We start from the raw sequence: 126,733 nt of genomic DNA, 5'->3' as shown, positions 1-126,733 counted from the left end.
CTTTGAAATATGGGAGTTTGTTAAAATGATAAATCATTAAATAACACTAACTTTATTTCACATACACACACATAGACACACCCACACAGAGAGACACTTTGACACAGACACACACACACAGAGACAGACATACATAGGTAGACCGCAGGTTTTACATGTATTTTCTGAATTGTGATAAGTGCTGCTGTGTTTATCTTTGAAAAATCGGAGCTTGTTAAAATGATAAATCATTGAATAACATTATAACTTTATTTCCCCTTTTTAATAAATACTTTTGTAATTAAAGTATCTGTAGTCTGTGATTATTTGTGCATAAGTGTGTGATTGCAGCTGGATTATGATTGCCTGTGCTCGAACTTAGAAGCCTTCACTGTTTATTAAGTAATCGTTAATATTAAAATATTGACATTATTAATTTGACATTTATCATTATGAGACTGATAATTATAGCTTGACATCGTTGGTCCCTGGAAACCAGGGTGGTGCCCCCCCTTTCTCAATTATTAATATAGATAGTATTATTCTTAAATTGATAATTTTATTGTTTTTGACTAATTATTTTCATTATTCTTGGTTGATAACCTTATCATTGTTAATTGATAGCTTGTACTTTCTAATTGATAATTCCTATTTTCTCATTAGTGGTTTTATTGTTATTTGATTACTGATCATCTTCAATTAATAATTTAATTATTTTTGATAGATAATTTTTATTATTTTAATAATCATATTTCATGATTATTAATAATTAGCCAACGTCAAGTCTACTCCTATTGCACAACACTGCGTTGTGGTTGTGGTTTTGTTGTGTGACTGTGTTTGAGCTGCGTGTCTAGATAAGCTCAACTTTTCTAACACCAGCCTATAAACTTGCATCATAACAAACACTCAACAATTTGTGAGTGTTTGGCAACAAATTTGGCAACATTTACTTATGCAACATTAATAAAAAACAATGTGAAAGAAAAACATTTATTATGAATATAATAAGGCAGGGGTCTTCAACGTTTTTCAAGCCAAGGACCCCCAAACAGGTGGAGAGATGGAGCAGGGACCCCCTACTATATATATTGTATAAAATTGTGTTTTATATTAAACTGGGCCTAGGGCCATGTATAAACATAACTACCCTGATATTGTGCATTCAATGCTAAGCTATTCAAATATTACACGGGTTCATATATTCATGTTTTTAATTTAAACATGTGCAAGGTACAGGGTGGCCATGCCACTGCCATTTATAAACATACAGTGGGTACGGAAAGTATTCAGACCCCTTTAAATTTTTCACTCTGTTTCATTGCAGCCATTTGCTAAAATCAAAAAAGTTCATTTTATTTCTCATCAATCTTGACAGAAAAAAACAGAAATGTAGAAATTTTTGCAAATATAACATTACTATTATTATTATTATTATATATACTGTTGCTGCCATTATTACTATATACTGCTATTATATTGGTATAATTACTATCATATATAAATATATATTATCTTATATTATATATTATATACTATATATACTGTACTATTTTTAAATACTGTCTAACAATAACATTACCATCATATCATCAGTACTATTACCATCATCTTGCCACTGCACCTTATCTACCTATTAATCTTGTGTTTCTGTTTTTATTCTTTCTACCTCAATATTTTTTATTGTATTCTATTGTATTGTATTTTATTGTATTCAAGTATACCGGCTGCTATGACGACTTAATTTCCCTTCGGGGATGAATAAAGTACTCTATCTATCTATCTAAATTTATTAAAAAAGAAAAACTGAAATATCACATGGTCATAAGTATTCAGACCCTTTGCTCAGTATTGAGTAGAAGCCTTTTGAGCTAGTACAGCCATGAGTCTTCTTGGGAATGATGTAACAAGTTTTTCACACCTGGATTTGGGGATCCTCTGCCAGTCTTCCTTGCAGATCCTCTCCAGTTCCGTCAGGTTGGATGGTGAACGTTGGTGGACAGACATTTTCAGGTCTCTCCAGAGATGCTCAATTGGGTTTAGGTCAGGGCTCTGGCTGGGCCAGTCAAGAATGGTCACAGAGTTGTTCCGAAGCCACTCCTTTGTTTATTTTAGCTGTCTGCTTAGGGTCATTGCCTTGTTGGAAGGTGAACCGTCGGCCCAGTCTGAGGTCCAGAGCACTCTGGAAGAGGTTTTCTTCCAGGATATCTCTGTAATTGGCCGCATTCATCTTTCCTTCAATTGCAACCAGTCGTCCTGTCCCTGCAGCTGAAAAACATCCCAGCATGATGCTGCCACCACCATGTTTCACTGTTGGGATTGTATTGGGCTGTTGATACAGTTTACAGTTGCTGTAAACACATATTTTGTTCTTCCTTCCTCCTCCTCTTGTCTTCTATCCTTGTTTTTTCAAAAACAATATCCATTTTCCGTTTCTTCTTCCATCTCATATCAAATATTTGAGATACAATTTCCCATCTCCAGTTAATAAACGTCATTATTTGCTTTCTTCCATTCGTTCTGCTGTATTAAGAAACCTCAGAGGAAAGGGTCACTTTCCTAAATATACTGAACAGATACTTTTCATTTTGTTGAGAGAGGCTGCGACATTATACAGAGAAATAATTACTGCAAAGAGGTTTGCACTGAAAAACAACTTCTATTAAGTTATTAATTCCAGTTTTGCTGCAAAAACAGGAGATTAATACATGAGTGTGGTTGATTGTTCTCATCCAGGTTTCATTGGAAATATTACGAAAAAGTAATGTATGCACGTTTGTATTAAACTTAATCGTGAGTCAGGTCACTGTTGACTGTTACACCCAAACATAAACATGTGACAAATACATATTGATGTTTCAAGTAATAATTTCAGTCCTTCAGATCATTAACCAGGGGTTTGCAACCTGTACTATCAAAAGAGCCTTTTCCCCTCTACCCCCAAATCAAATTGTCTGGACCCACAAAACATATTTGAAAACACAGCTTATAACGTTTATATATAGTTCTACTATATATATTATAACTCTAGTTTAGAAAATTATAGAACGACAACAAAGAAAACTGTTGATATTTCATTGCTATTTTTAACTGTTACAACAAAGGATAAAAAACAAACTCCTATGAAGAGGAAGAACAAAATACACTGGCAATGTGAAGGCCCACGTTGAAATGAATGAAACACAGAACTATTCAGGCGTATTTGAGTCCTCCCCATATTTGTGGGAAATGTATAAAATAAGGAGTAGTCCACTTTGAAATTAATAAAACGATACATCTACAGCCTTAACGTAACTGAAGCTCAATTCAAACCAACTGCAGCTTTTGTTCTGATCTCTTAGCAGCTGAGACCAGAGAGACTTGGTGTTTTCACTGTTTCCACTGATAAGAAGCAGCCGATCAGTACTGATCTCATTGTGTGTGTCTCTCTGAGGGAGGGGGCGGGCGGAGGCGGGGCCTGTTTGTGTGTGCGCTGTCTAGGAGGACACACACACACACACACACACACACACACACACACACACACACCCACACACACGCACACCCGCTCCTGGTATTTCCTGCTGGCCTGATATTCTGATAAGATCAACGTGACTCTCACTCACGTTCACGTTCATCATCTCAAAACTGATTCGTTAAGTTCACCGTTTGCGCAAATTTCACAACAGTGCAGGGAACTGCAGTAAAGGGAGCCGTCATCTGGGAAGCCAGCCGCCCCTCGTTTTTTGCGCGTCTACTTGTGGCTTTACGGTAAAACAGCATAGTTGGTTGAAACGGCCAAAAATTACGAAAAACACAACTTTATTTTATTGGAATTATATTATATTAATATTATTATATTATTATATTAATAATATAACCATATTTGGAAGCTGATTAAAAATATTCCTTAAGAGGTTATAAGTGACTTCTAGTGGATTCCTTTTCATGGTGCCTCTGACTATGTTGAGAAAAAGTTTCGTGTATTTTTACTGCAGAATAACTGGGAAAATTAACGAGCAAATCTGTGAAAGTGGCCCAATGCATTCCTAATGTAACCATATTTGGAAGCTGATTAAAAATATTCCTTGAGAGGTTTTAAGTTACTTCGCTGATGAGCCGCACACAGCTCCAGAGCCGCAGGGTGCCGACCCCTGACCTAGACATAAAAGTCCATGTGCATGCTCAATATGTTTTTCCAAAAGATGGTTTCAATTTTTTTACAAAATGTATGTTCAAGTGTTTTTCTGCAAAAGAGAAGGAAGTGGAGACGCGTCATCCATTTTTATACTCAGTCACTGCGATTCACTCATTAGCCAACTGTATTTTCACTGTGTAGATTAAGGAGGATATCAGTGATATATCAGTGCATCAAAACTGCAGAGATGATCAAAATGTATGTGTACGCATTACAAGATACACACACTGTGTGTTCACTCTACACAAAAATAAATGTTTACTATCGTAGTGCAGTTAATTTAAAGTTTAGACCAAGTAATTCATGATAACATAATAATTTGCTCTGGTTTTGGTCTAAAATATATAAAAGCTATAAAATGATATATACAACTGAATACTTCACAAATAATACAAAAACTCTATAAATTCATACACACACAAACTGAATCATTTTTTTAATCTTCTTTATTGAGTACTGCAAGCATTTGTATAATTTGATAAATTGCCAATATTAAAGTCTACAGTCTGTTAACTAACTGGTTTCTCTTCTTCTAATGTTCAAAGTGCACAAAAGCGATGGAAACGGTGAGATAAGCCTTTTTTTTGCAAGAATGGTTAAAATCTTTACTTTTTCATCACAGATATGCCCATGGTGCACAAAACCATTGATTTCAAGGGGAGAAAGAGCTAGATAAGAGCGCCCTCTATTGGAAGCTTGAGGTAGGATCATACCCGTGAATGACCGGGCATCAGTTAATGAGAGATGCAGATCTACTGGTGTTTCTTGTCAGGATACAGATCCACAGCTAACAATAGAGATAAAGTGCAGAGAAAGAAGGAGAAAAGAAAAACATGACCTTGAGAATGTGACAGTACAAAGTCAGTGTGAGTATTTGCGGACGAAACAAGCTGCTGCCGCTCCGTGATGAGTGTGTCGTGTGTGGGAGTGGATCCTGTGTTTGATTAAATGCAGAAGTATTCGACTGACATCGGTCGCTGGGCAGGTTATAGTGATCGTTGTTATAAGGCGATCTGGCGAAACACTCGGCGGCCTTCCTGTCACACTCGCAGATGAACTGCTCACATTCGCCGTTGTCTATCTCTGAGGAGGAGAAAGCGCACAAGGTGGTTAGGAGGTTATTTCTTCTTCTTTAATAACCTCAAACTCTTGTCGTCTCGGTTCACTCACCGTCACAGGTGACCGTCTTGCTTGCTTCGTCACAGCTCCAGGTGTACCACTCGATGTAAGGGCTGTCGAAGATCGACAAGCATTTGTCGTGCTGCTGAGCATCACCATAACAGTTGTCGTGCACTTCGCAGCACCTGCAGGTTTGACAACACAAGTTCTCAGACAGGGAGAAAAGGCATTTGTATGTCATGATAGCACTGAGCTGAGCGAGTGAATGAATCGCAACCTGTCCAGCTCGTCCACAGGCGTGCCAGAGCCGCCCTTTCCACAGTAGCAGCCGTAGTCAGCGTAGTCCCTAATCGGCGAACTGTCGGGCATCGTGCAAAGGATCATTTGCTGGAACTGGGGGATCGCCCTGCCACGGCGAGACAGGGCTGAAGTACAACAAGGTGGAAGGATGAGAATTCTGGTTATACAGGCCTAGAAGGAGCATCAACCACCGCACATGCAGATGAATCACAAATACTTTGAAGATGGGGGGTGAAGCTTTCTGTGAAGTTGTACTCACCCACAGAGAGGCCGGCGGCCAAGAGAAACAGAGTTCGGAGGGCGTTCATCCTGCGAGTCGAGACCTTCTGACACAGCTCAGGTCCTCCTACAAAGTCAGTGTGAGTATTTCAATGAGCGGACGAAACAAGCTGCTGCCGCTCCTGAGAGCTCAGTGATGAGTGGATCCTGTGTTCGATTAACTGCAGAGGTCTTCTACTGACATTGGTGTCCGGGCAGGTTATAGTGATCGTTGTTAAGTCGATTTGGCGAAACACTCGGCGGCCTTCCTGTCACACTCGCAGATAAACATCTCACCTGCGTTGTTGTCCTCTGACGTGGAGAAAGTGCAGAAGGTGGTTATGAGGTTATTTCTTCTTCTTTAATGACCTCACGCTCTTGTCCTCTTTGTGCACTCACTGCCACAGGTGATCATCTTGCTCGCTTCGTCACAGTTATAGGAGTATAACTTGAAAGGTCTGTGGAAGATGGTGCGGCATGGGTGGTGCTCCAGGGCGTCATCGTAACACTTGTCGTGCACGTGGCAGCACCTATAGGTTTGACAACACAAGTATTCAGGCAGGGCGAAAAGGTGTGTTTATGTCACGGTAGAGAGAAAGAGAATGAAGCAAGACCTGTCCAGCTCGCCCACAGGCGTGCCAGAGTCGTCCCTAATCGGCCAGCTGCCGGGCATTGTGCACTGCATCATTTGCTGAGAATGGTAGAGTGACTTGCCGTTGATAGACAGGGCTGGAGCACAACAAGCTGGAAGGATGAAAAATCTGTTTATACAGGACTAGAAGGAGCATCAACCGCCGCTCATGCAGATGAATCACCAATACTGTATTTATCTACAAGTGAGATGGGGGGTGAAGCTTTCTGTGAAGTTGTACTCACCCACAGAGAGGCCGGCGGCCAAGAGAAACAGAGTTCGGAGGGCATTCATCCTGCGAGTCAAGACCTTCAGACACAGTTCAGGTCCTCCTTCAAACTCAATGTGAGTATTTCAATGAGCTGACGAAACAAGCTGCTGCCGCTCCTGAGAGCCGAGTGATGGGTGTGTCGTGTGTTGGAGTGGATCCTGTGTTCGATTAACTGCAGAAGTCTTCTACTGACATTGGTCGCTGGACAGGTGATCGTTGTTATAAGTCGATCTGGCGAAACACTCGGCAGCCTTCCTGTCGCACTCGCAGATAAACATCTCACGTGCGTTGTTGTCCTCTGACGTGGAGAATGTGCAGAAGGTGGTTAGGAGGTTATTTCTTCTTCTTTAATGACCTCACGCTCTTGACCTCTTGGTGCACTCACTGCCACAGGTGACCGTCTTGCTGGCTTCATCACAGTTATAGGAGTATAACTTGAAAGGGCTGTGGAAGATGGTGCGGCATGGGTGGTGCTCCAGGGCGTCATCGTAACAGTTGTCGTGCACATGGCAAAAAGGTGTGTTTATGTCACGGTAGAGAGAAAGAGAATGAAGCACGACCTGTCCAGCTCGTCCACAGGCGTGCCAGAGTCGTCCCTAATCGGCCAGCTGCCGGGCATTGTGCACAGAATCATTTGTTGAGAATGGTAGAGTGACTTGCCGTTGATAGACAGGGCTGGAGCACAACAAGCTGGAACGATGAAAGATCTGTTTATACAGGACTAGAAGGAGAATCAACCGACCACACATGCAGATGAATCCCAAATACTGTATTGATCCACAAGGGAGATGGGGGGTGAAGCTTTCTGTGAAGTTGTACTCACCCACAGAGAGGCCGGCGGCCAAGAGAAACAGACATCGGACGGCGTTCATTTCTGGAGTCAAGACCTTCAGACACAGCTCCAGCTCAAAGTTCAGGCCCTCCTCATATATATCCTGGGGGAGCCCACCCTGTCATCAATTTATATGACATACATAATTTGTTTTTTTGATATACTGAGGAGATACTTTTAATTTTGTTGAGAGAGGCTGCGACATTTTACAGAGAAATAATAACTGCAAAGAGGTTTGCACTGACTTCGATGGTTCTGGAGAGGAGTCGAGCTTTTCGTCTGAATCGTGACAAACACACTCACACATGCACAGATATAATTTCTGGCCGCGCTGTAAATTATTTAACTGCGCTGCGAGGAGCGGGAAGTGTTCTGTGAGGTCAGACCGCACGAAAGCAATGCAGGGGAGATGCATCATGGGACATGAAGTGGTTTCTTTTGCTATCTGTTCATTAAATGTTCCAGGAAATGGAGAAGTTCATTAAGTACATAAGCAGTAATTAAAGAAACCGATCATTGTGAATAAACAGACTTTAGGAAATAAAGAAACAGCAGCTAAATGGCTGACAGATTCAAATATATATGTATAACTTTCCAGTGTTGAGCTGCCACCATGTTCCATGTCATAAATGTCTGTGACGTGTGATCCCTGCTCCACATTCGGACGACCCCCTCCTACAGGAGCCTCCTCTTGAATATCGAGGCCCGAACCTTTGCAGGTTCAACGTGCACCTGAAAGACAAACACTCGTTTGACCCACTTCAATATCTTGTCAATAAAACTCTGTCCCAGTTAGAGGCTACGTGATTTATTTTTTTATTTAAAAACACGAGTCCAGGGAACTTTTGCCCGTTGGCCCCAGAGCAGCGAGCCAGACACAACAAAGCACCACGTTGCATGAAGGTTGTGTTTACAGAGAGAACACTGACAAAATTATCTGCTGGGTCGAGTGTGTTGATTTTTGTTTATGTTGTGAAAATGTGGCTCGCTCACTGCCAATTTGGCTGCTTAATGCGTGTATGTGTGTTTGTGTTTGTGTGTGTGTGTGTTTGATGTGTGAGAGGAGAGAAAGAGAGGGAGGCAGAGACTGATGGAGCAAACTGCTGCACACATAATGCACACTGATCTGGAGGAGCTTCCCAAACGAGGTCAGCTCATTAAATATTTACAACAATCACAGGTATTTCTGTCCCTCGCAAGGAATCTGACAAACAGCAAGATTCAACGTGTGCAGGTTTAAATAAAGTCAAACAAGTCAAACCAACAGGTTAATTTCTTTACTTTTTATATGTTCCTCCATTTTCTTGCTTCCTGTGATTGATTCCCACTTTTTATAATATGTTGCATCTTCTTTTTTGATCACAATTAAAATATGTATTTGTTCTCTAGTTGATATTTTTATGAACATTATAGTAATGTATGTATTATTCTTCCGATAAATTGTCGTGCCGTAAGTGTGACAGTGAACCTGATCAGGATACATACACTGTGTGAACATGCTACACAAAAATAAATGTTTACTATCATAGCGCAGTTATTTCAAAGTTTAGACCAAGGTAATCATTATAACATAATAATTTGCTCTGGTTTTGGTCTCAACTACGTCGTCTTGGTCCAAACTAGTGTTGTGCAATAGGAGTAGACTTGACGTTGGCTAATTATTAATAATCATGATTATTAAAATAATAAAAATTATTTATTAAAAATAATAAAAAATGATAAGGCTATCACTTAAGAATAGTAAAATAATCAATTAGAAATTATACGGTTATCCATTAAGAATAGTTAAATAATTAATGAAAACAATAAAATTATCAATTAAGAATGATACAATCTGTAAATATTACTTATCGTAGCGGGGCACCACCCTGGTTACAGGGACCAACGAATCAAGATATAAATATCAGTCTCATATGATAAATGTTAAATTAATAATCTTAATAGTTAATATTAATGATTATTTAATAAACAATGAAGGGTTTTCAGTTCGAGCACAGGCTATCGTAATCCAGCTGTATTCACACACATATGCACAAATAATCACAGACTACAGATACTTTAATTACAAAAGCATTTATTAAAGAAAGGGGAAATATAGTTAATGTTATTCAATGATTCATCATTTTAACAAACTCCAATATTTCAAAGATAACAACAGCAGCAGCACTTATCACAATTCAGAAAATACATGTAAAACCTGCGGTCTACCTATGTATGTCTGTCTGTGTGTGTGTGTGTGTCAATGTGTCTCTCTGTGTGTGTGTGTGTGTGTGTGTGTGTGTGAGTGTGAGAGAGAGCGAGAGAGAAGAGGGGGAATGGCACATCCAAGATGGCGGCCGATTATGATTCGTGGAATCAAGAGCCGAAAACTCTCAAAATGGTGGTTTGACTACAAACAAGATGGCGGAGCCGCTTTGGAAGTTAGAGCCAGAATGGGAGGAGAGAGAGAGAGAAGGCGTGGCAATAATAGACTCTCAAAATTGTGGTTTAACTTGCGTTATCCAAAATGGAGTCTATGTTAATGACCATGTGGCCGGAGCTCACAATGGCGGTCGCCACATGAATTACACAAAGGAAATTTCAGACAAAGAGAATTCTTGATCTCTGCTTGGCTTTGGGCCGAATGGCTTCAAGATGTGTTATACCTCTCTAAGTATAGATTTAGCTATGTGACATGAACTGTATGACTACAGATCGGAACGTGTGTAGGTCGGTTTAGGAGAGAGAGGAAGAGAGAGAACATGCAAGAAGATAACAAAGAAGCTCTTAAAACACGCCGGAGATAAGTTAACAGTGATTAAACCACTCAGCCCCCAAGCGGACGTTGTGGGCTGATGTTCTGATCGGTGAAATCACTGCAGACTTACCCGGACGTAAACCACGCGGCCGGAGGCTTTTCTTGCGTCTCTATTCACTGGAACACACCGAACCGAAAATGAACCGGAAGTAGCCGGATCGTCGTGGCTAAACAATAGACTCAGCGGCCTCACACAAAACGAATACACTCAAATATTAAACAATACGCTACGTATCTGCCCAGACAACATAAGTCTCTTACTGTACAACCCTCGCGGTGTGCCTGCGCCTTGGCGCAAATGTGTCGGGGGCCAGTGAAATCACGTGGTCACTCGAGCGGAGCTCCGGGGCTCGGCCGCTGGACCGGAAAAGGAAGCGGATTCCTTGTGCTCCTTGACGGAATGAAACTTCGTCTTTCTTCTGCGGAGATCGTGCTGCTTTACAGGATCGGAGTGGATTTGCTCATACTCCTCCACGGGATGAACGTCGCGCTTCTGCAGGGAACGGCTGTGTCGAATCCGTAGATCATTCAAAAATAGTTATAAAAGTCCGTGTGTTTCACTCGTCCCACAAGTGAATTTCCTGTTTCGATCTTTCAAGTTAAAACAGCAAAAAGTCCTATCAAAATAAAACTTTGACTGAGGTAAAAGAAGAAATTAAATGGAATCAAATAAAATGAGTTAGACAAACGTCTAATCGCCCCCAATAGCAGCTGGAAAATCTGGCAAGCCCGGGGGTCTGGTTCAAAAGTCTTTAAGCAGGGAAATGGCAGCGATTTCTGTGAGTTCAGCGGTTTTGTTCTACCTGAGAGGTCCAGCCTCTTCAGGAAGTGGTAATGGGCTTCAGTTGGCTCTCAGCCAATGAGAATGTCAGGGTTCCGACCTTAGTGGGCGGGGATTCGACCTCAGTGGGCGTTTCAGGGTTACAGTTGGGGTTCTCTTGAAGGACACCCGAGATGCTCCCCTGCTGGGCGAGGCACCACGTTGTCTGAGGAATGTGTGGATGCAAAGCAGAAACCGGTAGAACTGGTTTCAGCTTGTCTTGTAGGCCTCAAGTTTTATGAGCCATTGTGTGGAGTTCAGATCTCAGGACCTCACCCCCCAACACTAGCAATGTGCTCGTTCACTTGACTGAAATGGCAACGGACCACAACACTGCAACTATATTAAGATGACATCATCAACCAAGGTAAAAAATAATATATACAACTGAATACTTCACAAATAATACAAAAACTCTAGAAATTCATACACAAACACAAACTGAATCATTTTTTTAATCTTCTTTATTGAGTACTGCAAGCATTTGTATAATTTGATAAATTGCCAATATTAAAGTCTACAGTCTGTAAACTACTTTCTGCAAGCAAGGGAAGAAAGAGCTAGATGAGAGCGCCCTCTATTGGAAACTTGAGTTAGGATCATACAGGTGAATAACCGTGCATCAGTTAATGAGAGATGCAGATCTACTGGTGTTTCTTGTCAGGATACAGATCCACAGCTAACAATAGAGACGCAGCACAGAGAAAGAAGGAGAAAAGAAAACCATGACCTTGAGAATGTGACAGTACGAAGTCAGTGTGAGTATTTCAATGAGCGGACGAAACAAGCTGCTGCCGCTCCTGAGAGCTCAGTGATGGGTGTGTCGTGTGTGGGAGTGGATCCAGCGTTCGATTAACTGCAGAAGTCTTCTACTGACATTGGTCGCTGGGCAGGTGCTTGTACTCGTCGTTATAAGGCGATTTGGCAAAACACTCGGCAGCCTTCGTGTCACACTCACAGATGAACATCTCACATTCGCTGTTGTTCTCTGAGGAGGAGAAAGTGCACAAGGTGGTTAGGAGGTGATTTCTTCTTATATAACCTCACGCTCTTGTCGTCTCGGTGCACTCACTGCCACAGTTGATCATCTTGCTTTGTTTGGCACAGTCATGGGAGTAAGACTTGGTGTAAGGATTGTGGAAGATGGACCAGCATGCGTCGAGCTGCATGGCGTCACCATAACACTTGTCGTGCACTTGGCAGCACCTGCAGGTTTGACAACACAAGTGTTCAGACAGGGAGAAAAGGCGTTTGTATGTCATGGTAGAGAGAGAGTGAATAAATCACAACCTGTCCAGCTCGTCCACAGGCGTGCCAGAGCCGCCATGTCCACAGTAGCAGCCGTAGTCAGCGTAGTCCCAAATTGGCGAGCTGTCTGGCATCAAGCACAGGATCTGATTCCTGAACCCGAAGAGCGACCTTGGCTTATAATACACCATTGAAGCACAACAAACTGGAAGGATGAGATATCTAGTTATACAGGACTAGAAGGAGCATCAACCGCCGCACATGCAAATGAATCAGAAGTTCTTTACTTATCCACAAGGGAGATGGGGGGGTGAAGCTTTCTGTGAAGTTGTGCTCACCCACAGAGAGGCCGGCGGCCAAGAGAAACAGAGTTCGGAGGGCGTTCATCCTGCGAGTCGAGACCTTCAGACACGGCTCCAGCTCACAGTTCAGGTCCTCCTACAAAGTCAGAGTGAGTATTTCAATGAGCGTACGAAACAAGCTGCTGCCGCTCCTGAGAGCTCAGTGATGGGTGTGTCGTGTGTGGGAGTGGATCCTGCGTTCGATTAACTGCAGAAGTCTTCTACTGACATCGGTCACTGGGCAGGTTATAGTGATCGTTGTTATAAGGCGATCTGGCGAAACACTCGGCGGCCGTCCTGTCACACTCGCAGATAAACATCCCACATGCGTTGTTGTCCTCTGACGAAGAGAAAGTGCAGAAGGTGGTTAGGAGGTTATTTCTTCTTCTTTAATAACCTCACGCTCTTGTCGTCTCGGTGCACTCACCGTCACAGGTGACCGTCTTGCTCGCTTCGTCACAGTTATAAGAGTATAACTTCAAAGGGCTGTGGAAGATGGTGCGGCATGGGTGGTGCTCCAGGGCGTCACCGTAACAGTTGTCGTGCACTTGGCAGCACCTGTAGGTTTGACAACACAAGTATTCAGGCAATGCGAAAAGGTGTGTTTATGTCACGGTAGAGAGAAAGAGAATGAAGCAAGACCTGTCCAGCTCGTCCACAGGCGTGCCAGAGTTTTCCTAATCAGCCAGGCACTGTGCACAGCATCATTTGCTGAGAATGGTAGAGTGACCTGCCTTTGATAGACAGGGCTGGAGCACAACAAGCTGGAAGGATGAGAAATCTGTTTATACAGGACTAGAAGAAGCATCAACCGCAGCACATGCAGATGAATCACAAATACTGTATTTATCCACAATTGAGATTAGGGGCTGAAGCTTTCTGTGAATTTGTTACCCTACAGAGAGGCCGGCGGCCAAGAGAAACAGAGTTCGGAGGGCGTTCATCCTGTGAGTCAAGACCTTCAGACACAGCTCCAGCTCAAAGTTCAGGTCCTCTTTATATATACCCTCGGGGAGCACACCCTGTCACCTGTTTATACAACATAGGGTCGCACCCCTCACAGTGAACAGGATCTGAGATACAAACACAAACCAAAATTCTAGAGAAAAACTCCTATGTACTGAACTTTTCTGTGAGGTCATAGTTCAGCAGTTCAGGGACCACACAGTGGTGTTAACTGGGTGAGAGAGAGGATTCACACTGTGGAACTTTCTACTCTTCATTTGTAAAAGTGTGATTTCTTACAGTGACCATTGTATTGTGATGTATTATAACTAGGGCTGGGCAACGATTAAAAGTTTTAATCGCGATTTATCGCATGATTTCCCTGATTAATCACGATTAATCGCATTTGTATACACAAAATCCAATAATGAATTAAAAAGTAGTGTATGGCGCAATTTTATTTTCAATGTTCTGCCATATGAACGAAAGTGCCATAACATTTGTTGTGCAAACACTTTTAACATCAGCATTTAATACAGTAGCAGTTAAATAAAATATTCAGTGTAAATCTCAACTTAACAATGTTATCAAAGCAAATACTAAATTAAAGCTCAATGCCACTGCCAGGGCATTAATGTTATCCTCTTCGTTATGAAAAATGTATACTCCTCCCTGCGTCTAACGTAGTCTGCCGAAGTCTCGCTCCACTCGCTGTTTCGTTGAGTGATTTGCTGATATCAACTGTGTGCTTTGCATTCAGGTGATATTTTAGACTGGAAGTACTCCGGTGATAAGAAAATTCACCTTGGCAGTGGCTACAAATAACTTTGGTTCTGTCGACTCCGCCGTCTGGAAGGACTTTAAAATGAAAATGGCCATGTAAAAGCTCCGTAGCCTTATCAATGGTTGTTTATCCGCCAATTATTTTCTTTTTTCCGGTTCCGCAGCAGTCAGCAACAGACTTTCACAAAATAAAAGCCTGACTTTCACAATAAAACAATAAATAATCAAACCTGAGTTAATGCGAGATAAAATAATTAGTTGAGTTAAATAAGTGATGAGTTAACTCGTAATTAACTAGTTAACTTGCCCAGCCCTAATTATAACTAAAGAAAAGGAGACATTTCAAAATCAAATTATATTTATCATAAAATATAGTGGGTTTCTAAATCTTAAAGACATATTTTGTTCTTCCTTCCTCCTCCACTGGTCTTCCTTCCTTATTTTTTCAAAAACAATATCCATTTCCCGTTTCCTCTTCCATCTCATATCAAATATTTGAGTTACAATTTCCCATCTCCAGTTAATAAACGTCATTATTTGCTTTCTTCCATTCGTTCTGGTGTATTAAGAAACCTCAGATAAAGGGATAACTTTTCTTAATATACTGAACAGATACTTTTCATTTTGTTGAGAGAGGGTGCGACGTTATACAGAGAAATAATTGAAAAAAAACGTCTATTAAGTTATCGAGGTGGTGTCCTGTAAATGGTGTGGGCTTTGTAGATAATTGGCAAACTTTTTGGATTAAACCTGGTCTTGTTAGGAGAGACGGCGTTCATCCCACTTGGGATGGAGCAGCTCTCTTATCTAGGAATATTACCCAGTCTATTACATGACAACCCAGAGTTGGGACCAGGAAGCAGAGCTGCAGTGCTAAACACTTCTCTGCGCTCCCTCTGGATCAGTCACCCAACCGCATAGAGACTGTCTCTGTCTACCGTCCGATTCAATTATTTAAATTAAACAATAACAGAGAACTCACAATAATCTTATACAAATGAACACAACCTCTGGAACAACACAGGAAACTAAGACTTTCAAATGTGGTCTTTTAAACCTAAGATCACTGTCCTCAAAGGCTATTTTAGTTAATGAACTAGTCTCAGACTACAATATAGATTTATTGTCCCTTACTGAGACGTGGCTGCATCCTGATGAATATGTCAGTTTAAATGAATCTACTCCCCCCAGTCATATAAATTCACACGTTCCCAGGGAACTCGGGCGAGGAGGTGGAGTTGCTGCTATTTTTAACTCCAGTCTATCAATTAATCCTAAACCTAAACTCAGCTACAACTCATTTGAATGTCTTGTTCTTAATCTTCCACGTCAATCCAGGAAACACCAACAGCCAATCATATTTGCTGTAGTTTATCGTGCTCCTGGGGCTTATACTGAATTTCTAACAGAATTCCCTGAGTTTTTATCAAACCTAGTCCTAAAGACCGATAAAATTATTATTGTTGGTGACTTTAATATTCATGTTGACAATAATAAAGATGGCCTGAGCGTAGCATTTATTTCAATACTGGACTCAATTGGTTTTAGTCAGTGTGTACATCAACCTACTCATTGTTGTAACCACACACTTGACCTTGTATTATCATACGGTGTCAAAATTGAACATTTAACAGTACTTCCGTGCAATCCAGTACTATCAGACCATAATTTAATAACCTTCGATTTTTCATTATCTGAATATATGCCCCTAATAAAAAACTAATTTTCTAGATGTCTACCTGATAGTGCTATAGCTAAATTCAAGGAAATAATTCCGATTACATCTGCAGACTCGTTACGATTAACATTAGACTCAATAGCGCCTCTAAAAAAGAAATGTGTAAAACATAGTCAATTAGCTCCGTGGTATGATTCCAAGACACATGAGTTGAAACAAATATCAAGAAAATTAGAAAGGAAGTGGCGCTCCAGCAACAGTGTTGAAAATCTCCTAGACTGGAAGAGTAGTGTTAAAGAATATAAAAAGGCTCTCCACAAAGCAAGAGCTGCCTATTATTCAAAACTAATAGAAGAGAATAAAATCAACCCAAGGTTTCTCTTCAGCACTGTAGCCAGGCTGACAGAGAGTCACACCTCCACCGAACCCAGTATTCCTCGATCCCTAAATAGCAATATCTTTATGACCTTTTTTAATGATAAAATTCTAACTATTAGAAATAAAATCAACCATCTCCTGCCCTCAATTGGCACTAATACCCTCCCGACAACAGAGATCTCAGAAACGGCTGAGAATCCTTTCCATTACTTAGACAGCTTCTCTCTGATCACCCGTGATCAGTTTACCAAAATAATCTCAGGTTCTAAACCAACAACCTGTATCTTTGATCCGATTCCAATTAAATTACTTAAAGAAATTCTGCCCCTAATAGATAGTTTGTTACTTAACACAATCAATCTGTCATTATCATCAGGTTATGTACCACAGTCTTTTAAAATAGCTGTAATCAAACCCTACTCAAAAAACCCAATCCAATCCAATCTCCCCTTCCTCTCTGAAATCTTAGAAAAAGTTGTAGCCAATCAGCTGTGTGAGTTTCTCCAGGAAAATAATATATATGAAGACTTTCAGTCTGGGTTTAGAACCAATCACAGCACAGAGACAGCCCTGGCAAAAGTCACTAATGACCTTCTAATAGCTTCAGATCAGGGACTTGTGTCTGTCCTTGTTCTGTTAGATCTCAGTGCAGCATTCGACACAATTGACCATCAAATTTTATTACAAAGACTAAAACAGTTAATTAACATTAAAGGAACGGCCCTAAACTGGTTTAAATCATATTTTTCTGATCGCTCCCAATTCGTACAAATGAATGATGAGTCATCTGTGCGCACCAAAGTTAACCATGGTGTTCCACAGGGGTCTGTGCTCGGCCCAATTTTATTCTCATTATATATGCTTCCACTAGGAAACATTATCAGGACACACTCGGTAAATGTTCACTGTTATGCGGATGACACCCAGTTATATTTGTCAATAAAACCTGATCAAAGTAATCAATTAACTAAACTTCGAGCATGTCTCAAGGACATAAAAACCTGGATGACCCACAATTTTCTCTTATTAAACTAAGATAAAACTGAGGTTATAATACTCGGCCCTAAACACCTTAGAGAAACATTATCTAATGATATAGCTGCGCTAGATGACATTGCCCTTGCTTCCAATGAAACAGTCAGGAACATGGGAGTGATCTTCGACCCTGATTTGTCCTTTAATAGTCACTTAAAACAAATTTCTAGGACCGCGTTTTTCCACTTGCGTAATATCTCAAAAATCAGACATGTCCTTTCGCAAAAAGATGCAGAAAAACTAGTCCACGCCTTTGTTACATCGAGACTGGACTACTGTAATTCACTATTATCAGGCTCCAGCAGTAAGTCGTTAAAGACTCAGACTGCAGCTGGTCCAAAATGCCGCAGCACGTGTCCTGACAAGAACTAAGAAAAGAGAGCACATTTCTCCAGTATTAGCATCGCTACACTGGCTTCCTGTTAAATCAAGACTAGAATTTAAAATTCTCCTCCTCACCTTCAAGGCCCTTAATGATATGGCACCTTTTTACCTTAAAGAGATCTTAATACCATATCAACCTACTAGAGCACTCCGATCCCAGAACTCAGGTTTACTTGTCGTCCCTAAAGTCTCTAAAAGTAGAGTAGGAGCCAGAGCTTTTAGCCATCAAGCCCCACTGCTGTGGAATAATCTCTCACTTTCAGTTAGGGAAGCAGACACGCTCTGTTCGTTTAAAAGTAGACTCAAAACCTTCCTTTTTGATAAAGCTTATAGTTAGAGCTAATTAGTGGAATTTATGACACAAGACACACGGAGCTTCTCTTTCCTGCCCCTCCTGCTTCTCCTTCCTTTTCTCCATCCCTAACACATCAAGGTAATTCTTATCTCATCAGTACATGTTACTAACTTGACCCCTTTCCCGGGGTTTCTGTGCCTTAGCGCCCGCGGATGCAGGGCCACAGCTGTGGCCGCACCATGGTGTTGTGCAATAGGAGTAGACTTGACGTTGGCTAATTATTAATAATCATGAAATATGATTATTAAAATAATAAAAATTATCTATCAAAAATATTTTTTCTATTAATTGAAGATGATCAGTAATCAAATAACAATAAAACCACTAATGAGAAAATAGGAATTATCAATTAGAAAGTACAAGCTATCAATTAACAATGATAAGGTTATCAACCAAGAATAATGAAAATAATTAGTCAAAAACAATAAAATTATCAATTTAAGAATAATACTATCTATATTAATAATTGAGAAAGGGGGGCACCACCCTGGTTTCCAGGGACCAACATATCAAGCTATAATTATCAGTCTCATAATGATAAATGTCAAATTAATAATGTCAATATTTTAATATTAACGATTACTTAATAAACAGTGAAGGCTTCTAAGTTCGAGCACAGGCAATCATAATCCAGCTGTATTCACACACTTATGCACAAATAATCACAGACTACAGAAACTTTAATTACAAAGGTATTTATTAAAAAGGGGAAATAAAGTTATAATGTTATTCAATGATTCATCATTTTAACAAGCTCCGATATTTCAAAGATAAACACAGCAGCAGCACTTATCACAATTCAGAAAATACATGTAAAACCTGCGGTCTACCTATGTATGTCTGTCTCTGTGTGTGTGTGTCTGTGTCAAAGTGTCTCTCTGTGTATGTGTGTCTATGTGTGTGTATGTGAAATAAAGTTAGTGTTATTTAATGATTTATCATTTTAACAAACTCCCATATTTCAAAGATAACAACAGCAGCTTATCACAATTTAGAACACGCATGTAACCTCTGGTCCATCTATGTGTCTCTGTGTGTGTGTATCTGTCTGTGTCTATCAAAGTGTCTGTGTGTGTGTGGGTGTGTGTGTGTGTGTGTGAGAGAGAGAGCGAGAGAAAAGAAAGGGGCGTGGCGATGACGCAGTCACATCTAAGATGGCGGCCGATCATGATTCGTGGAATCAAGGCCTAAAAACTCTCAAAATGGCGGATTGACTACAAAACAAGATGGCGGAGCCGTTATGAATTTAGAGCCAGGATGGGAGGAGAGAGAGCGCGGAGGCGTGGCAATAATAGACTCAAAATGGTGGGTTAACTTGCGTTATTCAAGATGGAGTCTATGTTAATGACACCATGTGGCCGGAGCGCACACTGGTGGTCGTCACATGAATTACACAAAGGAAATTTTAGACAAAGAGAATTCTTATCTCTGCTTGGCTTTGGGGGCCGAATGGTTTCCAGATGTGTTCAGCCTCTCTAAGCATAGATTTAACTATGTGACATGACCTGTATTATAAATACAGGTCAGAAGTGTGTATAGGTCGGTTTAGAGAGAGAGAGAGAGAGAGAGAGAAAAACATGTAAGGAGAGTTCAAAGAAGCTCTTAAAAACACGCCAGAGATAGATTAACAGTGATTCACCCCTCAGCCCTCAAGCGAACGTTGTGGGCCGAGGTTCTGATCGGTGAAATCATTGCAGACTCACACAGACGTTAACAGTGCGGGCGGAGGCTTTCCTCGCGGCGCTCAAGCACTAACACAAAACCCGGAAATGAACCGGAAGTAGCGGCTCGTCGTAGCCGGCTAAAACAATGAGACTCAGCGGTCTCGCAACAAATACAATCAAATATTAAACAATATGCTACGTATCTGCCCAGATAATCAAGTCTCTTACTGTACAACCCTCGCGATGTGCCTGCGCGTCTGCGCGAATGTGTCGGGGGCCAGTGAATCACGTGGTCTCTCTCACGAGCGGAGCTCCGGGCTCGGCCGCTGGACCGGAAAAGGAAGCGAATTATTCGTGCTGTCTTGACGGAATGAAACTTCGTCTTCTTCTGTAACAGCGGAGATCGTGCTGCTTTACAGGAACGGAGTGGATTGCCTCTTACTCCTCAGCGGGATGAACGTCGCGCTTCTGCAGGGAACGGCTTTGTGGAAGCCGTTTGTGGATCGTGAAAAAGAAAAAGTCTGTGGAAGTGCCGTCCCGCGGGTGCTTCCTGTTTCGGCCTTTCAAGTTAAAACAGCAAAGAGTCCTATCAGAAATAAAACTTAGACTGAAATAAAAGAAGAAAATGAAACGACTTCAAATAAAATGATATTAAACAAACGTCTAATCGCCTCCTTAGTTACTGAGTCGCGTGGTCGGCCTCGGAAGGTCTGTTGCAACTTGAGTAGGGTGGAAAAGAGAACAAAGAGACTTAGTTATTGCTTCCTTAAGTTACTGAGTTAACTAGGAAGACCCCTGGGGGTCCAGTGCAACTTCAGCATCTGAGTAGAAAGAGAAAGGTTTCTGTGAGCTCAGCCTATTTAAGTCATGTTCTAGGTGACTCCCCCCGGGAGGAGGGGTCAGGGGTCAGTGTGGCCCCCGGCCAATTAACTATCAGAATTTGGCCCCAAGGGGCGGTTTACAGTGGGGGACCCAGGAAATGATCTTCTGCCACATGGAGATAAGAGGTCCATGCTGGATTTTTAAATGTAAGGGGTCTCCTGAGGCCAGTTCCCAAGTTTTATGACTCTTTGTTATAAGTCAGATCACTGGGAACTCAGTCCCAACAATGGATATGATTGTGGATCGCAATGGTGGATCCAGTTCGGTGGATTCTGTATCGTGCCTGCTGATCGTAGTGGTAATGGAGGATCCTTTGTCGCGCTGGCATCGGCTGATGGTGGACCAGGACCGAGGCGGCAGCTGATAATGGATTCTAACTGGTGGCAGTGGACAATAACTGTGGACTATAGTGGATCCCATCCTGATGCTGGATCGTGATCTTGCTGCTGACCAGAGACTATGATTGCAGCAGGACTGCTTCACATATAGTATTGAAAAAATGTTTACCCTCATCGATGCTGCTAAAAACTTTAATCCTGATGATGTTTTCTTAACACTTGACATCTATTGCACTTCTGTCCGTCCTGTTTCTACATATTTTTACCTGTTAAAAAGGTTTTTAGTAGTTTTTCCTTACTCTTGTTGAGGGTTAAGGACAGAGGATGTCACACCATGTTAAAGCCCTATGAGACGAATTGTGATTTGTGAATGTGGGCTATACAAATAAAACTTGATTGATTATTAATTCTAGTTTTGCTGCAAAAGCGGGAGATTAATACATGAGTGGTTGATTGTTCTCATCCAGGTTTCATAGGAAATATTACAAAAAAGTAATGTATGTACGTTTGTATTCGACTTAAACGTGAGTCAAGTCATTAAAAAAAGCGTCTTTACTCTTGATTTATTCTTCTTCCATTTCAGGTAAAAAGTTTTTATATTTTCAACTTTTTTATATAATCATATAAAGTAAAGAAATAAATGAATGGTTTGTTGCTGCACCTCTTTCAGTGACTCCATTCTCTGTTTTCATAACTAATTCCATGAGTCCTCTCCTCAGTCTTTCTGAGTAAAGCTAATTTCTCCCACTTTTCTTCCAACTCTCTCTTGTAGTCTGAGGCTGTTTGTCATTTTCCTGTTTTAAACATTTCAAAAGACGCTGCCTGGTTAGTCCAAACATCTCATCACCCTTTACAAATAAACAGTGTTTGATTGAAGCTGACAACACACACGACTCAAACTGCACACGGATATGAACTGTAACAGGATCTTTAATACAAATATCTCTCAAAATGGATAATGTGCATGAACCAGCACGAGTCAAAGTACCAACAAGACATTTCATTTAATGACAGCAATTTATCTGAATGTCGAGCATCTTCTCATCAACAAATCATCACCACGTCGATTCTGAAACAACAGCAGCGACAAAAAACAAAACAAAGAGACCTTTACGCAGAAGATCGTCTTTTTGGTGCACTCACCGAGACAGGTGACTGTCCCGCTTGCTGGGTAACACCTGTAGTCGTAGGACCTGATGTAAGGGAGCTCCACTAAGAACCTGCATCGGGGGTGATTTATGGCGCGACGCCAACACAGGTCATGCGCTTGGCAGCCCCTGCAGGTTTGACAACAAAAGTGTTCAGACAGGGCGAAATTGCGTTTTTATGTAATGGTAGCACTGAGCTGAGAAGGTGAATGAATCACAACCTGTCCAAACGGTCCACAGTCGTGCCAGACCCGCCGCTACACACCAGCAGCCGTAGTTAATGTAGTACCAAGCCTGCCGGCCGATGAGCGATACGCGATGCTGAGACAGGGCTGAAGCACAACAAGGTGGAAGGATGAAAGATCTGGTTATACAGGACTAGAAGGAGCATCAACCGCCGCACATGCAGATGAATCACAAATACTGTATTTCTCCACAAGGGAGATGGGGGGGGTGAAGCTTTCTGTGAAGTTGTACTCACCCACAGAGAGGCCGGCAGCCAAGAGAAACAGAGTCCGGAGGGCGTTCATCCTGCGAGTCAAGACCTTCAGACACAAGTCCAGCTCAGGTCCTCCTTATATATACCCTCAGGGGGGCCCTCCCCGTCACCTGTTCATAGTACATAGGGTCGCACCCCTCACAATGAACTGGATCTGAGATTCAAACAACAACCAACATGTGCAAAAAGCTAGAAAAACTCCTAAGCACTTAATTTTTCTGTGAGGTCATAGTTCAGCAGCTCAGGGATCACACAGCGATGTTAACTGGGTGAGAGAGAGGATTCACACTGTGGAACTTTCTACTCTTCATTTGTAAAAGTGTGATTTCTGTCAGGCCGGGCGAAAGGCAGGACTCAGACGCAGAGCGGATGTGTTAGGAGAATGTTTTATTTACACCTCCACACAGAGTAAACTATGGTACAAAAATAAAGTCGCTCCAAAAAGGAGGAAAACGCTATCTTAATACTGCAATACAAAAATAACAATTAAACAAAAGCGCTCCAAAGGGAGGAAAAACAAAGCTTCATTCTATAAACCTAACTAAGACTAAACACTGAAACAAAAAGGCTACAAAGAATAATCACTCAACTGAGGTAAAACTATAAGCACGAGGCTAAGCAAAACTAAGACTATGACTCTTGTATCTATGGCACGGGCTGGAATGACGACAAAAGACGACACACTGGCACAAGACAAAGGGAGACGCAGACTATATGAACACATGGGGGAAAAGGGAACAGGTGGACACAATCAGGAATCAGGGGAGACGATCAGACCGGTGACACATGAGGAAGGGCAAGTGACCTGAAACGAGAGGAGAGTTATTTTTCAAAATAAAACCGGAAATGACGAGACAAAAAACACAAAACAAGACATGATCTCACCGCGGTGTGACAATTTCTTACAGTGACCATTTTATTGTGATGTATTATAACTAAAGGTAAAGAGACATTTAAAAATAAAATTAATAAATTAAAGTGGGTTTCTTTATCTTAAAGTTATATTTTGTTCTTCCTTCCTTCTCCTCTCGTCTTCCATCCTTGATTTTTCTAAAACAATATCCATTTTCCAGTTCCTCTTCCATCTCATATCAAATATTTGAGTTACAATTTCCCATCTCCAGTTAATAAACGTTATTATTTACTTTCTACCATTCGTTCTGCTGTATTAAGAAACCTCAGAGAAAAGAGTCACTTTTCTTAATATAATGAACAGATACTTTTAATTTTGTCAAGAGAGGCTGCGACATTATACAGAGAAATAATTACTGCAAAGAGGTTTGCACTAAAAAACAACGCCTATTAAATCAATTTAATACAAGTTTTCATTATGAGGAAATACAATGTCTCCTTCATTTTCATCTAATTTAGTTTTTAAAGCAATTTTACAAACTATTTTTGAGTTACTTTTCACATTATATATCAGAAACTCTCTGTAAGTGCAGTATAAGGGCAGAACACATTTCTGTATCCAACACTATATCAAACTGTCTAATAGAGCAAAAGATATGTTTTCAAAAGCTGTATACGATAAACCTGTTTCCATTTTTTTAAAAGGGCCGTTTCTGTGTAGATGTTTAACTTTCGAGCCGAAAGCCAGGAGCTAGTTTGAGTCCATCTGGCTCAGAGGTGGCTCCGGCAGGGAGAACGTCCTGAGCAGACATGTTTCCACTCGGACCCGTCAGCTCCACTCGTCTCAGCGCTGAAGGTGACTCCGCTGGTTCTGGAGAGGAGTCAAGCTTTTCGTCTGTATCGTGACAAACACACTCACACATGCACAGATATAATTTCTGGCCGTGCTGTAAATTATTTAACTGTGCCACGAGGAGCGGGAAGTGTTCTGTGAGGTCAGACCACACAAAAGCAATGCAGAGAAGATGCATCGTGGGAAATTAAGTGGTTTATTTTGCTATCTGTACATTAAATGTTGCAGGAAATGGAGAAGTTCATTAAGTACATACGCAGTAATTAAAGAAACAGATCAATGTGAAGAAACAGACTTTACGAAATAAAGAGAAACACAGCAGCTCAATGGTCGACATATTCAAATATATATATATATATATATGTATAACTTTCCCGTGTTGAGCTGCCACCATATTCCATGTCATAAATGTTTGTGACATGTGATCCCTGCTCCACATTCGGACGACCCCCTCCTACAGGAGCCTCCTCTTGAATACCGAGGCCCGAACCTTTGCAGGTTCAACCCCCGTGCACCTGAAAGACAAACACTCGTTTGACCCACTTCAATATCGTTTCAATAAAACTCTGTCCCAGCTCGAGGTCACGTGATTTATTTTTTTATTTCAAAACATGAGTCCAGGGAACTTTTGCCCGTTGGCCCCAGAGCAGCGAGCCAGACACAACAAAGCACCACGTTGCATGAAGGTTGTGTTTACAGAGAGCACACTGACAATCTGAAATGATCTGCTGGGTCATGTGTGTTGGTTTTTGTTCATGTTGTGTAAATGTGGCTCGCTCACTGCCGATGTGGCTGCTGGGAGTGTGTGTGTGTGTGTGTGTGTGTGTGTGTGTGCGTGTGTTTGTGTGTGTGTGTGTGTGTGGGAAGTGTGAGAGGAGAGAAAGAGAGGGAGGCAGAGACTGATGGAGCAAACTGCTGCACACATAATGCACACTGATCTGGAGGAGCTTCCCTAAATGAGGTCAGCTCATTAAATATTTACAACAATCACAGGTATTTCTGTCTCTCGCAAGGAATCTGACAAACTCCACGATTCAACGTCTGCAGGTTTAAATAAAGTCTAAACAAATCAAACCAACAGGTTAATTTCATAACTTTTTATATGTTCCTCCATTTTTTTGCTTCCTGTGTTGATTGATTCCCACTTTGTATCATATGTTGCGTCTTCTTTTTTGATCACAATTTAAATATGTATTTTTTCTCTAGTTGATATTTTTATGAACATTATAGTAATGTATGTATTATTCTTCCGATACATTATCGTGTGGTAAGTGTGAACATTGAACCTGATCAGGATACATACAATGTGTGTACATTCTACCCAAAAATAAATGTTTACTATCGTAGTGCAGTTATTTTAAAGTTTAGACCAAGTTAATTCATGATAACATAATAATTTGCTGTGGTCTCAACTACGTCGTCTTGGTCCAAACTAGCAATGTGCTCGGACACTTGACTGAAATGGCAACGGACCACAACACTGCAACTTTATTAAGATGACATCATCAACCAAGCCATAAAATAATATACAACTGAATACTTTACAAATAATATAAAAGCTCTATAAATTCACACACAGAAACTGAATAATTGTTTGTATCTTCTTTATTGAGTACTGCAAGCATTTGTATAATTTGATTAATTTGCCAATATTAAAGTCTACAGTCTATAAACTACTTTCAGCAAGCAAGTGAAGAAAGAGCTACATGAGAGCGCCCTCTAGTGGAAACTTGAGTTCGGATCATACTGGTGAATAACTGGGCATCAGTAGAGATGCAGATCTACTGGTGTTTCATGTCAGGATACAGATCCACAGCGAAAAATAGAGACGCAGCACAGAGAAAGGAGAAAAGAAAACCATGACCTTGAGAATGTGACAGTACAAAGTCAGTGTGAGTATTTCAATGAGCGTACGAAACAAGCTGCTGCCGCTCCTGAGAGCTCAGTGATGAGTGTGTCGTGTGTGGGAGTAGATCCTGCGTTCGATTAACTGCAGAAGTCTTCTATTGACATCGTTCACTGGGCAGTCGCTTGTTCTCGGGGTTATAAGGCGATCTGGCGAAACACTCGGCAGCCTTCCCGTCACACTCGCAGATGAACATCTCACATGCGTCGTTGTTCTCTGAGGAGAAGAAAGTGCACAAGGTGGTTAGGAGGTTATTTCTTCTTCTTTAATAACCTCACGCTGGTCTCGGTGGACTCACTGCCACAGGTGATCATCTTGCTTTGTTTGGCACATCTGTAGGCGTAGAACTCGGTGTAAGGGTTGTCGATGATGGGCCAGCATGCGTTGTGCTGCATGGCGTCACCATAACACTTGTCATGCACTTGGCAGCACCTGCAGGTTTGACAACACAAGTGTTCAGACAGGGAGAAAAGGCGTTTTTATTTCATGACAGAGAGAGAGAGAGAGAGTGAATGAATCACAACCTGTCCAGCTCGTCCACAGGTGTGCCAGAGCCGCCATATCCACAGTAGCAGCCGTAGTCATAGTAGTCCAAAACCGGCGAGCTGTCAGACATCAGGCACTGGATTTCTGTCCTGAACTGGTTAAGCGCCCTCCTTTGGATTGGTGCCCTTGGACCACAGCAAGCTGGAAGGATGAAAGATCTGGTTATACAGGACTAGAAGGAGCATCAATCGCCGCACATGCAGATGAATCACAAATACTGTATTTCTCCAAAAGGGAGATGGGGGGGTGAAGCTTTCTGTGAAGTTGTACTCACCCACAGAGAGGCCGGTGGCCAAGAGAAACAGAGTCTGGAGGGCGTTCATCCTACGAGTCAAGACCTTCAGACACAGCTCCAGCTCAAAGTTCAGGTCCTCCTTATATGAAGCATCAGAGATTCAAACAGGAACCAACATTCAAGAAAAAAACTCCTACGCGCTTAACTTTTCTGTGAAGTCATAGTTCAGCAGCTCAGTGACCACACAGCGATGTTAACTGGGTGAGAGAGAGGATTCATACTGTGGAACTTTCTACTCTTTATCTGTAAAAGTGTGATTTCTTACAGTGGCCAGTGTATTGTGCTGTATTATAACTAAAGAAAAAGAGACATTTAAAGATAAAATTATATATATATATAATAAAATAAAGTGGGTTTCTTCAGTATTGATGCAAAACTAGGAGATTGATACATGAGTGTGGTAAGTTGTTCTCATCCAGGTTTCATTGGAAATATTGTTAAAAAGTAATGTATGTACGTTTGTATTCCACTTAATTGTGAGTGAAGTCATTAAAAAAAGCTGAATAACTCTGTTTCTTTTCTTTTTCCTTGAACAAGAAAAAGGTTTTTATATTTTCAACTAATATATAATCATATAAAGAAAGAAAGAAATTAATGGTTTGGTTGCTGCACCTCCTTCAGTCACTCCATTCTCTGTTTTCATAACTAATTCCATGAGTCCTCTGCTCAGTCTTTCTGAGTAAAGCTCATTTCTCCCAGTTTTCTTCCAACTCTCTCTTGTCGTCTGAGGCTGTTTGTCAATTTCATGTTTTAAACATTTCAGAAGACGCTGCCTTGTTTATCAGAGATTAGTCCAAACTACTGATCTCCTTTTTCGAAATAAACAGTGTTTGATTGAAGCTGACAACACACACAACTCAAACTGCACCTGGATTTGAACTGTAACAGGATCTTTAATACAAATATCTCTCCAAATGGAAAATGTGCATGAACCAGCACGAGTCAAACGCTCAACAACACAATAAATTGAATTACACAGCAATTTATCCGAATGTCGAGCATCTTCTCATCAACAAATCATCACCACGTCGATTCAGAGACAACAGCAGAATGCAGAAGATCGTCTTTTTATTCACGGCTGTTAAACCAAGACTCCAACATGTGACAAATACATATTGATGTTTCAAGTCATAATTTCAGTCCTTTAGATCATTGGTTCCCAAACTGGGGTATGTGTACCCCCAGGGGTACACAAAGTGGTTCAGGGGGTAAGCGGGAAATATTTGATTTGCGTTTTGCATAGCTCACAATCTTTCGTGTCCTATCGCACGCGCTTTGGGGGGTACGTAGCTGGAGATTGAATATCTGAAGGGGTACGGGACTGTAAAAAGTTTGGGTCCACTGCTTTAGATCATTAACAATACAAACATGTTGACAGCAGCTTGTCAGTAACACAGCTCTCACACATACGAAGCTTCAACCGAAAAGTTTCCTCTTCGCTTGGACTGTGGCGAGTGCGTTGCCAAACTGCGTTGTGGTTGTGGTTTTGTTGTGTGACTGTGTTTGAGCTGCGTGTCAAGATAAGCTCAACTTTTCTAACACCAGCCTATAAACTTGCATCATAACAAACACTCAACAATTTGTGAGTGTTTGGCAACAAATTTGGCAACATTTACTTATGCAACATTAATAAAAAACAATGTGAAAGAAAAACATTTATTATGAATATAATAAGGCAGGGGTCTTCAACGTTTTTCAAGCCAAGGACCCCCAAACAGGTGGAGAGATGGAGCAGGGACCCCCTACTATATATATTGTATAAAATTGTGTTTTATATTAAACTGGGCCTAGGGCCATGTATAAACATAACTACCCTGATATTGTGCATTCAATGCTAAGCTATTCAAATATTACACGGGTTCATATATTCATGTTTTTAATTTAAACATGTGCAAGGTACAGGGTGGCCATGCCACTGCCATTTATAAACATACAGAGGGTACGGAAAGTATTCAGACCCCTTTAAATTTTTCACTCTGTTTCATTGCAGCCATTTGCTAAAATCAAAAAAGTTCATTTTATTTCTCATCAATCTTGACAGAAAAAAACAGAAATGTAGAAATTTTTGCAAATATAACATTACTATTATTATTATTATATATACTGTTGCTGCCATTATTACTATATACTGCTATTATATTGGTATAATTACTATCATATATAAATATATATTATCTTATATTATATATTATATACTATATATACTGTACTATTTTTAAATACTGTCTAACAATAACATTACCATCATATCATCAGTACTATTACCATCATCTTGCCACTGCACCTTATCTACCTATTAATCTTGTGTTTCTGTTTTTATTCTTTCTACCTCAATATTTTTTATTGAATTCTATTGTATTGTATTTTATTGTATTCAAGTATACCGGCTGCTATGACGACTTAATTTCCCTTCGGGGATGAATAAAGTAATCTATCTATCTATCTATCTAAATTTATTAAAAAAGAAAACCTGAAATATCACATGGTCATAAGTATTCAGACCCTTTGCTCAGTATTGAGTAGAAGCACCCTTTTGAGCCAGTACAGCCATGAGTCTTCTTGGGAATGATGTAACAAGTTTTTCACACCTGGATTTGGGGATCCTCTGCCATTCTTCCTTGCAGATCCTCTCCAGTTCCGTCAGGTTGGATGGTGAACGTTGGTGGACAGACATTTTCAGGTCTCTCCAGAGATGCTCAATTGGGTTTAGGTCAGGGCTCTGGCTGGGCCAGTCAAGAATGGTCACAGAGTTGTTCCGAAGCCACTCCTTTGTTTATTTTAGCTGTCTGCTTAGGGTCATTGCCTTGTTGGAAGGTGAACCTTCGGCCCAGTCTGAGTTCCAGAGCACTCTGGAAGAGGTTTTCTTCCAGGATATCTCTGTAATTGGCCGCATTCATCTTTCCTTCAATTGCAACCAGTCGTCCTGTCCCTGCATCTCAAAAACATCCCAGCATGATGCTGCCACCACCATGTTTCACTGTTGGGATTGTATTGGGCTGTTGATACAGTTTACAGTTGCTGTAAACACATATTTTGTTCTTCCTTCCTCCTCCTCTTGTCTTCTATCCTTGTTTTTTTCAAAAACAATATCCATTTTCCGTTTCCTCTTCCATCTCATATCAAATATTTGAGCTACAATTTCCCATCTCCAGTTAATAAACGGCATTATTTACTTTCTTCCATTCGTTCTGCTGTATCAAGAAACCTCAGATAAAAGGGTTACTTTTCTTAATATACTGAACAGATACTTTTCATTTTGTTGAGAGCGGCTGCGACATTATACAGAGAAATAATTACTGCAAATAGGTTTGTTCTGAAAAACAACTTCTATTAAGTTATTAATTCCAGTTTTGCTGCAAAAACGGGAGATTAATACATGAGTGTGGTTGATTGTTCTCATCCAGGTTTCATTGGAAATATTACGAAAAAGTAATGTTTGTACTTTTGTATTCCACTTAATCATGAGTCATGTCACTGTTGACTGTTACACCCAAACACCAATATGTGACAAATACATATTGATGTGTGAAGTCATTAAAAAGGTTTTTATGTTTTCAACTTTTATATATAATCATATATCATTTCAGAAGCCGCTGTCTGGTTCATCAGAGATAAGCTGAAACTAATCATCGCCTTTTGCAAATAAACAGTGTTTTATTGAAGCTGGCAGCACACGACTCAAACCGCACACAGATGTGAACTGTAATAGGATCTTTAATACAAATATCTCTCAAAGCAATAGCAGCGACAATAAAAAAACACAAAGAGACCTTTATGCAGAAGATCATCATTTTGTTCACGGCTGTTCCACCCAGACACCAACATGTGACAAATACATATTGATGTTTCAAGTAATAATTTCAGTCCTTCAGATCATTAACCAGGGGTTTGCAACCTGTACTATCAAAAGAGCCGTTTGCCCCCTCTACCCCCAAATCAAATTGTCTGGACCCGCAAAACATATTTGAAAACAAGGCTTATAACGTTTATATATAGTTACACTATATATAATAAAACTCTACTTTAGGAAATTATAGAACGACAACAAAGAAAACTGTTGACATTTCATTGCTATTTTTAACTGTTACAACAAAGGAAAAAAACAAACTCTTATGAAGAGGAAGAACAAAATACACTGGCAATGTGAAGGCCCACGTTGAAATGAATGAAACACAGAACTATGCAGGCTTATTTGAGTCCTCCCCATATTTGTGGGAAATGTATAAAATAAGAAGTAGTCCACTTTGAAATTAATAAAACGATATATCTACAGCCTTAACATAACTGAAGCTCAATTCAAACCAACTGCGGCTTTTGCTCTGATCTCTTAGCAGCTGAGACCAGAGAGACTTGGTGTTTTCACTGTTTCCTCTGATAAAAAGCAGCCGATCAGTACTGGTCTCATTGTGTGTGTCTCTCTGAGGGAGGGGGCGGGGCGGAGGCGGGGCCTGTTTGTGTGTGCGCTGTCTGGGAGGACACACACAGACACACAAACACACACACACACACACACACCGACTCCAGCTCCGTGTATTTCCTACTATGTTTTTCTGCAAAACAGAAGGAAGTGGGGACTTGTCATCCATTTTTATACTCAGTCATTGCGTTTGACTCTGAATTAGCGCACTGTATTTACACTGTGTAGATTAAGGAGGATATCAGTGATATATCAGTGCATCAAAACTGCAGAGATGATCAAAATGAGTGTGTACGCATTAATATTATACATTATAGACAAGTATGTATTATTCTTACAATACATTGTTGTGTCGTAAGTGTCATCGTTTTACCTGATCAGGATACATACACTGTGTGTTTATTCTACACAAAAAAAAATGTTTACTATCGCAGTGCAGTTAATTTAAAGTTTAGACCAAGTTAATTCATGATAACATAATAATTTGCTCTGGTTTTGGTCTAAAATATATAAAAGCTATAGAATAATATATACAACTGAATACTTCACAAATAATACAAGAACTCATCAATTTGTGTGTGTAAATTCATACACACACAAACTGAATAATTTTTTTAATCTTTTTTATTGAGTACTGCAAGCATTTGTATGATTTGATGAATTGCCAATATTAAAGTCTACAGTCTGTAAACTACTTTCTGCAAGCAAGGGAAGAAAGAGCTTCATGAGAGCGCCCTCTAGTGGAAACTTGAGTTAGGATCATACCTGTGAATAACCAAGCATCAGTTAATGAGAGATGCAGATCTACTGATGTTTCTTGTCAGGATACAGATCCACAGCTAACAATAGAGACGCAGCGCAGAGAAAGAAGGAGAAAAGAAAACCATGACCTTGAGAATGTGACAGTACAAAGTCAGTGTGAGTATTTCAATGAGCGGACAAAACAAGCTGCTGCCGCTCCTGAGAGCTCAGTGATGGGTGTGTCGTGTGTGGGAGTGGATCCTGTGTTCGATTAACTGCAGAATTCTTCTACTGACATCGTTCTTGGGGCCAGTGCCTGTACTTGGGGTTATAAGGCGATCTGGCAAAACACTCAGTGGCCTTCCTGTCACACTCGCAGATGAACATCTCACATGCATTGTTGTTCTCTGAGGAGGAGAAAGTGCACAAGGTGGTTAGGAGGTGATGTCTTCTTCTTTAATAACCTCCTGCTCTTGTCGTCTCGGTGCACTCACCGTCACAGGTGACCGTCTTGCTTTCTTCGTCACAGCTGTAGGCGTAGAACTTGAAGTAAGGGTTGCATTGCTTGAGCTTCTCGGCTTCACCATAACAGTTGTCGTGCACTTGGCAGCACCTGCAGGTTTGACAACACAAGTGTTCAGACAGGGAGAAAAGGTGTTTTTATGTCATGGTTGCACTGAACTGACAGAGAGAATGAATCACGACCTGTCCAGATCGTCCACAGGCGAGCCAGAGCCGCCCTTTCCACAGTAGCAGCCGTAGTCAGCTAGTTGCCAAATCGGCCGGCTTTTGGGCATCTTGCACAAGATCATGTTCCTGAACTGGGGGAGCGCCCGTTCGGGGATTGGTGCCATTGGACCACACCAAGCTGGAAGGATGAGAATTCTGGTTATACAGGACTAGAAGGAGCATCAACCGCAGCACATGCAGATCATTCACAAATACTGCATTTATCCACAAGGGAGATGGGGGGTGAAGCTTTCTGTGAAGTTGTACTCACCCACAGAGAGGCCGGCGGCCAAGAGAAACAGAGATCGGAGGGCGTTCATCCTGCGAGTCAAGACCTTCAGACACAGCTCCAGCTCACAGTTCAAGCCTTCCTTATATATACCCTCGGGAGGGCCCGCCCCGTCACCTGCTTATACGACACAGGGTCGCACCCCTCACACTGAACAGGATCTGAAATACAAACACAAACCAAAATTCCAGAGAAAAACTCCTACGTGCTTAATTTTTCTATGAAGTCATATTTCAGCAGTTCGCTGGCAATGAAATGCTGTGACTCAAGCATTTTATTGCCAGCGACTGCTTAATGTTATCTCTGTGCATTTGATAATAAAATCTTTAATCAGTGACCACACAGCGATGTTAACTGAGGTGAGAGAAAGGATTCACACTATGGGCCTTTCTACTCTTCATTTGTAAAAGTGTGATTTCTTACAGTAACCAGTGTATTGTGCTGTATTATAACGAAAGAAAAAGAGACATTTAAAAATAAAATTATGTATAAGATAAAATAAAGTGGGTTTCTTCATCTTAAAGTTATATTTTGTTCTTCCTTCCTCTTCCTCTCGTCTTCCATCCTTGTTTTTTCAAAAAACAATATCCATATCCCGTTTCCTCTTCTACGGAGCCCCCCAGGGGACAGGGTGAAAAAAAATGATGGGTGAAAAAAAAACGGACTTTTGCGAGATCTCGCAAGACTTTTGCGAGGTCCCGAGATACGGGTTGTGGGCGGGTGCCACAGAGCAGGGAAGCCGAGGCTGAGCAGCTGCGGGGTCAACCGCCTTACACACACACACAGTCTTATGACTTAGCATCTCATTATTATAACTTAGTATCTCATAATTATGAGATACTGACTGCAGGGTCTGTCATGGGATACTGTGTGTGTGGGGGGGGGGGGAGGGTTGTGTGCGTGTGTGTGTATGCTTGACTCTGTTCCTCTTCACTAAAACTGATAATCACATGTATTTTTTAGTTATTATCCTATGATGACCGATCATGACTTCGGATCAGTGCTGGTGTTTATTGTTAAAGTGTAAAGCAAGTGAGGAGGAAGCAGACACAGACACACACAGGACGACCGGCTTAATGAGCGTCTGTTCTGATCCTGGAGCAGTGCTGGTAATAGTTATTCAGCGGCAGCTGAATAATCAACTTTCTGAATAATAAACTTTCTCGCAAAAGTCCTTTTTTTTTTTTTTTTTTCACCCATCATTTTTTTTCCCCCCGTCCCCTGGGGGGGTCCGTACTCTTCCATCTCTTCATATCAAATATTTGAGATACAATTTCCCATCTCCAGTTAATAAACGTCATTATTTGCTTTCTTCCATTCGTTCTGCTGTATTAAGAAACCTCAGTGAAAAGGGTCACTTTCCTAAATATACTGAAGAGATACTTTTCATTTTGTTGAGAGAGGCTGCGACATTATACAGAGAAATAATTACTGCAAAGAGGTTTGCACTGAAAAACAACTTCTATTAAGTTATTAATTCCAGTTTTGCTGCAAAACCGGGAGATTAATACATGAGTGTGGTTGGTTGTTCTCATCCAGGTTTCATTGGAAATATTACAAAAAAGTTATGTATGTACGTTTGTATTCCACTTAATCGTGAGTGAAGTCATTAAAAAGGTTTTTATGTTTTCAACTTTTATATATAATCATATATCATTTCAGAAGCCGCTGTCTGGTTCATCAGAGATAAGTTGAAACTAATGTTGTGCAATAGGAGTAGACTTGACGTTGGCTAATTATTAATAATCATGAAATGGGATTATTAAAATAATAAAGATTATCTATCAAAAATAATTAAATTATTAATTGAAGATAATTTTTATTATTTTAATAATCATATTTCATGATTATTATTAATTAGCCAACGTCAAGTCTACTCCTATTGCACAACATAAATGGTGCCCCGTGTGAGGCGATCTAACTCCAGCTGTATCATAATACTGTGTACAATAATCCAGATTCTTTTTTTCCAGAAATTTAATTTTTTTTGAAAAATTTAATTTTTTTTGAAAAATTAATTTTTTTTCCAAAACTTTTCCTTTCTCTCATTGGTATCATGATTCGTTGTTGAAGAAGAAAATAATTTTGGAAATTTATTCTTATTTGCAAAGTTTTATTTTTAATTCATTTGAACTTTTACCAAACCGATATACCAGTGCCTGTTGTATCCGTAATTGGCTGCAGATTGCAATCGGTGGTTGTGTTCTCGAGGCACAAGAATCATAAATAATTTAAGAAAAGAGAAAAATAATTCTAGGAATTTATTTCTCTTTGAAAATTTTTATTGTAATCCCTTTGCATCTGTCCCAAGCAGGTATACTAGTGCCTTGTGTATCCGTGGTTGGTTGCTTCTAGCATATAAGTGGTTGTGTCATCTCAATGCACAATAATTATGATTAATCTTTGAAGAGAGACATAGGTTCGAAACTAATTTCTCTTTGAAGTTTCTTTATTCTTAATTCCCTTTGCTAAGCAGACTTTTGTGTAACTTTGGTTGGTTGCTGACTGCGTTTCAGTAGTTGGTAATTTTATTGGAGATTTTCTGCATGCTTTTTGATCTTAAGGAGACAAACTAGATTTGAGAGACTAGTTTTGTGAAGACTAGTTGTTGAACAACTAGGTCTTAAGGATTGAGCCACCGAGCTATCCTTCATTGACACTTTATAGACACAGGGTGAAGCTCACCTGTGCATCTTGTGGTGTAGTTTTTTTAATTAAGTGTTTTACCCACTTTTTCTAAGCAAGCGTGAGCAGTCCACCAGGTGCCTTTTCGCACTCAGAAGATGAGTAGCATGTAACACCGTGGGGCAAGTGCTCCCTCAGGACCAGAGGTCCTATTAGAGACTGTAGCCAGTCTGAGTAATTTTTTTCTAATGATGCGGTGAGTGAGTTGAGTGAGTATGAAATAAGTACCTGCGATCGTAAGATCAAGAACTGTCCATGCACTCATCAACCCCACTGGGCCGCATCCAAGAATACCCCATGCTCTGGGTCAACTGACACTCCTCTACCAGCAGAGAGCCGAGCTGCAGACCCAAGAACATGCGAAGGCGCTCATAGCCATGCAAGCAGCATGTCGAGCGGAGCAGGAAAAAAAAAAAACTCCCACCTGCGGCACATCATCGAGACCCGCAAAGAACAGGACCAGGCGGTGCAGGAGCATGCGCAGGTCAAAGGTCAGCAGAAAGGGGGGCACAGTCAAACAGAGCTGTCCCCCCCTCCAGCTGAGATCCCTGATGACAGGGCCAGGAGCTGACGTCATTCCCGGTGGAGCCAGCGGAAAAGAGACACTGGGAGAACAGCTGCGAGCACAACCCTCATGCAGAGGGAGCTTTGCTCTGGAGAGCCAGACACACCCAGCAGTCCACCGCTCCGACCCACTCAACACCAAAGGGGGAGCAGGACTCAACCCCTAGACGTGCAGTGACCTGCGACCGCTATGAGGCAACATCAAATGCCTGTCCAGCGGACACACAGCATCCACTCCAGCCAGAAGGAACACATCCTGCACGGAGCCATGCTGATCCACATCACAACGACGGAAGGACTCCGTCCTGGAGGGCTGAAGGAGATTCCCAGTCTGCCACTCAGGCAGAGGCGCACCATGACTCACGGTCGCGTCCTGGATGGTCCGCCAACCCCGGTGCAAGAGATGGTGGCCACGAAGATGAGTACCGTGGCACATTCGAGTCAAAAGACACTGATGACTCAGCACCCCCTCAAAGAGAGGAAATCCGCAACCGGCGGCAAGAGCCCCTGGAAAAAGACATTTATCGCTTCGACCCAGACAACCGAGGGTGTAACGAAGACGACACCGTGGTTCTGGCAGTTCAAGTCCAACTCAATGTGGACCCGGCGCTGGAACATGACAACTTTCCCCACGCCAGGATGAACCCCAGCAAAGAGAACCAGAAACAACGACCCTTCCAACAGGGTGCCCCTCAAAACCAAGGGGGTGAGGATTTCAACCAGCCCCACAAACAGTTTCGACCTCAGCACCTGAATCCCTCTCCACAGAGAAGTAGGGGCTGTAACCAAAGGAAACCTCATCAATACCAGGAGTATAGTGATGGTGACCGAAATCCAACACATGGGATGCATCCTGGCACAGAGGAATTAATACGGAGATGTGTGGATGAAGCAATGAGAGACATTGTGCCACGTGTTCCTCCAGGCTCCCCTAAGAGACCAGACACTGAACCCCGTTGGCGAACCTAGAAGCAGTTGCCCTCCTTCTCCACTCCTAAAGATGACTTCAATGACTGGGAAGGACCGAGGCGCTGCCAGAAACCCCCTCTCACCTCCACACCTGAAAGGGGGGGGGGAAGAAATCCCAATTTTAAAACAAAGACCGCTCAAACCACTCACTCCATCAATAGCTGCATGCTTTAGACCCCCTGTCAGTAAATTGTATAACGTATGTTCAGGTAGTGAACTCCTTAGACCTCGTTGAGGATTTTGAAGTCGTTACCACTACGGTTGTGCAGCCCTCACGGGTACACTTGGCAATTCAGTCTTGGCAGAAAAATTTCAATATCTGTAGATTTGCAAACCTAGAAATAGGATTTACCATATATTCACAGATTAGCGAACAACAGAACGTGACTCGCCGTTCTAAATGTTTTGGTTTGACAGAATAACACACATGATTACCTCAAAACAACAGCACCTACTCAAACATTTTCTTCTGTTCCTTTTTCCACTTTTCTTTCATTTCACTCTTCACCGAAATTCATCAGTATGTTAACAATAACTGCCGATAAGCATTATGTGAAATTGAAATGTGCGCCGTGTTTTAGAATATATGTTGTCTAGCCTCTGTCTGCCCAGACAATTACCTCTCTCTGTTTAGACTCATGCCTCAAAGACATTTATGCCTCATGATGAACTAACTTTCAATGCTTCAACTCCACTCAAGGATTACCTCTCATGGATTATCACTGGACTCTCGACCCTAGCGTGCCCTGGAAACTGGGTAACGACCCACTTCCCAGGTCAAAGGGGGACTGTTGGGCAAGGCCCAGTGATCCGACTTAGAACAAAGGGTCGTAAAACCTTAGGCCAGGCTCGGGTAACCCCTTACATTTAAAAATCCAGCATGGGCCCTTATCTCCATGTGGCAAAAGATCACGTCCTGGTCCCCCACGGTAAGCCCGCCCCTGGGGGCCAAATCCTGACAACTCAATTGGCTGGAGGGTCACACTGACCCCTGACCCCTCCTCCCAGGGGGGAGTCACCTGAGACATGACTTAAAAGGGCTGAACTCACAGACTTCTCTCTCTCTTCACTCAGATGCCCAAGCGACAACAGAACCCCTCCGGGGTTCTACTAGTTAACTCGGTATTTTTAAGAGACTCTCTTTGTCATCTTCCTTTCCACGCTGCTCAAGTTGTTTTCTGACCTCAAGAGGTCTAACCACACGACTCAGTAACTAACGGAGGCGATAAGACATTTGTTTTGTTCATTTCAATTCATTTCATTCATTTCTTCTTTTACCTTAGTTGACGTTTTTATTTTGAAAAGGACTTTTCCTGTTTTTAACTTGGAAAGACCAAAACAGGAAATTGCTCGCTGGACGATCTCAGACTGTTTCCTTATCCACACGGACTTTACTTTATTCTTTCTCCACACGATCTACAACGGCTACAAGCAGCCGAACGTCCCTGTGAGGCAGCACGATCTCCGCTGCTGCAGAAGAAGACGAAACCTCATCTCGCCACGGAGCACAACGGATCGGCTCCGGCCCAGCTGCGGTGCTCACGAGAGCCCGTCTGAGAAACTTCAAGCGATTCACTGAACCTCCGGGGATTCGCGCCAAGTCGCATGCAACCCACGAAATCACGGTCACAGTAAGAGGCTTATGTTGTCTGGGCAGATGTTAGTTTTAATATGTAGCGTGTTGATTTAATACTTGAGTGTATTTTGTTGATGGAACTTCCGTGTTCCATTGTTTTAGCCGGCCACTACTCCGAGCCGCTACTTCCGGTTTCCGGTTGGATCGCAATGTTTTGTGTTGCAGTAAATAGGGCCGCGAGAAGCGCCTCCGCCCGCACTGTTAACGTCTGTGTGAGTCTGCAGTGATTTCACCGATCAGAACCTCGGCCCACAACGCTCGCTTGAGGGCTGAGGGGTGAATCACTGTGTTACGTGTGGCCAGGAGGTGGGGCTCTGTGTGAGAATGTGTGTGTGTGTTTGTGCCTCTCTTCACCTTTCTCTCTCTCTCCACGCAGCCAGTCCTCAGGTGAGACTCATCACCTCGTCAGCCCGGAGCTGACTTAAGGAGGCTGTGAATTTCTTTCTCTCTCTATTCTTCCATGCAGGTGAACGGGTGAGGAGACCGAGGCTCCGTTTTCCCCCATGCCAGAAGTCCTTTTGAGCTTTTGTTATGTTGGTAGTTGGTTCGGGGGTTCCCGGTAGTCCTGTTTTCGGATAACCTTTTTCTTTCATTTAGGTAGTGGGTTATTTAGGCAGACTTAGTTCGGGGCTGAACACTGACTTCGACGGCCGATGGCTGGCTCAGTGTTCCCCTCTCTTTTGTTTGTTTTGGCCGGGAACCTCCAACCCTTTTGGTTTGTTGCCTTTCTAAATATTTGTTTCAACCAATAAACATTTGTTATTATTTAGTGGCAACAGTTGTTTCTGATTCGTTTATTTGATGTGTTCCGGGCCTCACGAGCCATTTCTTATAGGTCCGTAACATATTTGGGGGCTCGTCCGAGATCACATGTTGGGTCTTCAGTGTTTCTGTTGATTCCAACTGTGAGTGCCGTGTCTATTGTGATAGGCCGTGTCTAGTTGATTTTGTGGTGTGACTTGGTCGTCACTGACAGAGTTTGTTGGCTTGGACTTCCTAGTGTGGTTGCCAGTGTTTTTTCGGCCGACACGTTGTCACGGTGTTAGGTCTTGTGAATGTGTTTTTTTTTCCTTCCTCCCTGGTCTTCACGTTTGCCCCCGGCTATTCACAAGCTCTGGGTGGGGGTGTTACGTGTGGCCAGGAGGTGGGGCTCTGTGTGAGAATGTGTGTGTGTGTTTGTGCCTCTCTTCACCTTTCTCTCTCTCTCCACGCAGCCAGTCCTCAGGTGAGACTCATCACCTCGTCAGCCCGGAGCTGACTTAAGGAGGCTGTGAATTTCTTTCTCTCTCTATTCTTCCATGCAGGTGAACGGGTGAGGAGACCGAGGCTCCGTTTTCCCCCATGCCAGAAGTCCTTTTGAGCTTTTGTTATGTTGGTAGTTGGTTCGGGGGTTCCCGGTAGTCCTGTTTTCGGATAACCTTTTTCTTTCATTTAGGTAGTGGGTTATTTAGGCAGACTTAGTTCGGGGCTGAACACTGACTTCGACGGCCGATGGCTGGCTCAGTGTTCCCCTCTCTTTTGTTTGTTTTGGCCGGGAACCTCCAACCCTTTTGGTTTGTTGCCTTTCTAAATATTTGTTTCAACCAATAAACATTTGTTATTATTTAGTGGCAACAGTTGTTTCTGATTCGTTTATTTGATGTGTTCCGGGCCTCACGAGCCATTTCTTATAGGTCCGTAACAACTGTTAACTCATCTCAGACGTATTTTTAAGAGCTTCTTTGGACTCTCCTTACATGTTTTCTCATGTTCTCTCTCTCTCTCTCTCTCTCTCTCTCTCTCTCCTTCTAAACCGACCTATACACACTTCTGACCTGTATTTATAATACAGGTCATGTCACATAGTTAAATCTATGCTTAGAGAGGCTGAACACATCTGGAAACCATTCGGCCCCCAAAGCCAAGCAGAGATAAGAATTCTCTTTGTCTAAAATTTCCTTTGTGTAATTCATGTGACGACCACCAGTGTGCGCTCCGGCCACATGGTGTCATTAACATAGACTCCATTTTGGATAACGTTAAGTTAAACCCACCATTTTGAGTCTATTATTGCCACGCCTCCGCTCTCTCTCTCCTCCCATCCTGGCTCTAAATTCATAACGGCTCCGCCATCTTGTTTTGTAGTCAATCCGCCATTTTGAGAGTTTTTAGGCCTTGATTCCACGAATCATGATCGGCCTCCATCTTAGATGTGATGTCACTACGCGTCATCGCCACGCCCCTTCTTTTCCTCTCTCTCTCGCACACACACACACACACACACACACACACACACACACACACACACACACACACACACACACACACACACACACACACACACACACACACACTTTGATAGACACAGACAGATACATACACACAGAGACACATAGATGGACCAGAGGTTACATGCGTGTTCTAAATTGTGATAAGCTGCTGTTGTTATCTTTGAAATATGGGAGTTTGTTAAAATGATAAATCATTAAATAACACTAACTTTATTTCACATACACACACATAGACACACCCACACAGAGAGACACTTTGACACAGACACACACACACACAGAGACAGACATACATAGGTAGACCGCAGGTTTTACATGTATTTTCTGAATTGTGATAAGTGCTGCTGCTGTGTTTATCTTTGAAATATCGGAGCTTGTTAAAATGATAAATCATTGAATAACATTATAACTTTATTTCCCCTTTTTAATAAATACTTTTGTAATTAAAGTATCTGTAGTCTGTGATTATTTGTGCATCTGTATGTGATTGCAGCTGGATTATGATCGCCTGTGCTCGAACTTAGAAGCCTTCACTGTTTAATTAATAATCGTTAATATTAAAATATTGACATTATTAATTTGACATTTATCATTATGAGACTGATAATTATAGCTTGACATCGTTGGCCCCTGGGAAACCAGGGTGGTGCCCCCCCCCTTTCTCAATTATTAATATAGATAGTATTATTCTTAAATTGATAATTTTATTGTGTTGGACTAATTATTTTCATTATTCTTGGTTGATAACCTTATCATTGTTAATTGATAGCTTGTACTTTCTAATTGATAATTCCTACTTTCTCATTAGTGGTTTTATTGTTATTTGATTACTGATCATCTTCAATTAATAATTTAATTATTTTTGATAGATAATTTTTATTATTTTAATAATCATATTTCATGATTATTATTAATTAGCCAACGTCAAGTCTACTCCTATTGCACAACACTAATCATCGCCTTTTGCAAATAAACAGTGTTTTATTGAAGCTGGCAGCACACGACTCAAACCGCACACAGATGTGAACTGTAATAGGATCTTTAATACAAATATCTCTCAAAGCAATAGCAGCGACAATAAAAAAACACAAAGAGACCTTTATGCAGAAGATCATCATTTTGTTCACGGCTGTTCCACCCAAACATAAACATGTGACAAATACATATTGATGTTTCAAGTCATAATTTCAGTCCTTCAGATCATTAACCAGGGGTTTGCAACCTGTACTATCAAAAGAGCCGTTTGCCCCCTCTACCCCAAAATCAAATTGTCTGGACCCGCAAAACATACTTGAAAACACAGCTTATAACGTTTATATATAGTTCTACTATAAATATTATAACTCTAGTTTAGGAAATTATAGAACGACAACAAAGAAAACTGTTGATATTTCATTGCTATTTTTAACTGTGTTGTGCAATAGGAGTAGACTTGACGTTGGCTAATTATTAATAATCATGAAATATGATTATTAAAATAAAAATTATCTATCAAAAATAATTAAATTATTAATTGAAGATGATCAGTAATCAAATAACAATAAAACCACTAATGAGAAAATAGGAATTATCAATTAGAAAGTACCAGCTATCAATTAACAACGATAAGGTTATCAACCAAGAATAATGAAAATAAGTAGTCAAAAACCATAAAATTATCAATTTAAGAATAATACTATCTATATTTATAATTGAGAAAGGGGGGGCACCACCCTGGTTTCCCAGGGACCAACGATGTCAAGCTATAATTATCAGTCTCATAATGATAAATGTCAAATTAATAATGTCAATATTTTAATATTAACGATTACTTAATAAACAGTGAAGGCTTCTAAGTTCGAGCACAGGCAATCATAATCCAGCTGTATTCACACACTTATGCACAAATAATCACAGACTACAGATACTTTAATTACAAAAGTATTTATTAAAAAGGGGAAATAAAGTTATGTTATTCAATGATTCCTCATTTTAACAAGCTCCAATATTTCAAAGATAAACACAGCAGCAGCACTTATCACAATTCGGAAAATACATGGACAACCTGCGGTCTACCTATGTATGTCTGTCTCTATGTGTGTGTGTGTCTGTGTCAAAGTGTCTCTCTGTGTGTGTGTGTCTATGTGTGTGTGTGTGAAATAAAGTTAGTGTTATTTAATGATTCATCATCTTAACAAACTCCCATATTTCAAAGATCACAACAGCAGCAGCATTTATCACAATTTAGAAGACACATGTATCCACCTATGTGTATCTGAGTGTGTATGCATCTGTCTGTGTCTATCAAAGTGTCTGTGTGGGTGTGTGTGTGTGTGGGTGTGTGTGTGTGTGAGAGAGCGAGAGAGAAAAGGGAGGGGGCGTGGCGATGACGCAGTAACGTAGTGACGTCACATCCAAGATGGAGGCCGACAATGTTAGGCTTAAAACTACAAAACAAAATGGCGGGTTCGTTATGAATTTAGAGCCAGAATTGAGGGCGGGTCTACCGATGAATAATCTCAAATGGCCGCCGGACCACGTGTGAGGCACAAAGGAGGAGGTGGAACAAAGGATTATTTGTTCTGGTTGAGCTTTGGCTTCAAAATGGCAGCCAGATGTTTTCAGGCCCTTTAAATATAGATTTAACTGTCACATGAACTGTATTCTAAATACAGATCGGAACGGGTGTATAGGTCGGTTTAGAAGGAGAGAGAGAGAGAGAAGAGAAGGCATGCAAGGAGAGTTCAAAGAAGCTCTTAAAAACACCGTCAGCAACAAGTTACATTTACTTTACCGCTCAGCACTCAAACGGCGTTGTGTGCTGAAGTCTGACGGTAAAATCTCTGTAAGGTTCTTCAGACGGGAACGAGTGCAACCGGAGACGTTTAGTCACGGCGCTTAAAAACTGTGGCACAAGGCCGTAACCGGAAATGAACCGGAAGTAGCCGAATCGTCGTGGCTAAACAATGAGACACGGAGATCCCACAAACAAATACACTCAAATATTAAACAATATGCTACGTATCTGCCCAGACAATCAAGTCTCTTACTGTACAACCCTCGCGATGTGCCTGCGAGTCGGCGCGAATGTGTCGGGGGCCAGTGAATCACGTGGTCTCTTTCACGAGCGGAGCTCCGGAGCTCAGCCGCTGGACCGGAAAAGGGAGCGAATTCCTCGTGCTCCTTGACGGAATGAAACTTCGCCTTTCTTCTGTAACAGCGGAGAACGTGCTGGTTTACAGGAACGGAGTGGATTGTCTCATACTCCTCAGCGGGATGAACGTCGCGCTTCTGCAGGGGACGGCTGGTTTGAAGCCGTTTGTAGATCGTTGGAAAAAAGAAAAAGTAAAGTCTATGGAAGTGTCGGAGTCCGTCCAGCGGGGCACTTCCTGTTTCGATCTTTCAAGTTAAAACAGGAAAGGTCCTATCAAGATAAAACTTTGACTGAGATAAAAGAAAATGAAACGACTTCAAATAAAATGATATTAAACAAACGTCTAATCGCCTCCTTAGTTACTGAGTCGTGTGGTTAGACCTCTTGAGGTCAGAAAACAACTTGAGCAGCGTGGAAAAGAGGCAGATTTCTGGGAGCACAGGGGTTTTGTTCTACCTGGGAGGTACCTGCCCCCCTGGAGGAGGGGTCAAGGGTCAGTGTTGCCCTCAGCCAATTAGATGTCAGGGTCCCGACCTTAGTGGGCGGGGATTCGACCTCAGTGGGCGTTTCAGAGTCTCATTTGGGTTTTTGCAGAGCGGCCTGCAACATCTCCCCACCAGGCCCTGCTGGAGGGGGGGGCATAGTGGGGGTTCAGGAGATGCTTTCCCCACCAAGGCGAGGCTCCAGGCTGTCTAGAGAAGGTGTGACTTAAGACTGAAACTGGTTGAACTGGTTTCAGCTGGGCCTTGTAGGCCTCAAGTATTTACAACCTATTGTTTGATGGTCACTCAGGACCTCACCCCCAACAACTGTTACAACAAAGGATAAAAACCAAACTCCTATGAAGAGGAAGAACAAAATACACTGGCAATGTGAAGGCCCACATTGAAATGAATGAAACACAGAACTATGCAGGCTTATTTGAGTCCTCCCCATATTTTTGGGAAATGTATAAAATAAGAAGTAGTCCACTTTGAAATTAATAAAACGATATATCTACAGCCTTAACATAACTGAAGCTCAATTCAAACCAACTGCAGCTTTTGCTCTGATCTCTTAGCAGCTGAGACCAGAGAGACTTGCTGTTTTCACTGTTTCCACTGATAAGAAGCAGCCGATCAGTACTGGTCTCATTGTGTGTGTCTCTCTGAGGGAGGGGGCGGGGCGGAGGCGGGGCCTGTTTGTGATCGGCTGTTTGTGATCGGCTGTCTGATCAAAAATTACGAAAAACACAACTTTATTTTATTGGAATTTTTTTCTCATGTATTTTTACCGCAAATTAAAGGGCAAGTCTGTAAAAAAAAAAAAGTATAAATAATATAACCATATTTGGAGGCTGATTAAAAATATAATTACAATTTATAATTGACTTTGAGTGGATTCCTGTTCATGGTGCCTCTGACTATGCTGAGATAATTATATGTGTATTTTTACTGCAGAATAACTGAGAAAATTAAAGGGAAAATCTGTAAAAAAGGACGAATGTATTCATTATGTTACCATATTTGGAAGCTGATTAAAAATATTCCTTGAGAGGTTATAAGTTACTTCAAGTGGATTCCTGTTCATGGTGTCTCTGACTATGCTGAGAAAAAGTTTTGTGTATTTTTACTGCAGAATAACTGAGAAAATGACAGAGCAAATCTGTGAAAGTGGCCCAATGTATTCCTAAAGTAACCATATTTGGAAGCTGATTAAAAATATTCCTTGAGAGGTTATGAGTAACTTCGAGTGGATTCATGTTCATTGTGTCTCTGACTATGTTGAGACACATTTTTGTATATTTTTACTGCAGAATAACTGAGAAAATTAAAGGGAAAATCTGTAAAAAAGGACGAATGTATTCATTATGTTACCATATTTGGAAGCTGATTTAAAATATTCCTTGAGAGTTATAAGTTACTTCGAGTGGATTCCTTTTCATGGTGCCTCTGACTATGCTGAGATAATTTTTTGTGTATTTTTACTGCAGAATAACTGAGAAAATTAAAGAGCAAATCTGTGAAAGTGGCCCAATGTATTCCTAATGTAACCATATTTGGAAGCTGATTAAAAATATTCCTAGAGAGTTTATAAGTTACTTCACTGAAGAGCCGCACGCAGCTCCAGAGCCGCAGGGTGCCGACCCCTGACCTAGACATAAAAGTCCATGTGCATGCTCAATATGTTTTTCCAAAAGATGGTTTCAATTTTTTTACAAAATGTACGTTCAAGTGTTTTTCTGCAAAAGAGAAGGAAGTGGAGATGCGTCATCCATTTTTATACTCAGTCACTGCGTTTGACTCTGAATTAGTCCACTGTATTTACACTGTGTAGATTAAGGAGGATATCAGTGATATATCAGTGCATCAAAACTGCAGAGATGATCCAAATGTATGTGTACGCATTAACATTATACATTATAGTAATGTATGTATTATTCTTACAATACATTGTCGTGTCGTAAGTGCGAACGTTGTACCTGATCAAGATACACACACTGTGTGTTCATTCTACACAAAAATAAATGTTTACTATCGTAGTGCGATTAATTTAAAGTTTAGACCAAGTTAATTCATGATAACATAATAATTTGCTCTGGTTTTGGTCTAAAATATATAAAAGCTATAAAAGGATTTATACAACTGAATACTTCACAAATAATACAAAAAGTCTATAAATTCACACACACAAACTGAATCATTTTTTTAATCTTCTTTATTGAGTACTGCAAGCATTGTATAATTTGAGAAATTGCCAATATTAAAGTCTACAGTCTGTTAACTAACTGGTTTCTCTTCTTCTAATGTTCAAAGTGCACAAAAGCGATGGAAACAGTGAGAAAAGCCTTTTTTTTGCAAGAATGGTTAAAATCTTTACTTTTTCATCACAGATATGCCCAAGGTGCACAAAACCATTGATTTCAAGGGAAGAAAGAGCTTCATGAGAGCGCCCTCTATTGGAAGCTTGAGTTAAGATCATACCCGTGAATAACCGTGAATCAGTTAATGAGAGATGCAGATCTACTGGTGTTTCTAGTCAGGATACAGATCCACAGCTAACAATAGAGATAAAGTGCAGAGAAAGAAGGAGAAAAGAAAAACATGACCTTGAGAATGTGACAGTACAAAGTCAGTGTGAGTATTTGCGGACGAAACAAGCTGCTGCCGCTCCGTGATGAGTGTGTCGTGTGTGGGAGTGGATCCTGTGTTTGATTAAATGCAGAAGTATTCGACTGACATCGGTCGCTGGGCAGGTTATAGTGATCGTTGTTATAAGGCGATCTGGCGAAACACTCGGCGGCCTTCCTGTCACACTCGCAGATGAACTGCTCACATTCGCCGTTGTCTATCTCTGAGGAGGAGAAAGCGCACAAGGTGGTTAGGAGGTTATTTCTTCTTCTTTAATAACCTCACGCTCTTGTCATCTCTGTTCACTCACCGTCACAGGTGACCGTCTTGCTTGCTTCGTCACAGCTCCAGGTGTACCACTCGATGTAAGGGCTGTCGAAGATCGACAAGCATTTGTCGTGCTGCTGAGCATCACCATAACAGTTGTCGTGCACTTCGCAGCACCTGCAGGTGTGACAACACAAGTGTTCAGAGGGAGAAAAGACTTTGTATGTCATGATAGCTCTGAGCTGAGAGAGTGAATGAATCGCAACCTGTCCAGCTCGTCCACAGGCGTGCCAGAGCCGCCCTTTCCACAGTAGCAGCCGTAGTCAGCGTAGTCCCTAATCGGCGAACTGTCGGGCATCGTGCAAAGGATCATTTGCTGGAACTGGGGGATCGCCCTGCCACGGCGAGACAGGGCTGAAGTACAACAAGGTGGACGCATGAGAATTCTGGTTATACAGGCCTAGAAGGAGCATCAACCACCGCACATGCAGATTAATCACAAATACTTTGAAGATGGGGGCTGAAGCTTTCTGTGAAGTTGTACTCACCCACAGAGAGGCCGGCGGCCAAGAGAAACAGAGTTCGGAGGGCGTTCATCCTGCGAGTCGAGACCTTCAGACACAGTTCAGGTCCTCCTACAAAGTCAGTGTGAGTATTTCAATGAGCGGACGAAACAAGCTGCTGCCGCTCCTGAGAGCTCAGTGATGAGTGGATCCTGTGTTCGATTAACTGCAGAGGTCTTCTACTGTCATTGGTGGCCGGGCAGGTTATAGTGATCGTTGTTAAGTCGATTTGGCGAAACACTCGGCGGCCTTCCTGTCACACTCGCAGATAAACATCTCACCTGCGTTGTTGTCCTCTGACGTGGAGAAAGTGCAGAAGGTGGTTATGAGGTTATTTCTTCTTCTTTAATGACCTCACGCTCTTGTCCTCTTGGTGCACTCACTGCCACAGGTGATCATCTTGCTCGCTTCGTCACAGTTATAGGAGTATAACTTGAAAGGTCTGTGGAAGATGGTGCGGCATGGGTGGTGCTCCAGGGCGTCATCGTAACACTTGTCGTGCACGTGGCAGCACCTATAGGTTTGACAACACAAGTATTCAGGCAGGGCGAAAAGGTGTGTTTATGTCACGGTAGAGAGAAAGAGAATGAAGCAAGACCTGTCCAGCTCGTCCACAGGCGTGCCAGAGTCGTCCCTAATCGGCCAGCTGCCGGGCATTGTGCACTGCATCATTTGCTGAGAATGGTAGAGTGACTTGCTGTTGATAGACAGGGCTGGAGCACAACAAGCTGGAAGGATGAAAAATCTGTTTATACAGGACTAGAAGGAGCATCAACCGCCGCTCATGCAGATGAATCACAAATACTGTATTTATCCACAAGTGAGATGGGGGGTGAAGCTTTCTGTGAAGTTGTACTCACCCACAGAGAGGCCGGCGGCCAAGAGAAACAGAGTTCGGAGGGCGTTCATCCTGCGAGTCAAGACCTTCAGACACAAGTCCAGCTCAAGGTTCAGGTCCTCCTTATATATACCCTCGGGGGGCACGCCCCGTCACCAGCTCATAGGACAGGTAGTCTGAGGCTGTTTGTCAATTTCATGTTCTAAACATTTCAGAAGCCGCTGTCTGGTTCATCAGAGATTAGTCCAAACTACTCATCGCCTTTTGCAAATAAACAGTGTTTGATAGAAGCTGACAACACACACGACTCAAACTGCACAAGGATTTGAACTGTGACAGGATCTTTAATACAAATATCTTTCAAAATGGAAAATGTGCATGAACCAGCACGAGTCAAAGGCTCAACAACACATTTCATTTAATGACACAGCAATTTATCTGAATGCTGAGCATCTTCTCATCATTAAATCATCACCAAGTCGATTCTGAGACAACAGCAGCGATTAAAAAAAAAGAGACCTTTACACAGAAGATCGTCTTTGACATCGGGTTTTGGGCCAGTTCCAGTACTGGTTGTCATAAGTCGATGTGGCAAAACAATTGGCGGCCCCTTTGTCACACTCGCAGATGAACGCCTGACACTCGTTGTTGGTCCCTGAGGAGGAGAAAGTGCACAAGGTGGTTAGGAGTTGATTTCTTCTTCTTTAATAATCCTCACACTCTTGTCGTCTCGGTGCACTCACCGAGACAGGTGACCTCCCCAGTTCCTGGGTTACACCTGTAGTCGTAGGACCTGAAGTAAGGGAGGTCCAATATGAACCTACATTGGGGGTGATTAATGGCGAAACGCCAACACAGGTCATGCGCTTTGCAGCACCTGCAGGTTTGACAACACAAGTGTTCAGACAGGGCGAATTTGCATTTTTTTGTCAAGGTAGCACTGAGCTGAGAAAGTGAATGAAACACGACCTGTCCAAACGGTCCACAGTCAGGCCAGAGCCGCCCTTTCCACACCAGCAGCCGTAGTCAGCGTAGTACCAAGCCGGCCGGCTGTACATCCCGCACTCTATCTGGTTCTTGAAATCGAGGAGCGATACGCGATGCTGAGACAGGGCTGAAGCACAACAAGGTTGAAGGATGAGAAATATGGTCATACAGGACTAGAAGGAGCATCAACCACCGCACATGCAGATGAATCACAAATACTTTATCCACAAGTGAGATCTAGGGTGAAGCTTTCTGTGAAGTTGTACTCACCCACAGAGAGGCTGGCGGCCAAGAGAAACAGAGTTCTTACAGTGTCATGTATTATAACTAAAGAAAAAGAGACATTTATAAATAAAATAATATACTGTATATGATAAATTAAAGTGGGTTTCTTCATCTTAAAGTTTCTATTTTCAGAATCAGAATGTATTTATTGCAAAGTGGGTTTACACCAACCTGGATTTTGCTCTGGTTGTTGGTGCATACAATGAACATAAAAACATAAAAACACAATAAATACAACACACATAAGAAAAAAAAACAATGTATAAAATAAAAAGATATAAAAGATAAAAAGATATAAAAAGTAAAGTTAAATGCAAAACAGGAGAGCAATGTCAATTTGCAATATGCAATGTAATGCAATATGATAAAATAAAATATGTATTTGTTCTTCTTTCCACCTCCTCTCGTCTTCTATCCTTGTTTTTACTAAAACAATATCCAATTCCTGTTTCCTCTTCCATCTCATATCAAATATTTGAGCTACAATTTCCCATATCCAGTTACTAAACGTCAATATTTCCTTTCTTCCATTCGTTTTGCCGTACTAAGAAACCTCAGAGAAAAGGGTCACTTTTCTTAATATACTGAACAGATACTTTTAATTTTGTTGAGAGAGGCTGCGACATTATCAGAGAAATAATAACTGCAAAGAGGTTTGCACTAAAACACAACACCTATTAAATCAATTTAATACAAGTTTTCATTATGAGGAAATACAATGTCTCCTTCATTTTCAACTAATTTAGTTTTTAAAGCAATTTTACAAACTATTTTTTAGTTACTTTTCACATCATATTTCTTATTTTGCACCAGAAACTCTCTATAAGTGCAGTATAAGGACAGAAGAGATTTCTTTATCCGACAATATATCAAACTGTCTAATAGAGCAAAAGATATGTTTTTAATAGCTGTACAAGATAAACCTGTTTCCATTTTTTAAAGGGGCTGTTTCTGTGTAGATGTTTAACTTTCAAGCCTAAAGCCAGGAGCTTGTTTGAGTCCATCTGGCTCAGAGGTGGCTCCGGCAGGGAGAACGTCCTGAGCAGACGTGTTTCCACTCGGACCCGTCAGCTCCACTCGTCTCAGCGCTGAAGGTGACTCCGCTGGTTCTGGAGAGGAGTCAAGCTTTTCGTCTGAATCGTGACAAACACACTCACACATGCACAGATATAATTTCTGGCCGCGCTGTAAATGATTTAACTGTGCCGCGAGGAGCGGGAAGTGTGCTGTGAGGTCAGACCGCACAGAAGCAATGCAGAGAAGATGCATCATGGGAAATTAAGTGGTTTATTTTGCTATCTGTACATTAAATGTTGCAGGAAATGAAGAAGTTCATTAAGTACATACGCAGTAATTAAAGAAACAGATCAATGTGAAGAAACAGACTTTACGAAATAAAGAGAAACACAGCAGCTCAATGGTCGACATATTCAAATATATATATATATATATGTATAAGTTTCCCGTGTTGAGCTGCCACCATGTTCCATGTAAATGTTTGTGACATGTGATCCCTGCTCCACATTCGGACGACCCCCTCCTACAGGAGCCTCCTCTTGAATATCGAGGCCCGAAGCGTTGCAGGTTCAACCCCCGTGCACCTGAAAGACAAACACTCGTTTGACCCACTTCAATATCGTGTCAATAAAACTCTGTCCCAGCTCGAGGTCGCATGATTTATTTTTTTATTTCAAAACATGAGTCCAGGGAACTTTTGCCCGTTGGCCCCAGAGCAGCGAGCCAGACACAACAAAGCACCATGTTGCACGAAGGTTGTGTTTACAGAGAGAACACTGACAATCTGAAATGATCTGCTGGTTCATGTGTGTTGGTTTTTGTTCATGTTGTGTAAATGTGGCTCGCTCACTGCCGATGTGGCTGCTGGGAGTGTGTGTGTGTGTGTGTGTGTGTGTGTGTGTGTGTGTGTGTGTGTGTGTGTGTTTGTGTGTGTGTTTGTGTGTGTGTGTGTGTGTGATGTGTGAGAGGAGAGAAAGAGAGGGAGCCAGAGACTGATGGAGCAAACTGCTGCACACATAATGCACACTAATCTGGAGGAGCTTCCCTAAACGAGGTCAGCTCATTAAATATTTACAACAATCACAGGTATTTCTGTCTCTCGCAACGAATCTGACAAACTCCACGATTCAACGTCTGCAGGTTTAAATAAAGTCTAAACAAGTCAAACCAACAGGTTAATTTCTTAACTTTTTATATGTTCCTCCATTTTTTTGCTTCCTGTGTTGATTGATTCCCACTTTGTATCATATGTTGCGTCTTCTTTTTTGATCACAATTTAAATATGTATTTTTTCTCTAGTTGATATTTTTATGAACATTATAGTAATGTATGTATTATTCTTCCGATACATTATCGTGTGGTAAGTGTGAACATTGAACCTGATCAGGATACATACAATGTGTGTACATTCTACCCAAAAATAAATGTTTACTATCGTAGTGCAGTTATTTTAAAGTTTAGACCAAGTTAATTCATGATAACATAATAATTTGCTGTGGTCTCAACTACGTCGTCTTGGTCCAAACTAGCAATGTGCTCGGACACTTGACTGAAATGGCAACGGACCACAACACTGCAACTATATTAAGATGACATCATTAACCAAGGTATAAAATAATATACAACTGAATACTTCACAAATTATATAAAAACTCTATAAATTCACACACAGAAACTGAATAATTGTTTGTATCTTCTTTATTGAGTACTGCAAGCATTTGTATAATTTGATTAATTTGCCAATATTAAAGTCTACAGTCTATAAACTACTTTCAGCAAGCAAGTGAAGAAAGAGCTACATGAGAGCGCCCTCTAGTGGAAACTTGAGTTCGGATCATACTGGTGAATAACTGGGCATCAGTAGAGATGCAGATCTACTGGTGTTTCATGTCAGGATACAGATCCACAGCGAAAAATAGAGACGCAGCACAGAGAAAGGAGAAAAGAAAACCATGACCTTGAGAATGTGACAGTACAAAGTCAGTGTGAGTATTTCAATGAGCGTACGAAACAAGCTGCTGCCGCTCCTGAGAGCTCAGTGATGGGTGTGTCGTGTGTGGGAGTAGATCCTGTGTTCGATTAACTGCAGAAGTCTTCTATTGACATCGTTCACTGGGCAGTCGCTTGTTCTCGGGGTAATAAGGCGATCTGGCGAAACACTCGGCAGCCTTCCCGTCACACTCGCAGATGAACATCTCACATGCGTCGTTGTCCTCTGAGGAGGAGAAAGTGCACAAGGTGGTTAGGAGGTTATTTCTTCTTCTTTAATAACCTCACGCTGGTCTCGGTGGACTCACTGCCACAGGTGATCATCTTGCTTTGTTTGGCACATCTGTAGGCGTAGAACTCGGTGTAAGGGTTGTCGATGATGGGCCAGCATGCGTTGTGCTGCATGGCGTCACCATAACACTTGTCATGCACTTGGCAGCACCTGCAGGTTTGACAACACAAGTGTTCAGACAGGGAGAAAAGGCGTTTTTATTTCATGACAGAGAGAGAGAGAGAGTGAATGAATCACAACCTGTCCAGCTTGTCCACAGGCGTGCCAGAGCCGCCATATCCACAGTAGCAGCCGTAGTCATAGTAGTCCAAAACCGGCGAGCTGTCAGACATCAGGCACTGGATTTCTGTCCTGAACTGGTTAAGCGCCCTCCTTTGGATTGGTGCCCTTGGACCACAGCAAGCTGGAAGGATGAAAGATCTGGTTATACAGGACTAGAAGGAGCATCAATCGCCGCACATGCAGATGAATCACAAATACTGTATTTCTCCAAAAGGGAGATGGGGGGTGAAGCTTTCTGTGAAGTTGTACTCACCCACAGAGAGGCCGGTGGCCAAGAGAAACAGAGTCTGGAGGGCGTTCATCCTGCGAGTCAAGACCTTCAGACACAGCTCCAGCTCAAAGTTCAGGTCCTCCTCATATCAAGCATCAGAGATTCAAACAGGAACCAACATTCAAGAAAAAAACTCCTACGCGCTTAACTTTTCTGTGAAGTCATAGTTCAGCAGCTCAGTGACCACACAGCGATGTTAACTGGGTGAGAGAATGGATTCATACTGTGGAACTTTCTACTCTTTATCTGTAAAAGTGTGATTTCTTACAGTGGCCAGTGTATTGTGCTGTATTATAACTAAAGAAAAAGAGACATTTAAAGATAAAATTATATATATATATAATAAAATAAAGTGGGTTTCTTCAGTATTGATGCAAAACTAGGAGATTGATACATGAGTGTGGTAAGTTGTTCTCATCCAGGTTTCATTGGAAATATTGTTAAAAAGTAATGTATGTTTGTATTCCAATTAATCGTGAGTCAAGTCATTAAAAAGCTGAATAACTCTGTTTCTTTTCTTTTTCCTTTAACAAGAAAAAGGTTTTTATATTTTCAACTAATATATAATCATATAAAGAAAGAAAGAAATTAATGGTTTGGTTGCTGCACCTCTTTCAGTGACTCCATTCTCTGTTTTCATAACTAATTCCATGAGTCCTCTCCTCAGTCTTTCTGAGTAAAGCTCATTTCTCCCAGTTTTCTTCCAACTCTCTCTTGTCGTCTGAGGCTGTTTGTCAATTTCATGTTTTAAACATTTCAGAAGACGCTGCCTTGTTTATCAGAGATTAGTCCAAACTACTGATCTCCTTTTTCGAAATAAACAGTGTTTGATTGAAGCTAACAACACACACAACTCAAACTACACCTGGATTTGAACTGTAACAGGATCTTTAATACAAATATCTCTCCAAATGGAAAATGTGCATGAACCAGCACGAGTCAAACGCTCAACAACACAATAAATTTAATTACACAGCAATTTATCCGAATGTCGAGCATCTTCTCATCAACAAATCATCACCACGTCGATTCAGAGACAACAGCAGAATGCAGAAGATCGTCTTTTTATTCACGGCTGTTACACCAAGACACCAACATGTGACAAACACATATTGATGTTTCAAGTCATAATTTCAGTCCTTTAGATCATTGGTTCCCAAACTGGGGTATGTGTACCCCCAGGGGTACACAAAGTGGTTCAGGGGGTAAGCGGGAAATATTTGATTTGCGTTTTGCATAGCTCACAATCTTTCGTGTCCTATCGCACGCGCTGTGGGGGGTACGTAGCTGGAGATTGAATATCTGAAGGGGTACGGGACTGTAAAAAGTTTGGGTCCACTGCTTTAGATCATTAACAATACAAACATGTTGACAGCAGCTTGTCAGTAACACAGCTCTCACACATACGAAGCTTCAACCGAAAAGTTTCCTCTTCGCTTGGACTGTGGCGAGTGCGTTGCCAAACTGCGTTGTGGTTGTGGTTTTGTTGTGTGACTGTGTTTGAGCTGCGTGTCTAGATAAGCTCAACTTTTCTAACACCAGCCTATAAACTTGCATCATAACAAACACTCAACAATTTGTGAGTGTTTGGCAACAAATTTGGCAACATTTACTTATGCAACATTAATAAAAAACAATGTGAAAGAAAAACATTTATTATGAATATAATAAGGTATAAAAACACAAATTCCTAACGGTGTACTTAATATATAAAGATGTGTATGTTAGTATGCGTGTGTGTGTCTGTGTGAGTCAGCGTGCTTCCAAAATGGAAGTTGCCCCCCCCACCCCACCCCCCTGTGCTGTGCTGTTTGAAGTTCTGTGAAGTCGTCTTGCTGGTTTTGTGACTCCTGCCTTTGTGGTTCTGTTGTGCGTTGCAGCTCAGTTGCTGTTGGAAGTTCTCCGGCAGGACATCGCGTCGCCGCTTGAAGGTTGGTAGAGCTTTGATTGGGAGGAGGTTTCCTTATTGAGGTGGGCTGCAAGCTGCACCTCTTCTCCGTTAGGTTGATTTGAGTTTAAAGAGTGAGCTGGACAGCCACCCTTCTCCTCTGAGAAGGTTCGTTGAAAAAGGTCGAGGAAGAGCGGTGTGCTCCTCTTAGAAAGGTGCATGGAAAGAGGAAAAAGAGGGGGAGACCTGGCCTTCTATTGGCTTGGTGATCTCATTGGTCAAGGGACTCAGAGTGACCAATGGTGGTTGACACTAGTGTCTCCGGTCGGTTTTCACACCTCTGTATGACAATGTAGCACCCTGGGAGACTGAGTTCTGGAGGCACTAGTTTTCTCCAGAACAAAAGACATGCGGTCTAATACAAAAACTCTATAAATTCACACACACACAAACCTAATAATTTGTATTATCACCTTTATTGAGTACTGCAAGCATTTGTATAATTTGATAAATTGCCAATATTAAAGTCTACAGTCTGTAAACCTCAAGAGCAAGATGAGAGCGCCCTCTATTGGAAACTTGAGTTAGGATTATACCGGTGAATAACCGGGCATCAGTTAATGATAGATGCAGATCTACTTCTTTCTTGTCAGGATACAGATCCACAGCTAACAATAGAGGTGCAGCGCAGAGAAAGAAGGAGAAAAGAAAACCATGACCTTGAGAATGTGACAGTACAAAGTCAGTGGAGTATTTCAATGAGGGGACGAAACAAACTGCTGCCGCTCCTGAGAGCTCAGTGATGGGTGTGCGTGTGTGGGAGTGGATCCTGTGTTCGATTAACTGCAGAAGTCTTCTACTGACATTGGTCGCTGGGCAGTCGCTTGTTCTCGGGGTTATAAGGCGATCTGGCGAAACACTCAGTGGCCTTCCTGTCACACTCGCAGATGAACATCTCACAGGCGTTGTTGTTCTCTGAGGAGGAGAAAGTGCACAAGGTGGTTAGGAGGTTATTTCTCCTTCTTTAATGACTTCACGCTCTTGTCGTCTCGGTGCACTCACCGGCACAGGTGATCATCTTGCTTCTTTTGGCACAGTCATGGGAGTAAAAATTGAAGTAAGGCCAGTTGACAATGGACGAGCATGCCTCGAGCTTCTCGGCGTCACCATAACAGTTGTCGTGCACTTCGCAGCACCCGCAGGTTTGACAACACAAGTGTTCAGACAGGGAGAAAAGGCGTTTGTATGTCATGGTAGAGAGAGAGTGAATGAATCACGACCTGTCCAGCTTGTCCACAGGCGTGCCAGAGCCTCCCTTTCCACAGTAGCAGCCGTAGTCAGCGTAGTCCCAAATCGGCGAGCTTTTGGGCATCATGCACAGGATCTGTAACCTGAACCCGACGAGCGAATGTAGCTCGGAAGTCCTGATTGTAGCACAACAAGCTGGAAGGATGAGAGATCTGGTTATACAGGACTAGAAGGAGCATCAACCGCCGCACATGCAGATGAATCAGAAGTTCTTTATTTCTTTGATTTCTTAAGGCTCCAGTATGCTTCTACGAATCCGTTACGGACGGACGAACGGACAGATCGGACGGACACTGTTTCATTTATACCTCTCCGTGTTGAAAACAATTCACCGCCAGAACAGTAGGTGGCGCAACGGAAGACAAGCTTGGAGAAGCCTACCTCACAAGTAATCAGAAGAAGTCCACGCTGTTTTTTTACTCTCCCACTTTCCTCACACACAGTGTAGGCTACGATGGCAACTAAATAACATAAAGTGACACCCAGCAGGTCAAAATGCTGATGTAATCATTTCTTAGCGCAGCGGTTCCCCGGTCTAGTTTCCGAACTGTGTTGCTAATTCCAAAGCTTGAAGCTGTGGGATTAGCAACAGCTAATGCAGCTGCATGGAGCTAGCTAGCTTCCCCCCAGCTTCCACACACAGTCAACAGGGACTCCCGACACTAAAAACTACCCAGTGTTTGCTTCTAACCTGACGGTATTGTAGAAACAGTGTCATGATAGAAGTGGAATTAAAGTCGTGTTGGGACTGAGTTCCCAGTGATCTGACTTATAACAAAGAGTCGTAAAACTTGGGAACTGGCCTCAGGAGACCCCTTACATTTAAAAATCCAGCATGGAGATCTTATCTCCATGTGAGAGAAAATCACTTCCTGGGTCCCCCACTGTAAGCCCGCCCCTGGGGGCCAAATCCTGACAACTCAATTGGCCGGGGGCCACACTGACCCCTGACCCCTCCTCCCAGGGGGGAGTCACCTGGAACATGACTTAAAAAGGTTGTGCTCCCAGAAACCTTTCTCTTTTTACTCAGATGCCCAAGCTACCACAAGACCCCTAGGGGTCTTTATAGTTAACTCGGTATTTTTAAGAGACTCTCTTTGTCCTCTCTCTTTTCCACCCTACTCAAGTTGCTAGGCCTCCCGAGGCTTTACCAGACGACTCAGCAAACTAATGGAGGCGATAAGACATTTATTTGAATTCATTTCATTTTATTCTTTCATCTTAGTCGACGTTTTATTTTGGAAAGGACTTTTCCTGTTTTAACTTGAAGGACCGAAACAGGAAATTACTCGCGGAACGATCTCAGACTGTTTCATTTTCCACACGGACTTTACTTTTATTCTTTCTCCACACGATCTACAACGGCTACAAGCAGCCGCACGTCCCTGTGAGGCAGCACGATCTCCGCTGCTACCGAAGAAGACGAAGCCTCATCCCGTCACGGAGCACGACGGATCCGCTCCGGCCGAGCTGCGGTGCTCATGGGAGCCCGCCTGAGAGACTTCAAGCTATTCACTGAACCTCCGGGAGATTCGCGCCAATGCGCATGCAACCCACGAAATCACGGTCACAGTAAGAGGCTTATGTTGTCTGGGCAGATGTTAGTTTTAATACGTAGCGTGTTGATTTAATACTTGAGTGTATTTTGTTATTGGAACCTCCGTGTTCCATTGTTTTAGCCGGCCACTACTCCGAGCCAGCCACTTCCGGTTTCCGTTGTGATGGCAATGTTTTGTGTTACAGTAAATAGGGCCGCGAGAAGCGCCTCCGCCCGCACTGTTAACGTCTGTGTGAGTCTGCAGTGATTTCACCGATCAGAACCTCGGCCCACAACGCTCGCTTGAGGGCTGAGGGGTGAATCACTGTTAACTCATCTCAGGCGTATTTTTAAGAGCTTCTTTGAACTCTCCTTACATGTTTTCTCTCTCTCTCTCTCTCTCTCTCTCTCCCCTTCTAAACCGACCTATACACACTTCCGATCTGTATTTATAATACAGTTCAGGTCACATAGTTAAATCTATGCTTAGAGAGGCTGAACACATCTGGAAACCATTCAGCCCCCAAAGCCAAGCAGAGATAAGAATTCTCTTTGTCTAAAATTTCCTTTGTGTAATTCATGTGATGACCACCAGTGTGAGCTCCGGCCACATGGTGTCATTAACATAGACTCCATCTTGAATAACGCAAGTTAACCCACCATTTTGAGTCTATTATTGCCACGCCTCCGCTCTCTCTCTCCTCCCATCCTGGCTCTAAATTCATAACGGCTCCGCCATCTTGTTTTGTAGTCAATCCGCCATTTTGAGAGTTTTTAGGCCTTGATTCTACGAATCATGATCGGCCGCCATCTTAGATGTGACTGCGTCATCGCCACGCCCCCTTTCTTTTCTCTCGCTCTCTCGCTCTCTCACACACACACACACACACACACACACACACACACACACAGACACTTTGATAGACACAGACAGATACACACACACAGAGACACATAGATGGACCAGAGGTTACATGCGTGTTCTAAATTGTGATAAGCTGCTGTTGTTATCTTTGAAATATGGGAGTTTGTTAAAATGATAAATCATTAAATAACACTAAGTTTATTTCACATACACACACATAGACACACATACACAGAGAGACACTTTGACACAGACACACACACACAGAGACAGACATACATAGGTAGACCGCAGGTTTTACATGTATTTTCTGAATTGTGATAAGTGCTGCTGCTGTGTTTATCTTTGAAATATTGGAGCTTGTTAAAATGTTAAATCATTGAATAACATTATAACTTTATTTCCCCTTTTTAATAAATACTTTTGTAATTAAAGTATCTGTAGTCTGTGATTATTTGTGCATAAGTGTGTGATTGCAGCTGGATTATGATTGCCTGTGCTCGAACTTAGAAGCCTTCACTGTTTATTAAGTAATCGTTAATATTAAAATATTGACATTATTAATTTGACATTCATCATTTTGAGACTGATAATTATAGCTTGATATGTTGGTCCCTGGAAACCAGGGTGGTGCCCCCCTTTCTCAATTATTAATATAGATAGTATTATTCTTAAATTGATAATTTTATTGTTTTTGACTAATTATTTTCATTATTCTTGGTTGATAACCTTATCATTGTTAATTGATAGCTTGTACTTTCTAATTGATAATTCCTATTTTCTCATTAGTGGTTTTATTGTTATTTGATTACTGATCATCTTCAATTAATAGTTTAATTATTTTTGATAGATAATTTTTATTATTTTAATAATCATATTTCATGATTATTAATAATTAGCCAACGTCAAGTCTACTCCTATTGCACAACAGTCGTGACAGCGTTTTTTTGCACCGTTACCTCCGCAGTTAGCATAGTGGCTAGCCCGCTAGCCTAGCACGCTAGCGCCGTTTTGAAAGCTCGTTATAACCGTATGTGACCGTGCACACATGCCGTCAGTGCTCTAAAGAGCCACCGTCAGCCGGACAACTCCGCTGGCTTAACACACACGTCACATTAATCGTAGAATCATAGTTGTGTTTGGGTTTTTGAGACACAGGGAAGGAAACAGGAAGTTTGAGGTCCGGAAATGTGAAATACGGAAATGACGTCAAACGGAAATGCTGTCGTTCGCGGACCAATCACAGCCAGGGGCTGTCCGTTGGGTCTCCGAAATAAACACGGACAGTTAGAAAAATCAGAGGTGCACGAAAAGCTCTCCGAGGCGCTCGGAGAGGGCGTTCCACGACGGATAGGGCGGTCTTATCTGTCCGTTTTAGAAAAAACGTAGAAGCGTAAATCGGCCTTTACAGTGGCCAGTGTATTGTGTTGTATTATTAAATGTATATTAAAGAGACATTTGAAAATAAAATGATATATATATATATATATATATAATAAAATAAAGTGGGTTTCTTCAGTATTGATGCAAAACTAAGAGATTAATACACGTGTGTGGTTGGTTGTTCTAGTCCAGGTTTCATTGGAAATATTGATAAAAAGTAATCCATGTATGTTTGTATTCCACTTAATTGTGAGTCAAGTCATTAAAAAAAGCTGCATTACTCTGTTTCTTTTCTTTTTCCTTTTTAGGTGAAAAGGTTTTCATATTTTCAACTTATATATATAATCATATAAAGTAAAGAAATAAATGAATGGTTTGTTTGCTGCACCTCATTCAGTCACTCCATTCTCTGTTTTCATAACTAATTCCATGAGTCCTCTGCTCAGTCTTTCTGAGCTCATTTCTCCCACTTTTCTTCCAACTCTCTCTTGTCGTCTGAGGTTGTTTGACAATTTCATGTTTTAAACATTTAAGAAGCTTCTGTCTGGTTCATCAGAGATTAGTCCAAACTACTCATCACTTTTTTCGAAATAAACAGTGTTTGATTGAAGCTGACAACACACACGACTCAGACTGCACACAGATTTGAACTGTAACAGGATCTTTAATACAAATATCTCTCAAAATCTAAAATGTGCATGAACCAGCACGAGTCAAAGGCTCAACAACACATTTCATTTAATGACACAGCATTATCTGAATTTATCTGAATGTCGAGCATCTTCATATCAATAAATCATCACCACGTCGATTCAGAGACAACAGCAGAACGCAGAAGATCGTCTTTTTGTTCACGGCTGTTACACCAAGACTCCAACATGTGACAAATACATATTGATGGTTTAAGTCAGAATTTCAGTCCTTAAGACCAATAACAATACAAACATGTTGACAGCAACTCCTCAGTAACGCAGCTCGCACACATACGAGGCTTCAACCAAAATGTTTCCTAATCGCTTGGACTGTGGTGAGTGCGTTGCCAAACTGCGTTGTGGTTTTGTTGTGTCACTGTGTTTGAGCTGTGTGTCGAGATAAGCTCAATTAATTTAACAGCAGCGATCAAATCGCATTTTAGTTACACAATCCTGAGCTGTTCCCTTTATCAGTTTTGTGGTTCTTCAAGCCAATGTGCGTCACTTGGTCACAATGATGTGTTTCCATTTATGTCATCTTTTCCATTCACCATAACTCTTCTATCAACTCTCACTTTATAGAAACTGGTATTGCAACTAAATAGTGTCAAAATCAAATTGATGCCATATTAACTGAGGCCAGGGACAAACTGTATGGTGTGACCATAGACTGTAAATAAAGATGACCGACATGACACCTTTCCCTAAGTGGTACCAAACTGTCTTGGTTTCCCCCTGGTGGCTGGATGCAGTATAGGTCATAAACTGCACCTAGACATAAAAGTCAATGTGCATGCTCAATATGTTTTTCTTAAAGATGGCTTCAATTATTTAACAAAATGTATGTTCAAGTGTTTTTCTGCAAAACAGAAGTGGAGACTTGTCATACATTTTTATAAACAGTCATTGCGTTTGACTCTGAAGTAGCGCACTGTATTTACACTGTGTAAATTAAGGAGTATATCAGTGCATCAAAACTGCAGAGATGATCAAAATGTATGTGTACACATAAGTATTAAACATTATAGTAATGTATGTATTATTCTTCTGATACAATGTCGTCTCGTGTGAAGTGTGAACGTTGTACCTGATCAGGATACATACACTGTGTGTACATTCTACACAAAAATAAATGTTTACTATCATAGTGCAGTTAATTTAGAGTTTAGATCAAGTTAATTCATGACAACATAATAATTTGCTCTGGTTTTGGTCTCAACTACGTCGTCTTGGTCCAAACTAGCAATGTGCTCGGACACTTGACTGAAATGGCAACGGACCACAACACTGCAACTTTATTAAGATGACACCATCAACCAAGGTAAAAAATAATATATACAACTGAATACTTCACAAATAATACAAAAATATCTACTGTGTGCTCTGTGATCATACCAAATAAAACTCTTTCAAGATAAACAGGCATAAAGGAAACAGTGGAGAACTACTGCAGTGCATCTTTTAACGTTATAACATTCACATTCTTGATTGTTCCACCATTATAGAGGAAAGACGACGGCAGCCTCTTGAAGCCGAGGGATTTCCATCGCGTAACCCATTCTCCTCAGTGTATTCATGTCTAATTCAAACATAGACATGTTCTCCATTTCCTACCTCATTGTTAAATGAAATGGCAACGGACTACAACACTGCAACTTTATTCAGAAGACATCATCAACCAAGGTATAAAATAATATACAACTGAATACTTCACAAATAATATAAAAACTCTATAAATTCACACACAGAAACTGAATAATTGTTTGTATCTTCTTTATTGAGTACTGCAAGCATTTGTATAATTTGATTAATTTGCCAATATTAAAATCTACAGTCTGTAAACTACTTTCTGCAAGCAAGGGAAGAAAGAGCTAGATGAGAGCGCCCTCTAGTGGAAACTTGAGTTCAGATCATACCAATGAATAACTGGGCATCAGTTAATGAGAGATGCAGATCTACTGGTGTTTCTGGTCAGGTTACAGATCCACAGCAAACAATAGAGACGCAGCACAGAGAAAGAAGGAGAAAAGAAAACCATGACCTTGAGAATGTGACAGTACGAAGTCAGTGTGAGTATTTCAATGAGCGGACGAAACAAGCTGCTGCCGCTCCTGAGAGCTCAGTGATGGGTGTGTCGTGTGTGGGAGTAGATCCTGCGTTCGATGCAGAAGTCTTCTACTGACATTGGTCGCTGGGCAGGTGCTTGTACTTGTCGTTATAAGGAGATTTGGCAAAACACTCGGCAGCCTTCCTGTCACACTCGCAGATGAACATCTCACATTCGCTGTTGTTCTCTGAGGAGGAGAAAGTGCACAAGGTGGTTAGGAGGTTATTTCTCCTTCTTTAATAACCTCACGCTCTTGTCGTCTCGGTGCACTCACCGGCACAGGTGATCATCTTGCTTTGTTTGGCACAGTCATGGGAGTAAGACTTGGTGTAAGGATTGTGGAAGATGGACCAGCATGCGTCGAGCTGCTGGGCGTCACCATAACACTTGTCATGCACTTGGCAGCACCTGCAGGTTTGACAAGTGTTCAGACAGGGAGAAAAGGCGTTTGTATTTTATGGTAGAGAGAGAGTGAATGAATCACGACCTGTCCAGCTCGTCCACAGGCGTGCCAGAGCCGCCCTTTCCACAGTAGCAGCCGTAGTCAGCGAAGTCCTTAATCGGCCAGCTTTTGGGCATCATGCACAGGATCTGTAACCTGAACCCGTAGAGCGAATATGGCTCAGAAGACACGATTGTAGCACAACAAGCTGGAAGGATGAGAGATCTGGTAATACAGGACTAGAAGGAGCATCAACCGCCGACCATGCAAATGAATCAGAAGTTCTTTACTTATCCACAAGGGAGATGGGGGGGTGAAGCTTTCTGTGAAGTTGTACTCACCCACAGAGAGGCCGGCGGCCAAGAGAAACAGAGTCCGGAGGGCGTTCATCCTGCGAGTCAAGACCTTCAGACACAGCTCCAGCTCAAAGTTCAGGTCCTCCTTATATCAAGCATCAGAGATTCAAACAGGAACCAACATTCAAGAAAAAAACTCCTACGCGCTTAACTTTTCTGTGAAGTCATAGTTCAGCAGCTCAGTGACCACACAGCGATGTTAACTGGGAGAGAGAGAGGATTCATACTGTGGAACTTTCTACTCTTTATCTGTAAAAGTGTGATTTCTTACAGTGGCCAGTGTATTGTGCTGTATTATAACTAAAGAAAAAGAGACATTTAAAGATAAAATTATATATATATATATATATATATATAATAAAATAAAGTGGGTTTCTTCAGTATTGATGCAAAACCGAGAGATTAATACATGAGTGTGGTTGGTTGTTCTCATCCAGGTTTCATAGGAAATATTACTAAAAAGTACTGTATGTACGTTTGTATTCCAGTTAATCGTGAGTCAAGTCATTAAAAAAAGCTGTGTTACTCTGTTTCTTTTCTTTTTCCTTTAAGAGAAAAAGGTTTTTATATTTTCAACTTATATATAATCATATAAAGCAAAGAAATAATTCAATGGTTTGTTTGCTTTATCATTATCTGTTTTCATAACTAATTCCATGAGTCCTCTCCTCAGTCTTTCTGAGTAAAGCTCATTTCTCCCACTTTTCTTCCAACTCTCTCTTGTCGTCTGAGGCTGTTTGTCAATTTCATGTTTTAAACATTTCAGAAGACGCTGCCTTGTTTATCAGAGATTAGTCCAAACTACTGATCTCCTTTTTCGAATTAAACAGTGTTTGATTGAGGCTGACAACACACACAACTCAAACTGCACCTGGATTTGAACTGTAACAGGATCTTTAATACAAATATCTCTCAAAATGGAAAATGTGCATGAACCAGCACGAGTCAAAGGCTCAACAACACAATTCATTTAATGACACAGCAATTTATCTGAATGTCGAGCATCTTCTCATCAACAAATCATCACCACGTCGATTCTGAGACAACAGCAGAACGCAGAAGATCGTCTTTTTGTTCACGGCTGTTACACCAAGACTCCAACATGTGACAAACACATATTGATGTTTCAAGTCATAATTTCAGTCCTTTAGATCACTGGTTTCCAAACTGGGGTACGTGTACCCCCAGGGGTACAAAAAGTGGTTCAGGGGGTACGCGGGGAAATAGTGGAATTGCGTTTTGCATAGCTCACCATCTTTCGTGTCCTATTGCACGCGCTGTGGGGGGTACGTAGCTGGAGATTGAATGTCTGAAGGGGTAGGGGACTGTAAAAAGTTTGGGATCCACTGCTTCAAATCATTAACAATACAAACATGTTGACAGCAGCTCCTCAGTAACGCAGCTCTCACACATACGAATCTTTAACCGAAGTTTCCTCTTCGCTTGGACTGTGGCGAGTGCGTTGCCAAACTGCGTTGTGGTTGTGGTTTTGTTGTGTGACTGTGTTTGAGCTGCGTGTCGAGATAAGCTCAACTTTTCTAACACCAGCCCATAAACTTGCATCATAACAAACACTCAACAATTTGTGAGTGTTTGGCAACAAATTTGGTAACATTTACTTATGCAACATTAATAAAAAACAATGTGAAAGAAAAACATTTATTATGAATATAAGGTATAAAAACACAAATTACTAACGGTGTACATAATATATAAAGATGCAGTGGCGTTTCTACATAAGGGGCAGGTGGGGCACTGCCCCACCAGATGGCGCTGGTGTGCAGAAAGCTAAATACTGCATATCTGAACTTTGTGGCAAAAATATATTTTATTTTATTTTATATGCAAAAAGCGTGAATTTGTGTGTGAATAAACTTGACTCACAAGCATTATAGTCTTGTTTTGGAGTCATTTGATTCGTGTGTGTTTCTGTCTGTGTGCTTGCTTTGTGAAACGCGTTTCTCTCGCCGTACTTCTCTGCTGTGGGCACACAGGGCAAGCGGCAGACCAGTGCCATGGGAGCACCAATCAGCGTGAAGCACACAGGCCACTGTTAACATTGGAAAGTAGTGATTATGCAGATGGGCCCTACGACGTTTCCCAGCAAGCTACTCGACTCCAGCCTCAGCGTCACCCGGCTACAGGCTGACGCTCCGGTTCGACGTCACTTGAGCTAACAGGCTACCCCCGTCAGTGAACACCACCCGGGTCTGTGGAGAGGTTCACTCACATCGGATGAATAATACGCACAGCTGGTGGACTGCTCACTGTTCCCGAAGTTTGTGAAGTCATCCCCGGAGGCCCAACTCGCCTGTGCTATCAAGCTCTGGCCCACAGCGCTAATGAACAAGAGGAAGCTGCAAACTGAGCTGGCTCTTCTATACGGACACACTGAGCTGCACACAGAAAAATCAGCAATGTTGCTGTTCCAGGCCATTCGGGAAAACAACCTACAAGAGGTCTTGTCTGAAACCTGCACTCTGCTCAGCATCATCATTACAACCCCCATGACGTCTGCGGAGGCTGAGAGGAACTTTTCAACGTTGAAAAGGATTAAGACGTTCACAAGAAACACGATGGGACAGAAGAGACTGAACGCCCTCTCAATGCTTTCCATTGAAAACCCGTTCGTTCATGGACTGATGGATTTAACAGCAAAGTCATCCAGAGGTTTGCTCCAGCAAAGAACCGCTGCGCCAACTTCCTTTTTAAGTGATCGGTATTGGTGAGTGAAAGCTTTTTTTTTTTGGAGCTGAAGGACATGTAAAAAGTTTTGTTTAATAAATAATAAAAGTTATTTGAGCTAAGTTATTTGTCTAATCTTTTTACTTTGTTGCAATCATTTTACTTTAATGCTGTATTATAGTAGCCTGGGTGCCAGACGAACTTAGCCCCGCCCACAACATTTGTTGTTCGGGAAGTTCGGTCTGGAGTCGCTCCGTTGGGGAGAAACTATGCTCCAAACCGAAGCGGTTCGATCCAATCAAATCGTCAGGGCGGGCTTTATACGATGATTGACAGATGATCTACAGTGACGTAATCAACCACGTCACCAAAGAGCGCTGCCTGCCGAGCTGAGACATAGACATATATAGTTTTTATATCTATGAGCTGAGATGTGTCGATGCTGCCATCGAGTCTGTTTCAGCAGACATCGACAGCGCATTCATTTTGAAAGAGGAACAGAAGATCGCGATCAAGGCATTTGTAGATCGAACAGATGTTTTTGCCGTCCTCCTACGGGATTCATAAAAAGTTTAATTTATCAGCTGGCCCCGATGCTGCAGCCACACAAGCAGTCATATAAATAAAAAGAGAGTGGGGGGGGGCTACGCTCCTCAGCACATATGAGACAAAAAAGACACATGTTGGGACGCTGTTAATGTTGGAGCAACAAGGAAGTGAATGCTTGAAAAAAACGATTAGCTGCCGTTTCTCCTCCTCGCTGTTCCCCTGCAGAGCCATGACAGCGGAGCTCTGCAGCGCAGCGTGCGGATCAGCAGCTCCGTGGAGTTCTGGTAGCGACGGATCTCTCTCAGAGCCTCGCTACCGGGTGGTAGCGGTCCCGGGCCGGTCGCGAGGCTCTGAGAGATCCGTAGCGGGCTTCTTCATGCCGCCGCCGGCCGGGGCTCTCACGAGCAGCCCTGCTTCCTGGGGGCTTTGCCTCCGGTGGATATACGAGCGGCATTTCCATTTATTTATTTAGAGAGTGAATACACTCGTGAAACAGAAAACTGACAACAACTATGCGTCGCTTGACATACGTCACATATTACGTTGCTCTGATTGGTTGTAGGTCTATCCAATTGAGCGAAGAGGCATCTGGTTTCCTGGTTCAGTTGAAACACGCCCCATAATCACAGCCCAATGGAGCGGTCTCAGACTCATATTCTGACTAGAGTAATGAGTATGACAACGTCAGGCTAGTATTATAGGCAACATCTTTGTGTTGCGCTGAGTGCTAAAGAATGTGAAATGTATTTGAAATAGGATTTCTGCTACCTGCTGGCACTCAAAATGCAGCCCATAATATATCTTACTGGTGGTCTATATTGGCCTACTGCTTATATTAATCAGCTACCTCTATTTTTGTGACGGTGACATGACGTCATACAAAATTGCCCCACCAGAAATTTCAGGCTAAAATCGCCACTGTAAAGATGTGTATGTTAGTATGCGTGTGTGTGTCTGTGTGAGTCAGCGTGCTTCCAAAATGGCGGTTGCCCCCCCCCTCAGTTGCTGTTGGAAGTTCTCAAGCAGGACATCGCGTCACCGCTTGAAGGTTGGTAGAGCTTGGATTGGGAGGAGGTTTCCTTGTTGAGGTGGGTTGCAAGCTGCACCTCTTCTCCATTAGGTTGATTTGAGTTGAAAGAGTGAGCTGGACAGCCACCCTTCTCCTCTGAGAAGGTTTGTTGAAAAAGATCGAGGAAGAGCGGTGTGCTTCTCTCTGAGAGGTGCATGGAAAGAGGAAGAAGAGGGGGAGACCTGGCCTTCTATTGGCTTGGTGATCTTATTGGTCAAGGGACTCAGAGTGACCAATGGTGGTTGACACTAGTGTCTCCGGTCAGCTTTCACACCTCTGTATGACATTGAAGCACCCTGGGAGACTGAGTTCTGGAGGCACTAGTTTTCTCCAGAACAAAGGACATGCGGTCTTAGGCTATTAACTAAACATGTAGGCCGAACTGTAGTTCACAAATACCAGGTCCCAACGGCAACTATATTAAGATAAGATCATTAACCAAGGTAAAAAAGAATATATACAACTGAATACTACACAAGAAATACAAAAACTCTATAAATTCATACACACACAAACCTAATAATTTGTTTTATCTTCTTTATTAAGTACTGCAAGCATTTGTATAATTTGATAAATTGCCAATATTAAAGTCTAAAGTCTGTAAACCTCAAGAGCAAGATGAGAGCGCCCTCTATTGGAAACTTGAGTTAGGATTGTACCGGTGAATAACCGGGCATCAGTTAATGAGAGATGCAGATCTACTGGTGTTTCTTGTCAGGTTACAGATCCACAGCTAACAATAGAGATGCAGCGCAGAGAAAGAAGGAGAAAAGAAAACCATGACCTTGAGAATGTGACAGTAAAAAGTCAGTGGAGTATTTCAATGAGCGGACGAAACAAGCTGCTGCCGCTCCTGAGAGCTCAGTGATGGGTGTGTCGTGTGTGGGAGTGGATCCTGCGTTCGATTAACTGCAGAAGTCTTCTACTGACATCGCTCACTGGGCAGTCTCTGGTTCTCGGGGTTATAAGGCGATCTGGCGAAACACTCGGCAGTCTTCCCGTCACACTCGCAGATGAACATCTCACAGGCGTTGTTGTTCTCTGAGGAGGAGAAAGTGCACAAGGTGGTTAGGAGGTTATTTATTTTCTTTAATAACCTCATGCTCGTCTCGGTGCACTCACTGCCACAGGTGATCATCTTGCTTTGTTTGGCACATCTGTAGCCGTAGAACTCGTTGTAAGGGTTGTTGATGATGGGCCAGCATGCGTCGAGCTGCATGGCGTCACCGTAACACTTGTCGTGCACTTGGCAGCACCTGCAGGTTTGACAACACAAGTGTTCAGACATGGAGAAAAGGCCTTTGTATTTCATGATAGAGAGAGAGAGAGAGTGAATGAATCACAACCTGTCCAGCTCGTCCACAGGCATGCCAGAGCCGCCATATCCACAGTAGCAGCCGTAGTCATAGTAGTCCAAAACCGGCGAGCTGTCAGACATCAGGCACTGGATTTCTGTCCTGAACTGGTTAAGCGCCCTCCTTTGACCAGCTCACAGTGCAGGTCCTCCTTATATGAAGCATCAGAGATTCAAACAGGAACCAACATTCGAGAGAAAAACTCCAATGCGCTTAACTTTCCTGTGAAGTCATAGTTCAGCAGCTCAGTGACCACTCAGCGATGTTAACTGGGTGAGAGAGAGGATTCATACTGTGGACCTTTCTACTCTTTATGTGTAAAAGTGTGCTTTCTTACAGTGGCCAGTGTATTGCTTTGTATTATAACTAGGGTTGCAAAGGGGCGGAAAGTTTCCGGTAAATATCCGGAAACTTTCCGGAAACTTTCTATGGGAAGTTAAGCTCGGGAATTTTGGGAATTTTGAAAAAAAAAAAAAAAAAAACGTAAATTAAACGCTGAGCAATAAAAACATCATTCAAAACCCTATTTTTCAACCCTCCACTGTGCATTCTTCCATCACATTCACAGATAATTCCCAACATCCTGCACACTACAGCAGAGCTATTGAGGTCAATTGTAAAATATTTTCACAGACGATTCCAATTGTTTGGCTAACTATTTATATCTCTGGCATTGCATTAGTGTTTTCTTACAAACTTTTTTCTCATCTTATTCTACAGAACAATGCCACGTGCACTCTCTCATGTGTGGAGACATTTCACCTCATCCAATGTAGAAGGAAAGGCTGTGTACATTTGCAAATACTGTGCAAAGACCTATGTTACGAATGACACAACGATGCAGAAGCATATAGTCAAGTGCCCAAAGTTTCCTCAGGGCTCAAATTAGCCTATAACAAAAAAAAAATGTTTATATTTATGTCTGTATATGACAAGGTAAATACAGTTAGTATAAATTATCCACAACATTTCCAGTTTATACCCGTTAATTCCCGTATATTCCCGTTAATTCCCATGGAAAGTTTCCAACTTTGAATATTCCCGGAATTTTGCAACCCTAATTATAACTAAAGAAAAAGAGACATTTGAAAATGAAATGATATATATATATAATAAAATAAAGTGGGTTTCTTTAGTATTGATGCAAAACTAGAAGATTAATACACGTGTGTGGTTGGTTGTTCTCATCCAGGTTTCATTGGAAATATTGATAAAAAGTAATGTATGTACGTTTGTATTCCACTTAATTGTGAGTGAAGTCATTAAAAAAAGCTGCGTTACTCTGTTTTTCTTTTTCCTTTTTAGGTGAAAAGGTTTTCATATTTTCAACTTATATATATATATAATCATATAAAGTAAAGAAATAAATGAATGGTTTGGTTGCTGCACCTCATTCAGTCACTCCATTCTCTGTTTTCATAACTCATTCCATGAGTCCTCTGCTCAGTCTTTCTGAGTAAAGCTCATTTCTCCCACTTTTCTTCCAACTCTCTCTTGTCGTCTGAGGTTGTTTGACAACTTCATGTTTTAAACATTTAAGAAGCTTCTGTCTGGTTCATCAGAGATTAGTCCAAACTACTCATCACTTTTTTCTAAAAAAACAGTGTTTGATTGAAGCTGCCAACACACACGACTCAGACTGCACACAGATTTGAACTGTAACAGGATCTTTAATACAAATATCTCTCAAAATCTAAAATGTGCATGAACCAGCACGAGTCAAAGGCTCAACAACACATTTCATTTAATGACACAGCATTATCTGAATGTCGAGCATCTTCTCATCAACAAATCATCACCACGTCGATTCAGAGACAACAGCAGAACGCAGAAGATCGTCTTTTTGTTCACGGCTGTTACACCCAGACACCAACATGTGACAAATACATATTGATGGTTTAAGTCAGAATTTCAGTCCTTAAGATCAATAACAATACAAACATGTTGACAGCAACTCTTCAGTAACGCAGCTCGCACACATACAAGGCTTTAACCAAAATGTTTCCTAATCGCTTGGACTGTGGCGAGTGCGTTGCCAAACTGCGTTGTGGTTTTGTTGTGTCACTGTGTTTGAGCTGCGTGTCGAGATAAGCTCAATTAATTTAACAGCAGTGATCAAATCGCATTTTAGTTACACAATCCTGAGCCGTTCCCTTTATCAGTTTTGTGGTTCTTCAAGCCAATGTGCGTCACTTGGTCACAATGTGTTTCCATTTATGTCATCTTTTCCATTCACCATAACTCTTCTATCAACTCTCACTTTATAGAAACTGGTATTGCAACTAAATAGTGTCAAAATCAAATTGATGCCATATTAACTGAGGCCAGGGACAAACTGTATGGTGTGACCATAGACTGTAAATAAAGATGGCCGACATGACACCTTTCCCTAAGTGGTACCAAACTGTCTTGGTTTCCCCCTGGTGGCTGGATGCAGTATAGGTCATAAACTGCACCTAGACATAAAAGTCAATGTGCATGCTCAATATGTTTTTCTTAAAGATGGCTTCAATTATTTAACAAAATGTATGTTCAAGTGTTTTTCTGCAAAACAGAAGTGGAGACTTGTCATACATTTTTATAAACAGTCATTGCGTTTGACTCTGAAGTAGCGCACTGTATTTACACTGTGTAAATTAAGGAGTATATCAGTGCATCAAAACTGCAGAGATGATCAAAATGTATGTGTACACATAAGTATTATACATTATACTAATGTATGTATTATTCTTCTGATACATTGTCGTGTCGTAAGTGTGAACGTTGTACCTGATCAGGATACATACACTGTGTGTACATTCTACACAAAAATAAATGTTTACTATCGTAGTGCAGTTAATTTAGAGTTTAGATCAAGTTAATTCATGACAACATAATAATTTGCTCTGGTTTTGGTCTCAACTACGTCGTCTTGGTCCAAACTAGCAATGTGCTCGGACACTTGACTGAAATGGCAACGGACCACAACACTGCAACTATATTAAGATGACACCATCAACCAAGGTAAAAAATAATATATACAACTGAATACTTCACAAATAATACAAAAATATCTACTGTGTGCTCTGTGATCATACCAAATAAAACTATTTCAAGATAAACAGGCATAAAGGAAACAGTGGAGAACTACTGCAGTGCATCTTTTAACGTTATAACATTCACATTCTTGATTGTTCCACCATTATAGAGGAAAGACGGCGGCAGCCTCGTGAAGCCGAGGGATTTCCATCGCGTAACCCATTCTCCTCAGTGTATTCATGTCTAATTCAAACATAGACATGTTCTCCGGGTCCTACCTCATTGTTAATGCCTCTCTAGGTCTACAAAGCACAGTTACTACAGAGGGCAGTCAGTGAACAAGTAAAGGCAGATTATGGAGGATTGGAGTAACTGACTGACATTGGTCATCCTGGACAGATGTGTACAACAGCTGGGTTTACAGTGAGTGTACAATATATAATCTCCGAGCCATGTTAAAGATTCAAGGATAAAGTATCGTCATCATTTAACTTAACGCTCTGTGCATTAATCTGTTGATATGTCGTTTGTCTACCGTGTTATTTAATCTCGTTTTTGTTAATTCATTGTATTCAGGGCATGTAAAAAAAAAACTATCCTGACTTTACTGCAAATAAAACTTTGATTTTAAAATGAAGCTGTAACTCTTTACAGAATGAAGACCTATCAGGTGAAACTCAGGCCTGATAAGGGCCTGGATTCACTCGTTCTCTCTGTTTCATAGGAAAAGGCAGGTGGAGCTTATATTTTGTACACTCAGTGTACAGTTGACCCACTGGGATAGAAGTAAAAACATCTCCACTCAGATAGGCTTGTAGAGTAAGGTGGTGACGTACTTCTTCTTGTAGCGATGCGTCCCACTGAGCACCATCACCCCATCCTGTGAGAGGGAAGATAATGGAAGTACGATTACAGACTCTTTCTAAAACAATGGAATTCACGCCGACAGTTACACAGCAGCACATTGATATCGGGTTTACCATGTGCAGCATAGCGATACATACAAACCACAGAGATTAGTGGGAGGGCCGCCCAGTAACTCAACGACTCTCTGCCCACTAATCCCCATCTAGAGTCAGGAAATGAGATGTCTACCACCACTATGTTACTGCTCTGACGTTCGTAGAAAGAGACGTGATTGTTTTTGTTGTGCTGTCACACTACCACCTCCCTGCAGCTCATCACTACAACACTTCAGGGAAACACAAAGTGGACATTTTGTATGAAACACATTTGGTGACTAACCCTAGCCGCCTACTTTTATTTGAGCCGAGAAAACCGCAACAGCAGATAAATCTCTGATGATATGTGATGGGTTGATACTTCAAATTGATGGGTTTTCCCCCCATTTGTTCTGACGCTGCTGTCTGTATTTATTCATAACTTACCACGCACTTCTAGTCTGGTTTTCCTCTGTCAAATTGTTGGAATCATCTGCCCTTGAACTCCCCTGATATGAATTTGTTATCATCACACGCGTACTCTATTAAAATGCTAATAAATCTTCCTGTCACCTTGAGACCTTACCTTAATGGACAGTGCATAGAGGTGGTTGAGCATGACATGGTTGGGTTCTGGGAGTAAAGCAGGGTCACACTGAAAGAGAAAAATGAAAAGAAACACGTGCAAAATGAAGAATTTCAAAACAGACATGATTTATCATCCAATTTGTTATTTTCTATATTCTGTGTCTCATTTTAACGTGTGTTTTATCTGGTTCTTGCAGTTTAATTCCACTCCTGTATTTATGTGGCTTTATATTATGTTTGAATGCTGTAATGAAATAACAAATGAAGTCCATGATCCAATTTTTCCATTAAATTGCAATATTTTGACTTTTATTTGTTTTCAGTACAGTTTCCAGAAAATTCACGATGTAAATCATTTGATTGATCTCAGCTACTCACAGAAATCCCAGTGTCTTTGTTGAGGATGACCTGGAGTAAGTGTGGAGGCAGAATGGGCGGAGACTTAATCTTCTCTTCCTGTTTGGGAATATAGGCGTCCTGATGATATGGTCCGGGAGGAGAGCTGGAGAGGTCTGATTGAGGAAGGGAAAAGGGGCAGAGCTAGGTTGATAAGGTCCACCATGCAGTGGGTGTACAGTGTCCGAATATAAGAATACACAGAACCTTTTTTCCCAGATTTTCATGCCCATTTCGACAAACCTGTACTCTGCATCCGTGAGTCTAAGCAGAGCAGACACAGACAGCAGCTGGCAGCACTCACCTGACATGTCAGAACATTTCTGCGAGTCCACCATCAGCGCGTCAAACACCTCAAAGTCGGTCTTCTTCACCTGGATGATGTTGTTGACTGTGCCGAGCTGGCTGGTTACAACCGGCTGTGAGGAAACAGCAGATTCACAAATGAAGCTATCAAATTGTCCAGAGTTTTGCCAAGTTTACATGATGAGTGGTATTTTTCATCTGATTTGAAACTCTTTCCTTGCAGCAGAGAGATTCTGATTCTTATATTTAAACTGAATTATAGGTCTCACTCAGATCATTGTTTGCATCAACACATTAATCTAAACATGCTGATGGGAAAAACTACAGGAAGATAAAGAGGAAATGTCCAGGTAGAAAGCAGCCACATAAAGAAAGCGTCTATATGTAACATAGGGAGAAATCCACCCTACAACATGCTGTCATGTTGGATAGTTACAGATAAAAGCTTGTTTATCAAAATGAGTGCATGATAATGAGTATAATCACTGACCTCAGTTGGGTCGTGGGTCCACTGACCGTCTACATAAAACTTGTACTGATGCTCCCCCTCAGGCAGATCGACAATGGCCACAAAGGTGTTTTGACTTTGACAGAAGAGAACATTTGTTAAAGAGGTGAGTGGACAGAGCAACGTCTCTTTGAATGTTCATCCTCGTAAATAATAAGTTTTCCCTCGAATTAAGTAATCTAAATTTAAAAAATAATGATAATGGAACATCATTCTAACAGAACAATCAGCTGTTTCCATGCTCTTTGATTGTTTGCGAGCGTCAATGAAAAACGGTAAACCATATCTTATCAAACATGTATAAACGAGGGGTACGAAAGTAAACCCTCACCTTCTAATAAGTGGTATCTTGTTGACCCAGTTGTTAAAGGAGCCAGAGAGGTAGACCTCTTTGCCATCTCCAGTCCAGCGAAAGACTGTTGGTCTGTCTAAAGTTGGCCCTTTGTCTTCAGCTTCTAAATCTTGCTGCCAAGCGAGAAACTCCTCTTTCTGTAACGGAGCCTGAAATATCAATCACAAAACCCCCATTAAGGCCGGTTTATACTTTCCCCATTAGTGCAGATCCTGCAAATGCGTTGGAGGTGTCCACCTTTGTGAGCTGTACTGCTAGAGTACAGTAAGTATAGACTGGCCGTTAGCTTATTTGTTCATTTACGATATACGTAAACATGAGTTTGAGACTCTTCAAGTACCAAACGTTCACGTCAGCAGTAGAAAACCTGTCTGATACACCAGCGTGACTTACTTTCATATCTTCAGCATGGAAAATATCTGCATCTTCAGGGCTGTCCATCAGGATTTTGGGCCTGTCGCCCTCCTTGGCACCTCTGCTGTCCCTCCGCTGAGCCTTCTCCCCCTGGCCCAGCGCAGCCCTCTCACTGCTCGTATTCCCCATGGCTTTGTCTTCCTGTTGCCCGATGCAGGGTCACTGCGAATAGGAAAGCCGACAAACTCAGACTGAAGAATATGTGACATTTTTTTTTAATAAAGTCATTAATCATTGACGAGTCAGCGCTGGAAGGCTGGCAACGTGAATTGCTTTTAAAGACATCATCACTCAGACGAGAACGATTTTTTACACCCCGGGCACTAAATTTCTTACCTGGAGCAGTTGACAATGAGCGCAGGAGCAGGATAAGCTAACTGAAGTGTGGGCTCTTACGAATTACAAGCAGCAGTGTGTCAGACTCCTGTGAGAAGGGTTGTTGGACTTGTACTCATTCACTAAATGTATTACTAGGGTGTATTCATCTGAAAGAAAGATATGTGTTCTTTACACAGTATTATATATACAAGTACTCTTTACAGCCAAAGGAACGGTGAGTATTTTTCCACATGCCACTTGGCAATCTGCAGTGTTTAATCATATTGATATGTTATGCTCAACTAATCTATTTCAATATAACAATTAATCTCTCTTAAAGGCCAATGTTTGCTGGGTCCATGCACCTTCTAATAAATATGAGACTAGAAACCTTGGTAACATAGGACACTTATTATAATCAACGTATATCGGCTTTCATTAATTGACTTATTTACTTTTACTTGTGTGAAATGCTGCTGCTGCATAATAGCAATGCAGTGAAGACCCAGCAGTGTCAGCAGCACAAGTAAGTTATTCATTGCATGACCTTGGCATTTACAGAAATGGATTATCTATTGCAAGGTGCTAATTAAGTTGCATACCAGTGTGAAATGAACTGAAACCAATAGGCAGCCAAACTCTGAACTGCTACTAGAGGTGACCAGGAAACCAACGTCTTTTTAAATTGTAAAATATACTGTTCAAAATAATCAGATGTAGGTGATTCAGTTACAGAAAGGTCTGGTTCACTGTCTGAATCTGAAGGTTTATATTAATTATATATATTATTTTTTAGAGAATCATAAACATAAGGCTTGCAGACTCAGTGGCTTCTTCTTAATCACTTCTTAAAACCCATTTTTATAGACATGTTTTCATGCGATGTCGTGTATTTATCGTATTCTTTTCACCTTCTCATGTACTGCTCTTACGTGTTCAAGTTTTCAAGTGACATAGCTGCTCTATATTTATTAATTTAACTTGAATGTGGATGTCTGGCCTCCTTTCCATGCTTTGCGGTCAAAGTACTTCGTAAACTTGATATTAAAAATGTGCTATACACGTAAAGTTAAGTCTTATTATTGTTATGAATAAGATCTATTTTCCTGTAAACGTGTGATCACAGAAAGAGTTTAATTCAACATCCCATTAAAAATAATTTGGGTAGTTTAACAGTATTTGTCATTTACCAGGGTTTTAGCCTCTACTGCATCAACACAACAACTCTTAAAGGACAATATTAAAGATAAACCATTAACAGCAATGAGATCAGTTACTATAAAACAAATACAAAACAATGCAGCATGTGTTGTTGTTCTTCATGAACGCTTAAATGAAGTACCAAGTGATGCTAGCCCCCTGCAGGATGCTAACCTGCTACAAGGGGGCTAACGGATATTAGCTCCTTCTTAAAAACCAGGACGAATATGAATTAAACTCAAAATGAAACCACAGCTGGATTCGTCTGCACGACACCAACTGGATATCAGGAGGTTCAGCTTCCAGTCAGTGAGGTGTAACGTGAGCTGCGAGGGGGTTTAAACCACCGGAAGCTAGCGTTAGCCAGCAGCTAGCATCGGCTAACGCAGAGCTAAAGGAGCTAGCTGCTACACAGGAAGTAGCAGCCGTTAAAGATGTAAAAGACAGAGACGGTGAAGACAGCGGCTTGGTGTTTTTTAGTTTTGTTTACCTGAGCGGAGTTTATCCTGGTAACTTCCCGTGTTAGCTCCTCGAAGCCATTTTTTCTCTTTTCCACCGGAACACAAAAACAAAACATTCGGTACGTCACACAAAAACAAACCACGCCCCCTCATCCTCTCCTCCTCTCCTCTCCTCCTATTGCGCATGCGCAGTAGATTCATAAACCTCATAACAGTTGAATATATTAAAGCTGCAGTATTTTACTTATACAGACCCTCTTAATATCAGATAAACATTTAGTTTACTGCAGTATTTTATGATCTCAGTCATATTTCTACATCTGCAGCAAATAGCAAATGTAATTGTAAGTAATAGACACTAGAGGGAAGCCTGGATCAAGAGCTATGACTGTGAATATGATGGAAGTCAAGCAAGTGAATCTTTATTTCCAGTGTAGGTTTATTTCCAATGTTAAATTTTAATGTGCATGGATAAGGAACTTACTATAGCCACCTTTAAAAAAACACTTTACAAGGTGCTTTACGAGTTACGAGTTAGAAATTAAATGAAAAGATGAAGGCAAACAATAGTGAAGGTCACACGACATTAGAGCACAGATACAGACAACTGTGTTACAGATTAGAAGAGAGTGAAAAATAATAATAACTTTATTCTTATAGCAATAAAACAAGGTTACAAAGTTGTTTACACAAAAAAGAATAAATTAAATAAGAGGTATTCAATTCAGTTCAATTTTAAGCACCAAATCATAACATAATCAGGTTGAGATCTTGAGATTTATAGAGAAACCCAACAGTTCCCACACTGAGCAGCACTGTGGCGACCGTGTGGAGAGAGAGAAAACTCCCTCATTAACGGGAAGAAACCTCGAGCAGAAGCAGACTGAGTGTGGGCGGCCATCTGCCTCTGGGAGCCGTGAGAGAAATGGGGGAGCGAGGAGAGGTGAAAGGGAGAAGAGGGGAGAGAAGAGAGAGAGAAAGAGAGAGCGAGAGAGAGAGAGAGAGAGAGAGAGAGAGAGAGAGAGAGAGAGAGAGAGAGGGGAGGAGAGAGCAACGGATCCAGCAACAGATGACCTGCATTTTGAACAAGCTGCAAACGAGTTACTGAGGTTTCACTAAGGCATGTATGAAAGTGCAAGACGGAGCAAGATGAATCATTGTAAATTGATTTTAAAAAATAGGTCTTTAAGAGTAAACTTCTAAAAATATGTCTTTAAGAGAGATTTAAAGAGGATAAGTAGTTTTCCATCTACTCAGGGAGTGGGAGCCCCGACAGAAAAGGAAAGCTGCAAGTCCAGGTACATTTATATATATACAGTTAGGGCTCAATGATTTGGCCAAACATTTCATCAAGATAGAAATGTTTCCAAACAGCATCTCACAAGTCTGAGGTCGATGAATTGTGTGTTATATCTCCACACATTATATAGATTCATATTGCTATCAATGAAAGTTATGTTGCGATTATTATTGATAAAGTTTCCCTGCCTGGTTCTAGTATCTTAAATGCAAAGAATACATTTGAGCCAGGAAAATGTCTTTAGATTTCAGCCCTTGAACTATGGAGGCTGTAAAACTCCCTGATGAGGCCACACTTCGTTCCTGAAGTTAAATAGCACCTCAAATATCTACAGACGTGACATCATGCAACAATAAATCTTTAATTCCTAAGCAAGGCAGCACAAGCCGATCCTCCGACGGCTGCACACCTCATCACCTGTGGTCTCAGCGCTGCTGTCAATATATGCAGCTGTTGTTTTTCTTAATGTGGAACAGCTGCCAAAGAGCAGGTGTGATAAATAACTTGAACGGTGGCTCTGTTCCCGTTCGGCTTTGTCAATAAGACACACAAATACATCACAATGCACAAAGTTAGGGCTCTGCAATCAAGCCTGCCTCCTCCAGGTTAGCAGATGGGACACGAGTCAAGCTAAGTACACATTAAATAATTTTAAAAAGATGATTTGTGTCGTTTATGTCGTTTTACACTGTGTTCAAGAGTTCTTGTTTCTGACTTTCTTTCTCTCACCCATCATCATCAGCTTAATTAGCTGCTCGGGCAATAGTGAGATTGGGGCTAATTTGAGTTGTTCTCTAGTCTTTAGTCTCCTACCATCCGGCTCAGCACCTTCTGTTACAGCATCTTGGTGAGCGGAGTCGTATGGATCTGCATCAAACACTGAGAAAGCACCTTTTCATCTTGCTGTCGTCCCCTCACCACCACCACTGCCCCCTCACCACCACCACTGCCCCCTAACTACCACCACACCCCCTAACTACCGCCGCTCTCTTTCCCTCAGACCTCAGACACAGATTTAAGATAAATAATGATGTTCACCCGCAGACAACTCTCCAACAACATCCTCCAGACGCAGGGGGCAGCACATGCTCAAGGCCTTGGCACGTAATGAGGAGCTAGGTAAAAAAAAAAAAAAGGGATCCAGCAGAGATGTGTGAAAAGATAGGGGGTGGGGGTGGGTGGGGGGGGGGGGGGGTTGTTGGATTTCACAAGGTCCTATTATCTAGAATGACGCAGGAGCATGAAATTACAGGCATGTTCACAGCTGATTGCACTACACACACACAATGTCAGGCCACACCAGGTATTCAATTACTGAGATTTAATTCAAGGTATCGAGGCTATTCACTGTTTAAAGCAACTAATATTGCTGATGAATAATGAATAATTGTATTGTGTCCATCAGGAATGTATACATTACTTTCACGACAGCGCTGTGACATTTAAACAAATGAGCCAAAGCACGTTAGAGGACTTTCTTGGAACCCGTCTGCTGTAATTGGCTGAGTGGGCTCCATGGAAAACGTTGGCCTGGCTGGCTGAGGTGGGATGTGATGCGTCTTTTTCTTCGTGTTCGTGTGGAGGTGGATCTAAAAATGGATCTGATGGTATGTGGCATGTCGTTAGTTTTGATGTGTGGACAAGCAAACGGCAATGAGTGAGGACCCAGGTGGTGGCACGTGAAGCTGTAAAACATTTAACGACTTCTCAAATCCTTTCTGTACATTAGAATTAATATAATTAAAAAATAGTTACTTCGAGCACATTCATCCTTCAACGCCCAACAGTCGTCTTAATTTCGAGCAAGCCACACCGAATTGTTAAAAACTCATAAATAACAGTCCACTTAATATGATTTTATTTTTAGGCTACACCAAATTTAATCATATCTGTCCTGACCCGCATCACATCCTTCCACCAAGTTTTGTGGTTTGTCGTCCGGTAGCTTTTGCGTAATCCAACAAACAAACAACAAACTGCAGACCTTAAAAAATAACCCCCTTGGCAGAGGTGATAAAAGTGTTAAAATGAAATTCTAATAAAATTGGCCTCTCCGATAAAATCTTAAGAGGGAACTTAAAAAATTGCTGAGTCAGCTGACTTATATTCCTCAGGAAGATCATTTTATTCCCTGTGATTGGACCTCCCACCTTCCTGCATGTGAAACTTACACGATCGAAGCTATAATGCTTTACCTAAATATTTAGCTCTCTGAACTGAAGATATTGACTCTTACAAGATTTACAACTTGAAAGCCAGCTTTGATAGGAAATCTATGTAAAAGTCAAAAGGCCTGATACCTGAAAATCTCATCAGAAATGCTGTGCTGGCTCACAAACCCGCTGATGAACTCTGGGATCCGACTGATGTGCTGACATTTTACCGTGGCAGTGTTCTGGCACCGCTTCCCCAGAGCCGTGACCCTTCTGCCGCTCTTATTCACCGTTACTCCTCCCTGCTGAGTGAAGCCTTCACACCTAACAGCAGGCTGCCACCCCCCCGCTGCACCTCAGCCAGTCGCTGGGCCCTGATACACTCTCTGCAGGAGAAGACACATAACCTTTCTCCTCCTCTGGGTGATGCACATGGAGGTGACGACTCCCAAACTCTCTCCTGTTGCCTTCACACGCCTGCAGGCTCCAATCAGCGCTTAGACTCACTTAACTCTGGGGTTCATTTAATTATCCCTTCGTCAAACACTAAATTAAAACTGTTGTCCAGCACATCGACGTGTGCCATCAAGCAAAAAGAGACAGGAGCTAAAACCAAGCCTTTCAGACAGAGGCTGAGAAGATGAGCTGCAGCAATCGACATTAGAGCATGTCAAACTTTGCATTAATCATGTGACAGTGTCCGACCACACTGGCAGATTTGTTCCTTTTGTTTGAGAGGGGACAAAAAAAGATAAACATCCTCTCGTGCATGATGTCAATATTTGTTCAGTCAACCAGAGCCTGTAGGAATATTGTATTTTACTCCATCACGATGCACTGACACGGCACAAGAACACAGGAACACAGAGGCTTACAGGTGTAGGTGATGGATAACCACAGGATGGAGGGAGGCAGAGGGTTGGAGATTGTGACACGCACTTTCTAACTTCTTCTGCTTTTATCACTCATCGCAGTGTCAATTTGTACAAAAGCTGCTATAAAAAGAAACAGATGAAGAGAAACTGGAGATGCAGAGACACTTTCATGTGTTTACCTGCTTTTAAGTGCTGCAGATTTCATACCTAAAAGCCGGAGATGTCTTCAATCACACTGGCACGCCTGTTTCTCTTATTGTCTTTCAACCCTGTAACGTGTACCAGGCCTTGGTTTGAGAGGTAGAGAAGACTGACAGGGCTGAAAAACCATCTCTCTCATTAGCCCCCATTCGTCTGTGAGGCTGATTGAGAGGGAGGGAGAACCTCTGATTCCATCCAGCGCTTCAGTTTCACATTTGACTCGGTGTTTAATGTGGTAATTAGCCTGGTCGAGAACATCATCATGGATTTTTCTGTCACGAAACAATTACATAAAATCCTCGGCTAAACTCTTTCTCTCCTCCACAGTCTCATTCTTTCTGTTTAGACTCTCTCTGTCTCTCTCTCTCTCTCTCTCTCATTCTCTCTGTGTGACCTTCTGCTGCTGGACTTCTCCCCGTCCTCTCTTTGTTCTGACAGATAAATGTCCAACAAAGAGGGTTTCGCTTGTCTCTGTCGTCCCCAATTTCCCATTGTAACGCTCGAGCTTGGAGGCGAAGCACCTTTTTGTCCCAGACTTTCTGTCCCACCCCCTGGTGAGAAGGTGAGAAGGTGACCGCTTGCTAATGCAAGAGACGGTCAGATGAGAGATCGAGTGTCCACGAGGCTTCAAGAACCCAGCTTGTCTCCTCTTGATAAGACACTCAGCTCCTACCTGCTCCGTCATTACCACTTTTCACGCTCGCCGCGCTGGGATCCTCTTGACATTCGTAACGTGTATTTGAGACTGCGTGGGTGAGGCTGTCAGGGAGAGTACTTTGCACTGTGTGGAATCTATTTGTGCCGTGCTATGTTTTGGAAGTCAATGTAAAGGGCAATCAAGTCGAGGCAGCAGGCTGAAGTGAAACAGGTGTATGAAGCTTGTTTTTTAATGCGTGTCAGTGTTATTATGGTGACAAATGTGGCTGTTTTATCACTCTCACATTTCACAGTTATTCCTGAAGACAAAGCTCATTTCCAGCCGATGAGAGTTTATAAATCTTCGGCTGAAATGAAGCCTTGCACTCGCAAAAGAGAGCAAATGATCAAAATTCAGTAGGTTGGTTAAAATGCTGTCCCCAACTGACTTTATTATACTTTTAAACAAGTAATAGTCTTAAGTATATGGGCTCGATTGCAAAGATAAAGACTGAAGCTAAAGCTATACTGTTTGCATTCATATAGTATAGTTAGAAGATTTTAAAAAGGATAATTAACAGACTGCTTGTTGCATTTTGGGTTTTGTATGACTTGGAAATGATCTTTTAGAATAATAACAGGATTAAAGTTAATTTAATTTCAATATGACAATGATTAGCAACCACTTGTTGCAAAATTATGTAAGGGTTTGTTTTATTGTGTTTTTTGTGTGACTCACATTGTGTTGTTTGTTCCTTTAATCTGTTTGAACACGACTGCTGTCAAAGGTCATTTAGCAATATTTCCTCCATCCATTATTGATTTCATCTTGTCCAAATATGATTCTCTACAAATCACTGCATTGAATATAAGTTAGATTTTATATAACATGTATTTTACAGTATTGTTACATATTGTAATATACAGTAAAAAATGTAATTATGTGGTATTAGCTTTAACCTTAGCATCCATTCCAAAAAATGTTGGAATGTTAACATTTATTGTATATTTTTGATGGGGAAGACAAACAAGGACAAAAAGACACAAACCCAAGTTTGAAGAAGGAGAGTAAAATGCCATGCATTTATTTCAGCACTGTGACAAATCCCTCAGACCATCAACATTCACGTCATCGCCGTTCTTTATTCACCGGACCTGGCATCGAACCTCCTTCACATGGCATGAACACTACATGAGCTCTATTCAATAAGTTTCTAGTGACTCTAGGGGCAGTTTCATGTGCATTTAAATTGTCGTATAACTTGTAACATTATAGAATTCCCACCACGCCTTAAATACGAAGTTTAAATAGTGCGTCTGCATATTAACAAAAGACAAATGTTTGCACCGGATCTCCCGTTTTTCTTTCGGCCTTTCAATACATGATTGTGTCAGACAGAAGTCCGACTGCATCTCATTCACCACTGTGCAAATATCAACACCACAGAACAGGATAGCGGATGTTTCCACTTTGCCAAAGTTCCGCTCGGAGAGAGCAACAGGACAAAAAGTACTATAAGTATATACAGGTCATTTACTGCTCTGGTTCCCGTTCTCACATGTCAGGAGAACACAGATCCTTGGAGGAAACTGGGGGGAAACAGAGGGTACACCAGAGGATACAGGAATAAATATGTAATTTTAATGCATAATAATAATAATTCATAGCAGTTCTGATATATGTTTGCGGGTAGCTGTCATTCCTGGTTGGTACATGTGTGGATAATCGCAGCCACAGGGTGAATCTACTCGCAAATGTGAATCCATTTTTTAAAAACAGTACCAGTCGTGAATTTGCATGTGCCTCTGTGCAGCGTGATTAACAATTTTGACAGTGAATAACTCGATCCCATCACTGTGGCATGGAGTTATTATTAGGACCTGATGAGGCCCTGCGGGATTGGACACTTGAAAGAGGAACAGCCTGTCAAACGAATGTACCTGCGTGGAGAGCTTTGTTATCAGCCTGACGGCCGTGGAGTGCTGCGGTAATTGTCGATTTAAAAGAAGAGCCAACTGAGAGCTCGTCTGATTGTGTGTAGAGTGTCAGAGATATATCACTGACTAACTGACGGACTAGTCGTTTCTCTCTCTCTCTCTCTCTCTCTCGCTCTGTCTCGTGTGGGGTTTGTTTTGTTATATTTGGGAAGCCGTCAGGTTTTTGGAGTCGGAACCCGTGACAGCTGCTGTCACTCGTGTCGTCGGTGTGTGTCTGTCGGCAGCGGTGTGTGTAGTCAGTGTTTGCGGATCGAGGTGACGCAGAGGAGGAGAGGTTCTGTCGATGACTTGATGTGCTGTCTCTCTCGGTGCTTCATCCGGGTTGCGTTTCCTCGTGGGATCGTCTTCCTCCGCTCGTCTGCAGACGACAGGGGAGCAGCCTCCATCTCTCCCTCCCTCCCTCCATTTCTGCCTCTCTCCCTCCCTTCCTCTCGCTCTCTGCTCGGGTGCCGTGGAGCGTCCTGGACTATAGAGGCAGATGGATGTGCATGGCGGAGCTATTGGGGCGTGCAGCCAAAATGTAGATGCCACTCTCCTTTAGAAAGTCCGCCCAGGTCACCGGCCTGTTGGAGAGAGGTTTCATTTAGACACAAATCACTGCTTCTTTTCAATCTGTCACAAAATTAGATGTTTGGACAAAGGCAGTCGTCACTAAAACAGAGGAACTAGAGGAATTTTGATTGATTGGCGATAACTTTGTGGATAATTTGTGGATCTAGATATTTATTTTTGTAAATCCAGCATGTAAATGGGATTTATATTATGAGTGTGTGCATTTTGGTGCAGATCCAAATCAAAATATGGATCTAGTGAATTTAAATTTGGTTTAATAAGCAGACCGAGTGTCATTCTATTAAGATTATATAATCCAATTATACAGTTTTTTTCCTGGATGAACACAAATCTTTAAATCTGATCCTAATATCTTGGTCCTCGGTGTCATGATCACCACAGTAGATATGTACATGCAGCCTCTTCCATCGAACAGAACACCACAATAATCGTGCAGCAAAGAATCATTTGATAATATTAACATCAGTATCTGCGCTGCTGCAATTTGCCTAATGGCTCTTTGAAGATTCAGTTTGTTTGTCAGATCTCGGTGTGAGCGCGTTCTGCTGAGTAGCAATCCGCCCGATACGACTCTCTTGTGTAGCTCTGTGTAATTGTCGTGCCCTGCAGGGATGTTCCAGAAGTGCCGGAGCATTAGCTCTGATTATTTCAGAAATGTAATAATTGGGCAGGAAGAAGAAATCTCTTAAAAATGTCATTAAATGCCAAACAGGGATTTATCTCTGATGCCCGACGACCTTTATGAAGGGAGTTGGAGGTCACGGAAGGTTAAAGTCAACCCTGCTGCACTTGTGGGTCTGCAGGCTTTGTTCCATGTGTAAGACCTCGAGAGAATAAGAGCTTCGTCCAACTGATATTCACAGACTCACACTGAAGATAAAATAAAAAGGACAAACCTGCTGTCACCAGTCTTGCTCCTCTCGCTGCCAGAGCTGCCTGGACTGCTCTCACACATGGGGCCGACCTGACTGATACTGCACCAGCGCACAAAGAACAAAAGCAGACAGAGAAAGTGAGAGTTAGCTGGAGAGGACATTCCATCTATTTGACTTAAAACACAGTAAAATAAATAAAACCTACAGCATATACCATTGTTTTTTTGAGTTAAACATATCATTCTCTAAGAAAAGTTCCTGTAGAAGAGTAAATTACCATCATGAAACGCTACTGAATAGTGTAAATGTATGATAAATAAGTCTATAAAATCTCTAACACGCATGTACAGTTTTCACAGAAGCCACGAAATGTGTAAAATTCATAAATCTCCATCAAAACCATTTATATTCAGCAAAAAACAACAACAAAATAATAAAATAACAGCTCATTACTCCGTTAATAGCTGGTCTGTAGTGTATGAAATGTGAGAAATGCTCATAACAGCTTGTGATCTCCAGAAAAAGTCATTATATTGTCTTAAAACAGAGAAAAGCCTGATGTTTGAAGGTTGGACATAATTCATCAATGATGTCACTGGTGAATGTTTCCATCAATCAGCCAATCACCTTATCACTACACTCTCTTTCCCATCCCGTGACTCTTTGATTTCTCAAACCGAGCTTTGTTCACGTCACCCTGCAGCACTTCTGCATCAGCTGAGGTTTATTTGCTTTTTTTCCATCGGGGGGGAACGAGGCTGCGTTCAAGTCGTTTATGTGTCGGCCTGATTCATGGACTCGCAGCCTCTCGCCCGCGCCCCTTGATAAATGAGGCCTTTTAGAAAGACGCTGCTCTTCAGGAGAACGAAAGGCTTTTCTTTTGATGCGTTTAATTAAAGGCCAGCCCGAGTCTCAGTACAACAAGAGCTTATAATAACACAAAGAGCTCACATTATGCTTCCTTTCAAGGCTACGTGTGTGTAATTGCTGTATTTTTCTACAAGAAAAGTTGAAGTAGTGACGCCGCTCTCTTCTCTCTTCCTTCACATAGACACAATCTGAGTGGAGGGGCTGGTCTGAGGATTGCTTGCAGAGTGCCTGAAGGTGTTGAAGTGAGGAAAGAGACGACAAGCCGTGCAGTGCTGAGTCACACTCACCCACAAGTCATAGGAGAGCAGAGTCCCATGAGTCTGTGGGGAGTGCCGCATGTCGGACAGGTGAGAGGGATGGAATGGCACGGCACAGGAGATTGATTGGACAGCACAAGAGGTTAGAAGCACATGCGCACGCACACACATACATACAGTACACACACACCTGCACATTACAGTACAAGCCTGAGGTTCTTGTACTTGTACTGTACGTATATTTCACATTATTTGCTGCAGGGCTGTTGTACGGAATTGGACGATACGTTACATGTAGGGCTGGGCAAGTTAACTCGTTTTAATCGAGTTAACTCAAGTGATGAGTGAACTCGATTGTTTATCCGCCAATTATTTTCTTTTTTCCTGTTCTGCAGCAGTCAGCAACAGACTTACACAAAATAAAAGCCTGACTTTCACAATAAAACAATAAATAATCAAACCTGAGTTAATGCGAGATAAAATAATTAATCGCGTTAACTCATCACTTGAGTTAACTCGATTAAAACGAGTTAACTTGCCCAGCCCTAGTTACATGGTCACATTCCCTGCGGCCAAATCACAAGGTAGAGGAAGTTTACTAGAAGCATGAGTCGGCCTCAAGAGTTCCAAAGATAAACTACACTTTTATTCATGTAATGCAGAATAATTTATAGTAATACAACAGCGAGAGCATCAAACTGACAGGCAGCTACAGTAAGTGCCTGCTAACAGCTGGAGTGGCAGCACAGAACACATTACTGTAGTGCTTTTAATGTGAAGGGAGCAGTAGCAATTTATTTTTTTAAAGTTTTGCTTGTTTTGCAATGAGACTTATGATCATTTGAATATATTTGCATTTCAATCGCTCATCACATCTTTTTTTTTGCCGTTTCAGTGGTGAGACAAATTCTCTTCCAGTCCTGTTCCACGGTGCAGTGGCGTCATCGTGTATTTTCAGTATCAATCAATCAATCAATCAAGTTTTATTTGTATAGCCCACATTCACAAATAACAATTCGTCTCATGGGGCTTTAACATTGTGTGACATCCTCTGTCCTTAACCCTCAACGAGAGTAAGGAAAAACTACTAAAAACCCTTTTCACAGGTAAAAATATGTAGAAACCTCAGAGAGAGCCACATGTGAGGGATCCCTCTCTCAGGACGGACAGAAGTGCAATAGATGTCAGGTGTAAGAAAACATCATCAGGATTTTTAGCAGCATCCATTAGGCTAAACATTTTTCAATACTATGTGTCAGGCAGTCCCGCTGCAATCATCGTCAAGGACTGAGTTAAACCAAAATATTCGATTAAAATCCAGATGCCGCACAACCTTGGTAAACTTTTGTTCAGAGCTGCAGATCTCTGTCGGGTCTCGAGGTTTTCTATCTGGAGAACTGGCCGGAGGAGATGTGAAATGATGAATGCTCACGTCGGTGCAGAAACAGCTTTGGCACATAAAATCTATGCTGAAAACAGTATTCATGCAGCATTTTTTTTTAATTAGTTTTTTGTTCCCCTTGTTTGATTTGTAAACAAAAATCTTTCTTTTCATCAGCTCGGGAGCGAAACAGCGACAATGTGCTGATTGTGTAATCTGCAAACGACCTATATTTTCCTTTCAGTTCTCAAACTAACGTATGTTTGCATCGTCAAATCAAATGCGTACATTAGTAACATGACGACAACACAGAAGACACACACACAATACAGGAGTCACATGGTGCTTTTGTGAGAATGCCAACAAACAATCGCGTGAATTATTAACTTGCGTCATGAATAATTCATTTAGGTTCCTGGTTGTGTTTTGGAAATACAGAAATAGAGCTGAAAGGAAAAGCATCTGAAAATGTAATTAAACAAATCCAACGTGAAGATGCTCTTATTCTATGTCATCTGACTCTGCGTGGGTTAGTGTCACGCCAAAGTAAAAGGGCTGTACCAGTGTGTTTAATTATAAACCAGAATTATCGTCGCATTAATCTCCTGCTGCACCAATTTAGACATAATTAAATCTGCAGTATGGAAAAAAAGAAGAAGCAGCAATGTAAATTTAACACGACTCATAAGTGGCTGTGGTGTAATGAATTCAAACAGTTGCCATATCAGCATTATTGTCTATTATTATCGTCTTGTCTCAACACGTACGATGAGTAAAGCAAAGTTCTGAACCGTCTAAAAGCATCCGAACCATTTCTCGTTTAGCTAAAGTTAGCCTCGAAGATGTTTGTAACTCTTATCTCCGTCTTGACGTTGCAAACTCTAGTTCCATCCACGTGTTCGACTGGACTCTCACCTCACGTTGCACGACTGGGAGTCCTTGTTGGGATTGTTGAACCAGGACGACTGGGCCTGGCGACACTCTGCCCGTGTTATCAGGCCGTCTTTATCCAGATCCAGACCCAGGAACACAGAGCGAGCTTTGTCTCTCTCCTTGGCAGTCAACAGGCGCATCATTGAGTTCTGTTAAAAACAAAATTAAAAAGAAGTGTGTCAGATTAGGTGGCAACTCATAATAACTCCATTCCCCTGTTGACACTCTAGATTTTTTGATTTCAGGACCTGGTGAAAGGTGTTTTTCGGGGGATTTGTTATTCTCAATCACATTAACACTGTCCGATATAATCTGCAAACACTGATTTACCTTGTGTGAACCCAGAGCCACAAACAGGTCAAAATGTAGATTTAATCCCACGCCGTACACAAAGAACAATATTTAAATTGTGATATGGAGATCAAGTCATTTCATTAAACTACTCTCAACACAATCTGTCTGAGCTCCAGAATCTTCTTACTTTTAGTATCAGTAGAACTTTTGTACGTTCAAACCTCTGATCATGGAAATTGCAGATCTAATTAAAGTCATTAATTAAATAATATAAAGTAATTGATTGAGACAAACCCTATATGTGGTTTTCCGACATTTTGCAACTTCCTGTTTTGCAGAATATTCCTGGATGGACGGATAATTGTTACATGATTACTTTGAAACTGAAGAAAACGTAATTCTTAGATGTATGAACACTAGCTCACGATAGACACCAGAGAAAATGGTAACTATATAAAAAGAAAGACACTTATATCATATATATAAGCTTAGTGTCTGTGGTTCTGTCAACCAGTCAAATCCAACCATAACCTTTAGTGTGAATCCAACACTTCTGTTCTACTTCACCTCCGTGCGGAACTTCCTCAGCATCGCCAGGGACTCGAAGTAGAGGAAGTCCGACCACTCGATGTGACCCTTCTTCTCCGGATCCAGCGACACGAACTGGGCCAGCACCTCCTCCTCCTGCTCGTCCGTCAGGTCCTTCTCAAACTGCTGCTTGGACACGAAGTGGCGATACTGCAGCAGCTCGTCCGACACCAGGCACGACTCTACGGCACCGAGGAACAATTCGTCACATCAGACCCAATTAGCCGGACACCAGTCCTCCAGATATACAGTAATTAACTTATAGGAACTCATTTTCTGCAAGGGGAAGAAACCCTCCCGCTGTTCTCCCTCCATCCAGGTCCCATGAATAATACCACACAGCAGGAAGTAGGAGTTTGAGGGCGAAAAATATAATAACTTTGACTAAGCAATGCAATAAAAAAAATTCAGGGGAATAAAATAGTGAAACCCAGAAGGCTTCTCTCTCTTTGAGGCGGTTGTCTTTCTGCCCAAACTTCTCGTGTATTTAGTTTCTCCTGCTGAATGCAGGACTGAAGGTTTACTGGTTTGATCGAGCAGACAGATGTGTGCAGAGGTGGGAGAGAAAGGCATTCATGAAATATAGAATAAACATTGTAGGGTAGTAGTGCCCCCCCAACACAGCAGCTTTTTGCCTGGGGCCTCCTCACAGATAGAAAAACCCCAGATAGAAAACCACGTCTGGTGCACAAACATATTTGTCCTCCCCTCAGGTGTACAGTATCATTTTAATGTATATTCTATTATTACCTCTTTCAAGGAGGTTATGTTTTCATCAACTTTTCTTTGTCAGTTAGCAGGATTACACAAAAACTACTGGACGGATAAACACTAAAACGTATTGTTTCTCACTTTCTCTTACATTTCTCAATAATGAATAATACAGAGATCTTTATGTCTAGCTGCTAATATCTATGAACCAGGTGCAAGTTGGTGTGGCTCCAGATAAGGATTCATATAAAGAGTGGAGGAGTGACCAAATATTTCTTTCAATTATATCTGGGAAATGGATATTTTGTGTTTCACGTGAGCAGTTTGCAGAACATCTGTGTGCATGGTTTCTGATCTCAACATGCAATGTGGCGATAAAGTGGCCCATCAGCCTCTGTGGAGGAAAAACACTCTCTGTGGTCCCTTCTAGTTATTATTTGTCCTTTTCATATTGTTGCTATCTGTGTGGGTACAACTGTTGGGCGAGCAAACAAGGCTCATTTGGAACAGGGACATGTTTTATAACCACGTTTGAATACAAATAAGAACCTATGGGACAGACGTCATCATCACAGGATAACATTTGGTGCGTCAAGGGGCTTAACAGTAATCAGCAGCTTCAGTGGTTTGAGCTAAACGCTAATGTCAACATGCTTTACCGTGTTCACCAGTTTTTCCAGGTTTAGAAGGACACAAACCAAAGTACCGGGCATTAACTAATGTGACGACCTCAAGAAAGAGTTAAGGGATCAGAAAATCTATAACAACTCAGACCTGACCGGACATAGAATCAAGATATTTCCACCTGACCACATCTACGTCACCCCCTAGTTTCCAGAGTGTTTAAAATAAACGAAGCATCCACCCTGGACTCACCCGGGATGATCTTGCACTGCTTGAACGTCTCCATGAGGCTGTACATCTCTTCCTCTGTCAGGAGCAGATTCAGATTATCCTGCAGGAAGAGATGAGGAGAGAGAGAGAGAAGGAGACAAACAAAATGATGTTCTCTCTGATTCTTTTTATTGTCAAGAGGAGCATTACTTGATGTTTAATAAGAGCGTGTTCTCTAATTATATGGAGTCATCCCCAGTTCGACCTCCTGCAATTAGCCGCAGGCGCACAAGGTTTTGAAATGAAGATCTATTTCATCAACTGCGCCGTTTCCTAGGTGATTCTCTCGCGAGGTGCTCTTCTATCTCAGAGCCGCTTCATTACTGAATCGTTAGTGAAAGAAAGCCAGGAACAAAAATGACATTTCTTTATATTTTCATGTGATGAAAATTCAATTAAATGAATGTATTTGCTTATTTAAAATCCACAAAAAACATATTTCACTTGGCTATTAAAATGTTATGCAGCTGAAAATGTATAAAATTGAAATCACAGATCCATCCGTGTATCACAAACATTTCTTGTTTGTAGAATTCCGCAGGCAAGGAAACTCACAGGAGACGCAGATATGAATATTTATATCGGTAAATTATTTGCGTATCATTTACCAGATAAGTGGAAAGATGAAACTTTAATAGTCCCGTCTGGGATTATTGAAGGAAGTCAATTTCAGTTTGTTTACTTCCCCCTTTGTCCCAGTTACCATGTGTCAGGGCTTTGTGAAAGACACACTATGAAATATAAATGGAAACGCACAAACCGCCCACCCGTCAAAAACAAACACACAAACAAACTAAACTCCCTCAAGCTCAGCGAACACACAAACCTGTGGCTTTGCTTCCTCGCTGCCTGAGGCACAGATCAGGACTGTGATGATCCAAGTCTGTTTATTATCTTGCAGGCAGTGCAGGTTAACTTCAAAGTCTCATATTTTATCTGAAATCGTACTATGCACGAGTATATGAGTGGTTTAAAGTACACACAATCATCTAAATGTGGTTTTACTTCTTCTTTCTCACGGGACAGGTCATCAAGTAAAGGACGGGAAAACAGAGAATTACGGGAAGTAAAGTAGGACGTGCATAAGGAAGGATGTTTCAAAATAAAACAGGAAATAATTAATTCAATTTGCAGAAAGTCCACGAATAATAATACATGTCCCCAAAAAAGAACCAACACAAATAGAACATTTAAACACAGGGGTTTATATCAGAAGCCAAGAACAATGAGTGAAATACATCCGGTTTGTATAAAACAAATTCTTCCAATATGTGCAATAAAATCTGTCTTTCCATATTTTACTCATCTATTTTTCCAGTGCATTGTCATTTAGTTGCATGAACACAAAACACTTTATATTACATATGTGATCTGGATACAATATTATATTATTGTATTGTCCTCGCTCCGTGAATAAATTGCGACTAAAACCGGAGTTAAAAGATTTTTCCTCACTTCCACAGAGGCTCTGATGTATTATTCATAAATGACAGCGTCTTCCACTTAACTGTCACACAGCATCATGAAAAACAAAAGTATTAAGTGAGGGAACATCATGATTTTCCTCAGTTCACTCAGTCTGTGATAGAGCAGCAGATGCGGCTCAGGATGAATCACATTGTCTTCAGCTGCCAGTGAAACGAAATGTTTTTTCTATTGATAACATTCAGATTACTTATGTTCGCCACCCTGCAATAACAAGAATATATAAATGTCCTCCGCCAAGTGGGTGGTAAGAAAATCGCAGGGTGCTAAACATAATCTGTTGCATCTCCCTGTTCTCATCATTTACATGTATTACTGTTCCCAACGAGCGGCATCTTAACAAGAAGCCAATTAGACTAAAACAATCCCCACACAAAGCTTCTATTTGGCTGTGATGTGAGATGTGAATCAACATCCAGAGCAAAAAAAAACAGATCAAGCTGTCAACTCGTCTGTGCATCTCTCATCTGCAACCCCCCCGACACAATAAACCTGGCCATCTGCTGCCGGTTGCTGTAATGCAATGATATTCTAAAATCTAAAAAAAAAAACATTCTTCATCCATCTTTATTCTCAGAGTGGCTTTAAAAGTGATTAAAAGAGTTTATGCAACATCTTCTGACAGCATCTGGGAAATAAGCTCTGAAGACAGAAACGGCCCCCGAGGGGGAAGAAGGTATAAAAAGAACAACTTTCTAATTTTATTCCGGCAGGTTTTATAGAGAAGTTGAAAGCAGAAAAGTGACAGCTTTGGTTTTGTGTTCTAACGGTTCTGATGAGGCTCAGAGTCACAGCAGGAAGCTATAGAAACATGTTCTCATTGATTGTAAAGCTGCACGGATCGATACTTAGGAATCAGATAAACGCACAGAGGTGACATATAATCTGTGGGCCGTCATAAACTACGATGATCATGACTTTCCCTCTCACGTCTGCAGAATTTTCATTCACTGTCACTTTTTATCTCACAGCAGAAACTGATGTTTTCAGCGAGAAGCTTCTCTGAAACATCTTGCAGCTTAAGAGTCAGATTATTTTCCCCCAAGGAGCCGTAAATGGAAATGGATATATTTTGAGCTTCAGAAGTCAAAATTAATGCTTATCTTTCACAATGTCATTTACACATCAAGAAATGCTCCCCCTCAACTTTGCTGCGAGCGCCTCAGCCCCCCCGGGGACCGTGACGAGCGTCGGAAAGACGTCAGCGCCACGAGGAAGGGTCACTCATGTACTCATGAAGTTGTCCTCGCTCTGATTGGCTGCCACTGAGCAGCAGTCTGCTTTGATGGTTGACTGTTAATCCACTTCTCAAGGAACCGAGTCTGCAGCAGTCGTCTGCAGCGCCGATGTGAAGTCGAACGTTAGATGTGACAGAGGGAAGCAAGAGGACTGTAGTCTGGATTTCAAATGTCTACATTTCACACATTGCAGGATTGCACAGACTGAAATAAAGGTGCAAACGTTTCAGTGCATGTTGGACTTTCCTCTGAGCAGAATGAGGTGAGCAGCTACTGGTTCACATGTGTATATACAGGCTCCTCAGCTCATCAGTCATCAGGAGCTTGATGAAACATACGTGAACTCAATCAACCAAAGGTCACATCATTACAAACTCAACAGCAAACACATGGAGATCGGGCGACCTGGTGCAGAGAGATAATGTAAACCCGTCACCGAGAGATTAAAACCTTCATTTAAGCCACTGGGATGCATGTTTTTTAGGTAAAAGATTTATCTACACTCACATCCGAGTAAGAATTTTGATATATATCTTTTTAAAAACCCCCACCTCCAGGTGATTGCAGGGGCTGAATCATCAGGGCAGCAGAGGCATTTAAAAGCAAAGAGAGGGATGGGAATTCTTTGCAGGTTAAATAGACTGCCAGAGTGGGGGGGTGTGTGTATTATAGAGGATTGTGGAGATTGAGGCAGGTCACATGATTAGAGCAGAGCAGCTTGAGGTGAGTGCATCGCTCAGTTTGTCTCCTCGTGTCTGTGCTGCAAAGCTCAGACTGAAAAAAGCTCTGTAACCCAAAAAGCAAAGAGTCTAACACGGAGAAGTGATCACACGCAGCTCCAGTAATGTTCTCTACCTTCTTGCATGCATCACGTGTTACCTCCAGTATGAAGGACAGCAGCATTGTAACATGTGGCTGACGAGCACCCACAGAACGTCTGGTTTCTGGAGCTGCGAGGTCGAGAAACTCACAATTTGAATAAAACATTTTCTCTCCTTTTGTCTCCCTTCAGTGAATTGTCTCCGCCCACGTTCCACTCGCACACGAGGAGCCAGCCAGAGAAAGAAGACCTTTCAGTGTCCTTTCACAGACTGTGTGAAAACATCTCCCTCTGAGAGCCACGTTTGGCAACTGATTGAGCTTCTCAGGGCTGGACGGAAAGAAAGAAAAGCCACTTCTCCGCTCGTGAGGGTCCTCCAGGAAAAGAAAACAAAAGCTTACGCTAGAATTAAAACAAACTGCAGTTTCCCTCTCCCATCATCGGTCTTGAATACCTGATGAGAAGCTGATTTTTGTCTCTCAGCTCTTTACAAACACTGAAGGCTGAGAAAATGGGTTTGAATTCTAGCAAAAGCTGTTTCACAATTATAAAATGTGAACTAATGACGACAGAAAGCCAAAACCAAAAGGTTGCTGGCCTTGTTTCAGGCTTAAAATCAACAGATCAGCTAATGGTACACACAAGGTGCACGAAAACCTTTTGTTGAATTGCTAGGCAACAGTGGAGTGGCAAGGTCGGGACCGGCTGATTGAAGTCCTCTGTATACAAGTACCTCCATAGAACTTCTACCTGTGCTCTTCCTGCTTGGACAAGTAGAAATGTCTCGTGTGCAGAAACGCTACTGGTTGCACGCCAGTCTTTACTTTACTAAAGATGTTTCTTTTTCTGGAAGAAGAAACACGTCTCTGAGTCATTTCTGAAGATGTGAAATCGCAGCTTGGCTGAGGTTGATTCAGAGTTGATTCAGCAAAAAGATTTGGCCCCAAGCCTTCGCTCCCTCAGGAGTTTTAAACCCAGGCACAAATGTTCCCGGCGAGGAAATCATCTTGTTGTAATGAATAAGAAACTAAATGGTGACAAATATATATCACTGATGTCTTGGCTAAAAATCGCATTTTAAAATAATCATTGATGAATCCCGGGGCCCGGTGGAACAAATGTTAAAAACTGAAGCCTTGCATGGTGTGTTTGTGTGTGTGTGTGTGTGTGTGTGTGTGTGTGTGTGTGCAGGAACTGTGTGTTGTCTCCTGTGCAGACTTACACAATAGTAGCAGCTCCAGCCGGTGACTGTGTGGGCTGCATCTCTCATCTCCTGCAGGGCCTCGGTGCGCAGGTAGCCCAGCTCCCTCAGGCAGCCGTCATGGAACATGCGTGTGCAGACCCTGCAGGGGTACAGGTCGTCGGCCGTCCACACCTCGCACACGTCACACATCTCGTCTCTCGGCGGCTGGGGGAGAGAAACAGGACTATTTTTAAACCGCATTAATAACACAATGAAGACTGCAACGTGAAGATGGAACTCTGGGGTCTGGATGTCAGTGTTTGTCTTGTATTTCTGCGCCTCAGCACAAAGTCGGAGTTACAGATGACAGCTTGTCAAAAGTCCTCCAGTTGCGTCTCACCTCCTGTGACCCGATGACTCAGTTCACATCAACATGCATCCTGCGTATCGAAGCTCCAGTGAAAATCACTCTCCGAGCTTTCAGCCGGGGCTAGAACTCATCCCTCAACTTTGAAGAAGCAGTTCTTCATCCCAAGAAAAAACATCTGCAGTGAACCCGACAGGCTCCATTTCTGACTGTATCACACAGTAATGAAAATGTTTGGGATTTAATAAACAGCACGCTGACTTTTTCTCTGGTCTTTGACTCAGTGGAGGGCAGAGAAAATCGGTTCAGTTCTTGGACCGAAGGAAAAGGGCAAAGGGTCAATTAAAGCCAGAGATCTTGTCCTGACATTTCAATGACATTTTGGCCTCGTTAGGAGGAATAAAGATCTCACAACCTTTGAAAGATGAAACTCTAAATAGTGAGACAACTTTTTTTTTTTTGCATCCAGCCCACTCATTTACGAACTAGGGGAGATTCTTTAAACAGATTCAAATATAAGATAAGAAATTGATTGCACAGAAGTCATGTTACTGAAGGCAGTTGTCTGATTATGGATTTAAAACTTGGGCTGTTCAAAAGCAAAGCTGTATGCAAGATGTAGAAAATATCATGAATATTCAAATCCGTGTTAGAACCCAGACATACAATCTGCAAAAAAACAAACCTGATTGAAGTAAATCAAACTCAGACGTCACATATCTGAACCATATAGATTCAGGAAATCAGTGTCAATACCAATTCCACATTTGATGAGAAGATCATAGATGGAGAAAAACAGAAAGTTCCATTTCCCCTGAAAGAAGGAAAGGAAAACCAATTCTAACCAGTTCACAGCAAAAGTAAACCCACTCAACAAAAGCATGAGCCCCCGACAAATCCCATAATATTGCTTTGCTCATTGGGGGCAAGCCCGGCCGTGGATGAGACATCTTGCTGTTGATATCTTCTTTTGAAAACTCTGATGTTACATATCTATAAATAGGGTTGCAAAGGGGCGGAAAATTTCCGGTAAATTTACTAGGCAGCTAAGTTTCGATGACATTACTGGGGAAAATATATTAGCATGCTGATTGAGGATTGTTCATCTGTTCATCTAGCCTATTTCCATTCATTTATCCATCAATTGTGAAATATTTTTACAGACTATTCCAATTGTTTGGCTAACTATTTATATCTCTGGCATTGCATTAGTATTTTTTTACAAACTTTTTTCTCATCTTATTCTACAGAACAATGCCACGTGCACTATTAGTCCAGGCAAAGTAACCCATTTTGGAGCCAAAAATAGAAGTAATTGTAAAATAATTTTTTTCAGCATAGATTATTTCAATGAGGTGTCCAGAACAACATACTAAAAGTCCTAAGAAATCCTAGTTGAGGAAATATGTTTAATTCTCATCAATATGTGCCAATAAGGCCCGGCAACAATACACCACAAAAAGGCTATTTTTTTCGTTTACTCCAATCAAAATGAAACTTTACACAATGAAAGTTACCATGAAACGTAACATTTTTTGTATTACAAGTTTCTTTGAAAATTAATTTTAATATGCAAGTGAGCTATACACTCATCGAATATGCCCAAAATACACCCAGCTCATGTGCTCGTCAAATTCATTTCAAAAGAAACTAGTAATACAAAAAAAGTTACTTTTCATAAATACTTTTACTATGTCAAGTTTTATTGTGGTAGGAGTAAAGGAAAAAATTAAGCCTATTTGGGTGTATTTGGGCCATAGTCCATTAGTGTATAGCTCATTTGCATATTCAAATTCATTTTCAAAGAAACTTGTAATACAAAAAATTTTACGTTTCATGGTTACTTTCATTGTGTAAAGTTTTATTTTGATAGGAGTAAACGAAAAAAATAGACCTTTTGGGGTGTATTGTTGCCGGGCCTTATTGGCACACATCGATGAGAATTAAACATATTTCCTCAACTAGGATTTCTTAGGATTTTTGGTATGTTGTTCTGGACACCTCATAGAAATGATCTATGCTGAAAAAAATTATTTTACAAATAGTTGGTCGGAAAACGCTACTTTGCCTGGACTATATCTCATGTGTGGAGACATTTCACCCCATCCAATGTAGAAGGAAAGGCTGTGTACATTTGCAAATACTGTGCAAAGACCTATGTTAAGAATGACACAACGATGCAGAAGCATATAGTCAAGTGCCCAAAGTTTCCTCAGGGCTCAAATCAGCCTATGACACAACAAAATGTTTATATTTATGTCTGTATATGACAAGGTAAATACAGTTAGTATAAATTACCCACAACATTTCCAGTTTATTCCCGTTAATTCCCATACATCACCCGTTAATTCCCATGGAAAGTTTCCAACTTTTAATATTCCCAGAATTTTGCAACCCTATCTATAAATATTTGCAAGGTAGACACATATATCTGCACCTTTTGTTAAAGTGCCGAGTCGGCAGTATACCAGCACGCTGCCACGCAATGTTTACTCTTTGCAACATATGAATCCTGATGGGTGTCGACGCCCCTGGTGACCTCCACCGGGAGAGGGTCGTCGCTCTGAGGCAGCCGGAGCCGCCCCCCCCCCCCCCACCACCACCAGGTGCTCGCTGTGAAGAGCCCTCCCTGCATAACAACAACACATCTCTCTCCCTGTGGTGTGGAAAACAGCTTCCAACTCCGACTTTCTCACCTTCCACAAGGGTGTTGAGATAAAAACCCGACTGGGCCTCTGCAGCTCGCACAAATTGCTTCATCCTGATGCTTTACCTCCAGGGAGGAGAGAGATAATGCTCTGCTGTTGCCACGGAGATCGGGCTGACATCTCGTTAATCCCAGGACTCGAGGATTTGAAGTGTGTTGTGAAGCTAAAATGTGTTTTCATACGGTATCTTTGCTGATTCACGTGGCGTTTACTAAGCTCTATTTGGGACGTGATGTAATACCTGCTCCTTCTTATCCAGCTCCACCTCCACCGGCTGGTCGTCGTCCGCTTCCCGTTTGGGCCGCACGAACGCCGGCGGTGTGAGCTGATGGGTCTTGTCGAGATCCTCGGGCTCCACCCCCTTCCCGTCCCGTAGCCGTGACCACGCCTCGTTGTTGGCCTTGCACTCGTCCCTGGAGGCGGCGGCGGCGGCCTGCTGGGAGGTCGAGGGGGCGGCGCCGCTGTCCGTGTCCTCCTTCTCCGCCTCCTCGCCGTTCTTCCCCTCAGGGTTGGCCGACCCGTCCTCTTCCTCCACGTCTCCGTCCCCCTGTTTGCCTGTGGGGGGCCGGTCCTTGACGCCGGCTTGGAAGGCGAAGACGACGGCGTTGCATTTCTGCACCTTCTCCACCTGCTGCTTCTTTGACATGAGCACTCCCATGGCTGCAGACAGAGGCGAGAAAACAAGGAAGCGTTACACTAGTACATTTATTTACATTTACATTTATGCATGACATGGGAAATCAATTCATTATCTACACCAGGTGTTTTGGCCTGGTGGTCTGCGACGGCATTGCAGGGGGTCCGCGAAATTCGCTTTGATATTTCAACACATTTCCAGATTACTCTTGAATATCGTGAAAAATCTCTAAAATAAGAAAAATATGTCTAAAATAATATAAAGGTGATGAGGGGAACCTTGAAACCGGCTAGGGGCTAGAAACTGCCAGTAGTATTCCCCTGTGCATGCGTGTTAAAGGTAGATGTAGAAGAGCGGTTCAGTTAGGTAGAAAAACTACTAATTACTAATTACTAATTACTAACTACAAATTAAACATTCTCTCAACATGTCAGCTACATGTCTGTTCATTCAAGTCATGAACGTTATTTATTGATGTACATATGGTTCTGAGATGCAGTACAACTAAAAACTGCATTTTAATTTTGTTTTCAATTCTTAAGCACTGAAAACCAATCATTTTTGTTGTTTTTTTTACACAGATTTTTCTAGATTTGTTTGAGGTTTTTAAATAAAACCAACATGGAAAACTAAATGTTAAAACGTCCTTCTATCCACATGCACGCACACACAAACACACACGTAGGCACATCAGTGGGCCGCGGATTATTTTCTAGTCAGACACCAGTTGAAGACCCCTGATTTACACCACTAATCCTATAAGGGTCGCACTGGGCTGGAGCCAATCCTAGTTGACATTGGGGGGTTTCCAGTCCATTCACACCCACCTACTGACAATTTAAAGCCAATTTGAGTGGAATCAAACCCACGGCTGCTACAGGTGCCTCCAGATATTTGGCACTAGCTCTGCTGGTGGAGCTATTCGGTGCGTTTAATGCTGTTATTGGTGTAAGTCAAGTAGAAAACCTGTTGGTTTGAAGAAGGCAGAGCTTAGTAAGAATAAGAAAAACACTGAGAAAGTAAAACCTCATGTGAAAAAGACAAGATGACACTTTGCTGAAGCTTAAGAAACCAACCGAAAGCAACTTCTTTCAAAAAGGAAACTATAACCGTGACACAGACTTCACCGCCCCCCCCTCCTACTGCCTGTCAATCATGTGCAGCTCATGGATACTTGAAATAGGAGCTGATAGTCATGATGAGTATGATTTTTTTTTTAATAGAATACAACCAGGAAACTGTGAGAACTTTCCCGCAGTCAAACACACTGACGAGTTCATCACCCTATGAAAATATTTACTCTGCTCGCACGTCAGAATCTTCTCTGTTCGCCGGCGTCCTTATGTTCGCCGAGCTCCGTCTGTCTAGAGCTCCCACATCTCAGCGGCAACGTCCCTGAACTCGACGCCTTGTTACAGTGAACTCTTCCCATCTGCTGCCCCGCCCACATTCCTCTGACTCACGTCTCGTCGTGCAGCCGGCTCGAGAATGTGAATATTTCAGGTGCAAATTAAAGAAAGAAGGTTCCACAAGTCACAAAACACTGAGAAAGATCATCTCAAACCTTTTGAGGAGTTAGTCATTATTTTAATTCGCATTATACCTGCGAAGTTTCCACATTGTTTTCCTTTTTTTGTCATCGTGCATAACAGATACTTTACATATCGACGCAGAAATCTATACTTTGCTCGATTGTGTCTGTGGCTCTGCACAGCTCAGATACCGTTAACCGCCAAATGAACATTGTTTGATTTGTTGAGATTTGGAAAAAGAATCTCCGTCATCGCGACATGGGGATAAAGGATTTAAAATAAACACGTCAACGTAGCTAACAGACTCCGACCAGTTCAAATTACTGCACGAGCCTGTAACTAATATCCGCTACAGGGCAGTAATCCAATAAATGCTTATAAAAATAAAGGGCTTGTTCATGTAAAACACATGTTTGCTTACTCATCCTAATGGTTTATAACCAAGCAGATGTTACTGAGGTTTATTTGTTCAGATTTTGAAATATCAGAGTCTATCCATCATTACCTATAACATTCAGTTTGAGAGGGTCACATGGGAGCTGGCGCCAATAACCAGAGACTATCAACCATCACAGTCGATTACAGGAATCCAATCATCCTAAACTGAATCTGCAGGAAACCCTCTGCTGACATGAGGAAAAACATCGAGCTCTACTCAGAAGGATCCTCGTCCAGCTGGGATTCAAACCGGGAACCTTTTCTCGAAGGTGAAGGACAAACAGCGACGATTCTGTTTCTTTTAAAACCTCAAACTACCACAATGAGCGTCCACACATTTCTGATGCAGTAACAGCAAAGCGCAAAACTCCATGATTATGATTCAGTGTCATGCAATTTAGATTTTTATGCTGTGAGAGGTTTTCTCCTAAATTGGTCAGGGACCCGTGCTGGTGCTGGTGTGACCTTCCACCTAAAGGTCACGCTCCTCAACCTGCAAGGCCGGCAGGAAACATCAGGAGCTTTATGTTTGCTAAATTAACGTCTGTTATTATTTCAGCAGGTCAGATGCTCGGAGCGCAGGTGAGACGTGTGCTTCTTTGTAATGGCCCCAAATTGGAATTCATACACAGAATCAATCAGCACAACTTGCTGAGGTCATGGAAATCTGTGTGTTCATAAAATGAAATGACTTGAGCCCTGATGAGGTAAGATCAACTTTCAACTGATCCCAGAAGAGAAAATTCCCTTTTAATTGCTTTTTTGACAACATTTGATCTCATTATATTATTGTTTGCGATCGGTTATTGTTTGATTATGGCAATAAATATGATAAATAGGACAAAATTGTAACTTAGGATGTTGTTTCACACTTAACAAGGTTCAGAACTTCTGCATTTTGAAGGGATCGCAACTCCTAAACACCTCATGTGAAATCCCACCTTGTTTAATGCACTCCATCGTGCAGCAAAAAGCCAGAAACTGACTTAGTTCCCGTTTCCACTTCAGTGAGATACAACCCTGAACTCCATAATGGGGGGGGGGGGGAGGTAAAAAGGCGCCGGCGTGGATTCAAGTTGATTACGTGCTACTTATGGGACATGTGTCTTTGCTCCGAAATGCAATCCCGTCCATCCCCGCCCAGCGTAAGTGCCTGCGTGAAATTCAATCGCGTTTATGTCACGTGAGATGGGAGTCATTCGCTCGCCCCTCCTCCCGGGCTCTCTCTCTCTCTCTCTCTAATAGCCCACCAGGCCCTTCTGTTCCCGGGCTGCTGGCGGAATCATGCTTCATAGACTGCAGACGATACCACATTCATTTGCATCACGCGTGGTTCAACACGGGCCGTGCTCCGTCTGGTCTCAAGCATTTAAACCCTCCGAGGAAGAAAAGAGAAAACACTCACACGTCCCCTAAATTCACACAAAACGACATTTAAATCTCTCTTTGTCGAAGTTTTAGGAGGAAGAGGAGGAAAAGCAAAGTGATACTTTATTGATTACGGCACTGAATATCTATTTTACCCTGAGTGAGGTCAAAGGTCAAATCGGATGAAGCATAGGACTCCTGCTTTGTGAATTGTTCCCTCTTGAAATGGTCAAGGTTGTTGTTGATGCACTGTTTTATAACAAAGGACAAAACAGGAATGGAAATGACGCTCGGTCAAAAAACTCAAATGAATAGCAGATGGTGGTGAAACGCTCTGGGAGATAAAACCCAACAATTAGTATATATCTCAACGAGCAATATAACAACAGTTCAGTTTATATGTGTGTATTGATGTGATGGTTATACATCGTGCAGATATCATAATGCACCATTGGCTCTGATGTTCAGCTGCAGATCTGTGAAATGTTTTTTCCGTTCATCAAAGATATAATAATTTGACATTTATCATGATAATTATCAATAAAGACTGATATAACATTTACGGCCTTGTTAGAAAAACAGGACAGGAACTTGAAGAGGCATTAAACGAACCAGCGGCCGAGCTTTGCTCTGTGGAAGTGACTGAGCATCTTCTTCAAGGGGAAACACTTCATTTGTAAAGGTCAGTCTCTGGAGGAGCGGCGTCCTCCTGCCTCCTGATGAATGACAGCAACACGCTGAGAATATCCAATGATTAGAAAGCTGGTATGCAGACTCATCCAGGACGCTGGTCGAGTGTTATCCAAACTGCTGGAATGACAATTACCTCAGTGGCTGGTCTGTTAGTTTAATGCAGGAATAACAGAGAGTATTGAACTGGGTCTCAAACCTTTACCTACGTCTACAAACTAATTCCAAGCTCAGGTCATTTTAATATTTGCCTTAAAAAAGTCGTTCGGCAGGTTTCAAATCAAATGTAACGCAGATTTCTGGAGAATCTTCCAGAAAACCAGCGAAATAACATGAAATGCCTGTTTCCAGGACTTGGTTCATGAGGATAAACAGGTGGTGGCGCTAATCCTTCAATCTGCTGCAGACGGAGAGGATGCGAGAGGGAGAAGAGGGAATTAAACGAGTGCCAGTCAAACCTCAAACTGTGGAAACGAACAATATAACGGAATAACACGGCTGCGTTAATGTCCGTCTGGTGTTTTGATCTGAGGAAGGATACGTCCATCTGCTGCTGTGTCTCGTCTCTTCACTGGATCTCTTCACATATACGAACATTAGGCTCATGAACCTTGTGTGTTCCAGGGAAATAACGAGTAATAATTCCACAATACAGGTTATAATCTGCAAAGTATTGTAAGGAAGTAGTTAAAGCACAGTGTAAATATTGCCTTTGGGTACTTGCAGAGTTCCGTGTTTTTCTTTAACTTGACAGTTTGAAGCTTTGACAGGACTGAGACAGGTTTCTGAGGGCAGAGGGACAAACAAGTGATGAGCAGGGCGGGTTCGGTTGTTTTAAGATGCAGGAAGCAGGTCGTCCTCTGAGCCGCGATGACGACTCTCTGCAGAGCCTCACGTCAGCTCCAATACAAACTGATGCTGCACATTTCAAACAGGTGCATCAGGACACTGCAGAACGACACTCGCAGCTGTTGGTGGTTAAGTCTGTTTCAAAGCTTTTTCTGTTTCCATTCTGGTTTGTCCAAGCGTAAAAATCTAAAAAGTGCATATTGACTCGTGGATGGAAATACGCCGAGTCAATAGTAGTAAAACCAGAGCTGTTGTGCATCTCCTGTCCTCCCGTACCCGTTCGATTTAGAGTATATCCCTCACTTCAAAAACCTAAATCACTAGCTCTTACACTCTGAGCCCCCCGGTGGGTTGCAGGATACATCTGAACATGTCCCATAATAACAAGATAAGCAGGGAACGGAAAAGAGAGAGTCTGGGACAGAAGATATATTTATTGCTCCTGTCTTTTTCTTCAGGCTGTGATTTTTCTTGTGAGATACTTTCGAGGAAGTACAGAAAAACTAGCACATGAATCAATTGAAGGTAACAACACGATTGTCCCTGATTGGCTGTATGAACCAGAACGCAGCCGATACACCTGATGTGGAAAGTTAGCCTCACTTTACGCATGCATATGCAAACTACCTTGCTTGTTCAGCAGATCTTTAGAATGAATTGTCAACCATTCCTATACATGTCCTGGGAGAGATGGTCCCGTCTCCACACTTTTTTTGCAAACTGTGCAGTTTCGAGGAAAGCCTGTGATTTAGAGTCATATTGTGGAGCCATATATTCAGATAAATCCCCAGGATGGAAATAAACTTCAAGTGTTGGCACACACACGTTTTTCTCCGGAGCTTGGATATGATTCCTTCCTCTTGAATGTGAACAAATCTTCTTAGCAGAATCCTCCCAAACAGCTCACACACGCACTGTTCAGCGGCGACGGCATAATCACAATATCCAGGCTGCTGCTCTGATTATTACGGGTGCTTAATTATCAACTGAAGTGACCTTCCCTCTCTGGCGAGGAGGTGCAGCGCTGTGGCTCAGACCGCAGCAGCCGGTCGATGCCAGAAACGCCTGCGAGGATCAGTTCGCTGCTCGAAGCCCAAGGTCAAAAAGAAAAATGCACAATTAAAGCTAAATTCTCACATCGTGGGTTCGCTGACATGTTGGTGAAATGCCGCCGCAGACAATGGGCCGTGCCATTTCAAACGAGGTAGTCAACAATAAAGAAATTGTTATTTAACGGCCAGCAAAGTGCGAAGGCTTCATAAGCAGCAGGGGGTTGGGGGGAGGGAGTTAGAAACAATAGCAATAAACTAAGTGATATTACAAGCCCCAAGGTCTGTGTGCACTTCAGGAAATCTGTGCCAGCAGTAAATAGCATGGAAAGAATTTCAACATCCTTTGAAAGTCAAACACTAAATCAAAATTCATAGAGGGCAGGAAAAAAAAAAACGATTCCCGTTTGCCTGCATTATTAATAAATCCAATGCCCCGAGTCATTTTTCACGTCAATTCAATTTGCTCGTAATGGAAATCCAGACTCGTGTTTTTTGTACGTAACAACACATGGTATGAGACCAGAGGGGAAATGAAGACAGGAAGCTGCGGGTGCACGCACCTCTTGGCATTTGCAGTCTTTAAAAAACCGAGCAAGGGAACGAGAGCGAACATCCGAGCGCACAGAAGACCTTGTCATCTCCAGGTTAACTTATGAATCTTCAATGAGGGCTGTTTTATTCACCTCCCTCTTTCCCTCTCTAGCGTGAACGAGTCGATTCTGACACAAATGGGTCAGCGTGCGGCTCTGATACCTTATTAGATGTAGTACTGAGATAACAAGCCTCCCGACGATCCTACAGCTTCTTTTCGGACCAGGAGTCCGACAGGAAGCTCGAACCTTCTTATCCCGTCTGACTGACAGTGACTGTAAGTGCAGCTCGCCGCCTGCGTGCACGTCGGCCTCTCAGGAGAGTCAGGAGAGGTTCACATCCCTGACAGATATGAAAAAGAAATGACTGTTGTCCCATAAACACGTGTCAATCACAGCGGTTCTTAGAACTTGGCTTTTGTGAGCTTTCGTAGCTGCAGATGTTATTTTCCATCTGTAGATTGAGCTCAGCAGGTTAATTGCTGTGTTTGAGTTGAACAACAGGTGTAAAGATAATAATTTGAGACTCTGGAATCAGGTTAGCAGAGTTTTGATCATGCATAAAAGATGGATGACTTGACAGAGCCCAAAACGTGAAGCCTAATTGTCTCGAGCGCCCTCTAGTGGCCGGCTGCAGTATTGAACTCCACTTCCTCCAGGTTAGAAGATTGAACATGGGACATTGTTTTCTTTTTAAAGTAAGCTAACCTGAACCATTGGCTTATTTACAACCTCATGAGATTATTCTTGTAACTCCGCCTCTTTCCCACATCTCAGCTTCCTCTTTGCCGAGCACGCAGACATCAAAGCCCGACGGCCACAACTCTCACAGATCAAAAACGAGTTGAGAGAAATGGCAAATCGTCCTTCGAGTGCCGGCTGTGGAGCCGCTCTGGCTCAGCAGCAGTCACCGAGATTCACCCTTCATATCACATTTGAGGCCGATGCAGGCAGAGGAGGGCGGGAGGAAGCTACCCCCCCCCCGGCTCCTCATTCACTGGACTCCTGCCGGGGCATCTGGCTCCGCCGCTCTGCTCTCTCTCTCTCTCTCTCTCTCTCCCCGACCCTGCTGAATGATTTAAACGCCCCTGGTTAAAAACAGATCTCGAACGCAAGGGAAGGAAAACAGGGCAGACCTGGGGAAATGTTATGATGTCAATCTGCACAGCAGTGGAACACTTTCAAGATGGCAAGATACATCAGATATCCACTCAGCTGGGAGTCTTATGAGAGCGGATCTCAGCTTAGTCTATATTCATCCATATTCCAGAGAGAAAAGAGCTTTGATTTGGAGGCGGAGAATTGAAATGGAGGAACCAGGGGGGGAAACAAACTTTATTTGTACGCTCAAGTTAAGAGAAATATTTGAGATAGAAAATTCATTCAGGAGATTCAGGAGCTCCTGCAAGACGATGCTCTCAGGGGCAACTCGGATTATTGAAATATTGATGATTTCAGGTGGGGGGGGGGCGGCGCCGAGCTGCTCTTGGAAATCCTCGTCCATCGAACACTACCAGACACTGTCAGGGCGAAGCGTCAGCTCACAGCAGGCAACTCAGTGGACATCTCTGCTGATGAGATTCTTAATCACACATGACGTCTCTCTGCAGTTATGTTATGCATCACACGCAATCGGAGAGAAAGAAAAAAAAAAGAAAATCACGCTTTGTGAATCTGATCTTGCATCATCGACCGACAGACAAGGAGCCGAGCACATCAATCTTTGCTTTCGCCCGTGAGCTGCAGTGTATTAGAGGCCGTCAGGGACACCTTCAGGTCTGTATCAGTATTCAGTCCTCCGCTGGGTGGGTGTCGCTGCGAGGGGCTTACTGAGATCTACGGAAGCTCATATAACAGCAATTTATCAGCCTAATGAAAAATCTCCACGGCTACGAGGAAATATCGGAGGTAGTACTACAGTCAGTTCAGTTGTTGAAACGGGTTTATTATTTTAATAAATCTCAGAGGACGTTAGATGGCGGTCAGGGCCGATAGGTGTCAGGAGGCTGCGTTCAAGAGCTGCAACGTAAAGAGCTGCACACTTAATGATATGACCGTTCTTTCATTAGACACATTAATACTGGTTTTAAATACAAAATATCTACATTCATGGGTTAAATCCGGCTCAAAACATCAGAACCTCTTGGACGACATCATGATGCTCATTTTGGCCAAGCCCCGCCCCCCAGCACTGCGTTCTAAAAGGCATTTCATGAGTTGCCAGAAAGGCCAAAACATTGATATTCGATATGTAATCAAATTCTAAAAGGATGTTGCCAACAAACACAATCCAGCGGCCCATTTAATATCACTCATAGAGGCCAGACCTTCTTTTCTCAATGGGTTTCTAATCATCTTTAGTAACGCTACACTTCTGCTTCAGTGGTTTACAGGTTGTTCACCTTTGACCCCTTCAGAATCAAGCAATTTCACAGACGTTAGTCACAGGTTCCAGCCTCAGCCTGGAACGTACACCGTTAGCAGATCAACCAAAGAAGGATTTTTACTGCTCAGCTCAGGTCGTTTCATTTCAGCAGCTTGGAAACGTATTCACAGATTCACACCCCGGAAATAACTAGAATGGAGAAGTTCAAAAACAAGTGTTCACTTCTTTCAACCATCGTGTGGCCCAAACAATCTTTTAAGATCCTGATCTCCAGTTTTTGGAAAAGCATGACCGACAAATGCAATGGAATCCTTTGCATCTTAGGTTTTGGATTCTTTTATACTAATCAACAAACCCATTTTCAAACTGCACAACATGGACAGAACATTAAAGCTTGAAGACAGATCCTTACGAGCTGCAGCTTTGCTCTCGTGTTCCGTCGGACTGTTCGAGTCCCGGAGCTGTTGGATGTCACTGGTATGTGCTGATTAGAATCCCAACCAGCCCGTCTTTTCATCCCTCGTTCCAGTGGAGGGAATGGGACGGGAGAGGGGAGAGGGGAGAGGGGGGAGCACTGTTTGAATGGAGCCACCACAAAGCATGTCTTTTCATGAGAGAGAACCCCACCACCACCACCACCACCACCCCCCCCAGTTGAGCCAAAGATCTCACCCACGGACCAGGGAGGCAGGGACCTGGAACTAATTACACTAACGAGTTCACCCAGATCCCTGGGAGTGGGCGGGATGATTAGCAACCAGTTAGCGCACGCAGACGTACGTGCAGCCGGACACACAGGGCGGAATCAATCCAATCACAGAGGAATTAAGGAGGGTTCTCTTGCTGCCCATTGCCTGATCAGATTCCTCATGGCCTCTGTAAGAAGACGAGGAAGAAGAGGAAGAAGAAGAAGAGGAAACACAGCTTTCACTGCCACGTCTCCCATCCTTGAGCTTAAGTATCCGAGCACAACATTCGGCACAAAGAGCACGATGACGGGGTTTGAAATTGTGAATGGAACAAGAAGGAGGAGGGGGGACAAAAGCACCTGAATGGAGGAGGAATTTAAATGTAGACGTTGCCAAGCGCTAGCTCTGTCTCTCTGTCTCTCTCTCTCTCAGACTCGGTCTCTGTCTCTCTTTCTCGGGCTGCAGAGCTTCTGTCACCCAACCAGAAGCAGGACTCGATCCAAGGTTAACGTCCAAAAGTGTCTCAGCTGTATGGACCTAGAGGAGGACAGCAGCCGGGCTGTAAACACAGACTGATGGGGGCAGCTTAATGGACAGCAGCACTCCCCTGTGGGACACTGCTGGGAAGGAGGAGTGGGAAGCAGCTGGAGACAGAGCATCACTCCACACTCACCCAGCCATATACCTGGAATCCCTCTCTGATACAAGTCACACAACAGAAGCCTGGTGCTTTAACAGCTCTGCTCCCAATGACGCACATGTGCAACTCCAGCCCCTGAACTCCCTGGATTTGTGTGGTTTTTTTTCATGCACTCGTTCTTCTCTGGCATCGTTGTGAAATAGAGCAGAGCAGAGAGTTTGATGCTGTGACCTAAATATGCTCCTCACACAAGCTGCTGCAAATGAGGCGGAATCCACCGACACACACGGGTCCCGTCACTGTCCCACGTTTGCAAACACACACACACAAACACACACAAACACACACACAAAATCCTGTTAGTGGATCAGCGTCATTCATTCCACACTCGAGAGGAGCCAGATCTATAGATATTGACCATGAAGGACCTACCGTAAAGAGCTGGTGTTCACCAAGACTTGCTGGGGACTTTCTCCTTCCTGTCTCACGCCCGGCTGGGCAGCATGGCACGGCTCGGGATGATGAAGAGTGTGCGGGATGATGAAGAGTAGAGAGATGAAAGCACCGCAGCTTCTTCTTCTTCTGGGGTTTTAAATTCCTTCCGGCACCGCACGTCACGCACAGGAGCCGCGGACAGCTCCGGTGCTGAAGTCTGGTTTCCTCTGGTCCTCTCCCGAGCTCTACTCCCTCAGCAGGAGGAGGAGGAGGAGGAGGAGGAGGAGGAGAAGGAGGAGGAGGAGGAGGAGGAGGAGATGATGATAATGTCGGTGTGACCACTGAAGTTAAACGAGGGATTTATGACCAGCATGTCAGCGTCCACCACCCCCCCTTCCTCCATCAGAGTCCAGGACGTCGTGGTCGTGCGGGCTAGTTTAACTTGTGGACCTGGTGCGTGAGTCTGTGATTGGTCCCGCACCGCCACGGACCCCCCAGGACCCCCAATAATGACGTGAGAGGAGAGAGCAGCCAATTACTGCGCACGGAAATTTGGCTGCGTAGTAAGGGGGGCTCATTGGGAGAAATGGGTGGAAAGGGAGAGGGGGCTGATTAAATGTGCTGCTGCGCTGTTGAGCCTGGTCCTCGACAAATATGAAAAACCTCTTATGAAAGCCCTCAGTTGGATAAGTAATTCAATTGGCTTGCATGAGTTTTAATAAGAGCTTGTGTTGTGGAGTGTTTCCACTTTCATTTTGGAAATTGCCATCTTCCGAGCAGCCGAAGTGAACGTGCTGATTAAGAATGATGAGGGAAGTTGCTTTGGGTCCAGGCCGAGCAATCAATAGCCCACTTCAGCTAATTGCAGCTATTTTATACATCGTGAAGGTGCCAGCGTCTCCACTCACCACCGAGGGGGCAGCCGGGTCGCGGTACACTCATTTCATTTGCTTGGTTCTGTCGATTGTTCTGATATTCGTTGGAATACGTGGAGAACTAATGGTGAAATATCCAAATTTTCCTGATGCTGGTGCATGTGATCAACCTGCTGAAAACATGCAATATTCCCCTTTGCCAGTAGGTGTCGCTATAACTTAAACTGAATATGGGCACGTAGATGTCTTCAGGACAGGACTCTCATTAAATGTGCAACATTTGGGGAACATTGGACAATTTGAATGCGAGTTATGTTAACGTCTGTGAAACACGCTGCCACGGACACGCTATTTTCACAACGGCAACCATCTCTACTGCCAGTAGGTGGCGATATGACAAGTTGGCTTTTAAACTTTTGTTTTGAATTCACTTTTCCAGCATTGACTCAGTAAATCCTGATCGCCAGCAGTGCGATTGCTATCTTTACTGTTGTCTTAGTGTGGCTTGATTTATTCAGCGTTATGATTGTTGTGTAGTCTTCAGTGCTACCGCCACCTGGTGGACTGAGGTAGAACAGATTGTTGTAGTGGTCAGTTCATTCATCAGCAGGCTATATTGCGTAATGTCCCCTCAGTGGAAGACTACGTTGGGAATGCAGACGATCCACGATGTGCAAGAACCTTTAAGCTCCACGTACTGTCGGTCAAAACATGGCTAATCACCTTCAGACGACCATAGTTATTCTTCATAGAAACCACGGCAACACCAACCCAGGTGCCGCCATGCTGTTGCACTGTGTGTTCAGTGTTCACCGAAACATTATTTACAAGTGCTCTCTGACCAAGACGTGATTACTGGGGTGATTAATAACACGAAGCCGCTGTCTGAGAGTTCCTTTTCTCTAATTGCGGAGAAATTCCTTTCGCCACAGAAACAGAGTGCGCCCGACACAAGGAGGAGAGGAGTGTCCAATTACCGCTCACTTGAACCGACCGAGCAGGTGTCATCACGCCGATTGTTCTGTTACCAAGTTGTTCGGGGCTGAAAACGCCGTGATTACAGCTCGATAGAAACCAACGTCAATAGTGACAGATCCATTGAAAGGTTCTGAAGCCGAAGATATTTGCTTTCCAGCCTAATTCTCCTTTTATATAAATACTCTTAACTTCTGTATCTGTTGCATCTCTTCATTGAGAGGCCGTTTGTGAAGAGTTTAAAAAATTTGCTTTTCACACCAATTTCTTCTGCAAAAACACTTTGATTCAACTTGACCTCAAAGTTTTTAATCATGCAAGCGAGAGAAATGCAGAACAGATGTGTGAAAAGCCAGGAGAGTGTTTAATTAAAGTAGTTCATGTATTTTTCAAGGCTTCATCTTTTGTGTTCCTCCTGTAAAAGCCCTTATTGAGATAGAAGCCAGCAGTGGCCTGATGTAATTAACCTTGAATAAAAAAATTAAAAAAATCTATATCCTATTTGTTTGTGCCACGGGGAGGTACAGGTTGAGGGTTCGGGTTTCCTCCCTGACGTGCTGTAGATGAACATTTCTGTCTCCCCCCCCCCTGCTGAGAAAAGAGGTCAAGCACCTCAAGAACCACGGGGTCAGTGTGCACTTACGTCCGCATCAATAATGCATGAAGCTCCATTTGTTCATACATTAACCATACACCCTGCTGTGCACGGACCCTGCAGCAGCCTCCTCTCAAACACGCACAGAGTCCTGGACGTCACATGTGCAATATCCATGGGTAGCGGTCTCAGACTTTTGGACCGTATCTGTATATGACTGTATGTGCAGTTTTTAAATATTACATTCTGTCTAATATACTTTACAGATGGGAGTTTTTATTTTTTAAGACTCGACTGTATAAAAAACTTGCTGACAGCAGGATTTCAGGGTTTTATTATTCTCCTTCTCCTGGAGGATTATCATCATCTTTCCTTTTTTTTTAGATTTTAAATCATGACATGTGAGGCGGATGCTGGAAGGAGAAATGTGTGTTTCAAAGCACATCGAGCAGAGGTGGGATTCTTGGATGGGAATCTGACTCCCACATCTCCACCTGTGCTGGTTTTACCCCCCCCACCCCCTGTCTCTCGTCTCCCAGTGTCAGCTGGAATCGACTCCAGCTCCGTCTCTGAGCCTCAAACCGATAAATAGTATAAATAATGGATGAAATCTTACATCCTCAATGTTGTTGTTCCATTTTAATAACATCTGAATTCAGAAGTCAAGGATAGATTGATTGATTTTTACCTCCTTCTATAGGAGGTCATGTTATTACACGTGGCTGAGAGCGCTTCTGGTATCTTCACAGATTTCCCGAGGGAATAATTTGTGTATCTTGATAAAAGTGTGTGCAGCTTGATTAAATGATGCCACTGTACCGTATATACTATCAGGTTTTATTCTCTAGCTCTCGGTGTATTTTCATTTAGCCAATGAAGTCAGAGCGAACAAAATTGCACTTAGGTGTGTATTTAAAGTTAGACTTGTTCCCAATGCCTTGGCAACACATCTCGACAGGAACGTGACACTTTATCAGCGAAACAGAAAAGAATGTTAGGAAGGAATTTTAAAAATAGCCACATCAAGCTCAGAGTCGGTGCTCGGGACAAGTCATAGGATAGTAAATGTATTCTGTCCATATTGGAGAAGTTGCCTGAATCCAATCTTTCAGATCCACAGGGCTGCAGACAGACTCCTGCAGGAGGTCGAGCAGAAGATAGAAACCCTGACTTTATCACTTCGATATCTGGAAAGTGGAAGCTGCAGATGTCAGACAAGCTGTGAAGGCGAAATATGATCGAGGGGGAGCTGCTCTGCTTGTGAAATTGATGAGAAAGGTTTTACAATCACAAAATCTAGACGTCAAATCGACTGTTGTCTGCGGGAGTCTGGGATCAGGATGACGTTCAGCCTTATTGATGCTTCAGCCTCATCAGATTAACTCGGATGACTCAGACCTGCATCTCCACACAATGAGGATTAGGAAGGAAAAAATAAATTCACCATCGATAGGAAAGCACAACTCAAAATGATATTATATAACATTATTTACAATATTACAACTTGTATTATTAAACGTGTGATAACCTCACAACGCAGAGGACTATTTATTCTTCATCACAGCCTCTCCAGGCACAGCTTTCAAGGCTGTTAGCTGTAAAACAACAAAACAAAGAAAAAACCTGTTGATGCCAACACCAGCACGGTTGCCAGGCAACTGATCAGTCTCGTGGCGGATTTAGAGCCAATTTGTCGGTTTCCAAAGTTTGAGATTTTTGAGAAAACTCCACAATCAGGACTTTCTGATTCAGCTTCGGTCTGAAAAGAATCACGAGCTGCAGACGAGGACATTTCACATTGTGCTGATCCAACTTCCCTTGTGTGTCGTGTGTGTGTGTGTGTGTTTTTTTAATATGTCGCATCCAGCCGGACTCAAACATGTGCTTCTATTTAACCTGCAATCTTAATTTGTTTGGGGTGTTAAACCTCCCTTTGTGTTATTTGTCGCTCAAGATTTTTTTGCATAACATTTGCGAGCAGAACAAAATCTGTCAGACGTCCAAATGTGAGAAATCTCAATTTTGTTTCCTGGTCTCTGTTTCCATGGTAATGGTCCACGTGTAGGAGCCATTTTATTGGAGGGGGAGGATGTGTCACCACCTGCTGATTCCGACCTTTAATTACCAGTTTACAACTTGTTAAAATTGTACATTATGAGACTCACTACCAATACAATGGAGATAAGGATCAGGGTCAGTGTGGTGTAACAGGTTGTACATATACACCAAATGGAAATGAAGAGACACAATCATCATAAATCTAGTGTATGAATCAGCTTCTTGGTAAAGCAACAACTTGTGGAGCCTTGAGCTGCTGAGGAGCCAGATGTTCCTCCTTGGGAGTCGGAGGAGACTCAAACAGAGAGAAAAGAGAATGAATGGGACATTTGTCATTCGAGGAAAACCAGTAACCTGAAATAAAACAAATCAAATTACTCTGCCTCTGCTGATCACGTATATGACCATACTCTCCCGAAACAATTCTCTCAAACCCATCTGTCATTTCAGTTTCCCTCGGATCATCGATCATTGGACTTTGAGTGGTCGACCACAAGGAAAACATGAGATGGCCAAGGTCAGAGAAAAGAGGAGGAAACAGACAATATTTATTCGTATTCAAATGTGAGCGAGTGCCTCATGACTCCTCCTGATGTCTCTGCACTGGAGTAGCTTATCCCTCGCTCACACACCCACGGCCTTGATAGAATGAAGCGGTAATTGGATTTCCATCCTCGCGCTGGAAATCCGATAGACTGCTGCCAAATGTTAATCTCTTATCTACCTGTCCATCACGACAGAAGTGAACGACAAAGAGGGGATGAAGAGCGCTAGAACTAATCCGGGGGGGGGGGCTGTTGCAGCTTCTGGAGCTCAGCTGTTCTTTGTCACCTCCTGACTAAGAGCAGTTGGTGAGATTTGATCCAGATGCTCCCCGCCAACTGGACTAAGGCCTGAGTAAAGCTTTTATCAAAACAAACGTCGCTCAGAGACCAGAAGCTTTGTGTACCTTCGGTTCGGCAAAGTAATCCGCCACATGTCACACAAACTTTGCCATTTGCTTGGCTTCTGAATTAAAAAAATGTCCACGTACACACGATCACTACCTCAATCCTCTTCTCGGAGATTCATGGTCTCGCTGCAGACGATTAGACATCTTCCTCGTTGCCACCGTGCAGGTTTATCACCAGATTCCGCCGGCGCCCCATTATTCAGCACCACTGCCTTGGAAGTGACACCGTAGGATCTGGCGCTGAGGCATTGCGGCGCACCAGCATCCATTAGGGCCCAAAAAAGCAGGGAGAGCCAAACAATGGCTGTCAGCTCCAGCTTTTGGATTTAATTAAATGTGTCACAGGTTTCTGCCTATTTACGGCCTGGATGGAGAATCGGGGACAGGCCGTAACTCCTGTGGTTACAGCGAGAAAATGTTCCTCGTTCATCTCCCACGTGGGAACAGGAAGCTGCGTCTCGGAGCCGGAGCTTTAACAAGACGCCTGACTTGTAATACAGAAATAAAACAAATGGTTCAGGATGAGATAAGATGTGTTGTTTTTTCTGTGCAGGAGTTTTGCCTCTAAGCTCCTGAGAACAATACTGAATAGAAAATGATATATCGGACTTAATTTAAGGATTTCAATGAGACATTCCTTCAAAGCAGGAACGTGGAGCCAATATTTGTGAAGTGCAGTGCACGGTGCCAGGTCACACATTTGTAATGTCTTTAAAAAAAATGGTGCCAGGGAGCTGCTCAGACAATCATAAATCAGACGGAGACTTTATATGGATCCGTGTTAGATTTGTCTGGGCATTTGCAATGAAATGAACTTCACTGTCCGGCAGCAATAATCAATCTCTGCTGGAAATAAAAAGTACATATTATCGGAGCAGATTCAAAAGCAGCTTTTTGTCCGCCCTATAAAAAATTTAAAAAACACACAGGCTGAATAATATTCCTCAGGACGGATCATCAATCATGCCTTGTGTGTGTTTTTTTTAGATTACACAACAGTCAAAGTTGCTTAATATGTTTTTTTTCTTCATCTATTTCCGTCTCATTCTGCTGCACATCAAAGAGACAGAAGTAGATAAAAGTTTCCCTCCGGGCCACGAAGTGTCAGGAACAATCACAGTCACATATAAATAGCCGTGAATAAATTAAAGAGACTGAATTTAGCCACGGACCCTAATATAACCGTCTCAGGCTTTAAAATCGTGAGGAAAATGCTTAATCTTGTATTTCACTCTGAAGTCTGTTGTTCATTATTAATGTTAAAATCTGCTTTTCCATCAGAGATTGTGTGAAAATACTATCGGCCTATTTTTTGGGGTGAACTAAATGTGCAAGAATCTTCTTTTCACTGTTTTAGCTTTTCCTGGACAGGCTGCTAAAGAAAGAGACTAAAGAAAGTGGGACATGAATTGAGAATATACCCACTTCTCTGCTATATGGGCTTGGTTTGATTTCCAGTTTCTTCTGTTTAACCCACAGGCTCTGTGCATAACCATTTGTGCTGAGTCATCCTTTCATGCCCTCGATTCCTGGATTTGTATTGACGGCCTAAATCGGAGCGCTACCTGTCAACTCACATTTGCTTTGAGTTGTGCAAACGCAGAATCAGGATCAGATGCATATGCACAGTGTCAAGAGGATCTGTTGGGTTTTCTTATTTATTAAGACGCACACTCATCGCTGCATTGAAACATCTGATCCTCCCGAGATCCTCTCTTCTGTCTCGAGCACTTTCCTGCTCAGTCCAGATAATATATAGAGATGTGGCGTTATCTCCGGCTGCCGTGGTAACCAGGGTCCGGCGGCCCGAGTGCTCTGACAGACCCTGACAGGGTTAATTAATTAGACATGAAGTGACAGCAACAACATCTGAGACCCCCGCCGCAGACAGATAGGCCGAGTCGGGTTCAGCCTCCGTGTGTCATCGTCTCAACACCGAAGAAAGTTGTCAGGGAGGTTTTTTCTTTCTCTTGTTTATTTGGACCGAACATCCAGAATCACTTGCACACATGACATCCTCGTCTTTTAATTAATGGGGCTCGTTTCTGTGCACTCGGAGGAAGGCAGTAATGAAAGGAAAAGCCATTAGCCGTGCACATAAGATCCTCCCCCCCCTCCTTCATCCTCCGCCTCTTTCATCCAGAAATCAGAGTCAGTGAACGAATGACAGTCCATATTTCCATGGCAGCAGCCCAGCAGAGCATTTTAGCACAATTTAATATTTGATAGGACCCTTCCTGCAGTGGAAAACGTTGTGTTTCATGTGCACTTGATTAGAAGAAAAACTGCAGCGAGACAGGATGTGGTCGGCGGTCGGGATGTGAGCGACCACAAGAAAAGCAAAGTGAGTCCACGCACATTGTTTGTGAGCGTGCGAAGAAGAAGTGACGTCTCGAGGTTTGTCGTTTAAAAACTCACAAATCCCAAATAAAAATGTCACAACACGGTAATCGTCCCGTTAATTTGAAGGCATTTTTATTTGCTGGAGTCGACGGCGCCCGGCGGGAACTCGTGTGGATCCCGTGGACTCGTCCGATGCATACTGAGCGGGCATCAGTCAACGCCCGGTGAATTATTTGTTTGCACAACTATAAACGTAATTGGACGTCTGAACGGAAGACGACGACAAACCCATTTAGAGAAATGGATGAAGAACAGACAGCTGCGAGCGTCGCGATGATCCAATTACTTCCTTCCGCGCATCCTTCACAATTACACGGCAGCTGCGCCCACGATAATAAGTAAAACATCCAAAGCTATATCTCCGTTATGACACAAACTAACAGTTGCTTGACTAATTGCTGCTGCACGTGAAGTCTTCAGGTGTTGATTAGAGTCCGTGTCAGGTTCTGGGTTTTTCATGTTGCCGCTCTGGAGATGTTAAAATCTGCGGAAAAAACACAATCCAACTGCACACTGCTGATTTAAAGCACAAACAATGACACATTGTTGTGTCTTCCAGCATCTGTGTCGACTTAATTGACGCTTTTGTGGCTCAGCGGGCGCAAATCCCTGCAGCCAGATTCCAAGATCTGGAGGAAACCGTTGCCAGGGAAATGTTGTTGGACTGTTTTTGATGCACATGGTTTTGGAAACAGAGAATAATATGGTGCGTTTCCTCTTGTGTGGTTGTTTTTCTCTGGGCGTGGCAATCTGGTTCCTTCTCCCACCGATCCACCTCAAGCTGCCGCTGCATTTAAACCCTGGCTCCTCCCACATGGCGGCGTCGCTACGCACCAGGTTTCTGTTCTGTTTGCTCGTGTTCTTCAGTGATCCCGACTCCTCACTCTGTTTACCTGCGTCTCGATGGATCCCGGCTCCCACCTGCTCCGGTAACTCGCCACCTCCAGCTTTGTGCTCATTAGTCACTTTCTGTTGGAGAGCTCTGTTTCACCGTCTGCCTCTCACAGCCTCAAGCTGCACCAGTCCCCATCTCCTCCATCAGCCCAGCTCCAGCCGGAGAATCTGCTTCCATCAGCAACACAGTCAATGACATAACTAGTTTTCTTCACCTTCTAAAGGACGGGTGTAGCATGCAGAGGGGGGACGTAGGAGATTATCAGGATTTCAGTCTTCATGTCTGATGGCAGCATTAGGGACTTTCCAGTTTTCATATTGAACCCCTATGAGAAAAAAAAGGCTTTTAAATGTCTTTAACCATCATTAAAGTCCAGATACACTGTGGTACGATCCCACTGTGACAGTGATTCTAGCCTCACGCTGCTTTTTAAGGATCCTGCATGACTGAAATCCATTTTAATTACAGGTTGATGCAAAGCAACATCTCTGCTCGAGCTATCAACTCACTAATCAAACCTCAAGATGTCGTTAAGACACTTGTTGGAGTTTGATGATCCGGTCACAAAAGCCCGAAGACGTCATTATTCCCAAACACCTTTTGTGCTGCACCATGTCAGTGTGATGCTCTCATGTACTTGAGTAAGAAAGCTTGGCTCGCATGCATAATTGATTGAGCCGCCGAGTTAGATGAAAGACAGATACGCCGTGGAGCACAATGAGAGGCAGGAGAAAAAAGAAAAACATGTTTCCCTTCGGGCCTAATGCGAGAGGAAATGGACTGCCACTTATCGCAGATCCACGGTTATGGATGTCTTGTTTCTCTGGTGAAACCGCGCCGGCTTTTTTCAAAGGGGAAAAACGTGCTGTTGAAAAGGTTAAGAGAGAGGATTCATAAAGAGGAGTATTCATTTGATTAGGAGGAGTGCTCACATGGGCCGGGGCGTCGGGTCGTGTTCCTGCAACATCTTGAATCTGTTTGAATATGATTCTGTTCCAGTCGCTTGTTCTGACCCAGTACTAACAATTATCTCTAAGTTAACTGCACCAGCAACATATCTCCACCGGTGATAAAACAAACATGCAACAAACATTCACATCGACTTCATCCTCGTCTTCCTCACGTCATCTTCATCTTCTTCATAAAAGCATGTTTACCCGATTTGCAGCTTCTTCCAGTTTGTTTCTTCGGTGTCAAAGTTCCTCGTACTTGTGGTCATCAAAAAGCTAAATACTTTGAAAGTAAAATGAATTAATTCACAACTGGATCTTTTTTGCCTCGATCTGATTTTAATGAAGCAGCTCGTTAGTGTTCTGGTAGTTTACAGAAATCTGCCTGGAAGTGAAGCTGGTGGAGAGCTGGTGTCACAGGCTTCAGGAAAAACTGGAGTCATTTAAAATATCTGATTCCTCCAGAAAAACTAGAGCTGGCCTCCTGGGTTCAGTTCATTATTTTGTGTCGATATAATTCTTGCCGGTATCTGAGCTGGTGCAGGAGGTACTGGCACCGTCTTTGTGTGGTTCTAATCCCTCTTCTGTATGATGCCTTTTCAAAAATACACTTATCGTTTATCTACTGTCACATTTTAGAAATATAGCCGTCATCCGAGCACGTTTCAGAATAAAATAAATAAAACAGCTCAACTCCAGGGACGAAATCGTCACTTATATTGATAAATGTTATATTAGTTTTATGCTCCAATGCAGGTGCTCACAGCTTAACACTGCCAGCTCTCACACACACACACACACACACACACACACACACACACACACACACACACACACACACACACACACACACACACACACACACACACACACACACCACACACATACACACACACACACACACACTTCCACCAATAGCCTTTGGATTTTGTGATGTCTTCGTCTTCTTTTTTTCAGTTAGGGTCACAAAGCGGTGACAGACTCTTCACCTCTCTGCGCTTCACCCAAAAAGTTTCATTCGATTTTTTTGCCTTTTCATTGAAGCGGCTTCAGAGCTTCTTTCTCTAACCTGTCATCTCTTGTTCCCAGCAGCTCGGTGTGATGCTGCAAAACGGATTGTGGAGGCAAGTAAGACAGACGGCTACTTGGCAAAATACTTTTTTAAAACTCATATCATCAAAAAGTCGGGACGTCTATAGTTATTAAGCATCTTTTCTTTTTTTTAGTTTTTTTATTGCCCTCCTGAGACGGTTGTGTGTTTCACGGTGACAGAGAAATGAAATAGAAAACATTAAATAAAGTTATTGTCACATAATGCATCGGTAACCGTCGAAATGGAAAAAGTTATTGTGTTTCAAACGCAGTCGTCCATCCAATAATAGTTTCTCAAAAAGGTTAAAACGACTGGAGTTTAAAATCACATCGAGACCTTCTATCGTTATTCAATCGCACAACGCTTTTACTGTATCTGTTGCACAATAGATGTGCGATGATATTCTGTCTTAGTCACTGAATCACAACATCATGACAAACCAGCTGGAGACAATATGTGAAGGAGGGAGGATGATAAAGTTTTACTAGAGCAAAGTTGTGACATTGCCTTTATATTCTCATCAGGTTGAGAGATCAGAGCAGGACACACTCTACATTTTTAATAATCCAGGCTTAATAGTTAATTTTCTGCCTCAGATTTGAACATTATAGTCTAAGTTGTGTAGAAATAAAAGCATTTCCACGCAGCCAGTTCCAGCCATTAATGAACTTGAGAACTTGTTCTAGCTGCGCTGCCAGAGGTCGTGAATGTGGAACAACACGTTTCTCAATATGAGTTTTCACCGAAGAGAGCATCCAAATCAGCAGATGTCTCAGAGGGACTTTAGCTTCTTTTCTGAGCCTAATTTCTGTGCCAGGATTTTAGAACACACACAAAACTAAGGCATTTAGTGAGTGGGGATTTGGAATCATCTCCTCTGTGTCCAATAGATTCACAGCGTTGGTCGGAGAAACTCACCGAAACTGAAACGTGTGCAAGTCTTCTCTTCACGTTCTGTATAAGCCCTGCAGAATGTGAAAATTAGACATTTGAGATCCAGGTGAGAGTTTGGATCTTTTTGTAGTTCTTGTGTGTGCACGTTCAAATCCCCTTTTAGTTTAATAGCTAGGGGGGAAGAAAGGGTTGCAGCCCCAGGAGCATCGTTCAGAAGAGTTTTAATCCGTTTCTATATTAATCATTGATGCCTATTTGGCCAATCAAGAGTTATGTTTCCCTCATAGGCTTTAATCACCAGTGTGCACCTTGCTGGATCACTGCTGTCAAGGTGGATCTTCCAGGCTGTGAGGGAGATAAATAACGTCCATATTCTTTTAAATCGTGGATCTTCATCAGCAGCAGAACCTTTCACAGCCCAGTCCCAGGGGGGCCGCAGACTGGGGGGCCACAGGACTCAGCCGGTGTGAAGCCCTCATGTTTGCTTGCCCTCCACAAACCAGGGCACTGGAAACACGCAGCTCCACAGAGAGCTGCCTCTTCCCTGACTCTATTACTGAAGCATCACCTCCTCTGTGCTGGGGCCAGCTGAGTCCATCGAGGACAGATTCTGCTTCGATACAGCCTTGGTTCCACAGTGTTCAGTGAATCAGGGTCAGAATCTATGGAGGCAATGGACAGGCAGGCGGATACAGAAAGTGATAATGGCCACAAAGATGTGAACTTCTACTTGGTGAGAGAGGAAAATCACAGACCAGTGTCTTGGATGTGAAGTATTTACATGATTTCTGTGGCACTTTGCATTTAACATAGACATATGCAGCACATAATTACTTCTCTTTGACATTTTGTCACTTTTCTCTTTCATTTTTCTTGGTAATAACTCAGAAAGAAGAGATCACACTGTTCTATTCATGGGTTTGACACAATCTATTGATGACATACAGTTAGGGTAATAGTATAAAGCATTACAGGGGCATTATGGGTATTTGTTAGCAGGTAAACATCTCAATAAACCTTATGCCTGATCTTTAAATGCTCTTATTCTTAATATTTGGGCCAATGCATGAACACTTATAGTATTCAGACATCATTACTGAGGGATCAAGTGTCACGGCGCCCTCTGTTAACACATATCATCTCGTGTTAACACACACCCGAGTTGACTTGATGGTGAGCACTTAACCAAAAGGTCGACGTGCACTCAACACACATTCAGAATAGAGACCAGTCGAATCCACCTCCGGATGTGGTCGGGCACATAATCCGCCGTGTGAACACTAAGGTTTAAAAGGTGCTGCTTCTCAGGCCTCAGGTTGTTTGTAAGGATAATCTTTAATGATAATAATCACGAGGATTATAATGACAATTTAGTCCGTCTACAAAATGCATTTTTAGTTAGATGGAATTGAGGAATTGTGGTTTTAGAACACAAACACAAGATTTTAACCGTTCCCAGAAAGAAATCTTCAATACATGACAGATTCATTAGATAAACGCTAAACTTCAATTAGAAAGATGATTAAATTGGAAAGAATTAGCTATTTATAGTCTTACACTGACCTGCATTCATCTGAAGAATCACACATGGCAATTTTCTGAATCTTTTCTGCACTAAAACAAAGCATTTTTCATTTCTATTGTTTAAGTTTCCTCTAGTTTTTTAATGCAAATTCCAGAAATGTGGCAAAAACACCATATTTTGAAGTAGAAAACCATAAAGCAGGTATAGTACACACTTGTTATTACATTTCACATTTATATTTAAAGCTGTTTTGTGTTTACTGCCCCTTACTCCCATCACCCACGTCATGGAAGCCCCTCTGCGGCTCCTCAGTCTCCCCTGAGTGAACTGAATTCTCTATTCTTGTGAGATTTACAGCCCCATTATAAAATGCCAATAACCAGAATGCTGCAGTAGTCGTAATAATTGTCGTCACAGGGTGAAATGATGAATGAAGTGAGCGTTTTTCACTGCGTCAGAGTGTTGTGATGGATTTTGTTGAAATAG

General features: G+C 42.2%; 14 protein-coding genes across 15 annotated transcripts; all 14 read right to left on the bottom strand.

Annotated features, from left to right (window-relative positions):
- Positions 1–4,586: 4,586 nt before the first annotated feature.
- On the bottom strand, positions 4,587–6,794 carry LOC133019886 (uncharacterized). Its single transcript, XM_061086511.1, has 8 exons — positions 6,710–6,794; positions 6,448–6,577; positions 6,233–6,363; positions 6,131–6,145; positions 5,835–5,921; positions 5,553–5,700; positions 5,327–5,460; positions 4,587–5,239 (listed from the first exon to the last, which is right to left on the bottom strand). The coding sequence occupies exons 1-8, from the start codon at positions 6,756–6,758 to the stop codon at positions 4,944–4,946; spliced, it is 990 nt and encodes a 329-aa protein (XP_060942494.1). The 5' UTR covers positions 6,759–6,794; the 3' UTR covers positions 4,587–4,943.
- A 118-nt stretch (positions 6,795–6,912) lies between these two features.
- Positions 6,913–7,607, bottom strand: LOC133011833 (phospholipase A2, minor isoenzyme-like). Its single transcript, XM_061079747.1, has 4 exons — positions 7,559–7,607; positions 7,293–7,410; positions 7,121–7,248; positions 6,913–7,033 (listed from the first exon to the last, which is right to left on the bottom strand). The coding sequence occupies exons 1-4, from the start codon at positions 7,605–7,607 to the stop codon at positions 6,921–6,923; spliced, it is 408 nt and encodes a 135-aa protein (XP_060935730.1). The 3' UTR covers positions 6,913–6,920.
- Positions 7,608–11,632: 4,025 nt separating this feature from the next.
- LOC133011484 (phospholipase A2-like) lies at positions 11,633–12,623 on the bottom strand. The gene is made up of 3 exons (XM_061079213.1): positions 12,475–12,623; positions 12,257–12,390; positions 11,633–12,172 (listed from the first exon to the last, which is right to left on the bottom strand). The coding sequence occupies exons 1-3, from the start codon at positions 12,621–12,623 to the stop codon at positions 12,054–12,056; spliced, it is 402 nt and encodes a 133-aa protein (XP_060935196.1). The 3' UTR covers positions 11,633–12,053.
- Positions 12,624–12,880: 257 nt separating this feature from the next.
- Positions 12,881–22,441, bottom strand: LOC133011473 (acidic phospholipase A2 1-like). Its single transcript, XM_061079202.1, has 5 exons — positions 22,359–22,441; positions 22,275–22,284; positions 13,416–13,450; positions 13,201–13,331; positions 12,881–13,113 (listed from the first exon to the last, which is right to left on the bottom strand). Exons 1-5 carry the CDS (start codon positions 22,439–22,441, stop codon positions 12,995–12,997), a joined length of 378 nt encoding a protein of 125 aa, XP_060935185.1. The 3' UTR covers positions 12,881–12,994.
- Positions 22,442–26,154: 3,713 nt separating this feature from the next.
- LOC133020461 (phospholipase A2-like) lies at positions 26,155–27,394 on the bottom strand. The gene is made up of 4 exons (XM_061087066.1): positions 27,294–27,394; positions 26,998–27,160; positions 26,772–26,905; positions 26,155–26,689 (listed from the first exon to the last, which is right to left on the bottom strand). The coding sequence occupies exons 1-4, from the start codon at positions 27,340–27,342 to the stop codon at positions 26,571–26,573; spliced, it is 465 nt and encodes a 154-aa protein (XP_060943049.1). The 5' UTR covers positions 27,343–27,394; the 3' UTR covers positions 26,155–26,570.
- Positions 27,395–32,337: 4,943 nt separating this feature from the next.
- On the bottom strand, positions 32,338–45,185 carry LOC133020381 (acidic phospholipase A2 2-like). The gene is made up of 5 exons (XM_061086947.1): positions 44,644–45,185; positions 33,473–33,651; positions 33,178–33,340; positions 32,967–33,085; positions 32,338–32,879 (listed from the first exon to the last, which is right to left on the bottom strand). The coding sequence occupies exons 2-5, from the start codon at positions 33,519–33,521 to the stop codon at positions 32,761–32,763; spliced, it is 450 nt and encodes a 149-aa protein (XP_060942930.1). The 5' UTR covers positions 33,522–33,651; positions 44,644–45,185; the 3' UTR covers positions 32,338–32,760.
- A 2,241-nt stretch (positions 45,186–47,426) lies between these two features.
- On the bottom strand, positions 47,427–49,769 carry LOC133019987 (uncharacterized). The gene is made up of 7 exons (XM_061086622.1): positions 49,286–49,769; positions 49,071–49,201; positions 48,969–48,983; positions 48,673–48,759; positions 48,391–48,538; positions 48,168–48,301; positions 47,427–48,080 (listed from the first exon to the last, which is right to left on the bottom strand). The coding sequence occupies exons 1-7, from the start codon at positions 49,357–49,359 to the stop codon at positions 47,785–47,787; spliced, it is 885 nt and encodes a 294-aa protein (XP_060942605.1). The 5' UTR covers positions 49,360–49,769; the 3' UTR covers positions 47,427–47,784.
- An 80-nt stretch (positions 49,770–49,849) lies between these two features.
- Positions 49,850–54,731, bottom strand: LOC133020226 (acidic phospholipase A2 HTe-like). 2 transcript variants are annotated; one of them, XM_061086753.1, is made up of 5 exons: positions 54,668–54,731; positions 50,783–50,819; positions 50,495–50,639; positions 50,269–50,402; positions 49,850–50,180 (listed from the first exon to the last, which is right to left on the bottom strand). In XM_061086753.1, exons 1-5 carry the CDS (start codon positions 54,677–54,679, stop codon positions 50,047–50,049), a joined length of 462 nt encoding a protein of 153 aa, XP_060942736.1. In that variant the 5' UTR covers positions 54,680–54,731; the 3' UTR covers positions 49,850–50,046. The 2 variants fall into 2 exon arrangements, with proteins under 2 accessions (XP_060942736.1, XP_060942814.1); XM_061086831.1 differs by lacking the exon at positions 50,783–50,819 and having other exon boundaries at positions 54,631–54,731.
- LOC133004822 (phospholipase A2-like) lies at positions 53,495–54,427 on the bottom strand. The gene is made up of 3 exons (XM_061074353.1): positions 54,336–54,427; positions 54,112–54,245; positions 53,495–54,029 (listed from the first exon to the last, which is right to left on the bottom strand). Exons 1-3 carry the CDS (start codon positions 54,425–54,427, stop codon positions 53,911–53,913), a joined length of 345 nt encoding a protein of 114 aa, XP_060930336.1. The 3' UTR covers positions 53,495–53,910.
- Positions 54,732–57,392: 2,661 nt separating the features above from the next.
- On the bottom strand, positions 57,393–58,146 carry LOC133011419 (phospholipase A2-like). Its single transcript, XM_061079154.1, has 4 exons — positions 58,116–58,146; positions 57,818–57,979; positions 57,599–57,733; positions 57,393–57,511 (listed from the first exon to the last, which is right to left on the bottom strand). Exons 1-4 carry the CDS (start codon positions 58,144–58,146, stop codon positions 57,393–57,395), a joined length of 447 nt encoding a protein of 148 aa, XP_060935137.1.
- A 6,350-nt stretch (positions 58,147–64,496) lies between these two features.
- On the bottom strand, positions 64,497–67,243 carry LOC133011377 (phospholipase A2-like). The gene is made up of 5 exons (XM_061079109.1): positions 67,172–67,243; positions 65,208–65,311; positions 64,916–65,095; positions 64,703–64,836; positions 64,497–64,615 (listed from the first exon to the last, which is right to left on the bottom strand). Exons 1-5 carry the CDS (start codon positions 67,241–67,243, stop codon positions 64,497–64,499), a joined length of 609 nt encoding a protein of 202 aa, XP_060935092.1.
- Positions 67,244–70,116: 2,873 nt separating this feature from the next.
- LOC133011366 (phospholipase A2, minor isoenzyme-like) lies at positions 70,117–74,185 on the bottom strand. The gene is made up of 4 exons (XM_061079097.1): positions 74,181–74,185; positions 70,876–71,007; positions 70,652–70,785; positions 70,117–70,570 (listed from the first exon to the last, which is right to left on the bottom strand). The coding sequence occupies exons 1-4, from the start codon at positions 74,183–74,185 to the stop codon at positions 70,452–70,454; spliced, it is 390 nt and encodes a 129-aa protein (XP_060935080.1). The 3' UTR covers positions 70,117–70,451.
- On the bottom strand, positions 72,758–79,484 carry prkab1a (protein kinase, AMP-activated, beta 1 non-catalytic subunit, a). The gene is made up of 8 exons (XM_061086651.1): positions 79,416–79,484; positions 77,387–77,569; positions 76,973–77,142; positions 76,624–76,717; positions 76,132–76,246; positions 75,810–75,943; positions 75,430–75,498; positions 72,758–74,782 (listed from the first exon to the last, which is right to left on the bottom strand). Exons 2-8 carry the CDS (start codon positions 77,534–77,536, stop codon positions 74,705–74,707), a joined length of 810 nt encoding a protein of 269 aa, XP_060942634.1. The 5' UTR covers positions 77,537–77,569; positions 79,416–79,484; the 3' UTR covers positions 72,758–74,704.
- A 7,531-nt stretch (positions 79,485–87,015) lies between these two features.
- Positions 87,016–102,384, bottom strand: phf24 (PHD finger protein 24). Its single transcript, XM_061080391.1, has 7 exons — positions 101,968–102,384; positions 98,691–98,876; positions 93,908–93,986; positions 92,300–92,502; positions 91,421–91,587; positions 88,019–88,096; positions 87,016–87,112 (listed from the first exon to the last, which is right to left on the bottom strand). The coding sequence occupies exons 1-7, from the start codon at positions 102,382–102,384 to the stop codon at positions 87,016–87,018; spliced, it is 1,227 nt and encodes a 408-aa protein (XP_060936374.1).
- Between the last annotated feature and the right edge of the window lie 24,349 nt (positions 102,385–126,733).

Source organism: Limanda limanda, chromosome 1, assembly GCF_963576545.1.
Source record: "Limanda limanda chromosome 1, fLimLim1.1, whole genome shotgun sequence".
Taxonomy (NCBI): domain Eukaryota; kingdom Metazoa; phylum Chordata; class Actinopteri; order Pleuronectiformes; family Pleuronectidae; genus Limanda; species Limanda limanda.
Note: the sequence above shows the minus strand (reverse complement) of the source record. Positions and strands in the feature narration are given on the sequence as shown.

Bases quoted from the DNA above. Each gene is read 5' to 3' on its own strand.
- LOC133011419 (XM_061079154.1), bottom strand. From the start codon at position 58,146: ATGAAACAGTGTCCGTCCGATCTGTCCGTTC. The intron at 57,734-57,817 runs GGTCGTGATTCA...GTCAAACCTGCG, and splicing joins GCCTGTGGACAAGCTGGACA to GGTGCTGCGAAGTGCACGAC. The intron at 57,512-57,598 runs GTGAGTGCACCG...TCTCCTCCTCAG, and splicing joins CAAGATGATCACCTGTGCCG to AGAACAACAACGCCTGTGAG.
- LOC133011484 (XM_061079213.1), bottom strand. From the start codon at position 12,623: ATGGTGTATTATAAGCCAAGGTCGCTCTTCGGGTTCAGGAATCAGATC. The intron at 12,391-12,474 runs GTTGTGATTTAT...TCAAACCTGCAG, and splicing joins CCTGTGGACGAGCTGGACAG to GTGCTGCCAAGTGCACGACA. The intron at 12,173-12,256 runs GTGAGTGCACCG...TCTCCTCCTCAG, and splicing joins CAAGATGATCAACTGTGGCA to AGAACAACAGCGAATGTGAG.
- LOC133011473 (XM_061079202.1), bottom strand. From the start codon at position 22,441: ATGCAGGTTCTTAGTGGAGCTCCCTTACATCAGGTCCTACGACTACAG. The intron at 13,332-13,415 runs GTCTTGCTTCAT...TCAAACCTACAG, and splicing joins CCTGTGGACGAGCTGGACAG to GTGCTGCCAAGTGCACGACA. The intron at 13,114-13,200 runs GTGAGTGCACCG...TCTCTTCGTCAG, and splicing joins CAAGACGGTCACCTGTGACG to AGGACAACAACGCATGTGGG.
- LOC133011833 (XM_061079747.1), bottom strand. From the start codon at position 7,607: ATGAACGCCGTCCGATGTCTGTTTCTCTTGGCCGCCGGCCTCTCTGTG. The intron at 7,411-7,558 runs GTGAGTACAACT...GTTGTGCTCCAG, and splicing joins GGCCGCCGGCCTCTCTGTGG to CCCTGTCTATCAACGGCAAG. The intron at 7,034-7,120 runs GTGAGTGCACCA...TCTCCACGTCAG, and splicing joins CAAGACGGTCACCTGTGGCA to AGGACAACAACGCACGTGAG.
- LOC133011366 (XM_061079097.1), bottom strand. The intron at 70,786-70,875 runs GTTGTGATTCAT...TCAAACCTGCAG, and splicing joins CCTGTGGACGAGCTGGACAG to GTGCTGCCAAGTGCACGACA. The intron at 70,571-70,651 runs GTGAGTGCACCG...TCTCCTCCTCAG, and splicing joins CAAGATGATCACCTGTGGCA to AGAACAACAACGCCTGTGAG.
- phf24 (XM_061080391.1), bottom strand. From the start codon at position 102,384: ATGGGAGTGCTCATGTCAAAGAAGCAGCAGGTGGAGAAGGTGCAGAAA. The intron at 98,877-101,967 runs GTATTACATCAC...TCTCTCCCCCAG, and splicing joins AGCTGGATAAGAAGGAGCAG to CCGCCGAGAGACGAGATGTG. The intron at 92,503-93,907 runs GTGAGTCCAGGG...TCGGTGCCGTAG, and splicing joins GCAGTGCAAGATCATCCCGG to AGTCGTGCCTGGTGTCGGAC.
- prkab1a (XM_061086651.1), bottom strand. From the start codon at position 77,536: ATGGGGAATACGAGCAGTGAGAGGGCTGCGCTGGGCCAGGGGGAGAAG. The intron at 76,247-76,623 runs GTCAGTGATTAT...GTTTCCTCACAG, and splicing joins GGACCCACGACCCAACTGAG to CCGGTTGTAACCAGCCAGCT. The intron at 75,499-75,809 runs GTGAGTAGCTGA...TTTCTCTTTCAG, and splicing joins ACAAAGACACTGGGATTTCT to TGTGACCCTGCTTTACTCCC.
- LOC133020381 (XM_061086947.1), bottom strand. From the start codon at position 33,521: ATGAACGCCCTCCGATCTCTGTTTCTCTTGGCCGCCGGCCTCTCTGTG. The intron at 33,086-33,177 runs GTCGTGATTCAT...TCAAACCTGCAG, and splicing joins CCTGTGGACGATCTGGACAG to GTGCTGCCAAGTGCACGACA. The intron at 32,880-32,966 runs GTGAGTGCACCG...TCTCCTCCTCAG, and splicing joins CAAGACGGTCACCTGTGACG to AGAACAACAATGCATGTGAG.
- LOC133020226 (XM_061086831.1), bottom strand. From the start codon at position 54,679: ATGAACGCCCTCCAGACTCTGTTTCTCTTGGCCACCGGCCTCTCTGTG. The intron at 50,640-54,630 runs GTGAGTACAACT...GTTGTGCTTCAG, and splicing joins GGCCACCGGCCTCTCTGTGG to CCCTGTCTCAGCATCGCGTA. The intron at 50,181-50,268 runs GTGAGTGCACCG...TCTCCTCCTCAG, and splicing joins TGGGGAGGTCACCTGTCTCG to GGACCAACAACGAGTGTCAG.
- LOC133019886 (XM_061086511.1), bottom strand. From the start codon at position 6,758: ATGAATGCCCTCCGAACTCTGTTTCTCTTGGCCGCCGGCCTCTCTGTG. The intron at 6,578-6,709 runs GTGAGTACAACT...TCATCCTTCCAG, and splicing joins GGCCGCCGGCCTCTCTGTGG to CTTGTTGTGCTCCAGCCCTG. The intron at 5,240-5,326 runs GTGAGTGAACCG...TCTCCTCCTCAG, and splicing joins CAAGACGGTCACCTGTGACG to AGATAGACAACGGCGAATGT.
- LOC133020461 (XM_061087066.1), bottom strand. From the start codon at position 27,342: ATGAACGCCCTCCAGACTCTGTTTCTCTTGGCCACCGGCCTCTCTGTG. The intron at 27,161-27,293 runs GTGAGTACAACT...TCATCCTTCCAG, and splicing joins GGCCACCGGCCTCTCTGTGG to CTTGCTGTGGTCCAAGGGCA. The intron at 26,906-26,997 runs GTTGTGATTCAT...TCAAACCTGCAG, and splicing joins CCTGTGGACGAGCTGGACAG to GTGCTGCCAAGTGCATGACA.
- LOC133004822 (XM_061074353.1), bottom strand. From the start codon at position 54,427: ATGTCTGACAGCTCGCCGGTTTTGGACTACTATGACTACGGCTGCTAC. The intron at 54,246-54,335 runs GTTGTGATTCAT...TCAAACCTGCAG, and splicing joins CCTGTGGACAAGCTGGACAG to GTGCTGCCAAGTGCATGACA. The intron at 54,030-54,111 runs GTGAGTCCACCG...TCTCCTCCTCAG, and splicing joins CAAGATGATCACCTGTGGCA to AGGACAACGACGCATGTGAG.
- LOC133011377 (XM_061079109.1), bottom strand. From the start codon at position 67,243: ATGGCACTGGTCTGCCGCTTGCCCTGTGTGCCCACAGCAGAGAAGTAC. The intron at 64,837-64,915 runs GTCGTGATTCAT...TCAAACCTGCAG, and splicing joins CCTGTGGACGAGCTGGACAG to GTGCTGCCAAGTGCATGACA. The intron at 64,616-64,702 runs GTGAGTGCACCG...TCTCCTCCTCAG, and splicing joins CAAGATGATCACCTGTGCCG to AGAACAACAGCGAATGTGAG.
- LOC133019987 (XM_061086622.1), bottom strand. From the start codon at position 49,359: ATGATGCAGTGCACAATGCCCGGCAGCTGGCCGATTAGGGACGACTCT. The intron at 49,202-49,285 runs GTCTTGCTTCAT...TCAAACCTATAG, and splicing joins CCTGTGGACGAGCTGGACAG to GTGCTGCCACGTGCACGACA. The intron at 48,081-48,167 runs GTGAGTGAACAG...TCTCCTCCTCAG, and splicing joins CAAGACGGTCACCTGTGACG to AGATAGACAACGGCGAATGT.